This window comes from Eleutherodactylus coqui, chromosome 13 (genome assembly GCF_035609145.1).
Source record: "Eleutherodactylus coqui strain aEleCoq1 chromosome 13, aEleCoq1.hap1, whole genome shotgun sequence".
NCBI lineage: Eukaryota > Metazoa > Chordata > Amphibia > Anura > Eleutherodactylidae > Eleutherodactylus > Eleutherodactylus coqui.
The window spans coordinates 105,383,429-105,527,607 of NC_089849.1; the positions used below are offsets into that span (position 1 = coordinate 105,383,429).

General features: G+C 47.2%; 2 protein-coding genes across 3 annotated transcripts; one reads left to right on the forward strand and one right to left on the reverse strand.

Annotated features, from left to right (window-relative positions):
- Positions 1-9,336: 9,336 nt before the first annotated feature.
- On the forward strand, positions 9,337-52,262 carry LOC136587590 (rhomboid-related protein 3-like). 2 transcript variants are annotated; one of them, XM_066586271.1, is made up of 8 exons: positions 9,337-10,424; positions 45,522-45,680; positions 45,877-46,101; positions 46,409-46,560; positions 49,308-49,420; positions 49,494-49,594; positions 50,815-50,875; positions 51,833-52,262. In XM_066586271.1, exons 1-8 carry the CDS (start codon positions 9,465-9,467, stop codon positions 52,102-52,104), a joined length of 2,043 nt encoding a protein of 680 aa, XP_066442368.1. In that variant the 5' UTR covers positions 9,337-9,464; the 3' UTR covers positions 52,105-52,262. The 2 variants fall into 2 exon arrangements, with proteins under 2 accessions (XP_066442368.1, XP_066442369.1); XM_066586272.1 differs by lacking the exon at positions 50,815-50,875 and having other exon boundaries at positions 51,833-51,914.
- Positions 52,263-67,399: 15,137 nt separating this feature from the next.
- Positions 67,400-86,181, reverse strand: C13H17orf75 (chromosome 13 C17orf75 homolog). The gene is made up of 10 exons (XM_066587752.1): positions 85,925-86,181; positions 78,100-78,162; positions 77,895-78,020; positions 76,951-77,082; positions 75,677-75,737; positions 75,444-75,563; positions 71,264-71,328; positions 71,062-71,198; positions 70,827-70,930; positions 67,400-70,487 (listed from the first exon to the last, which is right to left on the reverse strand). The coding sequence occupies exons 1-10, from the start codon at positions 86,059-86,061 to the stop codon at positions 70,248-70,250; spliced, it is 1,185 nt and encodes a 394-aa protein (XP_066443849.1). The 5' UTR covers positions 86,062-86,181; the 3' UTR covers positions 67,400-70,247.
- Between the last annotated feature and the right edge of the window lie 57,998 nt (positions 86,182-144,179).

Sequence of the window (144,179 nt, forward strand, 5' to 3'; positions counted from 1 at the left end):
ACTGTCCTAATCATAGTGACCTGCAGAATACATCTATCATGTACTTTGTGCTGTAGTGTGTACACTGTAAAAACAAGGCTCCACGCGCACACATACCACAAAACCAAAATAAATTACGCATTTGCATTTTTTTCCATTTCACTCCATTCAGAATTTTTTTTACGTTTATCAGTACATTTTAGGCTGCTTTAACCCTTTTGTAACACTTTCTGATTTTTAAAACAATACATTCTATGTGTTAATTTTCTTATTCGGTGCTTAATTAAAGAAAAAATTACCTTATTATGGTATCGGGCCAGTATATTTTAATTTAATGTTTTTTATAAAGAAAAATTGGCAGAAATAGTATGAAATTCAGATTTTCTTCATTTTTTTCAATATCTGATTCCATGTAATAAATTTAAAAAAGAAATGTATACAAAAATATCATCTTCTCCCACTCCTGTGTATAACAATACCAAATATATGTACTGGGATCAACCTATTATCACTGTAATCGGAGAACAAAGGTTCCCATTTTTTTTTTGCACCTTCTGTCATTAGCTAATAAGTGATTGACAGCCGTGTATGACTGTACAAACAGATAGCGGTCAGTCACTGATAGCTCCGCCCACTGGACTCTTCAGCTCTGACTGAGCAGAGGTATAAATGAATGAAATACAAGTTCTATTGAATCTTCCCCCATAAAACTATATATCAATCTGCCCAGCTCCTCCTGTGCTATAACCTCATGCCTGCAGTTTGGTTAGCATGGTTGATCTGACCGACTCCTTTTAACCACTAGGTTTATCATTTTTTGTTGCTGATCATTCCAACGCCTTGTCACTTTATTAGGGCTGAATTGACAAAGTTCCATCCCAATCTCTTCACTGGTGGAGCGCTATACAGTCAGATTTTCCATTTAAGTGGGGGACATACATCCTAGCTGCATGGTGCCTTAACAATTAGGATGAATATATACAGATTGCAAATGGAGAAGGGGTTAAATGGTACCACTGAACAATACAACTGGTCCACGAAAAACAAGCCCTTTGACAGCTACGAAAGGAAATAAAGAAGTTATGATTGTTTTCTCCTTCCCACTTTGTTCCATGTATGTAGTATAGCTTTACCTTATGCAGCCACAAACTAATACTCAGATACCAGCTCTAGAGAGAGAAAAGGGACTACAGCGCAGTCAAGCGAAGGTTACATCCTTAGAAGAATTGCGTTTTTCCCAGCAACTTTTAGTTTGTCAATAAAGGGCAGGATCACATATTATTATACCACCATGCTCCGAGAAAAAACGCTATATAAAGGCCAAAATTACCCCCATACAGTGACCATATAGTGATAAATTCCAGGTCTACACAAGCAATCTGCAGTCTGTAATAGGTGATCACGGTGTTACGTCTGCTCGGCGCACTAAAGAGCCACGCCTCCGTGCGGACGCAGGATTGTGTCCTTTTAAAACCGCAAAAACTCACAACTGAACACAGCAGAACTGCCATAAAGCACGTCTGGCCACCTGCACAGACATACAGAACAAGTCACTGGTCACACCAACAAACAGAACTGGATGGCACATAGAGCACATGTCTGGCCACTTACACAGACATACCACATGTCACTGCTCACACCAACATACCAGGTCGTGTATACAACATATAACAGAAACCCCACCCAGACCTCACATGCAGAAAGATGGAAAACCAGAGCTAGTCAAAATGTCCTCACTAGAGATGAGCAAGCACACTCGGATAAGTCAGTTACTCGAGCGAGCCTCGCTCTTCTCGAGTAACTGCATTCTTGTCCGAGCGTGCTTGGGGGAGGCGGCGGGGGATAGTGGGGGGTAAGCGGGGAAGAGAATGAGAAAGATCTCTCTCCCCCCCGAGCACGCTCGGACAAGAATGCAGTTACTCGAGAAGAGCGAGGCTTGCTCGAATAAGTGACTTATCTGAGCGTGCTCGCTCATCTCTAGTCCTCACTCCATGGGGATAGAGAGTCAGCCACCATGCTGAGATACAGGGAACAGTGTCAGGCATCACCCATCTGACACACACACAAGACATAAGAGGTCTGGAGGCTGCATCTGTTAAAAGGAAGGGAAGAGGGGGTCTGCATATGATAGAGACAAGGACTATAGGTTTCCAGAGCGTCTTCGGGGAAGGAGAGAGACACTTTAGGCAAGCATGCACCGCCCCATCTCTGAATGGGCTCAACACAGAGTACAACAGTAAACCACTAAAATGATCAGCAATCTCTCACAAGAGTTTGCTGGTATTTATCTTCAGCAGACAGGAGGGGATTGGCTGGTAGAGAATACCACACCCAGCCAGCTCAATTAACCCCTACCTGTGACGGTGTGCACAAGGAAATCTGTAGAACCACAGGTCCGAGACACACAACCTTAACACACAGTACAGTTATCTCCAGTGATCACAGATTAGGAGGAGGAGCAACAGTAAAAGTGCCCCCTATTATGTCCCCACACAGTAAAAGTGCCCTCTTTTGTAACCCCAAACGAAAATAATGACCCTACACAGTAATATTGTTTTCCCTTATGCTGTAAAATGAAAAACAGTATACTCCCCTCTTATGCTCTGCCTTGGTCCTTCTTCAATTCTGAGTAACACGTGACGGCTGAGGCCAAGGATTAGCTTCATCGGCCACATACCGTTTACCATGTGTTCACACTACCTGGAACTGAGGAAGTACTGGACCTAAGCGGAGCAATGAGTCCAGCGAAAGACTGTTTTTTTTAAAGCCTTCGCCAACTTAGTAGCTGCAATCTCAGGGGGGCTCGGCAGCCTGAGCCCCCTGTATGGTGTCCCGGATGACTGCACTCCAGTGGTAGAAACAGCCCAATCCTTTCCTGCTGTCCTGGACCATAATAACTAATGTTATGAAATGCAGAACACAAGGTGGTGGGAGTATACCCTGATGTGGATGGTACCATAGAGAGTAAAGAAGAGTGACTGTGGGGTGCAGTCATTCCGAATACATGGATAAGCATGGAGATGCCCTGTTCATGAAGAGGGTGGAAACTTCTGTAGACCATGGACTTCCGCATAAAATGGACTGTTATGGAAATGATGCTCTGTTTCTTCATGTGGTTGGGGGGACAATAGAGGGGGTCCTGGATTTATCGCCCTAGTGTCATGGAGGGTACATATACTGCATCCTGTGTACACTTGTATTGCTGATAAAGTCATAGTTAGCAGCTCTAGAAAGAGGGAGGATAATGGTTTCAAAGGAGACCGTTGATTGGAGTAACACGTCACCTGACCGGGTGTCAGTAACCTGGATCAGGAGCATGAGCAGAGAGCTGATATGAGGCAGTTGTAATTAGAGGGAGGAAGAAGTGTGTAGCAGTGGGGTACGTCAGAGTCTTTGGAGAATTAGTACTCTGACACATCGCAGTCTGTACAATATAGTGCTGTCTATACAGGAAGTTGTGTATAAACTGTTGTGGCTAAAAGTTAGAAACTTTTCATTTCAAATGGGATTAACAAATAGTAGCAAAGTCAAAGACTACACGCTATCACCCCCTCCATGGACTGACTACTAGATCTATTCTGAAACCGTGAATTTCGGGTGTAATCAGCGTCAGTAAAGAAGTTATTCAGTTGGGAATGGGTGTCTGGTGTCATTATTTGTAGATAAAGATGTATAATAAAAAATATAACTCACTTTTCTATCCTTTGAAGTACATATGCTACGGCTTTTCCGTCCACTGTCCATGCGAGTAGCAGTTATCTACCGCCCCCCAGGTGCTCCTCGCCTGTTTTTGGACCACTTTGCTGCCTGGCTCCCCCACTTCCTATTCTGTGAAATTCCAACCCTCATCTTAGGTGATTTTAACATCCCCACTAACGACCCCAACTCCCCATCTGCCTCTCAGCTTCTTTCGCTCACCTCCTCCCTTGGTCTCTCTCAACTCACAGCCTCTCCCACTCACAGGGATGGCAATACTCTGGATCTGGTGTTCCTCCGGCTCTGCTCTGCTGCCAACTTCACTAACTCCCCTCTCCCGCTCTCGGATCATAACCTCCTCTCTTTCTCTGTCACGCTCCCTAACATCTCTCCAGACCCACCTACCTACCGTATCTGCAGGAACCTTCACACCCAGGACTTTGCCGAATCCCTACAGTCCTCTCTGTCCCCTATCTCTCTCCTCGCCTGCCCCAACCTGGCTGCCGCTCACTACAACACCGCTCTCAAACATGCCCTGGATGAAGCGGCGCCCCCCAGGATCCGAGCCATTCAATGTAGAACGCGGCAACCCTGGCTCACGCCTTAAACGCGCTTTATTCGGCGGTGCTCTAGAAGTGCTGGACGGCTGTGGAGGAAATCGCAAACGTCCGCAGACTTCCTCCACTACAAATTTATGCTCAGAACCTACAACCTCGCCAACCTACATCACGATCCCTCTCCCCGATGGTTATTCCCCATCTCACCACTATATTCAACCTCTCCCTGACCTCTGGCATCTTTCCCTCTTTTTTCAAACACGCCATCATATCCCCACTGCTAAAGAAGCCGACTCTGGACGCGACTGATGCTGCCAACTACCGACCCATCTCAAACATCCCCTTCATCTCGAAACTACTAGAACGCCTGGTTTACTCCCGCCTTGTAAGCTACCTATCAGAGCACTCTCTCCTAGACTCCCTACAGTCTGGTTTCCGACCTCAACACTCGACAGAAACTGCCCTTACTAGGGTATCCAATGACCTACTGACAGCCAAATCGAGGGGCGATTACTCCCTACTGATCCTCCTCGACCTTTCTGCAGCGTTTGACACTGTTGACCACAAACTCCTCCTCAGTATGCTTCGCTCCATTGGCCTAAAGGACATTGCTCTCTCCTGGTTCTCCTCCTTCCTATCTGACCGCTCTTTCAGTGTCTCCTTTGCTGGTTCTACCTCCCCTCCTCTTCCTCTTGCTGTTGGGGTCCCCCAAGGCTCGATCCTCGGCCCCCTTCATTTCTCTATCTACACAGCCCCTATTGGACAAATCATCAGGAGATTTGGCCTCCAATACCACCTGCATGCTGATGACACCCAGCTATACACCTCTTCCTGTGACATCTCTGCACCTTTCTTCCAAAACATCACCAACTGTCTGTCTGCTGTCTCCAACACTATGTCCTCTCTCTACCTAAAACTAAACCTCTCTAAAACTGACTTACTGGTATTTCCACCCTCCACTAACCGACCTCATCCTGACATCTCCATCTCAGTGTGTGGCGCCACCATAACTCCTAGACAACATGCCCGCTGCCTTGGGGTCATATTTGACTCTGATCTCTCTTTTACTCGCTACATCCAATCTCTGGCCCGAACATGTCAGCTGCACCCCAAGAACATCGCAAGAATCCGCTCTTTTCTCACTGTGGACACGCTAAAAACGCTTACTGTTGCCCTCATCCACTTCCGGCTCGATTATTGCAACTCGTTGCTCATCAGCCTCCCCTGCACCAGACTCTACCCCCTCCAATCCATCCTGAATGTGGCAGCCAGGCCCATCTTCCTGTCCAGCCGCTACTCGGATGCCTCTGCCCTGTGCCAGTCACTGCACTGGCTGCCTGTTAAATTCAGAATTTCATTTAAACTCGCTACCTTCATCCACAAAGCCCTCCACAGCGCAGTGCCCCCCTATATTGCCTCCCTCATCTCAATCCATCACCCAGCCCGGGCTCTCCGCTCTGCTAATGAAACCAGACTGAGTGCCCCTTTAATTCGAACTTCTCATTCCCGCCTCCAAGACTTCTCCAGAGCAGCACCGGTCCTCTGGAATGCACTAGCAAAGGCTACCCGAGCAATCCAGGACTCGCAGAACTTCAGGCGTGCTCTAAAAACGCATCTCTTCAGGGAGGCATACCACATTCCCTAAACAAACCCCTCTGTACTCCCCCTGATAACATGCTCCCTGACCTACTGACTACAATCCCTGCTAGCTATCATACACCGCTCCTGCAGTCATAACGATTCTGCCGTCACACGGCTAAATGTCTGACCATTGTCTATGTGTATAGAATCCTTCACTCTCCACCTCGCCATACCGTGCACATCTCCAGCCCCTTTACCTTCTGTATCACCCCACTATTCGTAGTATGTAAGCTCGTTGGAGCAGGACCCTCACCCCTTTTGTATCAATCAACTGATAACTATATGTAACCGTGGTTCTGTAATTTTTGTATTTTGTCTTTCTGTATTCCCCTGTCTATGTAAGCGCTGCGGAATATGTTGGAGCTATACAAATAAAGTTTATTATTATTATAATAATCTACAAGCGGTTGTTTACACAAACACGAATCCACTGGCGGTAGAAACACTTTCCTGCTGAGTTGGAGCATCTGCCCCGGGCACTGACAGTGATGCCACCATATAGTGATGAAGGGCTAACAAGCACGACACATAAGGATATCGCTGTACAGTCCACAGTGATCCCTTATTGCTGGCTGTGCGTTTTCTGTATTATATATTGCAATGTATCAGTATTACATTTTGGGTTGGGGGTGGGGGTCTCTTAGTTCTGGGCAGGGTTGCCAACTGTCCATTAATTCCTTGGCAGTCCATAGAAAATCGAAATGAAAGCTAAGAAACCCCTTCCCACGAAGATGTGAAGGCAGCCTATGGTCTCTTTTCCACGAGCGTATATTGGCCGGCCGATATATGCTGTGATCTGATGCATTGGATTCCAATGCATCAGATCACATGACCGTATTCCTGAGATGTAAAAGCACCCGGCTGGCCAATATAGCGTCTGACGTTTTTACGTTGGGTCCAAAAGATAGTCCTGGAACTATCTTTTGGGCCGGAATAGGTCGGCTGCTGCATGGGCTCCTATGGGAGCCCATGGCAGCTGCTGCTGGTGGGAGCGTGACTGCTAAACTCCCTACCTCTGCTCTCCTCCCCCTGTGCAGGCTCACCTCTGCTCTCTTCCCCGCTCGTTCTTTGCAATGAGAGGGGGCGGAACGGGGGCAGAGCTAAGCTGCATTCCACCTCCTCCCATTGCTGGCTGCAGACAAGGGGTGGGAAATGGGTGAAGCTAAGCTCCCGCCCTCTCCCCGGCTCTTGTCCATAGCCATCAATGGGAGGAGGCAGGATGGGCCGTCGCTTAGCTCCGCCCAGCCCCCTCCCATTGCAAAGTACTAAAGGGGAGAAGAGCAGAGGTGAGCCTGCGAGGGGGAGGGAGGGGAAAGGGGCGCCGGGACCCATGCTGTCTGAATGGGCGCACAAACGTTTGATTTGTGCGCCCGTTTACCAGTTTTATCTCTCCCAATGTAGCGTAAATTGGCCAGTCGTGAAACCGGCGGCCGATATACGATCGTGGGAAAGAGCCTTAAGAAGTGGCTTGTGTGGCTGTAGATGATGTGAAACATGAAGTCTGTCGTAGATGCTATCTTGACGAAGAGTGTAAGTCATTGCATGTAGTTGCATAATGCATACACATGAGGGCAGAGTTGTTTGATAACAAACTACACCGCATTGGAGTCAGACTAAGGCCGGGCTCACGGGCGTAATTTAATTGCGTATTATGTGAGCAATGTATGCGTGCATAATACGCGGTGATTGGAGTCAATAAAAGTAGATTGATTTTCTTTGATCCATTCAAACCTGCGTATATTCATTGTGTGTAATACTTGCGTAAAAAAAAGAACGCAGCACGTTCTATTTTACAGCGTGTTACGCACAATAGAACCCTATTGTTCTCTATGGGTTTGTTCGAAAACGCTGTACATAACGCAATTACACTGCATATGTACGGAGGTTTTTTAACACATGTTGCTAGGAAACAACTTAAATGTTTAAAAAAAAAAAGAAACCAGGAAGTGAATACATGACGGTGTGCGTGAGATATGCAGTATGCCTGTGCGTGACGTCATCACAAATGTGTTGATATGCAACTCCACACGCCAGTAAAATGTTATATATACAGTGGTTTACCATAAGGCTGCCTTCACATCTGCGGCAGGGAATTATGTTTTCCTGCTCCTTTCAGGAAGAAGGAAAGGGGAGACAGACAGCCAGACAGGCAGGCAGGCAGGCAGGCATACATACATACCACAATCATTTATAATCTATATGGTTCATTTAAAGGGTTGTGCCAAGATATGCAATACCCATAGGATAGAAAATAATTTTATGATGAGTGGGAGTCTGACCGCTGGGACCCCCGCTGTGCAGGATAAAGGGAATCCCAAAGGTCCTTTCATTAAAGTGGTTTTCCGAGCAAAAACTATTGATGACCTATCCTCAGGATAGGTCATCAATAAAGAATTGCCAGGGACCTGCTGCACGGGATCCCCAGCGATGATCACCCAATCTCCTGGCCTGGACATGTAGCATAGCAGACTGGATCGGAAGTGGTCTACCATGCTTCACTCCCATTGATGTCAATGGCAACTGAAGCAGCTACTACACTTCCAGCACAGAATTGATGAGGTTTCCAGTGGTCAGATCCCCACTGATCATAAAGTTAGCCCCTGTCTTGGCACAACCCTTTTTAAGGTTTTCCAGTGTGTCTGTATAGAAAGCTGACTGTCATTTTTGGATGGGTTTTCAAGGTAAAATAAAAAAAAAAAAAAAATATCAGGTTAGCAACCCCGTTTCTGGGGTCTCCAAGGATGTTTGAGCTCAACATCTTGGTTCTGGGTGGGGGTTTCTCTCAGTTGTGGGGCTTCTAGTGTTGGCCAGAGGCCTCAAAGGATATTGTTAGACGAGCCAATTTATCGTTTGACTGAGCGAATGATGTCATTGTTAGCTCATTCGCTTGTGCAGCCTGTTTATACAGCAGATACATCGTTGCCTTGTTTAAGAGAGGATCGTTCAGTCTTTCACATTCACAGTACGTATAAGTGACTGAGAGCGACTGACTGAGATCCGGTTAACCGGAACGATAAGTGAACGAACCAACAATGATTTTTTACGCTAACGGAAAATGAACGACAAACGAAAATCAAATCATTCGTCGTTCAGTCGTTGGCCCGTGTTTAGACCAAACGAATTATTGGTCACTTTCACTAGTTTGAATGGAAGTGTCTAAAAGCACCTTAAGTTCTGGGATCTGCAGGTCTGGAGTCTGTATGTGTGGGGGCTCTAGGTCTTGAGTGGAGGTCTCTTTAGTTTGGGATCTTGGGTGAGTGTCTCTCAATTTTGAGATCTACAGTGGGGATTTCGTCTCTTAGTTGTGGGGTCTCCAGATCTTCCTGGGTCTGAAGTTCTGAGATGTTGGGTGGGGGTCTCAGTTGTGGGCGGATTCCTCTCCTGTGTAATGTGCGCGGCTGCCGAGGAGGGAGCTGCAGGAGACAAGATGCCAGGCAGCGGCTTCTATCAGTCAGCCCGGGGAAACAGCAGGGTTCGGAGCAGATGGACGCTGCAGCCTGGGGCTCCTTGCCGTGGATCAGCAGCCCCTCCCGGCAGGACACCCAGCCCTGCTGCTGAAACTTAGCAGAGGAGCAAACCTGTGAGCGGAGGATGAGAGATCAGAAGCACAGGGGGTCCTCAGCAATGGTCAGCACTCCTCAGGTGCAGCAGAACCACGGGGGGACCCCTGCAATGGTCAGCACTCCTCAGGTGCAGCAGAACCACGGGGGGACCCCTGCAGTGGTCAGCACTCCTCAGGTGGAGCAGAACTACGGGGGGACCCCTGCAGTGGTCAGCACTCCTCAGGTGGAGCAGAATGAAAGTAGTCCAACTCCAGGCTGCTCCCCTGCAATGGTCAGCAGTCCTCAGTTGGAGCAGAATCACGGGAAATTCCCCGCAGTGGTCAACAGTGCTGAGGTAGAGCAGGACCGCGGAGCTGCCCAGTGCCCCCCTATAGTGGTCAGCAATCGTCAAGAGAAGGAGGACCGCGGAGCTTCCCAGTGTTCCCCTGCAGTGGTCAGCAATGGTCAAGAGACTGAAGACCGCGGAGCTCCCCAGTGTTCCCCCGCAATGGTCAGCAATCGTCAACAGAAGGAGGACCGCGGAGCTACCCAGTGGACCGTTGCTGCAGTGGTCAGCAACGGTCAAGAGACTGAAGACCGCGGAGCTCCCCAGTGTTCCCCTGCAGTGGTCAGCAATGGTCAAGAGAAGGAAGACCGCGGAGCTCCCCAGTGTTCCCCTGCAGTGGTCAGCAATGGTCAAGAGAAGGAAGACCGCGGAGCTCCCCAGCGTACCCCGGTCAGCAACGGTCAAGAGAAGGAAGACCGCGGAGCTCCCCAATGTTCCCCAGTTAGCAGTGCTCAGGTGAAGGAGGATCGCGCAGCTCCCCAGTTTTCACCTCTGTCGGTCGGTTGCTCCCCTTCAGTGACTGGCAATCTTCAGGAGGAGCAGAACATCAGAGCTTCCCGGTGTTGCCCCGTGTTGGTCGGTTGCTCCCCAGCTGTTGTCAGTTGCTCCCAGGCAGAGCACATAGAAGTTTTGCAGTCTGTGGACGTAACACCTGTGGCTGCTGTAAGTCGCATTTTCTTTCTCATAATAGGATGTTCTTGCTTTAAGGCTAAATTTAGTTGGGGGGATTACCTAATAACTCCCCCTCCCCTGATGAAGAATTAACCATTGTGTGTCTGATCTGTAATTAGGGACCTGATCCTGCAGATTGATGTCTGTTATATGTTCATCATTACCCCTGATCGGACCCTGTATAGTCACATGTGTAATCATAGGGGCAGATGGCACTAGACAAGAAGCTTATGATACCCAAGATGCACCAGCCTTGAGCAAGGAGACCACCCGACACTGAAGCAGACTTCCTATGCATATAGGAAGCTGCAAGGCACTAAAGGAGGCTTCATGTACACACAGAAAAGGAGCATACACTGATAGAGACCGCCACATACTGACAGAGGCTTCATATGCACAGGGAAAGGTCCCCACAACCTCTCACAGGGCACACTTTCTGTTGGTTTAATGTATATGTTGATGCCCCGGGTTGCATGTATTCCAACCGCATCCCGCATGCACCAGACCTCATACCACTCATGTCTCTGACCATTATCCATCATGTCCCAGACCTGTATCCCATAAGTATCAACTCTTATCTGAACTGTATCCATCACGTACCTGTATCCCCATGTGTCTGAGTTGTACCCTACCTGTATCTTCCATGTTTCCCCATGTATCTGTACTGAATTGGACCTGTATTCCACATGTATCAAACCTCCTTCCAACCTGTATTCTGCATGTATCTGACCTGTATCTAACTAGTATTCAACCAATATCCTCCATGAATCTGACCTATATCCCCCATGTGTCTGAGCTGTAACAAGCCTATGGGTGCATTCACACGAGCGTAGGCGTATTTACGTTCGCACGTCCGCAGCGTATAGTCGCCGGAAAGAACGTTTTTCGGCGATCATGACCAGAGCTAGAAAGCGTATTATCGTTTGTTCCTACTTTGCAAACTATCTTTTCGGCCATCGAATATGCGTTGGCTCGTATTTCGGTCGCGTATGTTCCTTTTTTTTTAGGTTGCCATTTCAACGCGCCGTAAAATCGCCCATGCGAACGAATACATTCGAAACCAACGCCTCAGATGGTCACGTATATACGATTGGGCGCAAAAACGCGCCGTTTATGCGCTCGTGTGAACGCACCCTCAATCTGTCACATATTCTAGATGTATCCTCTATATATCTGACTTGAATAAGCCTGTATCCATCATGTATTTTACTTGTACCCCTCCATTTATCCATACTGTACCCATTATGTATCTAAGTTGTATCCCCCATGAACGGGAGTTCTATCTGGCTAGATCCATCTTGTATCCATATATCTTCCGTGTTTAGTTTTTTCTGGTAGATCAGTCGCTGTGTTATTAAAGGGCCACTCCGGTGAAATCCTTTTTTTTTCCATTTATGATGTAGCTATCCCTTTAGTGTATGTATAAGTGAGCTAGTGTTACCTTCGTTACGGTACCTTTACACGGGGCGAGTATTGCCCGAATTATCGCTGGAAACCGCAAATGTAGGCAATAATCGTCCCATGTACATGCAGCTACTGCCAGGTACTGAGTGAGAAATCGCGCACTTGTCAGAGTTGCTTGGTTTCTAGCAGAACTAAAAATCAAGCGACTGTCAGGCCATGCAAACAGGCAGTGGTTCAACTATGAACGACTGACTGCCTGTTTCCAGTGAATGGAGGCAGGCAGCCTGGAATAATCTCCATTCACAGAATGACTATAACGCCTGTATAAAGTGCAGGAGTGATAGTCGGACAGTAGTCCGTGGGTCAGCTGTCAAGCGCTTAGACGCCCCACAGTTGTCCTCTGTAAATGTACTTTTAGTTAGTTCTTTCTATCTAAAACTCCTAGCCTTTTTCTCCTCAGATGGTCATGTGATCTCAATTCTGACCAGCTCAGATCTGCTCAGGGTTATTCTGTCTGAAACTAGTCAACTTCACAGTGTGTGTTATGCTGTTAAATGGAACCTCACACAGACACTCCTATCACAGTTACTAATGATGATCACACAGTTATACTAGAGGAGATCACAGCTCATCCTCCTGATTGTATACTTATGGCCTCTAGCTTATTTAGGTGAATATAGAAGGTAAGGCTAATTAAACTGGTGCTCCAGCAGGCAGAAATGGTATAGCCTTTATCTAATGCTGTGCTGATGCTTTAAGGGATTGATGTGAAAGTGAAACCAAAATCTTTCACAATCAAGATGGTGAGTGATAAGCATTAGACAGGGGGCTCCACTACATGGAAGTAACTGCAGTACACAAAGTAGACTTCCAGAGCAAGATAGAGCCCTCCTGGAGACCTCTAGGTATGAGGGACAGGGATGGAAAAATCTGTTTTTGCCGAAGTGGCTCTTTAATCACGCAGTCACTGTTGAGATTGAGTAGCGGTCATGTAACTTCTGTGCCAGGATAAACCTTTAGATATTGTGGGTATCTGTATAGAGTGATATGTATTAGTAGTAGTAAACCCAGGTGCTGATTGGGATGATAGTTCTGTGTCTCAGTATTGTAGGAAGCCTGAAGGTCAAGATATTGGTGATGATGATGGTGGCATTGGTGGGCAGTAAAGTGTGGGGAGCAGAAAGGGTCACTCATGCTTAAACCTCTGCTTTTCTTCCTTGTCTCCTGCGGGCAGCATTGGGAAGGTATCTTTTTGCAGGTAAGAGGCTCTGTGTGTCCTCTGCCTGTCTGTGTCTCTGTCATTCATATTATACAGTCCTGGACAGAGGGGCTGTTTGCATTGAGGCACGGTTCACACTGCTAATCTTCTTGAGAAGAACAGATTTGTCAGTAACCAGGTTTTCTGTGCCTTCATTTAATCAGCAAAGCACCCATGAAACCAACACTTCCAATCTGATCTCCTAATTGAAATACCTTTTTGCCAATTAACTCTTGGAGACCATTCAGACACCAGTTCTCTTACTTTTCCTCCCCGCAATGTGGTTGTTTCCTCAAAGTACTGAATAAAAAACCATTGCGCGTAAAAGGGGTGCTCAAACTGCTGCGGTGCGTCTGTGGAACCGACTTCTTAGAGATGTCCTCCACACAACTTTCTAACAGTTTATGTGTGTTTAGAAGAGTATCAGCAGTTTAGCTGGGCTGCCAGGTGGTCAACTCTGTAGCTATTATACTATAAGTTTTAGGGAAGAAATGTGTTTCAACCCTCACTGCAGTAAGAAATACAACATATTAATAATATCCAGGCAATTAAGACTATTAATCAGTCATCTCACTATTACTATGGGCTTCGGCCAGAAAGCTTATTGTTAAATGAATTGCAAATAAATCGCATCCAAGGAAAATGCTCCCTTCCTTTTCCTTCTCTTCTTTCCCTTTTTTTTCCCTTCCCTTTCCTTTCCTCACCTTTATTCCTTTCTGTTCCATTTTTCTTTCATTTGTTGCTTCTTTCTTTTCCCTTTTTTCCTTCTTTTCTTTCCTTTTCCCTCTTCCTTCTTTTCTTTCCTTTTCCCCTCTTCCTTCTTTTCTTTTCCCTCTTCCTTCTTTTCTTTTTCCCTCTTCCTTCTTTTCTTTTCCCTCTTCCTTCTTTTCCTTCCTTTTCCCTCCCTCTTCCTTCTTTTCTTTCCTTTTCCCTCTTCCTTCTTTTCTTTTCCCTCTTCCTTCTTTCCTTTTCCCTCTTCCTCCTTTTCTTTCCCTTTTTTACAGGTGCATCCTTCCTTACCTACCACTGTATACGTTCTACTCTTTATGGTCATTCTATTTTAGAGGGCAACTTGTGGAAGTTGGCATACCTCCTCACTGAGAACATGGACTGAACTGATAGTCTAATTGAAGGGGTTTTTATTGGTACCATTTTTGGGTACATATAAGGTATTGTAAAACTTTTATACATTTTTTGGAGGGAATGGAGAGAAAACACATTGATTCTGTCATTGTATTTTTTTTTCACAGAGTTAATCATACGGCATAAATGACATGATGAAAAAAACTTCTGCGGGCTGGTAAACTTACATCAATACCAAAATATTTTTTTAGGTTTTGCCACCCCTCTTTTTTGGGGGGAAATTATTTTTTTTTACAGCGTTGCATTCAAAGTCCCTAAACTTTTTATTTTTTCATGGACGGAGCTCTGTGAGGGATTGTTTTTGTACAATGAGCTGTAGTTTTTGTATATTGTATGTCATATTGAGCGATCATTTGTGCAACTCTTCATCACTGAACAATTGCCAAGTGTAAAAGATCCTTAAAGGGGTTGTCCTGGAACTCAGCAAAATGGCTGCCACCCCTGCAGCCTGTGGAAACCTATCCTAGAATGGTAGAATGTACCTCTAGATCAGAGGCTGCGAAGGGTGGGGCCTAACACCACACTGTTTGATCTTGTCAGGCTTAGAACTCAACTTTACAGGCCCAAACAGTGTTAGACTCCACCCTCTGCAGTCCCACCCCTTCCCGCTATGGTCTAGAGACTAGAGATGATCGGGCATACTCGCTAAGGACAATTACTTGATCGAGCATTGTCCTTAGCGAGTACCTGCCTGCTCAGAAGAAAAGATTCGACTGCCGGGGCGGGTGAGAGGTGAGTTGTGGCAGTGAGATCTCCCCTCCGTTCCCGCCCGCCGCCGGCAGCCGAACCTTTTCTTCCGAGCGGGCAGGTACTCGCTAAGGGCAGTGCTTGATGGACTAATTGCCCTTAGCGAGTATGCTCGCTCATCTTTACTAGAGACGCATTCTTCGGTCCAAAAACAGATTGATTTCCACAGGATGCACAGACAGTGGCCACTTTGTGGAACTCCTGGACAACCCATTTATTCCCTGAAGTCCCAGGGTGTTTTAGTCCTAGAGGAACAGACAGTTCCCCTAGTGTGCCAGTAGTCACTAACAGAACTGATTTGGGTCTGCTATGTAGCTTGCAAGAGAGAAGGCAGAAGTGCTTAAAAACTGCTTCTGATATTGAGTAGACAGTGAATTTGACTGTTTAACCTTGGACTATGGAGGGGTTACCTTGCAGAGTGAAACACCAGAGTTCTCACTACACCAAAATGTCAGTACTTACAATCAAAGAATGTGTTTCAATGTTGCCTCCTCAGGAGAGATTTCTTATGTCATATACTTGAAAAAGTTTAAATAAAGAATAAAAAAAAAAAATGCTTCTGCCTTCTCCTCTGGGTCCTTGGCTGTGACAAACAGCGAAAGGCCCAACTCGCTTCTGCTACATTTCACCATATTTTTTTACCATCGGCTGGGATTAAACCCCAGACCAAGTGTTGTAGATTTACGGTGCTTGTGTTCTGGATTATGGTTTCTCCAGCAGGCTTTTGGGGTATTTTGTCGCTTCCAAATTGAGTATTGTGTGCACACATCGTCGACCAGAATCAGACACAAATGCTTGTCTAAAACCGGGAGAGTCTCTACCCAAATGTGTAGAGTCTCAGGCTTTTATTGTAACACATGACAACCGCCCTTCAATGGGCGTGCAACAGATTACATCAGTAACATATAAGACTCTCATTTGTCGGATCATACAGAATCTCCCACCTCTCTGCCCACCCCCTTCCAAGTCCCGTGTAGTTTGGACTTTTGTCCTAGCTGAAGTCATCTCCGTGTAGTGATGAATCATTGTTTACCTAGCTTCAGGATGAGAGTGGAAGGGGGCCTAGGTAAACACTCAGTATTGAACACAGGATATACATATAACACTATAGCCCTTAACTCTTAGAAACTGGTTGAGCAACTTCTATGTACTTAGAGCAAATACATCACCCATCCATTGGCTAGCAAATACCATGATTAGATTGTGTGTGTCCTTTAGACTCCTCAGAGCTGAAAGTCATTACAACAGCAAAATACATTTGGGTTATATTAATCGATAGACATTTTATAAATAATCATCATGTCTATCACAATCCCCCCTTAAAATGTCTATCCTCTAATTCTCTATCTAATTTTCACAGTTTTCTGCGCATGAGCCTATAACTGGAGCGCGTTGAAGGTTCGTTTTAGGGTCTTCAAGGGGGTGTAGGACTTGTCCACTCCTTCTGGGGATGCATCCAGCAAACTCATGGTGGGGGCGGCTTTTCCAGCATCAGTTTCACAGGTCTCTCTGACACAGGGAATAACACAGCAGACTAGAACAGAAAAGGTAATCAGTTCACATACAACAGCGACGCCCGTCTGTGCCAGGATCCTTTACCACCCGCTCATCCAAGGCGAGTGCTGGTCCCAAAAGTTAGCTCTTTTTAGTTAGTGCGGTCAGCTTCTTAATGACAAGTGCGTCTTTACCCGCGGGTCACGTGTCGTCTAGGATGTAGGTACAACAAGTCTCCCCTATCATCTTACAGACACTCCCCTTTTTAGCTAAAGTCATATCTGAGGTCACTCTATTTTAAAAAAAGTCATAGTCGAAGTAGGTCCTATTGGTCGACTAGTCCCTATAAGGCGTCTCTAGTATAATTTATAAACCACTGCTAATTATAATAAACATAATTAATCCAGTCAACGTTTATTTACCATAATGATCAGGAAAGTGGACTCGAATCTAGTTTTAACTTGGTCTCTAATTTTTAAAACTTGTCAGGTACCCCCCTTGGCTATCCTATGACGTCAATGTACACGTGTAGATCAAAACTACCACCAGGGGTCTCTCTTCTCGCTCTAGCATAATGTTACAATACTAGTAGCGTGCACAGGTACGCACGGCGTGGGACTCCCTAATCTCCACCCACACCAATGTCCCTCCTGGAGATAGTCCTAATGGTGAACACGTCCAAGTCGCCTCACCCTTGCGTCAGGGTTTTCCCACTGCCCGTAAGTCCCTACTCCTAGGAGGGGGGGGATCCCTACCTCACCTCAGAGGGAGGCCATGGATTCCCTGGGCTCATTTCCGGGCATCCATACCCTCTATCTGTACAAGTTAACACCCCACAGGGTGTGCCCTCGCCGGAACCTAAGGTCTTCTGCACTATCCCTAGGCAAATGGGAATTCCACTGACAATCCATCTTAGGAGATCGGGGCAGGCACAGTACTAGTACATTTCTCCTTTTCTTTGGTAGCGTATGTGGTTGGCATTATCGGAACTGGCTCTTCATCTTTTTTAAACAAGGGAAATATTGGTGAGTTCCCCAAAAATCTCCCTCTACCCTGCCTAATTGCCTGGCAGGTGTAGTTTCCAGGGTAGTCAGTAATACTCTCTCCGGTGCAAAACACTTAAGTAGTTATAGAGTATTCCTTCTTCCATTTCTCACGGACAGTGTAATTAGCGGAAATGTTCGTGAAGAGACTAATAAACCACTCTTCAGCATCTACAGGGAGATTTAGGGGGACCATCCCCGAGTGTAATCGGACACTACCGCACACGCAACAGTTAGACTTGTTGCTCCTGTTAGCATTGTACCTCATCAACTCCAACCAGAGATTCTGGTCAGAGTAGCCAGTCGCTACTGTCAAGGTGTCCACAAAAGGTAGGGTCGGCTATGATCATCATGTTCGTCAAGGTCTTTATCTTACGGTGGAGGGGGTTAATTATGGGCACGGGACTAAGTGAAGGCTTCCATTCGGCTGCATCTACCATACCCCTTATTTTAAACTTCCCTAAGGGATCTGTCCTCCCGTACCGGTATGTCCCCAGACTATAAGTCCCTCCGTCCCCCGGGCTTGGATCTCCCATGGTTAGTGTAACAACCGCATTAAAACCAAGCAGCATACTAAGTTCAGCCTTTCAATACCTGCTGTCCTTATTACTCTCAAGGAGGGTTATACGACTAATTAGGGATTTCCCGCTCTTATTTTTCTTATTTAAGGCACTTCGCGGTTTATAGGACTAGTCTATTCCTGTGTTCCATCCCACTAATCCCCAATAACGGCAGTCTTCTCCCCAGACGTTATCAGTGGCGCAAACATATTGTATTCCCCGGGTATATAAGTCATATAACCAGCTGGACTGAGCTAAATCTGGCCTGCGGTGGGATCTTGCGCCTAGACACGGGACCACAGTACAATAGTCGAAGAAATATGCAGCTACTTGAGCATTGGACGAGTTATACTAGAAGGTAACCATACCCCCATATTCTTCCGACTAAGGATTCCAGTTGCCACCCTCCTCTCTCACTAGCCCTAACCAGAGTAATGTCTTTGGCACAACTAAGACTGGTCTCCCGGATCTGAAGCTTTCTTACAGTATGAAGCGTGGATCCATGTAAGTCTTTCGGCTAGTTTCACAGCTGTGGCAGTAGTCAGAAGCACCTGGTAGGGGCCATCAAATCGGGGCTCAGGAGGGTGCTTCCTGAGGAACTTCTTGACGCACACCCAATCCCCAGGCTGCAAGATATGTGTCCCAGTGTCTGCCTTTGAGTCTGGAAGAGAACACCTGTGCATAGGCTTTGGTTAGTTCTTTAACAACGGAAATCACATACTCAGTCAACACATCAGATTGTAATTGTAACCACTGAGGATAGTAAAGACCTAGCCTTGGGGCTAGCCCAAACAATCTCATAGGGAGATAATGTATATTCCCCCCCTGGGTTCATATCTAACACTGTATAAGGCTATTGGATGACAGTCTTTCCAAAGTGGCGTCATTTTTAAGTATCTTAATTTTTGCGTGCCACTACGTCTCTCCACCTTGCCACTACTCTAAAGGTGGTACAGTATGTAAAAGGCCTGGGATACACCCAGAGCAGACATGACATGTTACATTCACCTGCGAAGTTTATACCTCTGTCTGACTCTGAATCACTTCTGGTACCCCATATTCACAGTTTACCTCGTTCATGAGCTTCTTTGCGGTTACCTACTTGTTTGCCTTGGTAACAGGGTCGGCCTCCAACCTGCAAAGACATCAACAACAACAAGCACGTATTCATACTTCCCAACAAGTGGGAGCTGAACGTAGTCAATTTGCAATCCCTGAAATGGGTAGAGTGGTCTAGGCAAGTGTGATGTGGCAAATTTACTTCTGCCCTGACTCACCTATGGCATAGATCATGCTAAACCGGACAAATGATGCAGCAGCTACAGAGAACCCAGAAGTCGCCCAACCTCTTTCAAGCGTCGTCGTCATTACTGCTTTACTAGGTGGGTCTTTCCGTCCATCAGCTGGGCCATCATGGGATACAGGAACTGCGGTGGGCAAGTGCTGTTGACTGGTCACCACACGCTGTCCTGTTTCTGCTGCTCCCATACTAGTCCATTTATTCTTTTCTTCCTTGTTGGCTGGTAACTGTAAAAGTCTTTAGCATATCAAAGTCCAAATTTTTGTCAATGTCCAAAGTTTTTTACCACTGACTCATGCTGTCAGTATCTTTCTTCTTTCTTCCACGGCTTGAGGGCCGCTGCCTTTGCTATGCTGTCAGCGAGGGTGTCGTCTCTCGCCTCTCCAGTGTAGGAATCGGTGCGAACTCTCAACTTTGTCAGGTAGAAGCAGGGCCTCCATGCGACTCTGCACCGCTGCACCATACTCAATTGGTTGTCCTGCTAAGGTAAAAAAACTGTCTGGCCTTCCATATTGGGCTGTAATCATGAGCTATGCCAAATGCATACCAGGAGTCAGTGTAAAGGGTTGCCGTCTTACCTCTCGCCACTCTACTCGCCTCAGTGAGGGCCTTCAATTCCGCTTCTTGTACTGTGACATGCGGAGGCAGAACTTCTGCTTCTAGGACATCTTGTTGTGTGACCACTGCATATCCGATGTGGAGTCATCAATCCTCACCCTAGTACCATCTGCAAAAAGCTCAACATATGCATTATCAACAGGGGTTCTGGTAACTGTTTGCATATCTGCAGTTTCTTACTGAATTAGTACTAAATAATCGTGCTGATGTTCTATTTCACATGGCTTGGAATCTTGTAGCACAAAATCATTTATTTATTTTTTTTCAAACCCAATAGCTGATCTACAACACCTAGATCATCTTTGACCCAGATCACCTATGCCTCCCCCCTTTTGAACCGCAATACTCAATGGAAAAAGAGTCATTGCGTTCAAACTAGTAAACCAAGAGGCACAAAAACAAGCACTTTGTAGGTCAAGGTGACATTGTATGCAGCGAAGTCTGAGCGAAAATCTCCTTAAAAAAATTTTTTTTCTTTTTTTTTCCTTTCAGGTCGCAGTTAGTATTTTTTAACACAAGGGGGCGCCACACAATTCAAATTTTACGTCACCCAGTGTAATAGTATTTCAGGGTATGGCCAGCGTTTAGCTTTTACTCTCCTGTCGGAATATAATTATAGCTTCAGTGTAGACTGACACTAGAATATACAAAAGACTTAGGGCTCATGTCCACGGGCAAAATGTGATTTAAAATCCGCAGCGGATCTCCCGCGCGCGGATCCGCACCCCATAGGGATGAATTGACCACCCGCGGGTAGATAAATACCCGCGGATCGTCAATAAAAGGCATTTAAAAAAAAATGGAGCATGAAAAAATCTGGACCATGCTCCATTTTCATGCGGGTCTCCCGCGGGGACGGCTCCCGCGGGCTTCTATTGAAGCCTATGGAAGCCGTCCGGATCCGCGGGAGACCTAAAATAGGAATTTAAAGCATTTACTCACCCGCAGCGGACCGCGAAGCTCTTCTCTTCCTCACGGCCGCATCTCCCTTGCTTCGGCTCGGCGGATGTGCCTGGCGCATGCGCGCGGCACGTCGACGACGTGCCGGCGACGTGCCGCCGGCGTCAGGAATTCATCCGCCGGCCGAAAATGAAGATCCGGCCGTGAGGAAGAGCAGAGCTTCGCCGCCCGCTACGGAAAGGTAAATGCTTTTAAATTGCTATTTTCAGCGCTCATGTCCGCGGGGCAGGAGGGACCCGCTGCAGATTCTACATGTAGAATCTGCAGCGGATCTGATTTTCCCCGTGGACATGAGGCCTTAAAGAAAAACTAAAGAATACGGATGAATTAACATCCTACTCTGGGCAATTCAGTCCCTCTTTCTTCACATAAAAAGTAAAATTACTTCACCAAATTGCATGAAAAAAGTTTGCTGGGTGACTATAGGGAAATTATTCCATCTGTAGGAGCCTTCCGTAACATCATCTGTCTGAGTATCCATTGGAGAAGCGGGCAGTGGAAAACAGAGCCCCTGGGAACATGAGAGAGCGTCCCCTGTCATGTATTCCCGGTCTCTGCCCCCCATGCATCAACTCCAATCTTCCATACACTATAAACCAGCTTAGTCATCTACTATGTACCAAGCTGTATCTCCACAAAGGTTTGTTTCCCTGAACTTATCACACATCCAAAGTGGCCACATCTTGGAGTGTAACAAAGTCTGGTCAAACAAAACCTTTGTTCAGACAATCATGATGTTAGCACTGGATACAGTGGCATTGGGAAATATAGGCCTCCCAAGTGCAGCAAAATGGCCGCCAGAGGCAGAAAGGGGCGGGGCTACAGATCTCCCAGGTGAGGCAAAATGGCTGCCGGAAGAAGGGATGGGGCCAGGGGCAGCAGCACTCCCAGGTGAGGCAAAATGGCTGCCGGAGGACCGGGCGGGGCCAGGGGCAGCAGCACTCCCAGGTGAGGCAAGATGGCCGCTGGAGGAGAAAGGGGCGGGGCCAGGTCCTGTCCCGGATGGGGAGGGACCGGAAGTAACATCACACACCCTGAAAGTGAGCACATGGGGGGAAGTAACTTCAGGGTGGGGGCAGGCCTCACTACATTTACTGCAGAGTCACACTATGTTGGATTGTAAACATTACAAGCAGGGCCGCCATTACAGGGAGGGGCTGTAGTCAACACAAAGGCATTACATTGTTCATTAGCAATACACATACCCCACTACATGCTTTCCCCTCTTCAATCTCCTAACTACATTATACCTCCTCCTAGCAATCTAAAAACACCTTTGTTTCTGCTAGGCTTCCTGCTCATCTTCTGAAAACTTTCTACAGCCTATCTTATCTGTCCATGACCTGACATTTCTTTCTGCAACTTTTCCTGGTCCTTCTCTTTGTATAACATTTCTACATGTTTAGTAAACTCTGCTGCCTTCAGCAACCAGATCACAAGCTCTATGACCTTTGTCCTTGCTCACTTTGCTCAACTCTATGCTACCTGCTTATTCTATTCTATTCAAAGTTTCTATTCATTCTATTCGAAGACACAGTAGTGTTTCTCTTGTAAAATCTGCTTTCTTCAAATCCTTCCCATATAACCCCTCTTTCCCACTCAGAAAAGACAAAGGAAACAGAAAGGGTTAATTGAAAAAGCTTTCAGTTCACTCTCTTACCAGCACCCCTCCCCCAATAATCAACACTGCACATTCTTTCTATAATAGCAGACAGACGGGATTACTGGAGAATACCCACAACGGCTCAGGGTATATATATATATCCACCTTTATATCAACCCAAGGTATATATCTCATCTACCTTTATATCAACCCAAGGTCTACTAGCAATCCCGAAGAGCACTTCCTGTACACGTCCTAGACAGGACATTTTAGCTATACACAGAGACTGACGATTATTTTCAATGACCAAAACTTCAACAATATTCTGGAGACACCACGGCTATATTCCCGCGTATATACCTTTCCACATATGAGAACATAACACGCTCAATCATAAAACGTAAGTATACGTATCATAAATCTTCCTAACCTCACACTAGTTTTACCTAGGAGCACGTGTCACTGGCGTGTTCCCTCAGACTTAAACAGCCGAGTCCGCCCTCCCGACACATTAACCCTCACAGAATTTATCTCTTGGTCTTGTATACACAATTTTTAACCGTCTCAGACATAATATACACAGCATACAAAATACCCCTAGACAGGTAACGTGGTGATTTTTCGAGTGGACAGACCTGTCTTTCAGTGAAGGTCCAGTCTGGATCAGGAACAGGCAGAAAAGCAGTCAGAACCCAGCTCACATCGGTAGATTTACATAAAGCAATCTTACCGTGTTCTGTAGATTTTCGGGCCCCTGAGTTCTGCGTGCTATCTGCCGGTCTCTGTACGTTCCAGGCTGTAACCTCACAGATCCACTCGCACACCCAGGAACGACACTGTTCTGGATTATGGTTTCTCCAGCAGGCTTTTGGGGTATTTTGTCGCTTCCAAATTGAGTATTGTGTGCACACATCGTCGACCAGAATCAGACACAAATGCTTGTCTAAAACCGGGAGAGTCTCTACCCAAATGTGTAGAGTCTCAGGCTTTTATTGTAACACATGACAACCGCCCTTCAATGGGCGTGCAACAGATTACATCAGTAACATATAAGACTCTCATTTGTCGGATCATACAGAATCTCCCACCTCTCTGCCCACCCCCTTCCAAGTCCCGTGTAGTTTGGACTTTTGTCCTAGCTGAAGTCATCTCCGTGTAGTGATGAATCATTGTTTACCTAGCTTCAGGATGAGAGTGGAAGGGGGCCTAGGTAAACACTCAGTATTGAACACAGGATATACATATAACACTATAGCCCTTAACTCTTAGAAACTGGTTGAGCAACTTCTATGTACTTAGAGCAAATACATCACCCATCCATTGGCTAGCAAATACCATGATTAGATTGTGTGTGTCCTTTAGACTCCTCAGAGCTGAAAGTCATTACAACAGCAAAATACATTTGGGTTATATTAATCGATAGACATTTTATAAATAATCATCATGTCTATCACACTTGGTTCTTAGCAGGCTAACTGAGCGCCGATCACTTTGCTATATTGTCAATGGGCGTTCATTGAAGGCAATTTATCTGCCCATATAGAATACCCTGTTACCACATGCTTCTATAGGGAGCTGTGCCACAAATATAATATAGATCTTGTTTAAGACTATAGGAATTCTCCTACTATTGTGCAGTGACCGAGGAGCGGGTCACGGCCTAGGAGACAGCGGGGTAGCATTTGGCCTTGTCACGGTGGCTCTACCGTCTCCCACTCGGAAGGTAACCAGTGACATGTCCAAGGGCTGAGGGCAGGTTAATAAAGGGGAACCCGAGGGATGAATTACCTTGAGTCCTGTTTTTGTCTTGTGACGCCACCATTTCTTCCACAACGGGGGTTTCCTGGATAGTGGAGTAAATCCTCTCCCGTGTAGCTTCCGTGGGGGAATTCCTGGGTGACGGAAAAAATCCACACATACACACGAGTACAGTTTAAGACACAGCCCTCGGAAACAGACGGGTGACTGGTCATTTTACTTAACTTGAAAAACAGAACAATTCAGCAGCTTCTTGGAAAATAATATGACCGGGAGGACTCACGGGACGACAGGAGAAACCACAGCCACAGTTATCTGTAGGTCCTGGCCTGGAATAACATTTCTCCTTCTCTTTCTCTCTCTACCGGTTTCATATTCACGTACGGGAACATGCTGCCGAACCGTGGAGAGTAGAAATCCCCACATTCGCTAGGCCATCCTCCATTCTATGTCTGTGGGTTGAAGGTACTAACAGACAGCTGCCTTGCACTCCTCTCTGTAGCAGAACTCAGCACAGATTCTCTTCTTTCCCGCGCAGACCCAGAATACATATCTCAAGCATCATCACGTGACGGACAAAACGATACAAAAGCAGACGGGCATCTACATACCAGACACTTAACTCTTTCAGTGCTGCAGATATACAATACCTACCAGTCTTGCAACATGGAAGACACTGGCAACACAAGACTGAGCATACACGCCATTAAAGAAGAGGCCCCATTGTACTGGGCCACTACAATGGTTCTGCAATCAACGCTAGCGAAAAAAGCATGCCATATTGTGTAATATAGTTATGTTATGGCCCGAAGCTGTAGTATGTATGTATGTAGATGGCTTCTGTGAGTGAGTTCTGTGTGTGTATCCCTTTAACTGCGTGAGTGATGTGATTTAGAGACTTAAGTAGTTGGGAGACAGAGTTGTAGGAGAAAGGTTGAGAAAATGTAGTCGGAGAAGCTGGACGTGCCTTTGCTAAGGTGAGCGTGGAGTAACTATCCTCCTGTCAGGGAAAGAGAAGGAAAGTCATCTAAGAAGGATGAGAATAAGAGCAAGAAACTTGAGTTAATGCTGCTAAGAAGTCGGGATTGCATGGATGGTCTATCGCATAACTGAGACTAAAGATGTTCTGAGTTTGGAGGGAAGAGTGTCACCTACCGTGTTTCCCCAAAAATAAGGCACTCCCTGAAAGTAAGACACAGTAATACATTTACAGAAGTCCCAAATATAAGGCACCCCCCGATAGTAAGGCATACTAAAGTGTGCAGGCAAGTCAAGACGCCTGTCCCCTGCTGCCATCCCCGTTGTCTCCTACCTCCAGATGTATAGGTAGATCTGCAGACAGTCTGCTGTTATCCTGTCCCTGCTGTGCTGTAAGAGTGTGCTGTTGTGAGCTCCCCTTGCTGGCTGGAAAAGTCCATACTGTACGTTCTGTTCCTGCTGTACACATCTGCTGTGATCAGCTCCCCCTGGTGTCCGGAAGCTGCAATACCATCCCTGCTTACAAGTGGTACAGGAACTTCTGTCTGCAGACAGGTACGTTACTTTACAGCCCTTATTTTTTTATGGCTCTGTGTGTGAGTCAGGCAACCTGTGTGTTATTCTTAAGGCTGGGTTCTCACAGAGCGTATTTCCAGCGGAAATCTCGTGGTTTGGCCACAGCGATAAACCGAGATTTCCGCCGGGAAAGCGCTGCTTCAAAACCCACGGCACTTAGCCGCTTGTTTTGAAGCGGCCTGGCCGCACGCTTTTCCGTTTCTGTGGCCGGTGAATCCGCACCACAACACCGACTTCTCCCAGCTTTGCCGTGACAGATTTGCTGTCCCATGTGGACGAGTTTTCTGAGAAATTTCGTCCACAAAACTGGCCAATTGAGGGATTAGCGGCCACAGACGGATTTGCCGTGGCAAAATAAGACACCCCCTGAAAATAAGACGTAGCGCATATTTGGGAGCAAAAATTAATATAAGACGCGTCTTATTTTCGGGGAAGCAGGATAGTAAGAATGTAACGGTGAAGGTGTGGATGTGAAAAAGAATCTGTACAGAAAATTTTAGTTTTCCCACCAATAACTACTTGATGAAGGTTCAAAGCTGCCAAGTTGTGAGTAAAAAGTACAACTGTGCACCTCCGGTTGGTTTTCTGCAAAATTCATTATTGGACTGTGGACTCTTTATTGTGTGATGTGTGAATAAGTGGCCTTGCAGGGGTGCTGACGTCACGTGACATTTTATATTTTTCCCTGCCACATTTATGAGCTAGGCCAAGGTGGTGCCATTGGCGGGAGAGATCGCAGAGCTACCGATGACATCCATCTTGGTTTCTCCGTCACGATGGGCCTCCTGCTTGGGCCAGCGCATTTCAGTTATACAGTTCCATATGTCGTCATCTTATTCTTCATCAGGATGGGCACATTTGGGGCACAGGACACTCATATTTACACACCATTAACAATATCTTGTGGTTTTCAGTACTCCATGGAAAATTTTAACCATTGAACTGGCCAAATTAATAGCATAATCTTACATTTTGTTTTTAAGTGGGCCTTATTTATCCTGTCCAGAAGATGCCAACCAATCACAGTGCACTTTTTATTTTACCAGAGTAGGTTCTAAAATTATAGTGCAGTGTCCCATAGGGTAACCCTGGACACATGACTTATGCTGAGGAGATGGGAGGCTAAAGTGTTGGCTTGTCACGGCGGCACATACCAGGCTCCCTCCTGGAGGGACACACGTAGTCAAGGCCAGGGCAGCACTGGGCTTTTTCCGGACACCCCCGGCATGGGGATGCCCAATAAACAGGGTAACAGGTGTAGAGGTATTTGTCACGTGTGACGCCACCGTTCCAATACCCCCCGGCATGACCATTGAAGGGGTAAAATAAATGAACCACAGACAGGTTAAGTATCTCAGGTCCCCTGGAACGGTCAGGGCCTGGAAATAACTTTACTGTAAACTTTACTTTGGCATAAATTCGAATGATACACTAGTGCTGGTAAGACAGAGGATTTGAGGTCAGGGAGGAAACTCAGGATGACACCGGTCCTGCAGTCCAAGTTATCTGTCAGGTACCCCTCCTAGACGGGAAACAGTCCAGAGGAGGATAGGGGTAGAAAAACTCCACAGACACTCTGACAGAACAGTATCTCCACTGGCGGTCCCAGACTTCAGAACACGCGGGTGTGTAAAACAAACGATTGTGTACCTCTGCACTAGACCTTAACAGACTAGACGTGATCTCTGCTCACTCTCTCTCTTTGGGGTTCACTTACAGTTTGAACTGAAGAAACGCATTCCGGGAAAACCTTTCCTCTTCCATCTTCAACACATGAGAGCTGAAGGTGCCTCTGTGTTAGGTGGACTCAGATGAGAGCCAAGATGGAAGACCTTTTCCCACTCTCATGCACTCACATTTATACCTTCTCTCATACCAAGTGACAGTATAGAATTGATACATTCACAGGCAGACAGCTCATGCTTTGCACACATTAACTCATCACACGCTGCAGCTGTGCAATATATACAACAGAACAACAAAACATTTTACACAGTGCATCAACACAAGACTTTACATGTATGACATTATGGAGAGGGCCAAGAAAACTTGTACTGGGCCACTACAAAAGCAACAAAAACAGTTTTTCTATTAGTTTTGATAAATGAGACTCTTTTATGTTTTTGTTTTAAAAATGTGGCGTTGGCTTGAATAGCTTGAGTACTCCGGCAGGCACGGTTACCTGTCCACAGAAACTTGGCAGTCAAACACTACTGCGCCTGCACAGGATTTGCCTCTTTGTGTTGTGACTTGTCTGCTAATCTATTGTACAGCGCTGTTGGCGAATTGTTTGAGCTTTTGCGAAAAGTGTGTTTTATCACCTCGTGAAATTGAAGTGTAGCTTCAAAATACTTCAATGACCCAGTTTCGAAATAGGTAGGAAATTATTTGTAAATCAATCGGTGGTCTCCCGGATACAAAAAAAGACTGGATTTGTGTCAAGACCCGGTGAACAGAAAGCGGCGCTGTGGAAGGAAACAAATCGCCCACCCTAGGGATGACAGACGACTTGTAAAACTGTGCCGGAAAATCGAAAGTCATGCTCCAAATGTTTGAAGCTGTGAATCGACCAAAGTGATGTCAAGCTAATCTGTAGGACTGTGAGGAGGCCGCTGTGCGATACGGGTTACCCGGCTTATCCCTTCAGGAAGAAGCGGCTAAATGCCTTATGAAGACTGGAAAAGCGTGCTTTTGTGATGAGTCAACGATTGAAATTGACGATCCTTGCTTGTATATAAAGAGGAAGCTGGGAGAAGATTTTCTAGAAGTCTGCTCTGTCCAAAAAGTTAAACATCTGGGCAAACTGCTGGTCTGGAGTGTCATCTCTAGAAAGGATCCAGGTCGCCTGCACACAGTGAATGATGGATCAGTTCCAGTATCTAAATGTGATTGCGAATCAGCTCAGCGAGTGGTTTCTGGACGGGAACTGCATTTTTATGCAGGATGGAGCTCATTGCCACTTAGCAAAAAGTGTGATGAATGCGTTTAACGATACAAAACTCAAGATTTTGCCATGGCCGGGCAAGACATCAGTCTAATAGAGAACATTTTGTGCAGCCTTCAGCCCCTTTATACAGCATAATTATCAAGCATATCAATTTGCACGATAAATGTTCCACGTGAACGCATGCAGTGAAAGAACGTTCAGCGATAAATCACTAATCGCATCTTTCATGCAGACCTAAAAATCATCGCTGGTCTGCCGCTGCATCATTCCATGTAAACAGACCATAATTTAGGTACTGCCGCAAGAAAATCGTAGCGTTATGGGATCTGTGTTCTGTGCGATATTGCTGCGTTTTCTCCGGATTTTGTGTCGCTACAAAGCTGCACAACTTTGTAGTATTCTTTTGCCAGGATTTACATGGGGGGGGGGGGGGCTTAAAATATAAGCTCTATCCCAAAAATAAACCCTAACTGCAAGAAAATAAACAATACATTACCTAAGAGGCGCTGTCCAGCTCTGCCACCCATCTCCTCTGCATCTTCGGCACTTGTTTGAAGTCCTCCAGGAAAGCTTCCTGGTCAGGGCTTTGAAAAACCCTGCCTTCAGGAAGTGCTGCCTCCTGATTGGTTTTCGAATGTCGCGGCTTAGCCAATCACTGCAGCGCTCGATAAACCAATTACAGACAGCAATGTGATGGTTGTGACTGGTTCGCTCGAGAACCAGTCAGGGGTAGTGCTTCGTGGAGGCGAGGTTTCTCAAAGCCCTGACCAGGAAGCTCTGCTGGAGGACTTCAAAAACAAGTGCCGGAGATGCAGAGGAGACGTGTGGTGGAGCCAGACAGCACCTCTCAGGTGATGTATTGTTTGTTTCATGTAGCTATAAAAACAAAATCAATCCAGAGGGGCCTGTAACCAAGAAAGTTAAACTTTTTGAGAGAGTATTCAGAGTCTGACTCCACAATTCTGAAATAAAGGACATGACCCTTGAATCTATTCAAGGAATGCCAGATAGGTTGAAAGCGTTATTAAAAGCCAAAGGGGTGTACACAGAGTATTAAACTATGCTGTTTGATGTTGCTTATATACAGTATTTTGCTAATTAAACAGATTTTTTTCATACTTTACTTCTTACTAAATTTTAAGAAAATTGCAAAAACACACTTATGCTATTGGCCAAATGAATAGCATTTGTTCTTTGCTCTGAGAGTGCATTGTGAACAGGGTGATGTCTCGCCATTATAGCCATACTTTGTGAGATTGGGATACCGATCAAAGGGGTTCCTTTAAAGCCCCCCTGGATCATGGGGGCAAATCCAGCAGTCAGTGGTATTTAGGTGTTTGTTGATGTAGGAGCCAGATAGAGTTTTTCTTCCATCCTCCACCTGTACACAGTGGCATAAAACACAAAAGAAGCTGCAAGGCATCAAATGCATTTTGAAAGTCTATCAACAGTCAATTCCTTGAGCGGCCTGACTTTTTTTCAGGCTTGCAATGAAAATCTGCACCAAAAATTAACTTTCTTACAGTGAGATGTGTGAATCCAATTGGGTTCCCCCTCCATTTTCACTGAGGTGGGTGTGAGCTACAGTACTTGTTATGGGCCATCAAATTGGGGGGCTAGATGCGTCATCGCATTGCTTATCACCTAGTCTCCAGGTTCTAGGTAGTCAGTTCAAGTTCGGGCTTATGAATCTAGTAAAGAAGAAAAGACCTTGCCATGCAAATTACTAAAAAGAACTTTGAAAGAGTTTTTTAAATGGTGAAACTCCATGCATTCCCTTTGGGGTGTAAGTCTTTGCATAACTATAGGGAATACAGGGCATGCGATTGCACCCGGGCCCAGGACCCTTAGGGAGCCCATAAGGTCTCTCTTCTCCATATAGAAAGCCTAGTAGTATGAATAAAACATTATAGTTGGGGGGCCCTGTTACAGATTTTGCATTGGGGCCCAGGAGCTTCAAGTTATGCCTCTAGGTATGGGTACACGTTGGGGAGACCCAGCTGAACTTTTGCACCCGGGCCTCTGAGCCTTTAGTCAAGCCCCTGCCTGCGAGTACTATACAGGTCATGCATTCTTGCACCATTCTTTTGCAAATAGGAAAATCTGGCAATCATCCCTCTTTTAGAAATATGAAGGTGGCTGAAAACTTCTCAGCCCAACCAAGAAGGGAATGAGCTAGGTACATGGAAGTTTAATGCTATTTAACATCTTCCCCCTGAAGTTTAACAGACTTGTTACATAATTTCTGAAGTTTCTTCCAGAAAGAACTTAGATGTTTAGTCACTGAAAACCTGCACTGCTGCTGCCGTTACCTGAGGTCAATCAAAAATTTCAGTCCCTTCAATTTTTTTCGTTAGGTTTGGAAATCGGTAATAGTCTGACGGAGCAGGATGCGGTTAATGGGGTAGATGCTCCATGCACTGCATCCCGAAATCCACTCTTGGCAGCCTTGTGTGAAGGAGCGTTGTCCTGAAGAAGAAGCACATATTTTTGCAGCTTTCCACATCTCTTTTTTCTTTTAAGTGTGGCTTCTAATTTGCTCAGCCAGTGACAATAATATTCTGCATTAATAGTTTGGTCCTTCTGCAGATAGTCTGTTAATAAAATACCCATGCTACCTCAAAAAATGTGGCCATGACTTTTCCTGTTGATCTTGGTGTCTTGAATTACTTTGGAGATCCAGAGTGCTGCCATCGTCAGGGCTGTTTGGTCTCAGGATCGCAGTGGCGTAACCAAGTTTCATCAATAGTCACCAGTCGTTACAAATATTAGCACTGAATTCCTTAAAGGGCTTCAAAACCCCCTTGGAAGTTCTCCCTCGTGTCGCTTCTGGTCAGCGGTCATATGTTTTGGCACCACTTGGTAAAGGCTTGGGCAGACCAATTGTTCATAAATTATACTCCAAACATATCCTTGGATGTCAGCTGAGTCTCCATTACAGTTTTCGGTGAGACTCACCTGTTTTCCCAAACCGTGTCATGAACACGTTCAACAATTTCAGGTGTTGACACAGTTGTGGGTCTTCTAGGTCTTTCAGCATCTTGGATGAAAGCCTCACCCCGCTGAACGCTGGCACACCGTCTCTTCTTAGTGGAGTATGACGGGCGCCGGTGACCCAGTGTTTCCATCGGGCACTCATGAATGTCCTCTGGTGGTTTATTCTACCGTGTTTCCCCGAAAAAAAGACAGTGTCTTATATTAATTTTTGATCAAAAAGGTTTAACTTTTTTACATGTATAGCTGCCTGGACACTATTTAAATTGACTTTTTTAATTAACTGTTAGCAGGGCTTAATTTTGGAGTAGGGCTTATATTTCAAGCATCCTCAAAAAGCCGGAAAAATCATTTTGGATCCTCAAAAATTCTGGAAAATCATGCTATGTCTTATTTTCAGGGTATGTCTTATTTTCAGGGAAACAGGGTACACTAGCAGGAACTTCATGATGCCTCGCAGGCCAATGCTGGAGATTCCTCATTTTTATCTGCCGTGCTTCTTAGTGATGTGTCACATATGAGTCAAAAAGACCCAATTTTTAGTAAATAAAAACTTTTAAATATTTGAGAGGAGTGGTGCAGTTCATCGATTTCCATCTTTAAAGGGGTTGTCCCACGGCAGCAAGTGGGTCTATACACTTCTGTATGGCCATATTAATGCACTTTGTAATGTACATTGTGCATTAATTATGAGCCATACAGAAGTTATCAAAAGTTTTATACTTACCTGCTCCGTTGCTGGCGTCCTCGTCTCCATGGTGCCGACTAATTTTCGGCCTCCGATGGCCAAATTAGCCGCGCTTGCGCAGTCCGGGTCTTCTGCTGTCTTCAATGGGGCCGCTCGTGCAGAATGCCGGCTCCGTGTAGCTCCGCCCCGTCACGTGCCGATTCCAGCCAATCAGGAGGCTGGAATCGGCAATGGACCGCACAGAAGCCATGCGGTCCACAGAGAGACAGGATCCTGGCGGCCATCTTCAGCAAGTGAGTATGAAGACGCCGGACCGCCGGGATTCGGGTAAGTACTACCCGGTGTGTTTTTTTAACCCCTGCATCGGGGTTGTCTCGCGCCGAACGGGGGGGGGGGGGGGGTTAAAAAAAACAAAAAAACCCGTTTCGGCGCGGGACAACCCCTTTAAGACATGCGATGGGAGATAGGTCTAGTAAAACAGTATAGAGCCAGGGGAGGACAGAATCGACCATCCTTATATCTCCAAACACCATTTTCGGGTTTTCCACCTGTTTCTCTCCATTTGCCGTGTGAGTGGGGACTTGCCTGCTTTTGTAAGGTTACTAGCGTCCATTGTCAGGGTTTTTTTCATCTGCTGGGGCTCTTGAAGTATAAGACCAGCCATTCTAATGACATAATCTGCCCTACTGTTGCTAATAGTTATGGCATCAGTTTTTTGCTGCTGTTCTTGGCATTTGATGACAACTATGGCTCAAAATAGCTTTAGCTCTGATAGCAAGTCTTGTATGAGGCTTGTGGGCTTTCACGCTCTCCCACTAGGAAATGAGAGATCTCTGTGCGCTCTCAAAATGCAAAGTCATGCGGAATTCTATAAGCAAGACGGCAGTAGTCTGTGTGTATATAATATAATATATGGAAGTTATTCCTAAGGTACTGATGAGGGTGGTGAGCTATGTGTCAACCCAACGTAACCCACCATATGCCTATCTCCTCAGGCGACCTGCAATTAAAGGGGTTTTCCAGGCTGAATCGGCTGTCCGTGCCGGGCTACACCGGGGTCGGAGTGGCAGCGCTCGTAATTGCAAGCACGGCTCTCATTGACGTCAGCATGCCGCATGGAGCACAGACAGTCCACCACCAGAACAGCACAGTAGCAGCATGTTAATAGGCAGCAGTAGCAGTGATTGATATTCCTTCCTCTGCACTGCCAGTGCCCCGTCTGTCATCCTGTCCCTGGCCTTCTGTCGCTCTTATTACCTGTGGACGAAGGCACTTTCTGCTGTGGAGGAGGGAGTTTTCTGGCCTGGAGTAATCGGTGCACTCACTCCATCACGGTACTATTCGCAGATGGTTGGCGGACCTTGGATGTTCGCAAGAACTGCGCACGGATTGAATGACAATTTGCACTGCGCATCATCAGACGTACGCGCAATGCAAACTTGAAAAAAAATCACGGTCAGTGTTCTTTTTCCGCCAGACACTACTGATCTTGCAGACTGTCTATAACTTTATGGACGGTTGACAACTCCGCTGGGTAGTGGATTTTGCAGCATTTTTTTTTTAGAAAAACGGAAAACTGATGATTAGAAGCCAACAGAAGCCTTTCTATTTGCTTTCCGTTGTTTTTAAACCCCATTGAAATCATTGGGGGAGAAACCGGAAAATCGCATGCTGATCCAACAGTAAAAATAGAAAAAAAGGCATTGCACTCTCATGAAAATCGCATTCATATACCAGTGTGATGTGATTTAAATTTTTTTTTCTTCACATTCCCATCAGAAATAATGGGCAATTCTTAATCAAGAGCCCCCCTAAAATAGAGAATCTTATAATTTTTCTATTTCGGACCATCGGTCTGAGAGTAAAATCTCTTGCGAATAAACACAATGCAAATATATTGATATCACGTGATCTCCCATAGAAGTCAGCAGGTCCCTCCTGTCCGTTGTATGATTCCTGCTGCACGGCATCTGTTAGATGCAGCTCGGGCAGGATGGCCGCCCCCATAGTCATGTGCAGACTATAGAATACAAATCTACAGCCTGAAATTAAAAACAGATATAAAAATAGAAAATGTTTCACTGTCTGGTTCTAATTAGTTAAAGGGAACATAGCACCTATATATTTTTATTTGTCTAATATCTATATGGACCTTTACCCCCCTAGGACAATGCAGACCATTATTGGGAGCGAGGAAGGGGGGTCATTCTGCAAATTCCTGTGATTGTATTGATGAGGTCTCCTCGGTAATGAAATGTCAGACATTCCAGCCACTTCTGTTCCTGCTCTGATGCCTCCCACCAGCATGATACAGAATGAGGAGGGGATTCTGGGTAATGACCACAGAGTGCGCGGAATCCCCACTGCAGCTGCCGGCGGTCGTGTCATTGGACAGTGACAGCTACCATGATGGAAGGCGTATGAGGAGCTTGTTATTATCATATCTCTGCTGGGTGTCAAGCGGGGGATACCAAGCTTGGGTGTGATGTGCTGTAGCAGAAACCTGTGACTGATGATCTCATGTCTTGTGTTGCAGCTCCTGCAGAGCTCTGTCCCTTGTCCCAAACTCTATTACACAGAAGCTTCACCCTTATATAGAAGAACATATGAAGCATCACCACACATCGCCTGTCCTGATGATGTCATCTAATGGTGACTAATGCTAGAAGTCTGACCAATGAGGTTGACAAACTGGAAGTAGTTATTTCTGGGGAAAACTATAACATAGTTGGAATAGCTGAGACCTGGTTGGATGAAAGTTGTGAAAGGGTTACAGTCTATTCAGAAGGAAACATAAAAAACAGAAAAGGGGGAGGCTTTATCTCTCTAGAAAATCCTGTTTAAAGCCAATATTACAGGAAGATATATAGGAGTGAGATTGTGGAGTCTCTGTGGGTGGAAATGCAAATAAGGGAAATGGAATAATACCTCCACAGTGCCACCTATTGGAAGGCAGCATTCCTTCAAGCCAAAGTCAGACTCCTTATATAAGCCTTGTAACAATGACTGGAAATTAAAAGCAAATAAGGGGATTCTTTACTGTAAGAGCAGTGAGACTATAGAACTCTCTGCCTGAGGATGTGGTGATGGCAAATTTGATCAAAGAGTACAAGAGGGGCCTGGACGCCTTTTCTTGAGTGTAACAATATTATTTGTTGTAGTCACTGATTACTTCAGAAGGGTCGTTGAGTCAAGGATTATTACGATTGCCAGGTTGGAGTCAGAACGGCATTTTGTTCCCTAAAATGAAGAAAATTTGGCTTCTACCTAATTCGGGTTTTTGGCCTTCCTCTGGATCAACATTGTGGGGTAATAGATTGAACTAGATGTATACATATTTTTTTCAGCCTAAAGCCGGGTTCACATGAACGTATTTGAATTGCATATTACGCACGCAATCTGCGATATACGGTGATGTAGTCAGTGAAAGTGCTCTGGTTTTCCTTTCCATTCACACTTGCCTATATTTATTGCTCATATTGCGCGCGTAAAAAAGAACTCAGCATGTTTTATGTTATTGCATATTATGTGCTTACAGCCCTATTGTTTTCTATTTGTGCGTTTGGAACGCAGTATTTATGCAATTACATTGCGTACATAAGGTGTTTTTTAGGCATGTGCCTAGGAAACATGAGAAGAAAGATTTAAAAAAAGAGAAGAAACCAGGAAATTAGTGCATGAAAGCGTGCGTAAAATACGCTGTACACGTGCAGGCATATGCGTGCAAAAATGCGTCAATGCGCAAGGATACGCAGTTAACACACTGTGCTTTTTGCATAGTATATTACCGTACGTTTGTGTTAGCCTGGTCTTATACAGTAAGGGCTTATTCACATGGGTGTATTGATCATCAGTGTTTTGTGAGCCAAACCAGGAGTGGAGAGAAAGTAGAACGGAAAGATTTCCATTTCTTCCGTATTTTGGACCAGCTCCTGGTTTTTACCTCACAAAATACTGATGATAAATATGCGCGTGTGAATAAGCCTTTACTATGCTATCTTTCATGTGGATTCCACCTCCAAAAACTGCGTCAGAAATGAGCTTCTACCATGGATTCACACACGGATTAAGCCTTATGAATGGGAAAAATCTGCGTCCAGATCCGTGAATCTGATATAAATAGTAGCGTTTACTGTGAACTGTAATAATGGTGATAACTAGAGGTACGGTCATCCATAAGGCTCCGCCGGCTGCAAAGAAAATCGCTCATACAAACATATTCGTTCACAAAGGCTGATAAAATATCCCCGACTTTTATTCCTGTTCTGGACTTTATGATCTGTTGACAACCCTGATTATAGATGGAGAGTGAAACTGTATTTACACGGGTGCGTGCGATATCTGTCCGAGAAAGTCAGACCAATATGGCGCTTGTAAACCAGCATTTTTTTGTTTTGTTTTCCAGTGAGTTCAATGCACATGGGATTTTTTTTTTTATGCACGGGAAAATTAATAGTAAAAAATAGAAAAATCGCATCACACTGGCATTGAAACTTGCATTTACACACAATTTTCATTTTCCTCCCATAGCAACTAATGGGCAATTCCCGAACACAATTGCCCAAAAATCGGACGTGCTGCGCTTTTCCTTTTTTGGACCATTAGTTCAAGAAAAAAATTGGTCACGTAAATAAACACATTGAAATGAATGTGTTATTATTACGTGCATTTTTAATTCACTATCAGATGGAACTCGGGCGTTAAACTCACCCATGTAAATCTGACGTAGTATAGTGGAAAAAGCAGGGGCCGCCCTGTGTGGAGCAGCACAGAGTAATTGAGGAGAAAAGTGTGCTGACCTTGTGGAAGGTCACAGACTGAGAGAGACATAATGGAATGAGCAGGGTCCTCCAGTAGGACAGACTATTTTGGTAGGAGAGCTATCTGAGCTATCATTTCTCGGTTCGGGATGTGGGGTGCAGATTCTCACCCGTCCTCCGGAATCCTCTTCCTATGTCATAGGACCACTGGACAGAGAACAGATTGTTACTGAACTCTCCATTGTCTGCGTCGTCGCCTCTTGATATTTTGCAGCACAGAAGTCACTCTCTCATGACTGGGATTATACTCCTCCTGATTTACTGTCATTATCTTGGGGTACTGAGCTCTGACAATGGGATGACGCTGCCATAAAATGTAATGCGATCAGCCTGTGTGACCCACGCCACATCCTATGTGAGCCCGCAGCATGGGGAGGATTAAAACTCCAGACCTCACTGAAAACGCTATCCATAATCCATCATCCCTACAGTAACATGGCGGCTGAGATAGAGCATGACTTCTTGTGTGTATGGAAATCCTGCTGCAATAGGGACCATTATGTTGTATGTGAAAGTGCAGCACCCATCATGGCGATCTGAAGAGAACAAAAACTTCTCACAGTTTTCCATTCCCAGGAGATAGTTTGGGAAGTCAGATGTGTCATGTGAACTCAGAGGGATTAGTTCTGGGGTTCACATCATTGTTCATTGTCATTGCTGCTGCTAGTATGTGACCCCAGGTTAATGCATGAGAATGGCATGAGTTATGTGGAGTGCCCAGCACCTGCTGCCCCTCAGCCCTGAACCCCACCCGCGCCCGTATCCAAACAAAAGTCTATTGTGAAGAGTAATACACGGCAGCCCCTCCTCCACATAAGAGGATAACCCCCATTGTGTCCAGGACTTCTCCACCATCTGTCACCCTTTTGTCTGCAGTTCTTTACCCTGTGTCTCAGCTGGATGTCTCTGAATAACAATGGCCTCTCTGTCACTGAGATATGAGTGAGATGAAACACTCTGCACTTACAACTTGCTGCTGCCCGAAGACTGAGTAAAAGAAGAAAGGGAGGAGAAGAAGAGGAAGCGGAGAAGAAGAAGAGGAGGAAGCGGAGAAGGACTCTTAGCACATAGTGGATTCTCTAAATTGCAGTCGGTGATTGCCGCTGGATAGTCTGTGGTCTAAGATTCTGTTCGCACAGCGTATTTTTCCGTGGATTTGTTGCCAATTCCCCATAAAATCTGCATCATATAAGTGCATCATTTATATAAATGGGAAGCCGCACTGAAATCTATAGCACTGTAGTCTATAGCAGTCTAAAGCACTGTAGTCTATAGTAATCTATAGCACTGTAGTCTATAGCACTGTAGTCTATAGCAGTCTAAAGCACTGTAGTCTATAGTAATCTATAGCACTGTAGTCTATAGTAATCTATAGCACTGTAGTCTATAGCAGTCTATAGCACTGTAGTCTATAGTAGTCTATAGCCCTGTAGTCTATAGTAATCTATAGCACTGTAGTCTATAGTAATATATAGCCCTGTAGTCTATAGCACTGTAGTCTATAGTAATCTATAGCCCTGTAGTCTATAGCAGTCTATAGCACTGTAGTCTATAGCAGTCTATAGCACTGTAGTCTATAGTAGTCTATAGCACTGTAGTCTATAGTAGTCTATAGCACTGTAGTCTATAGTAATCTATAGTCCTGTAGTCTATAGCAGTCTATAGCACTGTAGTCTATAGTAATCTATAGCACTGTAGTCTATAGTAATCTATAGCACTGTAGTCTATAGTACTGTAGTCTATAGTAATCTATAGCACTGTAGTCTATAGCACTGTAGTCTATAGTAATCTATAGCACTGTAGTCTATAGTAATCTATAGCCCTGTAGTCTATAGCAGTCTATAGCACTGTAGTCTATAGTAATCTATAGCCCTGTAGTCTATAGCACTGTAGTCTATAGTAATCTATAGCACTGTAGTCTATAGCAGTCTATAGCACTGTAGTCTATAGTAATCTATAGCCCTGTAGTCTATAGCAGTCTATAGCACTGTAGTCTATAGCCTTGTAGTCTATAGCAGTCTATAGCACTGTAGTCTATAGCAGTCTATAGCACTGTAGTCTATAGTAATCTATAGCACTGTAGTCTATAGCACTGTAGTCTATAGTAATCTATAGCACTGTAGTCTATAGTTATCTATAGCCCTGTAGTCTATAGCAGTCTATAGCACTGTAGTCTATAGTAATCTATAGCCCTGTAGTCTATAGCAGTCTAAAGCACTGTAGTCTATAGTAATCTATAGCACTGTAGTCTATAGCACTGTAGTCTATAGCAGTCTAAAGCACTGTAGTCTATAGTAATCTATAGCACTGTAGTCTATAGTAATCTATAGCACTGTAGTCTATAGCAGTCTATAGCACTGTAGTCTATAGTAGTCTATAGCCCTGTAGTCTATAGTAATCTATAGCACTGTAGTCTATAGCACTGTAGTCTATAGTAATATATAGCCCTGTAGTCTATAGCACTGTAGTCTATAGTAATCTATAGCACTGTAGTCTATATTAATCTATAGCCCTGTAGTCTATAGCAGTCTATAGCACTGTAGTCTATAGCAGTCTATAGCACTGTAGTCTATAGTAGTCTATAGCACTGTAGTCTATAGTAGTCTATAGCACTGTAGTCTATAGTAATCTATAGTCCTGTAGTCTATAGCAGTCTATAGCACTGTAGTCTATAGTAATCTATAGCACTGTAGTCTATAGTAATCTATAGCACTGTAGTCTATAGCACTGTAGTCTATAGTAATCTATAGCACTGTAGTCTATAGCACTGTAGTCTATAGTAATCTATAGCACTGTAGTCTATAGTAATCTATAGCCCTGTAGTCTATAGCAGTCTATAGCACTGTAGTCTATAGTAATCTATAGCCCTGTAGTCTATAGCACTGTAGTCTATAGTAATCTATAGCACTGTAGTCTATAGCAGTCTATAGCACTGTAGTCTATAGTAATATATAGCCCTGTAGTCTATAGCAGTCTATAGCACTGTAGTCTATAGCCTTGTAGTCTATAGCAGTCTATAGCACTGTAGTCTATAGCAGTCTATAGCACTGTAGTCTATAGTAATCTATAGCCATGTAGTCTTTAGCAGTCTATAGCACTGTAGTCTATAGTAATCTATAGCACTGTAGTCTATAGTAATCTATAGCCCTGTAGTCTATAGCACTGTAGTCTATAGTAATCTATAGCCCTGTAGTCTATAGCAGTCTATAGCACTGTAGTCTATAGCACTGTAGTCTATAGTAATCTACAGCCCTGTAGTCTATAGCAGTCTATAGCACTGTAGTCTATAGTAATCTATAGCACTGTAGTCTATAGCAGTCTAAAGCACTGTAGTCTATAGTAATCTATAGCACTGTAGTCTATAGTAATCTATAGCACTGTAGTCTATAGCACTGTAGTCTATAGTAATCTATAGTCCTGTAGTCTATAGCAGTCTATAGCACTGTAGTCTATAGTAATCTATAGCACTGTAGTCTATAGTAATCTATAGCCCTGTAGTCTATAGCACTGTAGTCTATAGTAATCTATAGCCCTGTAGTCTATAGCAGTCTATAGCACTGTAGTCTATAGCACTGTAGTCTATAGTAATCTACAGCCCTGTAGTATATAGCAGTCTATAGCACTGTAGTCTATAGTAATCTATAGCACTGTAGTCTATAGCAGTCTAAAGCACTGTAGTCTATAGTAATCTATAGCACTGTAGTCTATAGTAATCTATAGCACTGTAGTCTATAGCACTGTAGTCTATAGTAATCTATAGTCCTGTAGTCTATAGCACTGTAGTCTATAGTACTGTAGTCTATAGTAATCTATAGCACTGTAGTCTATAGCACTGTAGTCTATAGTAATCTATAGCACTGTAGTCTATAGTAATCTATAGCACTGTAGTCTATAGCACTGTAGTCTATAGTAATCTATAGCCCTGTAGTCTATAGCAGTCTATAGCACTGTAGTCTATAGTAATCTATAGCACTGTAGTCTATAGCAGTCTAAAGCACTGTAGTCTATAGTAATCTATAGCACTGTAGTCTATAGTAATCTATAGCACTGTAGTCTATAGTAATCTATAGCCCTGTAGTCTATAGCAGTCTATAGCACTGTAGTCTATAGTAATCTATAGCCCTGTAGTCTATAGCAGTCTAAAGCACTGTAGTCTATAGTAATCTATAGCACTGTAGTCTATAGTAATCTATAGCCCTGTAGTCTATAGCAGTCTATAGCACTGCAGTCTATAGTAATCTATAGCACTGTAGTCTATAGTAATCTATAGCACTGTAGTCTATAGTAATCTATAGCCCTGTAGTCTATAGCAGTCTATAGCACTGTAGTCTATAGTTATCTATAGCCCTGTAGTCTATAGCAGTCTATAGCACTGTAGTCTATAGTAATCTATAGCCCTGTAGTCTATAGCAGTCTATAGCACTGTAGTCTATAGTAATCTATAGCCCTGTAGTCTATAGCAGTCTATAGCACTGCAGTCTATAGTAATCTATTGCACTGTAGTCTATAGTAATCTATAGCACTGTAGTCTATAGCAGTCTATAGCACTGTAGTCTATAGTTATCTATAGCCCTGTAGTCTATAGCAGTCTATAGCACTGTAGTCTATAGTAATCTATAGCCCTGTAGTCTATAGCAGTCTATAGCACTGTAGTCTATAGTAATCTATAGCACTGTAGTCTATAGCAGTCTATAGCACTGTAGTCTATAGTAATCTATAGCCCTGTAGTCTATAGTAATCTATAGTCCTGTAGTCTATATTAATCTATAGCCCTGTAGTCTATAGCACTGTAGTCTATACTAATCTATAGCACTGTAGTCTATAGTAATCTATAGTCCTGTAGTCTATATTAATCTATAGCCCTGTAGTCTAAAGCACTGTAGTCTATATTAATCTATAGCACTGTAGTCTATATTAATCTATAGCCCTGTAGTCTATAGCAGTCTATAGCACTGTAGTCTATAGTTATCTATAGCCCTGTAGTCTATAGCAGTCTATAGCACTGTAGTCTATAGTAATCTATAGCCCTGTAGTCTATAGCAGTCTATAGCACTGTAGTCTATAGTAATCTATAGCACTGTAGTCTATAGCAGTCTATAGTACTGTAGTCTATAGTAATCTATAGCCCTGTAGTCTATAGTAATCTATAGTCCTGTAGTCTATATTAATCTTTAGCCCTGTAGTCTATAGCACTGTAGTCTATACTAATCTATAGCACTGTAGTCTATAGTAATCTATAGTCCTGTAGTCTATATTAATCTATAGCCCTGTAGTCTATAGCAGTCTATAGCACTGTAGTCTATAGTAATCTATAGCACTGTAGTCTATATTAATCTATAGCCCTGTAGTCTATAGCAGTCTATAGCACTGTAGTCTATAGTAATCTATAGCCCTGTAGTCTATAGCAGTCTATAGCACTGTAGTCTATAGTAATCTATAGCCCTGTAGTCTATAGCAGTCTATAGCACTGTAGTCTATAGTAATCTATAGCACTGTAGTCTATAGTAATCTATAGCCCTGTAGTCTATAGTAATCTATAGTCCTGTAGTCTATATTAATCTATAGCCCTGTAGTCTATAGCACTGTAGTCTATATTAATCTATAGCACTGTAGTCTATATTAATCTATAGCCCTGTAGTCTAAAGCACTGTAGTCTATATTAATCTATAGCACTGTAGTCTATATTAATCTATAGCCCTGTAGTCTATAGCACTGTAGTCTATAGTAATCTATAGCACTGTAGTCTATAGCAGTCTATAGCACTGTAGTCTATATTAATCTATAGCCCTGTAGTCTATAGTAGATTATAGCAGTCTATAGCACTGTAGTCTATAGTAATCTATAGCACTGTAGTCTATAGCACTGTAATCTATAGCACTGTAGTCTATAGTAGATTATAGCATTGTAGTCTATATTTATCTATAGCACTGTAGTCTATAGCACTGTAGTCTATAGTAATCTATAGCCCTGTAGTCTATAGTAATCTACAGCACTGTAGTCTATAGTAATCTATAGCACTGTAGTCTATAGCAGTCTTTAGCACTGTAGTCTATATTAATCTATAGCACTGTAGTCTATAGCAGTCTTTAGCACTGTAGTCTATTTTAATCTATAGCACTGTAGTCTATAGCAGTCTATAGCACTGTAGTCTATATTAATCTATAGCATTGTAGTCTATAGCACTGTAGTCTATAGTAATCTATAGCCCTGTAGTCTATAGCAGTCTACAGCACTGTAGTCTATAGTAATCTATAGCACTGTAGTCTATAGTAATCTATAGCCCTGTAGTCTATAGCACTGTAGTCTATAGTAATCTATAGCACTGTAGTCTATAGCACTGTAGTCTATAGTAATCTATAGCACTGTAGTCTATAGCACTGTAGTCTATAGCAGTCTATAGCACTGTAGTTTATACTGCACAGACGGTTTCTGCACGCAGATTTGAAACCTGCATTGCAGAAGAAAAAGACAGGACTTGTCATTGAACGAAGCGAATGTCATACAGATCTCTGGCTGCAGTAATGCAAATCAGCGGCAGAAATCCCTCCTTCAGACGGGCGTATGTGCAATTGCGCGCCTGAGTGCAACATATTTGTGCCGTGAACGAGGTGCTTTAGCACACATGTCTATGCGTTGTACTGTACTTTTTGCACAGGCAGGTCCTGTTCATATGTGTGCGCAACACCCCATCATCCTGATGTGAAAGACTATTAAGCCTAATCAGGTCCAGATGTGTTCTTTTCTCTGTGGTTTTGCGCTGTTTTCCATGCAAATCCTTGCATATCGCGCACCCCAGTGACTTCTATGGGGCTCTTTGGTACACAAATTTGCATAAAATAGAGCACATTCTATTTCTCTGCGCACGCGGGAAGTGTGCATGCAAAAAGCAAGTGAGAAGGAACCCTTTGAAATCAATGGGTTCTATTCTCTGCGTATTGCACACCCAGTTTTTGTGAAGGAGGCCTTAAACCTATGAGTTTCTCTCATGGTTTTCATTGATTTGCACCGTGTAAACCTATCTTAAGGGATTCCCTAGTTTTCACCATTTTAACCTGCATATGGAGTTCTGGACTTCGCTGCGAAGGATCCCCAGGTCATAGTTACCAGAATAGTGTCAGGGTTTTGGGGATATTATGGCAGAAAGTGGAGTTGTGGTTGATAATATAGCTGGGTCTCATCACCAGGATAGCAGGCAGGATGCAATAAACCAGAAAATGGGCCAGGAGTGTAGACTGGGACAAGCAATTGATCAGAACCAGCAGAATAGCCTCCAGTACTAGGTCACCCAAAGAAGTAGATAGAAAAGTAGTCAGCAAAAAGTTGGTGTCAAGAATAATTCACAGATATGAGGAATAAGGGGAGGAAAATAAGAGGACTAAGGAGAAAAACAAGAGGAGACCTGAATATTATAGTGAGTACTGGCCACATGAAGTACAAGTGATTCTTCTGCTGTCTCTGGCTCCTCCTGGGCAGTGTCTCTGGCTCCTATTGGGTGGTATCTTTAGTTCCTCCTAGGCAGTCCTTTTTTAATAGCTTGTTTTGATAAGCTAAAAAAAAACAGCCAAAATGTCTCCTTGAACCATAAACCCCAAGTGCTCATTGTTACATGGCATGTGTATTCCTGAACATTTAATATGCTTAATTTGGGTTGTTGTTCGCTGTGGGTTGTTGTCATGAATAACATCAGTATTATATGGCCCCATCTAGCAGTGTTACTATAGGTGCAGAGGATGCAGTCACACCCGGGCTCAGGAGCCTTTGAAGGCCCATAAGATCTCTTTACCCCATATGAGGAGACCAGTGCTATAAATAAAGCTGTATAGTTGGGAGCCTTGTTACAGGTTTTGCATTAGGGCCCACCAGCTAGAAGGTACGCCATTGGCCCCATCATGTTCCATATATGTGGTGAGTCCTATCCTATTACATGCATATAGTGGATCCCTTCACTTTACATGGATTTAGTGTGTTCCCTTATGTTACATGCATGTAGTTGGTCTTGTCATGTGACGTGGATGTGGTGGACTCTTCATGTTTCATATATGTAGTGAGTTCCATGATGGTTTCTTATATTGATTTAATTGCTGGATATGTTTGTTGATGTACTTTGCTCCATGGATGCTCTACAACGGTGTCCACTTGATGGTAGACGGGGAAGGAGCTAGCATCCATGGCCTTAGCCTGTGTTCTCTTCTTCCAGTTTGATAGTGAGACCAGTGGCTACATCAGCAGTGGACAGTTCTGGACCCTCCTGCAGAAACATGGCTCTGAGCTGGACCCTCACAAGCTAGATGTCCTACTAGCCCTTGCACACAGCAATGCTGAGGGCAAGATCTGCTACCAAGACGTCCTGAACCTGGTGAGTGCTCAGACACTGGAAGACCCAGCAAGGACCCTGTTATTGTCTATAGAGGTGGGATTCATGGTGTCATCACTGCAACTCAAGTTCAATGTCAGTGTATGAAATAACGTGCCGGCCATAGTCATGTGACCTCTAGAAGTCCTTCCCTGACTGCATGTTATATAATATAATAATCCTTATTTCTGTCTTCCAGTTGTGCAATAAGAGGTCGAACAGCTTCCGCCGTGCAATTCTGCAAGGAAACCGCCACTTATGCAGTAAGACTCTTATGGAAGAGTCCAGCTTGGACCTTACACAACGCTTGATTCGCCATGTTGCTTATGAGACCTTGCCCCGAGAGATAGACCGGAAGTGGTTCTATGACAACTACACAGGGTGTCCCCCTCCTTGGTTCATGATCACAGTCACCATTGTAGAGGTGAGTCCAGCCGCGGTCCTGCCAGGAATCCCCCCCATCCATGTTTGAGGGTCGGATTGTATGATGGCAGCACATGCAGACTGAGCAAAGCTTCATTACACAAGACCAGAGGCTGCCATCTTAAGTCTCATCTCATAAAATATGGCTAAAGAAAAATGGCAACCATGCCACGTCTTGTAGGCGACCTCTTAGAGGCATCTTATTTCTGTGTGTCAGTGTCGCCGCCCTGGTGGAGGAGATGATAGTTTAGCCCTGTACCCTGTGGGACAACAACGGTCACTATATAATCTGAGGGGTTGTGTCACAGGTCGCCATCTTTGTCTACTACGGGCTGCTGCTAGACCGCTTCGTCCTGCAAGTGACACATTCCCAGTATCTGAAGAAGAACCCTCTGGTGTATCACCCCCAGCTCCGGGCACAGATGTGGCGATACCTCAGTTACATGTTCATGCACGCAGGGTAAGTTGTCTTCCTGCATCTGCCCCCAAGGTAGGTGCAGCCCCCTCGGATAACGGGGAGAATGACCCCCGATATAAATATTCACTGTGTTTAGTGTGGGTATTTCATTGCATAGAGTCACAGCTGTTGTACATCTCTTTCCAGAATACTGCTCCTTTAAATTCATGGTCAGAACAAATCAGGATGGGGAAGGGATTGTGGGGAAGGGCTGCCCCCCATCAGTATTGTATATCATACTAGCGTACCCGTCGCGCGTTGCTGCGAAGACAGACATACATACATACTTCGTTTTTATATATCTAGATGACGGCAGCAGCGACCACTGAGGTTTTGTAGGCCGCTGCTTCCCCCTTTGAATAAAATAGCCGTTGTGTGGAACATCCAATTTATCCGGCTGCTGTGGCTTCTTGGGAAGATAGCCTAGTACATGTTTGCCCACTTCCAACTCCAATGGAGACTGACTGTAAATGGCTGGCGTGCTCTAGTATTTATGGTTTCAAGCTGTACGTGTCATTGCATACAGTCTATCTATCTATCTATCTGGGTTATTGCATACAGTCTATCTATCTATCTATCTATCTATCTATGACATCAGGAAATGAGAGAATTAGATTTTGTAGGCCGCTGCTTCCCCCTTGCGGGCTGAATAAAATAGCCGTTGGGTGGAACATACAATTTATCCGGCTGCTGTGGCTTCTTAGGAAGATATCCTAGTACTTGTTTACCCACTTCCAACTCCAATGGTAATTGGCTGGCGTGCTCTAGTGGTTCCAAGCTGTACGTGTCATAATAGAGCCTTAATGACATCACAATGCAGCTTTATAGAACACTAGCGTACCCGTCGCGCGTTGCTGCGAAGACAGACATACATATATTCGTTGCTGCGAAGACAGACAGACATAGCTATCCAATCCAGTTATTTCCACTTTGCTTGTCTGCCTGCGTGCCGTGGATTATTCTAGGGGTTTTCCCCAGCTCGCAACATTGTATCCAATAAGCGAGTTCTCCACTAAACATTGTTCTCCATGAAAGAACTGAGCGTACCTTTTTTAAAAATGACGGCAGCAGCGACCAATGAGATTTTGTAGGCCGCTGCTTCCCCCTTGCAGGCTGAATAAAATAGCCGTTGTGTGGAACATCCAATTTATCCGGCTGCTGTGGCTTCTTGGGAAGATAGCCTAGTACATGTTTGCCCACTTCCAACTCCAATGGAGACTGACTGTAAATGGCTGGCGTGCTCTAGTATTTATGGTTCCAAGCTGTACGTGTCATTGCATACAGTCTATCTATCTATCTATCTATCTATCTATCTATCTATCTATTTGTCTGTCTGTCTATCTGGGTTATTGCATGCAGTCTATCTATCTGTCTGTCTATCTGGGTTATTGCATACAGTCTATCTATCTCTGTCTGTCTATCTGGGTTATTGCATACAGTCTATCTATCTGTCTGTCTATCTGGGTTATTGCATACAGTCTATCTGTCTGTCTGTCTGTCTGTCTGTCTATCTGTCTGTCTGTCTATCTATCTGTCTATCTGGGTTATTGCATACAGGCTGTCTGTCTATCTGTCTATCTGGGTTATTGCATACAGTCTATCTATCTATCTGTCTATCTGGGTTATTGCATACAGTCTATCTATCTGTCTGTCTATCTATCTATCTGTCTATCTGGGTTATTGCATACAGTCTATCTATCTGTCTGTCTATCTATCTATCTATCTGGGTTATTGCATACAGTCTATCAGTCTATCTGTCTGTCTGTCTATCTATCTATCTATCTGGGTTATTGCATACAGTCTATCTATCTATCTATCTGGGTTATTGCATACAGTATATCTATCTGTCTGTCTATCCATCTATCTTTGACATCAGGAAATGAGAGAATTAGATTCCGTACTCAAAATTTGGACACTAATTCTTTGGCGCTTTGAATTGAATAATCAAGTTGGGACCCATTAGCTTTTCCCATTTATGACATAATCAATGCTCGTGCCAAATTTCAAGTTTCTATGACATTGGGAAGTGAGAGAATTAAATTCCGTACATAAAATTTGGACGCTAATTCTTTTGCGCTTAGAATTGAATAATCGAGTTGGGATGAGACATAAGGCCTTGCCCATAAGCATTCCCCAACCTCCAAGTAACTGAACCTACCTACCTGAATGAGATTTTGTAGGCCGCTGCTTCCCCCTTACGGGCTGAATAAAATAGCCGTTGGGTGGAACATACAATTTATCCGGCTGCTGTGGCTTCTTAGGAAGATATCCTAGTACTTGTTTACCCACTTCCAACTCCAATGGTAATTGGCTGGCGTGCTCTAGTGGTTCCAAGCTGTACGTGTCATAATAGAGCCTTAATGACATCACAATGCAGCTTTATAGAACATGTTGGGGCATGTTCAAGGGTGTCCGATGTTGATGACATCAGTGATGACATCACAATAGCAGGTGGCTTACTTATTCGATCTACGTGGGGGGGGGGGCGTAACTTTCGACGACGCTCGCGCGCCATTTATCGTAGGATATTTGTACTATGCCTATAATCTTCCCAGGAGTGTACTTAACAACTTCCCAAAGTTTCATGGCGATCGGATGAATGGTGTAGTAGCGCATAAAGGACAAACAGACACGCACGCACGCACGCACGCACGCACGCACGCACGCACGCATACAGACATACATTCAATTTTATATATATAGATTATAATATGGGGGTCATTCTCAAATAACTGAGTTTTGTCTCCTAGGATAGAGCATCTGGGGATGAATGTTGCGCTGCAACTGCTGGTTGGCGTCCCCCTGGAGATGGTGCACGGGGCGCTGAAGGTTGGCTTTGTGTATGTGGCAGGGGTCCTCGCAGGTGAGGTGTCACATTTGGTGCTTGCCCTTTGGGGGTTCCTGGTGGCATCTGATTACTGTTCTCTTCTCTGCAGGTTCCCTCGCAGTATCGGTGACTGATATGACAGCTCCGTTGGTGGGGTCGTCAGGCGGAGTGTACGCCATTGTCTCCGCTCACCTGGCCAATATTGTGATGGTGAGTGACAAAACCTCCGCCATCAACACCCTCAGCGAGGCGCAGAACGCCCCAACTCAGCAATGGACACAATTCCCCAGCAATAAAAAGGGTCTGAAATCTCAAACTCCCACCAATGAGGCCCCCTTCACACGAGCGTACGTGTATTTGCATAGCCTTTTTGCGGATCGAACAATTCTTTTTTGCACATGTATTTTGCTGTAGTTTTTGCGCCCAGCAGACAAAGACGCACTGATTGAAATGGAGAATTATGCACTGTATAGGGATGAGCGAGCATGCTCGGATAAGTCAGTTACTTGAGTGAGCCTCGCTCTTCTCGAGTAACTGCATTCTTGTCCGAGCGTGCTCGGGTGAGGGCGGGGGTGGTATAGCGGGGGAGAGAGTGAATAAGCTGGCACTATACAAATAACAAGATTTATTTATTTTTTTTATTTCCATGTTAAAGGGGTTTTCTAGGGAAATATCATTGAGGACCTATCTTTATTCTAGGTCATCAGTAGTTGATCAGCTGGGGTCCACTGCTTGGGATGCAGGCCGTTCAGCTGATCAAGCGCTTGCTCTCAGCACCACAATACACAGGGGAAATTGCTGCTCCGAGTGGTCAACACTTGTAATTGCAGCTCAGCTCCCATCGAATTTAATGACACCCCAGCCTGCAATTACCAGCGCCAACCACTACACAGTAGTTGGAGCTGCAGCTTCCTCTCCGTACCCCTTTGTATTGCGGCACTGACAGCTAATGCCTGATAGGCAAGGGTGTACCTACTCGCGGACACCAACAGATCAACTAATAATGAGCTATCCTCCGGATCAGTCGAACCATAGTATTTTTCTGAAAAACCACTTTTAAGGACACAGATGCCAAAAATCTCCTTAATAATGGCCAGAACCCCGTCAAGAGTTCTCATCTCCCCAAATAGTGCCAATCCCTTGGCAACTATTTTCCCTCCCAACTCCTTTGTGGGATATGCCCCACCGCCCAGGACCCCCTCCTTGGTTCCATTACTTTGCCTCAGTGAGGCTATGGAAGCTAGAGCTGGTAAGAAGACCCCGATATTATCCGGCTGTAGCGCTAGCCCCCAGAAGTGACCAGCAGGGACTGACTGGTGAAGAGCGCAGAACTTGGGCGGAGGAGTCTCTCTCTAGACGGTGGGGCTGTAGTCTTGTAACGGGATATATCGGGGGTCTCTGTTATCATCTACTGTTTTCTTCTTCCCCAGAACTGGTCCGGAATGAACTGTCAGTTCAAGCTCCTGCGCATGTCTTTCACCTTAATATGTAGTGAGTATGAGCCCCCACCCATGGCTATACTTTAGGGGTCCCACGTATACCAGGATCCTTCACCCCAGCCTGCAGATACATTCATATACAGAGATTTTATGATCTCATTGCCATCAGCTGCTAATGAGTGTGAAGCAGCTAACAACACTGAGTCACGCAGAACACGGCAAGCGCTTGGGGGGGGGGGCGACACGTCTTATAGTGCGAACCCCCTAACCAGCAGCCAATCACAGTGCAGCTTTAGAAAAATAAATAGCGAATCCTCCACCCCAGAGTCAAGAAGTTACCCTCATAATTAATAGTCTGCAGCTAATCGCAGGAGGTGATGAAGTCACTGCAGACATCAAACAAAAACCAGAGGACGCCACCTCCTGGACAACTAAGGAATGACAGGAGCTCAAAACAACATAATTATACAGAATATAACCATCATGAGGTAGAGGGGGCAGCGCAATGTTCTGCAGATCTCTAGAGAGTTCAGTGATGTATTAATCTGCAGAATATATCACTATGTATCTGTCAGGGAGCAGAGGGGGCAGAGCAATGTTCTGCAGAGCTCTAGAGAGTTCATTGGTGTAATAATCTGCAGCCTATATCACTTTGTATCTGTCGGGTAGTAGAGGGGGCAGCGCGATATTCTGCAGAGCTCTAGAGAGATCATTGGTGTAATAATCTGCAGCCTATATCACTTTGTATCTGTCGGGAAGTAGAGGGGGCAGCGCGATGTTCTGCAGAGCTCTAGAGCGTTCAAAGGTGTAATAGTCAGCAGAATATATCACTATGTATCTGTCGGGTAGTAGAGGGGGCAGCGAAACGTTCTGCAGAGCTCTAGAGAGTTCATTGGTGTAATAATCTGCAGAGTCTATATCACTTTGTATCTGTCGGGTAGTAGAGGGGGCAGCGCGATGTTCTGCAGGTGTCTCATTTTAATGAGATCTCTCTCTTCTCTCCCTGCAGTGAGCCTGGAGTTTGGCAGAGCCGTCTGGCTCCGGTTTTACCCCTCCTCATATGCCCCATGCCCGCACCCCAGCTTCGTGGCGCATCTGGGAGGGGTTGTGGTTGGCATTACACTGGGGGTTGTGATTCTTAGGAATTTCGAGCAGCGGCTCCAGGATCAGTCGGTCTGGTGGATCTTCCTCAGCAGCTTTGTCCTCTTTCTGATATTCGCTGTGTTATGGAACATCTTTGCGTTCAGTATGGCGGGTCTCCGGTTACCGCCACCGCCATAGTGGAGATCACATGACAAGGTTTATAATGGCGTGCTAGCGTCTTCCCATCGAAGTGACCTTACGTTGGCCCAGCGCTGAAGATCCTGGGGGTCGGAGGAGTATTCCGCTCGTGTTTTGGACACTCACTTCCTGTATAGTAAAAACTGTTTTTATGTTAAGCGTAAATTATTATACATGTGCGCTGCGAGAGGGGCGGGGCTTATCACACCGTGAATGCTGACAATGTTCTGTGGGTGTTGTCTCATCTCACCTCCCTCATGGATAGTAACTAAAGGGCCAATCCAGGCTTCTGATGGGTCAGCATTTTCAAGATCTCTGCTTGCTGTCAGTGAACGGCAGAGTTATTGTCTACAACCAGAGGCTCCCATGTCTCACAGGTGGGGGTTTGTTACAGTGCATAAGTGTAGAGAATCCTCTGTGAGCTAAACACAGCACACATTTGGGCAGTTTCACATCTGGAACAGGAAAGGGGAATCCCCGTGGTCGAATGGCTCCGTTGCAGGACGGAAGCGAAGAGCACCGAACGGACCCCATTAATTGTGGTTAATGGGGTCCGTTTGGTTTCTACTCAGCTTTTAGTCGGAAGAAAGAGCACTACATGCAGAGCGATGTTCTGCAGAGCTCTGGCGCATTTAGTGATGTAATAATCTGCAGAGTATATCACTATGTACCTATCAGGAGGTGGTAGAGCAATGTTGTGCGGATTTCTAGAAAGTTTAGTGGTGCAATAATCTGCAGAACATTATCCTGATACATGGGGGGACCCAGAGATGACTACACAGGTTTCTACGCAGCTGTAAACCAGCCCTTCTCTCCTGTGACAGTAGTTTGTTTTAATGTATCAGTGCAGGCATCATGTATCAGTCTGGAGTTCACAGAGGATGGTTTATGCCAGATATATTGTAATAAACCCACAACTGTAATAGCGGGAATAGGTCAGGACAGGGTTTAGCTTGTGAATGTAAACCATATTTCTGCTTACTGACAGCAAGCAGAGGTTTTGAATTCAGTGAGTAACTAAGTCAATAACCTTTTATTATACACTGATGAAGTTGGTATACAGAGCTGACAATTAGAATATGCTGCCCCATTATAAATATTAACCCACTGATGGGTGATAGATGAGGCTCATGACCTCAGGATAGGATGGACGTAACAATAAGACATCTGCGCTAGCCCGTGCCATGCAGTGAGCCCATACTCCCCCTGCTGGTGGCCATGCTGTATATACAGAAGTAGCGTATAAACACGTTGCAGGATAATAGGCTGAGCCGGATGAACGGATCTTTTTTCAGCCCTACAAACTATCACTTGTGTTTCCACTCATTCTTAAACGGTCTTTGCACCAGCCGCAGCCACTAGAGGGAGTAACTGAAGACAGATTCCTGCAAGTTATCTAAAGCAAAGTTGCACAAGCGGGCCGCATGTGACACCCAATGCCATTCTGTGAAGCCCCCAACCATCAGGACACGGAACTCCTTGTCTGTGCGCCTAGTGGCATGTTCTTTCCATGGCAGAGATAGGCTGCAGTATTTGCAGGAGCAGCAAAGTGGATGAGATTTTGAAAATCTTGTCCCCATGCTGCAAAAACAATTCGCACAAAACCCGTGCGGAAATTGAATCCACAGCCTGTCAATTGTATCGCCGTTAATGCTTGCAGAATTCACCTCTTCTCACTGAAGGGGTTAATTCCGCATCGGTTTGAGGCAGATTTTCCACTGCGGATCTGCGGCAGAATACCCATTCTGTCCTGTGTGAACCCAGCCATAAGAGTAGCGGCACAGCGTAGGAGCAGGGATGGGCAAAGATTAGTGGTGCAGTGTGTCATCTCTGGATCCCCCAAATATCAGGATAATGGGGTCAGCAACCTGTATGGCACTCCCGAGAGGAGGATATGAGTTAGAGGTAGCCCTTTATGGATGCAGCTCTCACCCCTGTAGTCTATTGGAGCTGTGAAATGCTAGACAGTTACACCACCACCCATCGCCTAGAGGGACTCGGCTGCTGCAGCCAGTAAGCAGTACACCGCAGCTGCCTGTGGGGGACATGCAGAGAATCAGGAGGGGTGAGTATTTTCTAGCACAGGGAAACTGTTTTTACAATAAGACAAAAATGCATCTCAGATGACCCCCTTTAATAACGGCCAGTACAGAAGGGTGGGGAAGCCATCACCCTGGTGGAGCAAGCAGGGATCATTCACCACAACAGAGGCTGCAGAGCAGGGCTTAATCTTTAGTGCCGGTCATCAAGGTCTGAAAACCCCTGAAGCAGGTGGGAGTCAATATACCTGGATCATCTGTGCTCTACGGTTTTGTTACATCTTGTTTTACACTCCAGTTACAGCTAAAGCTGCAACCACTATTCTACCTTTACATCGTGTCTCAGACTTCAGTGACATTTAAAGGTGCAGATACACTTGTCAGCTAAGGCCGGCATCACACGGGCGTATTAGCATGTGCCTATGTTCCTGCGCATTTCCCCCCCCCCCCCCAAAAAAAACAAACCGCAGGCCGCTTTATTTTCCTGTGCATTTGCGCACCAAAAGTTCCAATAGAAGGATTTTGCAATTGCATGCAAAATCCACAAGGAGATGCGTGAAACACGGTGTAATTGCACAGAAAAACACATTTGGAGTTCATTAGACTCACCATATCAATCAGTGTGTATTTTTTTGCCGTATGCAAATGAACACGCCTTGCGTGCAGAGAAAGTACAGTAAAATACACCGATGTGTACGCAAAAAAAAAAAAAGTACAAACCACAAAAACGCACTTATGAGCCTACACTCGTGTGACGTTGGCCATACTATAGCGGAAACATGGATACGCAGCCATGATGGTGAATGTTGATTGCAATGGAAAGAGACTTGTCTTTCCCCTCCACCCCGTACGACCTCTCTGAGAGCAGCTTATCTCCAGAGACCCAACATGCTGATAATAATCATTTATATTCCGCAGCGCTGATAACATTCCATCACCGGGCAGTTGGGAGACTCCATTTAAATGATACACTGAACAATATGCTGAGAACGACATACTAATTGGACTTAAGCCCCTTTTACAAGCAACCATTATCACTCAAAATGCGCTCAAGCGATGTCTTTTGAGTGATAATCGATGCGTGTAAATGCTACCATTGTTTGCTTTTCGTCTGAATGATGATTTTTAGTTGAGTTTAAAATCCATTGTTCAGCCGGACAGCTGATAGCAGGGACTGCAGTCTGATAACATTGTATTCAGCTACAGTCCTGCTGCAGAACAAAGGGACGGTATGCACATAACAGATCACCTGCTGTTCTCTGCATACAGCTCAGTAAGGATCTTTTACATGCAAATAAAGCTAATAAGCTTATGCAAAATGATCGCTCAAACTGTCAATCATCCTATCTTTAGAACGAATTTAGAACAAATTTTGAGTAATCTTTGCGTGTAAATGGGGCTTTATGCATGTCTAGTTTCAATCAGAATAGCTTCTACAACGCACTTGTAATAGAAAGCAAGCAGAATTGTGAATCCAGCTTTGGATGTGCCTGGAGTAGAACACCTGAAGTAACAGCAGAATACATAATTATTATGGCTGTGGTCACTCCTCAGAGAAGACGACTGGATGATAAGTGCAGAACACAGGGGTCTTCTAAAGAAAGAATCATCTCCATCAGGGGCCAGTAACCCCCAGGTTCTGTCCGTATACAAGACACAAGGCTGGGACTGGCTAGTAGAGCATAGTGTTAAACAGCCCTATACTATCAGGACTGATATTCTCACTGGTGAATGCGCCCTAGACTGGATAAGCAGGGGCTTGCTAATGGGATTGGTGACTCTTCACCAAGATTCCGTACGGTGGTACACAGTGACCTCTCTAATCTTCCACCCTCCTCAACCCTGGCCCTGGGTGGACTACAGCACTGAGCACAAGTTACATGATCCAACTGGCACCATTGCACAGCCAGGGATGGTTATACTAATATTAGATGCCTGATGAAGACCCCGATAGGGTCAAAACGTTGCAATTATTTTGTAATGAAAGAGTGAATAAATATACTATTTTTGGATATTCTACAGTTGCTGTCACATACATATGATTACCGCCTGGATAGGGGTGGCTGCTGCATCTGATCTTTGACCTGGGTTTTTAAGAGACTGAAGGCCCCGGTATACAGCCAGTAATTGCTCAGATTCTCACGATCCAGTGAGAATCTGAAGGATTATCACTCAGTGTAAACGCACGCAGCGACTCGATGACAGAGAATTCATTCATTGTTGTGTTTCTGCATGCATAAAAACGGAACGACGGATCGGCCGTGTGACCGGGCAGTGTCATGTATGAACGATGCGTTCAGAGACGCATAAAACTCGGACAAATATAAAATCCATTCTTTCGAATGGAGACATACACATGAGCGATGCTGCAAGGTGGAAAAAAAACAATTAAAAATCGCCTTATGTCCTATTTTTACGCGTTCCTCAGAATTCCGCAGCTAATAAGGCCCATAGCATTAAATGGGAATAGCGATTTTTCCTGCACATGAGTGGAAACCATTTGCCATTTTCCGCTCGCGGAGGAAAAGAGAAAAAATAAATTGCAGCATGCTCTATCTCTAGGTGAAATCCGTGCGGATAGCTTTCATTGAAATCAATGGAAGCTGTCCTACCCCTGGCCCTTCTACAATCATCATTGCGGAAAGGTCACGGGATCCGCATCATCGCCTAGCGACGGCGTGGCAAAATCTGTGCTGCGCATGTGTGTCCATACGCAGCACAGATAAAGGCAGGTACAGGGTCGGATTCACAGCTGAGCCCGATATCGGGCCTTGAAACCTGTCCGGATACCACGCTTGCGCGATGTCCGTGCGCCGGGGGATCGGCAAGTGTTTTCCGTCGCACGATATGTGATATGTTTTCCGGCCCCATTGTAAACAATGGGCGATGCATTCCGAGGGAACGCCCAAAGATAGGACATACGGCAATTTTTTCCTGCACTGCGATTAGATGTGGGAAGGAAAGAAAAAAAAAAAAAAAAGTAAAAAGCTTACGTATGTGACCCCATTTAAAAGAATGGGGTTCATATTTGTGCGTCTTGCAATGCAGAAATCTCGCACGATTTTCTCAGCCACCTAAAAGTGGCCTTAGGATAAAAATCCATAATACCACTCTCCAACTGATTAACCCTCTCTATTCCAGTCCAATGGCAAGTTAATACATCGCCCTTGTGGGCATCACAATAATGCGTGGCATTAATCATATCAGGATGTGAACAGTCGGAGAGATGGCTGCAGGCGGGGACCTTCAGAGGGCGTCGTGTACCTGGCCCAGCGCAATTTGCATTCCACACACAATTAAATAATCCATGAGTTTAGTATTACAATTAACATAAGATTATATTTCACGGACACCAACCCGCGTACAACAGGAAAAAGCAGGAAAAAGCATTAACATGGCCGTACACCCTATAGAATTCTATGCAGGCAACGGCCCTTGGCGGACAGCCATGTTTTTCTCCCCCTACTGTTACGATAAATAGTAGGGCTCAATATTTGTTCTAAAGTTGTTGTTTTTTTTTGTTTTTTTTAAGAAGAACAACCCCCCCTCTAATTAACATAAAAACGTTTATCCTGATGGAAAACGGGAGAATAATTCAGAAAAATATTCTTAATGTGATTTAAGGCCGGGTTCGCTATACGCTCATGTGAGACGTAGTAACTCACAGACAATTACATTGCCTAACGCAGTTCTCATCACATTGGCGTATGAGCGGAGTGTATACGTGCCGTTGCGGGAAATATAAACCAAAAACCAAACCTGTATAATACCATGCAGGACAGCGTGCCTGAGATAAGTCATGCGCAGTACAACTTCACAACCATACACGGCAGTACTCCGGGCCTCCGCCGGCACCAGAGCTGTAAAATGCTGCCTGACCCCCCCCCCCAGAGCATTTCACGCTTACAGCCATGTGAGCCCGGCGCATTCTACGCTATATGCAGCTGAAGATACATATTTCTTATTTAATATAATGCTTCTATCCCTAACTGCAAACTTTTCTGTGGCGCACTTCATTAACCCTTCAGGGTAACCCCCACTCCAACAGACGCACACCTTTAGGGCATCATTTGAGGAATTCCTCTTAGCCCTCTGAGCTCACCAAGAGTCTGCGTGCTGCAGGGTATTCCAAGAAGTGGGTTTACGATAAGTAGAAGCAACCAAATCCCCACCGGTCATCATATACAAATCCAAAGAAAGCTACCTTCTCTCTTTTGTACTTCTGCTGAAACTGAAGTCATTACGTTTCAAGTACTCAGCGAAGTTTGGTATGGCGGTCACATCGCTGCGCCAAATCCTAACGGCAAGACCGAAGACCCAGAACACCCGAGCTCAGAGACATACCTGATCCCAGTAACACACATATATAGGGTGGCTTTAAAAAGACGGACCCAGCACTATCTAATAGCGTATTTGACTGGAAAGGCATGGCCGCACTACACGATGGCATGGTGCATGAGCCCCTAGGGACCCGGAACATGGATTTTATTTGGTGGGGTGGCCCCTGTAAGAGACAGAAAAACGCTATGGCATAGTGGAAGAGTTGCATGTGAGAAGCGGAAATCCTCTTTCCTCTTCGCTCTAAAGCCTCATGTCCACGGGCGGATTCGATTTGCGGTGCCCAAGCGGAAGATTCACGAATCAAGCTGTCTATAGAGCAGCATGAGCATTCGCAAATTAATTAAAGCATACGGATTTGATTTGCTGACCTTTTGGTCCGGAAAACAAATGACGGCATGCTCCATTTCTGTGCGGATCCGCACAACCGGCTTCCATTGAAAGTGTCTGATCTGTGGCTGACACTGCAGACGTGCCGCGGATCCGCAAGAAAGCAGGAGTTTAAAAAAAAAGTGTACTGTGCATGTGCGCGGCGCGCCCGCACACTGCCGGACAGAAGAAGAAAGAAGATCCGGATAGGATGGAGAAGACCCGAATTCATAAAAAAATGTCCTTAGCCGCGGGCAGACTCCGACCCGCCCGTGGATATGAGGCCCAAATCCCGTGGGAACGCTTATATGACTGAAGTAAATCAGAGTAATTGCTAGCAGTACGGCCTACGTGAAAGCGTACTGGAAGTGTCTGCTTCTGCTAGGATACATTCATGGAGCTGTCTGACAGTGCTGTCCAGGGCGGATGCTATCATTGCGGCACAGAGATTGCGAGAACACTTCCCGCAGTCTCAACGGGCTACGTATGCCACCGTACGGCAAGTGTAAGGCGCTGGTGAGACGACCTGGTCCAGGACAGCCATGTGTTGAAGGTATCAACATCCTAGCAGCCGCCCCACTGGACCTAGATATATATAGAACACCAGTATAGTGATAGAGCGCTGGATCCGTCTTTTTGACGTCACCCTGTAGAATAGCCAAAGGCAGCGAAATTTTTGCACAAGGCTCCAATTAAGAATTCTTGTAACAAAGCCAAAAGTGTGTAAATCTATCCAAAAAAAAAAACAACTCATAGCTGAAAATAGTATTTTTTATGTTTTTACTCTATTCTGTTTAAATAGTCATTTTTTTAATTCTGGCGGACGGAGACCTCTTTGCTCTGATGTGAATCGCGCGGCTGCTCCTTCACCTGAGGGGAATTCGTTCACATGGAAAGCCGGATTTTTGGACTTTAACATATCGTGTCAGATAACTAGACGACATATACAAGCTGGTGATAGATGTAGCAGGAAGGAGAAGTACCAGGACATGAAAGACCAAGTAGAGAGCATGTGGAAGGTGAAGACCAAAGTGGTCTCCGTGGTGGTAGGAGCACTTGGGGCTGTGACTCCTAAACTAGGCGAATGGCTCCAACAATCCCAGGAACAACATCCGAGTGCACGATCTAGAAGTGTGTAATGCTAGGAACAGCCAAGATTCTGCACAGAATCCTGAAACTCCCACGCTCCTGGTAGAGGAAGATACATACCACCCAAATGGTGTATACAGTATATGGGTCGAGAGGGGTATCCTCTCTCCTTCAGGAGAACACCTAGAAGGTGTGTGGAGACTTATAAGGCCATTCATGCTCCTCAGGGTAAAATATGCAAATAAGGCAGATGGAACAATACCTCTGCAGCGCCACCTATTGGATGGCAACATTCCTTTAAATGAATGTCAGAACCTTTTTTATGAGCCCTTAAAACAATGATTGGGAATTGAAAACCAAGCCAGAACCCATACATAGACAGCTGTTTCGGGGTTTCTGCCTCTCATCAGTGTGCAGTATGATTTTGGCTTGGCTAGTGAGAGGCCTGTGACGTGGGTCAGGAGGATATCTAAAGGAGAGCACTTAGATGGGATGTAGAGACACCTAGGAGGAGAGTGAGGAGACTTATAAGGCCATGCATGCTCCTCTGAGTAACATATGCAAATAAGGGAGATGGACCAATACCTTTGCGGTGGTGCTGCAGGGGTAGGCTGGGTTCACACGGAGCAGATTTGCTGCGGCATTTCTGTGTTGATTGTCTGCACGGAAATCCCGCACATGGCTCTTAGTCCTGGGATTAGCCAGCAAAGTTGATGAGATTTTGCAAAAAATCTCGTCCACACGCTGCAGCCAATCCGTTGTGGCCAAACAGTGCGGAAATTAAAGACGCAGCATGTCAACTCTTTTTTTTCCCCTGTAGTGGCCTCTCTATGGAGAGAGATGGCTGCAGCGGAAATGCAGGTGGCGAAGCCACTCCAAAACCCGCAGCTGCTTTTTCCCAGCAGAAGTCTCGCGGATTTTCAGTGCAGTCACTCTGCTAGAATTCCATCCCATGTGAACCCAGCCATAGTGTTCCATCTCCCTTACACACACCCACACACACACACACACACCCACACCCACACACCTTCGCCCGAGTTCATTTGGTACTGGTGTTTATCTGATGTTCACACGGAAGATCTTATGAAGTCGTCGTTACTTTAGAGATACCAAGGAAAAAAAATATGTTCGCCATTTTGCATAGTTCTTTGCGTTACCCAGGAAACACCACGTGGAGGTAACCATGCGACGTTTCCTTTATATAAAATGACATCAGGAAGTGAGAGAATTAGATTCCATACGTAAAATTTGGACGCTAGTTCTTTTGCGCTAGAATTGAATAATCGAGTTGGTACCCATTAGCTTTTCCTATTTATGACATATACAATTTTTATGGCAAATTTTAAGTTTCTATGACATTGGGAAGTGAGAGATTTAGATTATGTATGTAAAGTTTCGACGCTAATTCTTTTGTGCTAGAATTGAATAATCGAGTTGGGACCTATTAGCTTTTCCTATTTATGACATTCAATGCTCGTGCCAAATTTCACGTTTTTATGACACTGGAAAGTGAGAAAATTACATTCCATACGTAAAATTTGGACGCTAATTCTTTTGCACTAGAATTGAATATTCGAGTTAGGACCCATTAGCTTTTCCTATTTATGACATAATCAATGCTTGTGCCAAATTTCACGTTTCTATGACACCAGAAAGTGAGAAAATTACATTCCGTAATTAAAATTTGGACGCTAATTCTTTTGCGCTAGAATTGAATAATCGAGTTGGGACCCATTAGCTTTTCCTATTTATGACATAATCAATGCTCGTGCCAAATTTCATGTTTCTATGACACCGGAAAGTGAGAAAATTACATTCCGTACATAAAATTTGGACGCCAATTCTTTTGCGCATAGAATTAATTAATCAAGTTGGGACCCATTAGCTCTTCCTATTTATGACATAATCAATGCTCGTGCCAAATTTCGAGTTTCTATGTGAGAAAATTACTTTCCGTCCGTAAAATTTCGACGCTAATTCTTTTGGGCTAGAATTAAATAATCGAGTTGGGACCCAATTACTTTTCCTATTTTGGAGATAATCTATGCTCGCGCCAAAATTCATGTTTCTACGACATCGGGAAGTTGGAGAACTTTTGGCGAGTCAGTCAGTGAGTGAGTCAGTGAGGGCTTTCGTCTTTATATATATATAGACTAGCTGATATACTCGGCTTCGCCCGAGTTAATTTGGTACTGGTGTTTATCTGGTGTTCACACGGAAAATCTTATGAAGTCGTGGTTACTTTAGAGATACTGAGGAAAAACATATGTTCACCATTTTGCATAGTTCTCTGCGTTACCCAGGAAACACCACGTGGAGGTAACCATGCGACGTTTCATTCATATAAAATGACATCAGGAAGTGAGAGAATTAGATTACGTACATAAAATTTCGACACTAATTCTTTTGCGCTTAGAATTGAATAATCGAGTTGGGACCTATTAACTTTTCATATTTATGACACAATCAATACTTGTGCCAAATTTCATGTTTCTATGACATTGGGAAGTGAGAGATTTGGATTATGTACGTAAAATTTGGACGCTAATTCTTTTGCGCATAGAATTGAATAATGGAGTTGGGACCCATTAGCTTTTCCTATTTATGACATAATCAATGCTCGTGCCAAATTTCCCATTTCTATGACACCGGAAAGTGAGAAAATTACATACCGCACGTAAAATTTGGACGCTAATTCTTTTGCGCATAGAATTGAATAATGGAGTTGGGACCCATTAGCTTTTCCTAGTTATGACATAATCAATGCTCGTGCCAAATTTCCCGTTTCTATGACACCGGAAAGTGAGAAAATTAGATTCCGTACGTAAAATTTGGACGCTAATTCTTTTGCGCATATAATTGAATAATCGAGTTGGGACCTATTAACTTTTCCTATTTATGACAATCAATGCTCGTGCCAAATTTCCCGTTTCTATGACATTGGGAAGTGAGTGATTTAGATTATGTACGTTAAATTTCGACGCCAATTCTTTTGCGCTAGAATTGAATAATCGAGTTGGGACCCAATTTCTTTTCCTATTTTGGAGATAATCTATGCTTGCGCAAAATTTCATGTTTCTACGACATCGGGAAGTTGGAGAACTTTTGGCCAGTCAGTCAGTCAGTGAGTGTCAGTGAGTGTCAGTGAGTGTCAGTGAGTGTCAGTGAGTGTCAGTGAGTGTCAGTGAGTGTCAGTGAGGGCTTTCAGCTTTATATATATACTAGCTTACCCGTCGCGCGTTGCTGCGAAGACAGACAGACATCACAGCGCAGCTTATATGTTACCTCAGCAGTATAAAATATAACAACCAATCACAGTGCAGCTTTCATGTTACGTCAGCAGTAAGAGAAATAACAACCAATCACAGCCCAACTTTTATTCTGCCTCAGCAATATAAAAAATAGCAATGAATCACAGCGCAGCATTCATTTTACCTCAGCGGTATAATATATAGCAACCAATCACAGCACAGCTTTTATTTTATCTCAGCATTCTCAATATCCAGGAATTGTCTTGCGAAACGTTCGGCGGATGCATCATTTTGTGGTTGAACACTCAACCCATTGCTCGTAATGCCTTTTGCTTTTGTGCTTGAGATGGAAATCAAACGATCTTTGTCTGGGGGGGCATAACTGTCGACGACGCTCGCACGCGCGCGCACCATCTATCGTAGGATAGATGTACTATGCCAGTAATCTTCCCAGGAGTGTACTCAACAACTTCCCATTAACTTTTCCTACTTATGACATAATCAATGCTCGTGCCAAATTTCAAGTTTCTATTACATCGGGAAGCGAGAAAATTAGATTCCGTACGTAAAATTTGGACGCCAATTGTTTTGCGCTTAAAATTGAATAATCGAGTTGGGACCCATTAGCTTTTCCTATTTATGACATAATCAATGCTCGTGCCAAATTTCAAGTTTCTATGACATTGGGAAGCGAGAAAATTAGATTCCGTACGTAAAATTTGGACGCCAATTCTTTTGCGCCTAGAATTGAATAATCGAGTTGGGACCCATTAACTTTTCCTATTTATGACATAATCAATGCGCGTGCCAAATTTCGAGTTTCTGTTACATTGGGAAGCGAGAGAATTCGATTCCGTACGTAAAATGTGGACGCTAATTCTTTTGCGCATAGAATTGAATAATCGAGTTGGGACCGATTAGCTTTTCCTATTTATGACATATTCAATGCCCGTGCCAAATTTCACGTTTCTATGTGAGAAAATTACATTCCGTACGCAAAATTTGGACGCTAATTCTTTGGCGCATAGAATTGAATAATGGAGTTGGGACCCATTAGCTTTTCCTATTTATGACATAATCAATGCTCCTGCCAAATTTCACGTTTCTATTACATTGGGAAGCGAGAGAATTCGATTCCGTACGTAAAATTTGGACGCTAATTCTTTTGCGCATAGAATTGAATAATGGAGTTGGGACCCATTACCTTTTCCTATTTATGACATAATCAATGCTCGTGCCAAATGTTAAGTTTCTATGACATTGGGAAGCGAGAAAATTAGATTCCGTACATAAAATTTGGACGCTAATTCTTTTGCGCTTAGAATTGAATAATCGAGTTGGGATGAGACATAAGGCCTTGCCCATAAGCATTCCCCAACCTCCAAGAACTGAACCTACCTACCTGAATGAGATTTTGTAGGCCGCTGCTTCCCCCTTGCGGGCTGAATAAAATAGCCGTTGGGTGGAACATACAATTTATCCGGCTGCTGTGGCTTCTTAGGAAGATATCCTAGTACTTGTTTACCCACTTCCAACTCCAATGGTAATTGGCTGGCGTGCTCTAGTGGTTCCAAGCTGTACGTGTCATAATAGAGCCTTAATGACATCACAATGCAGCTTTATAGAACATGTTGGGGCATGTTCAAGGGCGTCCGATGTTGATGACATCAGTGATGACATCACAATAGCAGGTGGCTTACTTATTCGATCTACGTGGGGGGGTGGTAACTTTCGACGACGCTCGCACGCGCGCCATTTATCGTAGGATAGTTGTACTATGCCTATAATCTTCCCAGGAGTGTACTCAACAACTTCCCAAAGTTTCATGGCGATCGGATGAATGGTGTAGTAGCGCATAAAGGACAAACAGACACGCACGCACGCACACAGACATACATTCATTTTTATATATATACTAGCGTACCCGTCGCGCGTTGCTGCGAAGACAGACATACATACATACTTCGTTTTTATATATCTAGATGACGGCAGCAGCGACCACTGAGGTTTTGTAGGCCGCTGCTTCCCCCTTGCAGGCTGAATAAAATAGCCGTTGTGTGGAACATCCAATTTATCCGGCTGCTGTGGCTTCTTGGGAAGATAGCCTAGTACATGTTTGCCCACTTCCAACTCCAATGGAGACTGACTGTAAATGGCTGGCGTGCTCTAGTATTTATGGTTCCAAGCTGTACGTGTCATTGCATACAGTCTGTCTATCTATCTATCTGGGTTATTGCATACAGTCTATCTATCTATCTATCTATGACATCAGGAAATGAGAGAATTAGATTCCGTACGTAAAATTTGAACGCTAATTCTTTGGCGCTTTGAATTGAATAATCGAGTTGGGACCCATTAACTTTTCCTATTTATGACATAATCAATGCTCGAGCCAAATTTCAAGTTTCTATGACATTGGGAAATGAGAGAATTAAATTCCGTACATAAAATTTGGACGCTAATTCTTTTGCGCTTAGAATTGAATAATCGAGTTGGGATGAGACATAAGGCCTTGCCCATAAGCATTCCCCAACCTCCAAGAACTGAACCTACCTACCTGAATGAGATTTTGTAGGCCGCTGCTTCCCCCTTGCGGGCTGAATAAAATAGCCGTTGGGTGGAACATACAATTTATCCGGCTGCTGTGGCTTCTTAGGAAGATATCCTAGTACTTGTTTACCCACTTCCAACTCCAATGGTAATTGGCTGGCGTGCTCTAGTGGTTCCAAGCTGTACGTGTCATAATAGAGCCTTAATGACATCACAATGCAGCTTATGAGAACATGTTGGGGCATGTTCGCGCGTTGCTGCGAAGACAGACATACATACATACTACGTTTTTATATATCTAGATGACGGCAGCAGCGACCACTGAGGTTTACCGCTGGGGTATGTCACTCTTATTACTAATGGGGGGAGTGTCACTATTATTACTGCTGTGGGATGTCACTATTATCGCTGGGGTGAAGGTGTCACTATTACCGCTGGGGTATGTGTACATGTGGCAGAAATGGGCAGGGCTCTTTCAGAATAGACCGGGTGCAGATTTTGACTGCTTTTTAGATGCGGAAATGCTGCAGAATTTTCCACAGAAATCTCCGCTGAGGACATTCTGCAGTATTTCCGCGTCCAAAAAGCAGTCAGAATCTGCACCCAGTCTATTCTGAAACAGCCTTGTCCTTTTTAGAACGACGGGGGTAAAATCATACGTTGTGATAAGCCCCGCCCCCTGACGTGTTGGCACTTTGCGATACATAAGTGGGTTTTGGGTTGTAGTTTGGGCACTCGGTCCCTAAAAGGTTCGCCATCACTGGCCTAGTACATGTTTGCCCACTTCCAACTTCAATGGAGACTGACTGTAAATGGCTGGCGTGCTCTAGTATTTATGGTTTCAAGCTGTACGTGTCATTGCATACAGTCTATCTATCTATCTATCTATCAGGGTTATTGCATACAGTCTATCTATCTATCTATGACATCAGGAAATGAGAGAATTAGATTTTGTAGGCCGCTGCTTCCCCCTTGCGGGCTGAATAAAATAGCCGTTGGGTGGAACATACAATTTATCCGGCTGCTGTGGCTTCTTAGGAAGATATCCTAGTACTTGTTTACCCACTTCCAACTCCAATGGTAATTGGCTGGCGTGCTCTAGTGGTTCCAAGCTGTACGTGTCATAATAGAGCCTTAATGACATCACAATGCAGCTTTATAGAACATGTTGGGGCATGTTCAAGGGCGTCCGATGTTGATGACATCAGTGATGACATCACAATAGCAGGTGGCTTACTTATTCGATCTACGTGGGGGGGGGGCGTAACTTTCGACGACGCTCGCGCGCCATTTATCGTAGGATATTTGTACTATGCCTATAATCTTCCCAGGAGTGTACTCAACAACTTCCCAAAGTTTCATGGCGATCGGATGAATGGTGTAGTAGCGCATAAAGGACAAACACGCACGCACGCAGACAGACATACATTCAATTTTATATATATAGATATAGATACACACCAGGGAGAGAAGGACAAAAACCCTGAGACAGATGCATGGGTGCAGAAATGTCATTACTGTGAAGTCATTGGACCCCTGATCCCAAGGAGATCCTGGACCAACCTCAAATCTCCAGCGTGAGCAGCTGAGAGATCAGTTGGTAAACACCTGCGAACCTGAATGATATGTTGTGTGCAGCATACAATGACTATGTAGTAGTATTGGTCCAGCACAGTAACTTTATTTAGTACAGAGTACAGAGAAATAGTACGGACACGGTTGGACTCGCATCACAGGGACATCTGTAGTGCAGCACATCGCACACAGAGGGCACCAAGGGTGCGATATCTGAAATGGTTGGAGAATAAAGTATAGAAGCACAGAGACATACACAGTATATACTGTACACTGGTCAGCCAGAACATTAGCTCTACTGACAGGGGAAGTCATTACCTTGTAGCAATGACACCTGCCAAGGGGAGTGCGGTATTCAGGGCAGCAAGTGAAATGTCAGTTCTTGAAGTTCAATTTTTGAAAATCATAAAATTATGACGAGCGAGACCAGATTCACCCCCTGATTACTAGTTGCAGAATGTACAATAAAACTCCACTCGTTAGGGAGTGGTGCCTTAATCCCTCAACAGACACATTACATTTGGAACACCTCTCATATAAATATATTTAGCGCAGAACTCAGTCGCCTTAAGGGCATTTTAACACCTTAATGACTAAGGTGACCAACTAATTTTAGCCTAAGAACCAGTAAGTCATTTCCACTTGTGTCTTCCAGGGGTCTGAACGCTTATTTTTTCGGCAATGTAGCTGTATAATACCTTGTATTTTGTGGGCCAATATCGGGTCCATATAATGTATTGATTGACTGTATTATTTTATAACATGAGTCGTTATAGATGTGGCGATACTAATTATGTATGGGGTTCTTACTTTTTTAATAGTGAAAGACTTCTGTAAGAATGTTCAGATGCCGCAGTCAGCATTGAGTGCAGCACCTATAGGGTTAAATAGTGTAGAGGAGTGATTAGAGATAAGCAAGTTCTCATTTTTCAACTCCTTTCCTGGAAAAACAAAAAACAAAAGTGACCATCAAAGAGTGATAACATGAGCAAACATTTATGTCACCCCGCCCCAGTGATAGAGAGAAAGAGACAGGAGGATCACAGAGCTTCTCTGCTGCCAGCTCCTCACCCTTCCACTCTACTCTGCGCACACGGACTGAAAAGCAAAAGCTATAAATTTAGTATCGCTGACCTCACTTCAAAAAGCAGGTTTAGTGGGATGCTCAAAGTACGCACTAGTTTCTACTTATCAAAAGTGATCCAAAGCAGGACAACTTGTGAATCAATGACAAAGGCATGGGGTCTTAAGGCTCACTAATGTGCATGGGGAGTGAGGGCTAGCCCTACTGGTCTAATCCCACAAAAGAGTTACTGTAGCACAAACTTCAGAATTTTTTTTTTTTTACTGTTGACTCATAGAAAGGTACCAAAACACAAAGTGTATAGCAGCTTGCTGTGTATGTGGCTGCGCAGCCACAGACTGGTCAGGATGCCCAATGCTGACTCATCCATTGCAACAGCTCCTAAAATGGATAAGGGGGCATGAAAACTGGGTTGTGGTGCAATGAAGAAAAGGGGCGCCTGGTCTGATAAATTACATTATTATATTACTAACAACCTTCTAGAGGGATTGCACAGTAAAACATGATTAACTTTCACATGCACCAGCTACCTAAACATTGCTATAGACCAACTACACCCCTTCATGCCAAAAAGGTATTCCCTAATGACCTCTTCCAGCAGGATAATGCCCCCTGCCACACTGCAAAAAAATGTGCAAGGTGTTGACTTGGCCTCCAAATTCTCCAGATCTGAATCCAATCAAGCATTTGTGAATTGTGATGGAAAAACAAGTTGGATACGGGAGGCCTCAACTTAGAGAATTTAAAGGATCTGCTACTGCCCGATACCACAAGACCCCGTCTGAAGACGAATGGATTGCACACCCCGATGGTGCAGAGCTGTGCGGGTAGAAATAAACACAGTGGTCAGTGTGGCTGCAAGCAGTGCCGAGATGCAGCTTTACCGCAAGTCGACATAGATTTCAAATCAACTGTTAACCATGCAGGTAAATAGCCGCTTCACCTGTGAAACCATGGCCATTAACAGTCAATTGGAAAACCTTATTGTTTCTTGATAAACAACATGTTGGTGTGGTTTTTGGTTACCTTGTGGGCGCTGCTGTGTGCGTCTTACCCTTTTGGCAGAAAGAGGGTGAACTTCACAATATTAATGTTATGGCTGATCACTGTAAAAGGACTAGTCACTAGTGTGCAATCATGGGGGGGCGGAAAGAGTCCAGATGGGGGTTGTAGTCATTCAACCTCCCACCCGCACTGGGATGCATGCGAAGGGGAGATAACAGCTTTAAAACGAACCATCCTCATAAATCATTCACTCTTACTACACCTCTGCACCCAACCGCAACCCCATAGTGTTAGCAACTCTGATGAGGGGCTTAATGGCGCAAGAGGCAGATTAGTAGCGGAACGGAGGTTGCAAGTAAACCTGCTACAACCATATTCCCAAAGTCCATATCTCCGCCACACTTCCAGTTTATAGTCCGCAGCAGTTAGAACAGACAGATGGAAGTTTAAAAGTAATTCAGATATAACATAAAAATTAAAGTGGCTACTATAGAGTAAAAACCCACAATAGTGGGTGAGGGGCCTGTCCTGGGGAGGCTCATGGTCTTCATGGGGCCTCCTAAAAAATGATGAGTGGACCCTGGAGGCAGGTACAGAAGCTTCAGAGTGGCAGAGGTGTCTATAAACCACTTACAGCCGATCCTGGCCCTGCCACCTCCTCAATCACATCCAGTATCCTAGTCCATTAGTATGGAGCCGCCATATTATGAGGGTAGTGGTTTCAATATTAATGGCGGTCACAAGGGGGCAGGCCTCTGTAACACACACACACACACACACACACACACACACACACACACACACACACACACACACACACACACACACACACACACACACGGATTACGAGGGGTTGGGAGGTTTGGAGTAGTGGACAGAGAAGCCTTCCTCATGGATGAACTCCTCCAGCACTTGCACTACGCTCCGGGCCTCCGGCATCTCCGTGTGCTCCACCTTTACAATCTGCAGCAGGAGGTCATCATTTCCGCAGTTCTTCAGGAAGTTGTAACAGCGGAAAAGAGCATAATGGCTGCTCTCTGCCTGGCGGATCAGTCTCTTCAGATTGTTCATGTCCTGAATGACCTGGAACAGGAGCAGAGAGACTGGATGACCACAGCCCTGTTCAATCAGAAATCAGATTTCATCCTTTTTCTGCCACTGCAGGCAGTTGAAAGCTGCTTTTTAATTGGCTGTACATATTGAAGACTGGGCTTACCACTATGGCGATGCGTCAGTAGGACACGGCTAAGATCATTCGCTCCAAGTCAAAAGTAGTCATAAACTCTCCACCTCTAACAGCAGGCACTCAAGCTACTGCTTTGTCCACTGTGATTTACACTGCAGCTCTGCTTATTCCCATAGGCTGCTGTGTATAATCAGAAGCTCATAAGTCAAAGCTAGAAAGAGCTGCAGGGTTCTCACCTTTAGCTTGAAGTTTTCCAGTTTCTGGCGGAAAAGGAAGGGGCTTCCTCCATCGTAGCTGTTGATGAAGACCTGCATCCAGTTTTCACAGAAGCGATTACTGACTGCAGAGATAAGAGGAGATCGGCCTTAATCAGTAGGTGACACTATCCCAATTCCTGCCTGAGGAGAATACATAGAAACAAGGACATTCAGCGGAGATGAACAGTAGAAGCAATCATCCCCCGGGACTAACCTGCATTAACCAGCTCCGGCTGACCATCCCTGAAGTCCACCGTAACAGATCGTTGCTGCCTCTCGGTCATTGCGATACACAGGGACGTCATGGTGCCCTCCTGTACTAAGCCCTGCAGGCCAGCCGAGCTCAAGAACCTGCAGCAGAGAACGGGCAGTAAGGATCCTGCTGGGCAGTGAGGGGTGGATGCAGTGATACATACCGGCGGATGTCATTCTGCGTCTGCTCGCTGGAGTTTATGACATCCACAGGAGTGTAGCTCAGCGCCTGGATGGAGAGTAAAACATACAATAGTTGTAGGTGCATCAGATGGAGGTTATACATGTATCAAACCCATACATACAGTTGTGGTCAACGTTATTGGCAAGCCCTGGATAATAGGTATATCATGTAAATCACCTACTAAAGTGTTTAGTCAAACTGCTTGGAAATATATATATATATATATATATATATATATATATATATAAAAACACACTCGTGTGTGATACAGAAAAGTACAAGACGCAAAAGTAAAATTTAAAAAAACTTTGCAGATCAAGGATACAAAACTGAAAGCAATGCTAGGAGACGATTAATGGCACATAAGTACAAAATCAGGCTAATGCTGCATTTAGATGTAACGATTATCGTTTAAACAAGCGACAGTAAATAATAATCATCGGTTTAACCGCAGGCCAATGACGGGACGAACAAAAATTGTGCACTTTTCGTTAGTCGTCCAGTTTCAGCAGGAATAAAAAATCATCGCCGGCTCATTAACTTATCGTTGCGTTTAAACGCTCCCCGCTTTGTATAACATAGGAACGTGCACATGGAACGAGAAGTGAACGATGCTCAACGATGATCTGCCTCTAAACAGGGTGACAGTGCTGACAAGTTAGTGGTGACGTCACCTGCTTTTTCAAGTGAGAACTGGCTGGTCTAAAAGAAGGCATAACCTGTAACTATAAATTAGACTCACCTGTCCCCACCCTCTCAGTGCTCACATGACTGTAATTAGCCTATGAATGGTGGCTTTGTTCCTTAAAAACCCAGGTTTTATTCCTTGTTCACAATGGCAAAGACAAGAGAGTTGTCCGAGCATAGCAGAAAGGCCTTTATCAACAATCACAAGCAGTCTAAATGCTTCAGGACAATCTCCAAGACCTTGGGATCCCGACTTCAATAGTTCAAAAAGTTATCAAGAAGTTTTCAACTCACAGAGCAGTCAAAAATCTTCCAGGATGTGGTGAAAAGAGGAACATTGAGGGGCCGTGGCTTCAGCACAGACCTTAAAGCACTCTGTTATGACAGCTCAGCAAACTAGGGGTTAAACTGACCAGGACTCCTCCATCCTGAAATGACCATGGGGAAGAAGCACAGTGGCTCTTTTGTGGCTCGATTCCTTTGCTCATAGCCCGAGCAGCTATCCTTGCCTGGGGTTTCCAGCATGCTGCCAGCCAGCTACCTGTCCTCCCAGCGGGTGGATGCCACACAGCCTGCGCTGCCTCCTGTTAGCGCTGTAGCAGGGATGCCATCTCCTCTTACCACCAGGCAGCCACTATAGAGGTAGGAGAGGCTTACAATGACCTGTGGAGTGTTACCTCTGCTGCAGGACTGACAGTAACGGTACAATCTAATTGAGCTATGGGGTACGGTGTATCGGTTGCCTACATGTCCAACTTGGAATACCAGATATCCTTTCTGCAGGTAACTCACATTCATCACGATTGTTCCTAAGTTGACCAATACTCATTTTCCAGTGGCTACAGGCTGGGAGTTTCCATTTTACTGTCCGGTTCTATCCTTTGGGAACACCTGGAAGCTTGCAGGGGTGAGGTAGGTAGATACCTATTCATCAAGGGCAAGTATGCCAATACCTTGACAACCCTGGCATCCGTGGAACAGTTTAAGGAGGACAACCTTATACTGGGGGCAGGGGTTTTTAATTGTCTGGTACAAGCTGACAAATGAGACTTCTTGCCTATATGCAGTGAACTATCCCCTCTTATTGCAACAATTAAGAACTGATCGTGGACACAAGAGTCTTCTTCTGGCTCAGTAGATGTTCCATTTTTAATATTCTCCTCCAGTTACTATATTACAACAAGCCCTTCCAATTGATATTCCACCCTTATTCTTCAGATCTCTCTTCTTCATGAGGACTAGATTCAACTCAGGAGGCAAACCAGCTAGTCTTGCACTCTCCATCCAAAGATCACCAGTGGGCTAGGATTACCCACCACATTAACATATTACCACGCTTCTCACTTACTACAGATTGTTGATTGGTGTGGACTTGGTGCAAGTTATGGGCCTCGGTGGAGCGGACCTTCTTTACCACTCCTCTGGGATTACCTTGGGGCCAGACATTTGCATATCTGGCACATTCACCTGGGTCAGCTTTGTTTGTTCATTTACAAAGAATATTGTACCCCATCTTCAGTGAAACATAGTGGAGCATCCATACTGTTGTGGGTCTGCAGGTCTTGAACAGGATATGTTTACACAGTGGAATTTTTCAGAGTGAATTCCGCCTCAAAAACTACGTAAAAACCTGTGGTTATCTTTGCGTTTTTTGGCGCTGATCCGCACGTGGAATTCGCCCTGTCACTTGTTGATGCAGAAAGGTGATTTTCTACGCCAGAATTCTGCACACAGTTTTGCACCCTAAACAGTGGCAGAAAATTGTAGATTTTGACACAGTTTGAAGCAAAATTCACATAAGAAAATTGTGCTGTGGATTCCACCATGTGAACAATGAAATAAGAGGATGATCAGAGCATCTGAGAGCAAAATTGGCTTCCAAGCGTAAAGCCCCTCTTACACGGGACGAATGTGAGGCAAACAAATGCCCGCCACTCGTCCCTGCAGGTACTCGCTCCCGCGCTGCTGCATAGGAGCGGCCAGCAGGGGGCCAGGGTGGCTGAAGGAGATTTCACTCCCCACTCTCCCACACCCTTCTCCATTCACTTAACACAGCGGATGGTCAATACTGAACGGCTGCTGTCTACACCAAATGATCATCGTTCAGCTCATCGTCCATCATTTATGCAGCCTAAACGATAGATGATGAGTGTTCAGTGTAAACAGCAGCCGTTCAATACTGAACAGCCGCTGTATTAAGTGAATGGACAGGGGCGGGGGAAAGCGAGGAGAGAAATCTTCTCCAGCCGCCCCGCTGTAAGCCAGTGATACTAGCTCCTGTGTAACAGCACGAGAGCAAGTACATGTGGGTACGAGTGTCGGGCATATTTTGCCCGACATTCATCCCGTGTAAATGGGGCTTTAGAAAACTTGGTTTGAGTCAAATACAATGGGTCCTACAGCAGGATAATGACCCAAAGCAAACGAATGTTAAAACTGGCCAGCAATGAGTCCTGATCTCAATCCAGCAATCAAGATAGCATGAATGACAATTTGAGCGATCATTTTGCATAAACTACTAATGGGCACTAATGCCCATTAGTATCTTATTAGCTTCAACCGAGGCTCCCTTCGCTGAATGCAGATAACAGCGGGTGGTCTGTTATCTGCATACAGACCCTTTGTTCTGCCTCTGGACTGCAGGTGAATACAATGTAATCAGCGCTCCTGTGGGGAACTCACTATGCGGTCCCTGTTATCAGCTGGCCGGCCGAACAATGGTTTTTATGCTGAACTAAAAATCATTGTTCGGCCGAAAAGCAAATGATCGTAGCATTTACATGTAACAATTATCGTTCGATCAAATTTTGAATGATAATCATTGCGTGTAAATGGGCCTTTACTATTGGGGAAAGGAATCCTGCAAATATTCAAGAACTTGAGAGAACTGTAACAGAAGAAACTGCCAGCAGACCCGAGCAAGAAGCTCCCAGATGGCTACAAAACCTGTCTGGAGATGGCCATTGTGGTGGCAGGTTGTGTAACCAAGTATTATTGTAGATTTAAAAAATACAATACAAAGTTAGTATGTATCCACTTATTTCTTAAGAGATTGGCTTTTTTATACTAAACAATCAAGGGTGCCAATAATGTTGACCACAACTGTAACCACACATACTCGGATATGTGGTATGTCTGGCCTAATCTTGCATACAAAACTCCAAACGCAACAGGTCAGCTGCTTATTTAACAAGTTTCGTGACAGCCCCCTTCCATAAGTCCTTATTAGAGACCCCCTGGTGCACCAATATATTACACGGTTACGTACTCATGTACAACCAATGCAGGGGAAAATACGTGACCGGGTGAAACCCCGGGTGAAACCCCCCTCCCCCAGTGATAGAAGCTGACGGCCGGGGGTTCCAGGAGCCACACTATTCTACTGATACGCTGGTGGCAGCATTATCTGGAGTCACTCCGGTTCTAGAAATGTACCTCATAACCCAATGGCAAACATCACCACCCCAGCTCACCGCATGCAGCAAGTAAGCCAGCTTTTCCTGGAAGAGGTTCACCATCCGATGGATGGGCAACACGGAATCTTCATACCAGCAGCTGAGATGTGCCCGGATCTCCAACTGCAGGTCATGCACCTACAGGGAAGATGAGAAGGAGAGAATTACAGAGAAGACTAGAATCGGATGAGATCAGACATCATGAGAGGACATAGAAGCAGATGAGACTATTATTTGGGTCTTGTTCTTACCTGGGCTGCCTGTAGTTTACTCTTAATGCCTTCCGTATAACAGTCCAGCTCAAGTCTGAAAGTAGCATCTTAAGGAAATACAAAAGGTGACAACACTGGACATTGTGTAGCTGCCATTACTGCTTTAACCGCAGTGGCCATCACTAGTTATCACTTTGTGATGCAGGTTGCTCTCCAGCGCCACACTTGTCCATGGGTTGTATCTGGTATTGCAGCTCAGCTGCCATCCCCTTCAACAGAGCTGACATGCAATAACCACACACAACCCTATGGACAAGGGCGGCGCTGTGTTTGGAAGAAAGCAGCCATGTTAAAGGGGTTGTCCCGCGCCGAAACGGGTTTTTTTTTTTTTCAACCCCCCCCCCCCCGTTCAGCGCGAGACAACCCCGATGCAGGGACTGAAAAAAAGAACAGCACAGCGCTTACCTGAATCCCCGCGCTCCGGTGACTTCTATACTTACCGGTTGAAGATGGCCGCCGGGATCCTCTACCTCCGTGGACCGCAGCTCTTCTGTGCGGTCCATTGCCGATTCCAGCCTCCTGATTGGCTGGAATCAGCACGTGACGGGGCGGAGCTACACAGAGCTACACGGAGCCCCATTGAAAACAGAAGAAGACCCGGACTGCGCAAGCGCGTCTAATTTGGCCATTAGGCCATTTTAGACGGCGAAAATTAGACGGCAACCATGGAGACGAGGACGCCAGCAGCGGAGCAGGTAAGTGAAAAACTTTTTATAACTTCTGTATGGCTCATAATTAATACACAATGTACATTACAAAGTGCATTATTATGGCCATACAGAAGTGTATAGACCCACTTGCTGCCGCGGGACAACCCCTTTAAACCTTGGACAACCCCTTTAATCCTAATCCAAGAAAAAGGGGACCTTGTGGCACAAGCGGTTTCTATTATGTCTTAAACCCCTCATTTTCTAGGGATTACTCACCTTGTATTATACTCCAGAGCTTCACTCACATTTCTGCAGCTTCAGAGCTCAAACCTCCCAGTAACCCCTGCCTATTTAGGGTCTGCAGAGCCTGGGATTAGACAGGGAAAGTACACTGGGGCAACATTGTGGACATCAGCTGTATACACCTGGGTGGTGAGGTCACACCAAGTAATATGTGGGTACCAACTACATGTAGACACTGTGGAAATTAGGGTAATGGGGGGCCCCATCTTAGCTTTTACATTGTAAAGAGATGGACTTCACTGTGAACACTCTGCTGCTGCCTCAGTGTGTACAATGCCAAGCGGTAACAGAAAAAGATATAGATCCAGGCCTTTTTCGGTGCCCCCCAGGAAGCAAATGATGTACTCAGGTGAGGGGGGTCCGGGCTCTGTGTAGTCCTCTGGTTTACATTGTATCAGGCAGTAGTAACAACCCAGCGTGTATTCAGGGTAGCTGCAAAGAGGAACTTCACACACATTAGAGAGATGGCGACCCCTGGACCAGCGCATAGTACCAGGGAGAGGTCATGTGACTGGTCGCCAGTGACATTGTTGGCCATCTTCAAATTACAATACAGGTCATTACAGATACGATTAAACCAAATATGTGGAATTCTTAAAAGAAAATTTAATACACATAGGGAAAATGACAAAAAAATTATTGTAACACTTCTTATGTCCCTAAAGGGGACCTGAGCCATAGAAACTATAATAAAGCATTGCAGGACAGAAGGAATAGTGATCATAAGCAATGGCAAGCCGGGGTGATAGTACATGATGCAATAGGGGGTTAGCGGGGGGGGGGGGGGGGGGGTCGCTGCCATTATGTACCCCCGCTGTTGCAGTGGGAGGCCGGCTATCTGTAACAGACAACTCCCGCTGCGGGATCGCGGTGCTCAGCTTCTGATTCCGCGCCATCCACATGATGTAAGGTTACGACCTGTCGCATTAAGTACCATGCCGCTAGGGTATAAACTTATGCCCTGTGGTGTTAAGGGGTTAAGGCCAGAGCGCACCAATAGTTTGATGCTTCCGACTTAGGGTGCTTTTACAGGAAACGATTATGGTTCAGATCCTGCGAGAATCTGAAGATTACCTTCCAGTGTGAACAGGCAGTTATCACTTCTGAACGACCGCCTGTTTACTGTGAATGGAGGCGGGTGGGCTGGAATAATCCCCGGCCACTCTGCTCCCGTTTACTAGAGATGATCGTTCCTGTGTAAAGGCACCCTTGGATTGGAGAATGCAAGGCACACTACTACTTACCCAAGGTCTACAGATGCCACGTTACCCATCCCCTCAAACATGGCCCCTCGGGACAAGCGCTTGGCTATGAAGCCCCTGAGCTCCGGCTCGCTCTCAGCAGCAAGGTTAGTATCCATCAGAGACAGGCTGAAGAGAGAAACACACAGCAGTGACATCAGCAGGGCAAGTGTAACGTCAGAGGAGGAGCAGCACATGGTGCACTCACCTGAAGTCTTCCCCACACTGACTGCCCACTGCGCCACTCTCGTCCTCATCCTGCTGGGAAACGCTGGAAGGAAGAAGCAGAGGTCAGCGGAGAAGGGGGGGCCCTACACCCAGCGGGGGAGCAAGGGGCACTCCACCCTGCGGAGGAGCAAGGGGTCCGGGGGGGGGCACTCCACCCTGCGGAGGAGCAAGGGGTCCAGGGGGGGGTGGGGTGGGGGGCACTCCACCCAGCGGAGGAGCAAGGGGTCCGGGGGGGGGGGGGGGGCACTCCACCCCTCGGAGGAGCAAGGGGTCCGGGGGGGGGGGTGGCACTCCACCCAGCGGAGGAGCAAGGGGTCCGGGGGGGCACTACACCCAGCGGAGGAGCAAGGGGTCCGGGGGCACTACACCCAGCGGAGGAGCGAGGGGTCCGGGGGGGCACTACACCCAGCGGAGGAGCGAGGGGTCCGGGGGGGGGGAGGGCACTCCACCCAGCGGAGAGCAAGGGGTCCGGGGGGGGGGGGGGGCACTCCACCCAGCGGGCACTCCACCCAGCGGAGGAGCAAGGGGTCCGGGGGGGGCACTCTACCAGCGGAGGAGCAAGGGGTCCGGGGGGGCACTCTACCCCAGCGGAGGAGCAAGGGGTCGGGGGGGGCACTCTACCCAGCGGAGGAGCAAGGGGTCCGGGGGGGCACTCTACCCAGCGGAGGAGCAAGGGTCCGGGGGGGGCACTCTACCCAGCGGAGGAGCAAGGGGTCCGGGGGGGGGCACTCTACCCAGCGGAGGAGCAAGGGGTCCGGGGGGGGCACTCTACCCAGCGGAGGAGCAAGGGGTCCGGGGGGGGGCACTCTACCCAGCGGAGGAGCAAGGGGTCCGGGGGGGGGGCACTCTACCCAGCGGAGGAGCAAGGGGTCCGGGGGGGGGGCACTCTACCCAGCGGAGGAGCAAGGGGTCCGGGGGGGGGCACTCTACCCAGCGGAGGAGCAAGGGGTCCGGGGGGGGAACTCTACCCAGCGGAGGAGCAGGGGGTCCCGGGGGGGGGGCACTCTACCCAGCGGAGGAGCAGGGGGTCCTGGGGGGGGGCACTCTACCCAGCGGAGGAGCAAGGGTCCGGGGGGGGGGGGGGGGGGAGGGCACTCCACCCAACGGAGGAGCAAGGGGTCCGGGGGGGGGGGGGGGGGAGGGCACTCCACCCAACGGAGGAGCAAGGGGTCCGGGGGGGGGGGGCACTCCACCCAGCGGAGGAGCAAGGGGTCCGGAGGGGGGGGGGGCACTCCACCCAGCGGAGGAGCAAGGGGTCCGGAGGGGGGGGGGGGCACTCCACCCAGCGGAGGAGCAAGGGGTCCGGAGGGGGGGGGGCACTCCACCCAGCGGAGGAGCAAGGGGTCCGGAGGGGGGGGGGGCACTCACCCAGCGGAGGAGCAAGGGTCCGGAGGGGGGGGGGGGCACTCCACCCAGCGGAGGAGCAAGGGGTCCGGGGCGGGGGGCGCACTCCACCCAGCGGAGGAGCAAGGGGTCCGGGGCGGGGGGCGTACTCCACCCAGCGGAGGAGCAAGGGGTCCCGGGGGGGGCACTCCACCCAGCGGAGGAGCAAGGGTCCGGGGGGGGAGGGGGGCACTCCACCAGCGGAGGAGCAAGGGGTCCGGGGGGGGGGGGGGGGGTACTCCACCCAGCGTAGGAGCAAGGCGTCCGGGGGGGGGGGGGGGGGGGGGGGCACCTTGACAGCTCACCGGTCGTACCGCAAGGGGCAGGGGTCCGAGGCGGGGGGGCGGCACTCCACCCAGCGGAGGAGGAAGGGGTCCGAGGGGGGAGGGCACTCCACCTAGCGAGGAGCAAGGGTCCGGGGGGGGAGGGCACTCCACCCAGCGAGGTGCAAGGGGTCCCGGGGGGAGGGCACTCCACCCAGCGGAGTGCAAGGGGTTCCGGGGGGGGAGGGCACTCTACCCAGCGGAGGAGCAAGGGTCCGGGGGGGGGAGGGCACTCTACCCAGCGAGGAGCAAGGGGTCCGGGGGGGGGGGAGGCACTCTACCCAGCGAGGAGCAAGGGGTCCGGGGGGGGGGGGGGGAGGGCACTCTACCCAGCGGAGGAGCAAGGGGTCCGGGGGGGGGGGAGGGCACTCTACCCAGCGGAGGAGCAAGGGGTCCGGGGGGGGGGGGAGGGCACTCTACCCAGCGGAGGAGCAAGGGGTCCGGGGGGGGGGGGGGGAGGGCACTCTACCCAGCGGAGGAGCAAGGGGTCCGGGGGGGGGGGGGGGAGGGCACTCTACCCAGCGGAGGAGCAAGGGGTCCCGGGGGGGGGGGGGGGAGGGCACTCTACCCAGCGGAGGAGCAAGGGGTCCGGGGGGGGGGGGGGAGGGCACTCTACCCAGCGGAGGAGCAAGGGGTCCGGGGGGGGGGGGGGGGGGGGAGGGCACTCTACCCAGCGGAGGAGCAAGGGGTCCGGGGGGGGGGGGGGGGGGGGGGGAGGGCACTCTACCCAGCGGAGGAGCAAGGGGTCCGGGGGGGGGGGGGGAGGGCACTCTACCCAGCGGAGGAGCAAGGGGTCCGGGGGGGGGGGGGGGGGGGGGGGGGGAGGGCACTCTACCCAGCGGAGGAGCAAGGGGTCAGGGGGGGGGGGGGGGGGAGGGCACTCTACCCAGCGGAGGAGCAAGGGGTCCGGGGTGGGAGGGCACTCTACCCAGCGGAGGAGCAAGGGGTCCGGGGGGGGGAGGGCACTCTACCCAGCGGAGGAGCAAGGGGTCCGGGGGGGAGGGCACTCTACCCAGCGGAGGAGCAAGGGGTCCGGGGGGGGGGAGGGCACTCTACCCAGCGGAGGAGCAAGGGGTCCGGGGGGGGAGGGCACTCTACCAGCGGAGGAGCAAGGGTCCGGGGGGGGGTGAGGGCACTCTACCCAGCGGAGGAGCAAGGGTCCGGGGGGGGGGAGGGCACTCTACCCAGCGGAGGAGCAAGGGGTCCGGGGGGGGGGAGGGCACTCTACCCAGCGGAGGAGCAAGGGGTCCGGGGGGGGGGAGGGCACTCTACCCAGCGGAGGAGCAAGGGGTCCGGGGGGGGGAGGGCACTCTACCCAGCGGAGGAGCAAGGGGTCCGGGGGGGGGAGGGCACTCTACCCAGCGGAGGATGCAAGGGGTCCCGGGGGGAGGGCACTCTACCCAGCGGAGGAGCAAGGGGTCCGGGGGGGGGGGGGAGGGCACTCCACCCAGCGGAGGAGCAAGGGGTCCGGGGGGGGGGGAGGGCACTCCACCCAGCGGAGGAGCAAGGGGTCCGGGGGGGGGGGGGGCACTCCACCCAGCGGAGGAGCAAGGGGTCCGGGGGGGGGGCACTCCACCCAGCGTAGGGTGGAGTCCGGGGGGGGGGGGGGCACTCCACCAGCGTAGGGTGGAGTCGGGGGGGGGGGCACTCCTCCAGCGGAGGAGCAAGGGGTCCGGGGGGGGGGGCACTCCACCCAGCGGAGGAGCAAGGGGTCCGGGGGGGGGGGGGGGAGGGCACTCCACCCAGCGGAGGAGCAAGGGGTCCGGGGGGGGGGAGGGCACTCCACCCAGCGGAGGAGCAAGGGGTCCCGGGGGGGGGAGGGCACTCCACCCAGCGGAGGAGCAAGGGGTCCGGGGGGGGGGAGGGCACTTCACCCAGCGGAGGAGCAAGGGGTCCGGGGGGGGGGGGGCACTCCACCCAGCGTAGGGTGGAGTCCGGGGGGGGGGGCACTCCACCCAGCGGAGGAGCAAGGGGTCCGGGGGGGGGGGGGGGCACTCCACCCAGCGTAGGTGGAGTCAGGGGGGGGGGGGGCACTCCACCCAGCGGAGGAGCAAGGGGTCCGGGGGGAGGGCACTCCACCCAGCGGAGGAGCAAGGGGTCCGGGGGGGGGGAGGGCACTCCACCCAGCGGAGGAGCAAGGGGTCCGGGGGGGGGGGGAGGGCACTCCACCCAGCGGAGGAGCAAGGGGTCCGGGGGGGGGGGGGAGGGCACTCCACCCAGCGGAGGAGCAAGGGGTCCGGGGGGGGGGGGGGGGCACTCCACCCAGCGTAGGGTGGAGTCCGGGGGGGGGGGGGGGGGCACTCCTCCAGCGGAGGAGCAAGGGGTCCGGGGGGGCACTCCTCCCAGCGTAGGGTGAGTCCGGGGGGGGGGGGCACTCCACCCAGCGGAGGAGCAAGGGGGCCGGGGGGGGGGGGGGCACTCCACCCAGCGGAGGAGCAAGGGGCCGGGGGGGGGGGGCACTCCACCCAGCGGAGGAGCAAGGGGCCGGGGGGGGGGTGGGCACTCCACCCAGCGCGAGGAGCAAGGGGTCCGGGGGGGGGAGGGCACTCCACCCAGCGGAGGAGCAAGGGGTCCGGGGGGGGGAGGGCACTCCACCCAGCGGAGGAGCAAGGGGTCCGGGGGGGGGGGAGGGCACTCCACCCAGCGGAGGAGCAAGGGGTCCCGGGGGGAGGGCACTCCACCCAGCGGAGGAGCAAGGGGTCCGGGGAGGGCACTCCACCAGCGGAGGAGCAAGGGGTCCCGGGGGGAGGGCACTCCACCCAGCGGAGGAGCAAGGGGTCCGGGGGGGGGGAGGGCACTCCACCCAGCGGAGGAGCAAGGGGTCCGGGGGGGGGGGAGGGCACTCCACCCCAGCGGAGGAGCAAGGGGTCCGGGGGGGGAGGGCACTCACCCAGCGGAGGAGCAAGGGGTCCGGGGGGGGGAGGGCACTCCACCCAGCGGAGGAGCAAGGGGTCCGGGGGGGGGGGGCACTCCACCCAGCGTAGGGAGGAGTCCCTCGGGGGGGGGGGGCACTCCACCCAGCGTAGGGTGGAGTCCGGGGGGGGGGGGGGCACTCCACCCAGCGGAGGAGCAAGGGGTCCGGGGGGGGGGGAGGGCACTCCACCCAGCGGAGGAGCAAGGGGTCCGGGGGGGGGGGGAGGGCACTCCACCCAGCGGAGGAGCAAGGGGTCCGGGGGGGGGAGGGCACTCCACCCAGCGGAGGAGCAAGGGGTCCGGGGGGGGGGGGAGGGCACTCCACCCAGCGGAGGAGCAAGGGTCCGGGGGGGGGGGAGGGCACTCCACCCAGCGGAGGAGCAAGGGGTCCGGGGGGGGGGGAGGGCACTCCACCCAGCGGAGGAGCAAGGGGTCCGGGGGGGGGGGGAGGGCACTCCACCCAGCGGAGGAGCAAGGGGTCCGGGGGGGGGGAGGGCACTCCACCAGCGGAGGGAGCAAGGGGTCCGGGGGGGGGAGGGCACTCCACCCAGCGGAGGAGCAAGGGGTCCGGGGGGGGGGAGGGCACTTCACCCAGCGGAGGAGCAAGGGGTCGGGGGGGGGGGGGCACTCCACCCAGCGTAGGGTGGAGTCCGGGGGGGGGGGCACTCCACCCAGCGGAGGAGCAAGGGGTCCGGGGGGGGGGGGGGGCACTCCACCCAGCGTAGGGTGGAGTCCGGGGGGGGGGGGCACTCCACCCAGCGGAGGAGCAAGGGGTCCCGGGGGGAGGGCACTCCACCCAGCGGAGGAGCAAGGGGTCCGGGGGGGGGGAGGGCACTCCACCCAGCGGAGGAGCAAGGGGTCCGGGGGGGGGAGGGCACTCCACCCAGCGGAGGAGCAAGGGGTCCGGGGGGGGGGGAGGGCACTCCACCCAGCGGAGGAGCAAGGGGTCCGGGGGGGGGGAGGGCACTCCACCCAGCGGAGGAGCAAGGGGTCCGGGGGGGGGGGGGGGCACTCCTCCCAGCGTAGGGTGGAGTCCGGGGGGGGGGGGCACTCCACCCAGCGGAGGAGCAAGGGGGTCCCGGGGGGAGGGCACTCCTCCCAGCGTAGGGTGGAGTCCGGGGGGGGGGGGGCACTCCACCCAGCGGAGGAGCAAGGGGTCCGGGGGGGGGGGGGCACTCCACCCAGCGGAGGAGCAAGGGGCCGGGGGGGGGGGGCACTCCACCCAGCGGAGGAGCAAGGGGCCGGGGGGGGGGGGCACTCCACCCAGCGGAGAGCAAGGGGCCGGGGGGGGGGGGGCACTCCACCCAGCGGAGGAGCAAGGGGCCGGGGGGGGGGGGCACTCCACCCAGCGGAGGAGCAAGGGGCCGGGGGGGGGGGGGGGGCACTCCACCCAGCGGAGGAGCAAGGGGCCGGGGGGGGGGGGGGGGCACTCCACCCAGCGGAGGAGCAAGGGGCCGGGGGGGGGGGGGCACTCCACCCAGCGGAGGAGCAAGGGGCCGGGGGGGGGGGCACTCCACCCAGCGGAGGAGCAAGGGGCCGGGGGGGGGGGGGGCACTCCGCCCAGCGGAGGAGCAAGGGGCCGGGGGGGGGGGGGGCACTCCGCCCAGCGAGGAGCAAGGGGCCGGGGGGGGGGCACTCCACCCAGCGGAGGAGCAAGGGGCCGGGGGGGGGGGGGGCACTCCACCCAGCGGAGGAGCAAGGGGCCGGGGGGGGGGGGGCACTCCACCCAGCGGAGGAGCAAGGGGCCGGGGGGGGGGGGGCACTCCACCCAGCGGAGGAGCAAGGGGCCGGGGGGGGGGGGGGGGGCACTCCACCCAGCGGAGGAGCAAGGGGCCGGGGGGGGCACTCCACCCAGCGGAGGAGCAAGGGGCCGGGGGGGGGGGGGCACTCCACCCAGCGGAGGAGCAAGGGGCCGGGGGGGGGGGGGGGGGGCACTCCACCCAGCGGAGGAGCAAGGGGCCGGGGGGGGGGGGGCACTCCACCCAGCGGAGGAGCAAGGGGCCGGGGGGGGGGGGCACTCCTCCCAGCGGAGGAGCAAGGGGCCGGGGGGGGGGGGGCACTCCTCCCAGCGGAGGAGCAAGGGGCCGGGGGGGGGGGGGCACTCCACCCAGCGGAGGAGCAAGGGCCGGGGGGGGGGGCACTCCACCCAGCGGAGGAGCAAGGGGCCGGGGGGGGGGGGCACTCCACCCAGCGGAGGAGCAAGGGGCCGGGGGGGGGGGGGGGAACTCCACCCAGCGGAGGAGCAAGGGGGGGGCACTCCACCCAGCGGAGGAGCAGGGCCGGGGGGGGGGGGGGGCACTCCACCCAGCGGAGGAGCAAGGGGCCGGGGGGGGGGGCACTCCACCCAGCGGAGGAGCAAGGGGCCGGGGGGGGGGGGGCACTCCACCCAGCGGAGGAGCAAGGGGCCGGGGGGGGGGGGGCACTCCACCCAGCGGAAGGAGCAAGGGGCCGGGGGGGGGGGGCACTCCACCCAGCGGAGGAGCAAGGGGCCGGGGGGGGGGGGCACTCCACCCAGCGGAGGAGCAAGGGGCCGGGGGGGGGGGGGCACTCCACCCAGCGGAGGAGCAAGGGGCCGGGGGGGGGGCACTCCACCCAGCGGAGGAGCAAGGGGCCGGGGGGGGGGGGCACTCCACCCAGCGGAGGAGCAAGGGGCCGGGGGGGGGCACTCCACCCAGCGGAGCAAGGGGCCGGGGGGGGGGGGCACTCCACCAGCGGAGGAGCAAGGGGCCGGGGGGGGGGGGGGCACTCCACCCAGCGGAGGAGCAAGGGGTCCGGGGGGGGGGGGGCACTCCACCCAGCGGAGGAGCAAGGGGTCCGGGGGGGGGGGGGCACTCCACCCAGCGGAGGAGCAAGGGGCCGGGGGGGGGGGCACTCCACCCAGCGGAGGAGCAAGGGGCCGGGGGGGGGGGCACTCCTCCCAGCGGAGGAGCAAGGGGCCGGGGGGGGGGGGCACTCCACCCAGCGGAGGAGCAAGGGGTCCGGGGGGGGGGGGGCACTTCCCCCAGCGGAGGAGCAAGGGGTCCGGGGGGGGGGGGGCACTTCCCCCAGCGGAGGAGCAAGGGGTCGGGGGGGGGGGGGGGCACTTCCCCCAGCGGAGGAGTGGTGAAGGGGGCACTACATACAGAGGAGAAGGGGGCACTACACACAGAGGAGGAGGGGGCACTACACACAGCGGGCGCCGCTCACCCCCCAGCCTGCTGGTACCGGTACAGGCAGTAGTAGTTGTCACCAGGCCGCTCTGCCCTCCTCTCGTCGCCGCCATCATCGCTCCTCACGTCATCCCCATCCACGGACTCGGCAAAGGAGCTCTGCACCGCTAACATCCCCGCAGCACCTTGACAGCTCACCGGTCCTACCGCAATACCCGTCCCCCGGAGCCGACACAATAGTTCCGGGAACAGAACGTTCCGCCCCTCCCGAGGCAACCTGACAGCAGACAGGGAGAGAACAGCGCAGTCTTGTGTTGTCAAGCCCCCGAGAAGAGCCTGTGAGGGGCTGTAATACTGCTATATCCCCGCAGAGCTTTGTGATGGGCTGTAATACTGCTATATCCCCGCAGAGCTCTGTGAGGGGCTGTAATACTGCTATATCCCCGCAGAGCTCTGTGAGGGGCTGTAATACTGCTATATCCCCGCAGAGCTCTGTGAGGGGCTGTAATACTGCTATATCCCCGCAGAGCTCTGTGATGGGCTGTAATACTGCTATATCCCCTCAGAGCTCTGTGAGGGGCTGTAATACTGCTATATCCCCTCAGAGCTCTGTGAGGGGCTGTAATACTGCTATATCCCCTCAGAGCTCTGTGAGGGGCTGTAATACTGCTATGATCCCCTCAGAGCTCTGTGAGGGGCTGTAATACTGCTATATCCCCGCAGAGCTCTGTGAGAGGCTGTAATACTGCTATATCCCCGCAGAGCTCTGTGAGGGCTGTAATACTGCTATATCCCCGCAGAGCTCTGTGAGGGGCTGTAATACTGCTATATCCCCGCAGAGCTCTGTGAGGGGCTGTAATACTGCTATATCCCCGCAGAGCTTTGTGATGGGCTGTAATACTGCTATATCCCCGCAGAGCTCTGTGAGGGGGTGTAATATTGCTATATCCCCGCAGAGCTCTGTGAGGGGCTGTAATAGAGTTGGGCTGTATGCAGAACTCTCTCAGGAGATTAGAATAGTGTTGCCCCTCCTGTAGAGCTTTGTGCAGAGTGTACTGTATTATAGTACTAGGAAACTATAATACCAGTGTTTCCTTTGGCACACAGCTCTGCTACTTGCACGTCACACACAACACACACAGCTGTGCTACATGCACGTCACTCACACACACACAGCTCTGCTACATGCATGCGTCAGAGACACACATAGCTCTGCTACATACATTTCACACACACAGCTCTCTTACATACATGTCACGCACACCACACACAGCTCTGCTACATGCATGCGTCGGAGACACACACAGCTCTGCTGCATACATTTCACACACACAGCTCTGTTACATACATGTCACGCACACCACACACAGCTCTGCTACATGCATGTGTCACAGACACACACCTCTGTTACATGCGCATTACATATACACACACAGCTCTGCTACATGCACGTCACTCACACTGCTCTGTTACATACATTTCACATACACACCACACATAGCTCTGCTACATGCCTGTGTCACAAACACACACAGCTGTGCTACATGCGCCTATCACACACACAGCTCTGCTACATGCATGCGTCACAGACACAGAGATCTGCTACATACATTTCACACACACAGCTCTGTTACATACATGTCACGCACACCACACACAGCTCTGCTACATGCATGTGTCAGAGACACATACAGCTCTGTTACATGCACATTACATATACACACAAAGCTCTGCTACATGCACATCACACACTGCTCTGTTACATACATTTCACACACACACCACACACAGCTCTGCTACATGCCTGTGTCACAGACACACACAGCTGTGCTATATGCGTCTGTCACACACACAGTTCTGTTACATGCGCATTACATATACAGCTCTGGTGCATGCACGTCACACACAGCTCTGCTGCATGCACGTCACACACAGCTCTGCTACATGCACATCACACACACAGCTTTGTTACATACATGTCACACACACCACATACAGCTCTACTTCAAGCATGTGTCACAGACACACACAGCTGTGCTACATGCGTCTGTCACACACACAGCTGTTACATGCACATTACATACACACGGTTGCACCTGGGCCCAGGAGCTTTAAGAAGCCCATAAGACCTCTCCTCTCCGTATCGGGAGCTCAGTACTATGAATAAAGCATTATAGTTGGGGGCCCTGTTACAGGTTTTGCATTGGGGCACAGGAGTTTCAAGTTACACCTTGGCGTTAAGGGGTTAAAAGAAGTTGGGGGGCCCCAAGATGCACTTTTGCACCTTGGCCCGTGAGCCTTTAGCTACACCCCTACATCACACACAGCTCTGTAACATACACGCGTCACAAACACACAGCTCTGCTACATGCACATCACAAACAGCTGTGTTAAATGCACGTCACACACATAGCTCTGTTACATACACGTGTCACACAAACACAGCTCTGTTACATGCATGTCACACACACCACACACAGCTCTGTGACATGCATGTCACACACACCACTCACAGCTTTGGTACATGCACGTCACACAAATCTGTTACACGCACGTCACACACACAGCTCTGCTACATACACGTCACACACACAGCTCTGTTACATACACATCGACACACAGCGCTGCTACATGCACGTCACACACACAACTCTACTACATACACATCACACACACAGCTCTGTTACATACACACGTCACACACACAGCTCTGCTACATGCATGTCACATACCACACACAGCTCTGTTACACGCATCACACACAGCTCTGCTGCATGCATGTCACAGACACAACACACAGTTCTGCTACATGCAGATTAGACACGCAGCCCTGTTATATACATGCATCACACACACACCGCTCTGCTACATGCACGCCACACACACAGCTCTGTTACATACACGCATCACAAACATAGCTATGCTACATGCATGACACACACCACACACAGCTCTGCTACATGCACATCACACACACAGCTTTGTTGCATAGATGCATCACACAAACACAGCTCTGCTACAGGCATGTCACACACACCACACACAGCTCGGTTACACATGTCACACACACAGCTCTGCTACATGCATGTGACACACACCACACACAGCTCTGCTACATGCATGTCACACACACAGCACTGTTACATGCATGTGTCACACTCACAGCACTGCTACATGCACGTCACACACACAGCACTGTTACATGCACGTCACACACACAGCTGTTACATACATGCGTCACACACAGCTCTGCTACATGTACGCCACACACACAGCTCTGCTACATGCGCATCACACACAGAGCTGTTACATAAACGAGTCACACACACAGCTCTGCTACATGCATGTCACACGCAGCACTGCTACATAAACGTCACACACAGCTTTGTTACATAGACGCATCACACACACAAACAGCTCTGATACATGCATGTCACACACCACACACAGCTCTGCTACACGCACATCACACAAACGAAACACTGGCCTCTTTTGCACTTTCATGACCAAACTATTTTCTTAGTATTTTCATTGTTGTATTGAATGTAACATAACTTTTTCATTTTTCTGTCAACAGATAAGGGCTTGTTAGGGGTTGATCAGGGATTAGTCTGATTGCCATTAGGAGTCGGGAAGGAATTTTTTCCCCGAAAGGGCTAATTGGCTTCTGCTCTTGGGGTTTTTTGCCTTCCTCTGGATCAACAAAACAGGAGGATAAACAGGCTGGACTAGATGGACATTGTTTTCATTCGGCCTTACATACTATGTTACTATGTTTTTTGTGGGCAGCGATATATTTTTAAATACCACTTTGGCGTTTGTATGATGTGTTGTAAGGGCCGCCCACACAGGGGTGGATTTGCATTGTAGAATCCAGAGTGTGCGTCTACCTCCGGATTCTGCAGCAAATACCGCCCATAACCTGCTATTGATAACGCTTCTTCCTGCACACGAATGGATATCAATTGCAATTTTCAGAGGAAAAATCGCAGCATGTTCTATTTTTTCTGCCGATTTCGCACGGGCGGCTTCCTTTGAAGTCAATGGAAGCCGTCCAATCCGCTGCCCTTCCGCAATTATATTGTGGAAAGGTTGCGCATCGCTGGGCGATGACGTGGGAAAAGCACAGGTTTCGGAAAAAAAATCTGTACTGTGTATGTCTAATGGCTCGCCATGTGGACCATCGCAGAACAGAGAAGATACAGAAAAGGCAGATACGTGCGGATGCCAGCTGGGTACAGGGTTGGATTTCACTGCGGGCTCCCACATACGGAATCCAACCCGGTCGTGTGCAGCCGGACAAACTTTTATTATTTTTTTTCGAGGAGTATGTAATACAAAACAAAACAGAAATTCAACCATTGTCTTTTGGTTTCGGTTCATTAGCGCTCACTGTGCATTATAAAAGACATGACATGTTATTATCTGATTAGCACAATTACGATGATGCCGCGCTTATATAGCTTTTCTATGTGTTACTACTTTTGTACACTAAAAGCACTTAACCCCTTAGTGACGAAGCCTGTTTGCGCCTTAGTGACGGAGCCAAATTTCGGAAATCTGACATGCGTCGTTCAACGTGGCATAACTCCGTAAAGGCTTTACATATCCCAGTAATTCTGACATTGTTTTTTTCGCCTCATGTTGTACTTCATTTAGATTGTAAAAAGAGACCGATATAATTTGTGTATATTTATTAAAAGTACCAATATTGGAAAAATTTTGAAAAAATTGTCATTTTTTCACATTTTCAACCATAATATCTCAAATATGTCCAAACATACTGTACAAATTTTTGATAAGATATGTATTTCCATCTGTTTACTTTATTCTGAATGCACACTTGAAAAACTTTTGTGTTTTTTTTAACCATTTAGAGGACGTACAAATTTAACATTACTTTTCAGCATTTTGAGGAGCACTTTGTTTTCCTGCACCAAGCCAAGTTTGCAGAGGCTCATAAGTGTCAGAATAATAGATACACCCACAAATGACCCCATTTTAAAAACTACACCCCTTAGTGTATTCACTGAGGGGTGTCATGAGTATTTTGACCCCACCAGTTCTTTTCAGGAATTAGTTCAATTTAGGGGACAAAAAATAAAATTTCATATTTTTGCAAATATGTCATTTTAAAGACATATTTTTTTCCTATAGAGCCCATGAAAATGAGGATTTACACACCAAAATGGATACCCCCGTTTCTCCCGTGTTCAGAAACATACCCATTGTGGCCCTAATCTTATGTCTGGATGCATAACGGGAGCCAAAATGAAAGGAGTAGTCGGTGTCTTTCAGAACATAAATTTTGCTTGAAGGCGTTTTAGGCCCCATAGCACTTTTGTAGAGCTCTTGAGTGGCCAAAACCAAAGAGAACCCCCACAAGTGACCCCATTTTGAAAACTAGACCCCTTAACGAATTTATCTAGGGGTGTACTGACCATTTTGACCCCATAGTTTTTGAATGAATTCAAGCCAAGCAAAAGGAAAAAATTGTGATTTCATTTTTTTGTCAATTCTGTCATTTTAAAAACAGCTTTTTTTGTACAGCACACGCATGAATGAAGCCTTTCATCCCAAAATGGATACCCCTGATTCTCCCGTGTTCAGAGACATACCCATTGTGGCCCTAATCTTATGTCTGGATGCACAATGGGGCCCAAAACGAAAGGAGTAGTCGGTGGCTTTAAGAACATAGATTTTCCTTGAAGGAGTTTTAGGCCCATAGCACTTTTGTAGAGCTCTTGAGCGGCCAAAATCAAAGAGAACCCCCACAAGTGACCCCATTTGAAAACTAGACCCCTTAATGAATTTATCTAGGGGTGTACTGCCCATTTTGAGCCCACAGTTTTTGAATGAATTGAAGCAAAGCAAAAGGAAAAAATTGTGATTTTCGTTTTTTTGGCAATTCTGTCGTTTTAAAAACTGCTTTTTTGGTACAACACACACATGAATGAAGACTTGCACCCCAAAGTGGATACCCCTGTTTGTCCCGTGTTCAGAGACATACCCATTGTGGCCCTAATCTTTTGTCTGGATGCACAACGGGGCCCAAAATGAAAGGAGTAGTCGGTGTCTTTCAGAACAGAAATTTAGCATGAAGGTGATTTAGACCCCATTGCACACTTGTAGAGCCCTTGAGCGGCCAAAACGACAGAGAACCCCCACAAATGATCCCATTTTGAAAACTAGACCCCCTAACGAATTTATTTAGGGGTGTACTGTGTATTTTTACCCTACAATTTTTGAATAAATCTAAGCAAAGCAGTAGGAAAAAAATTACAATTTTCATTTTTTTGGCAGTTGTATCAATTTAAAAAACTGTTTTTTTTTCTACAGCACACATAGGGATGAAGACTTTCACCCCAAAATGGATACCCCTGTTTGTCCCGTGTTCAGAACCATACCCCTTGTGGCCCTAATCTACTTAAAGGACGCATGGCTAGGCCTATAATGGAAGGAGCACCCGTTGGATTTTAGGGTACAACGGAATAAATTCCAGGCCCCATTGCCCACTTATAGAGCCATTGAGCGTCCAAAACTATAAAGACCCCCACAAATATCCCCATTTTAAAAACTAGACCCCTTAACGAATTCATCTAGGGGTGTACTGCGTATTTTGACCACACAGTATTTGAATACATTTCAGCAAAGCAGAAGAAAAAAATTACAATTTTCATTTTTTTGGCAATTTTGTCAATTTAAAAACTTTTTTTTTTGTACAGTTTACATAGGAATGAAGACGTTCACCCCAAAATGGATACCCCCGTTTGTCCCGTGTTCAAAAACATTACCGTTGTGGCCCTAATCTACTTACAGGAAACATGGCAAGGCCTGTAATAGAGGGAACACCCGTTGGATTGCAGGGCACAACTGAATAAATTCCAGGCCCCATTGCTCATTTGTACGGAATAAAAATTGACTCCCTAAAATCCCCCCCCCCCCTCCACGCCCTTTTTCGGCGTTCCCCAAATCTTAGATAAAAGTAATAATGTGAACTGTGTAGTATTTCCAAAGACGGGTAATTATGGAGGCTGGTTGGGATGGGTACATGGGGCAATAAAACCGGGTATCCCCCCTCCTCTCATGCTTTTTGGGAGTCATTTTTTGACCTCAGTGGCGGGGATGGGGTGTAAAAAGTGGCGCTCTGTGAGTCTCCGTAAGCTTGATGAGGTGCGGCGGTCTCACACAGAAGGCGCTCAACAAGCTGCTCCTGGAACTGCAGGAAGGCGAGCGTTCCCGGGGCTTCTTGTAAATTGCGTATTACAGGTAGCGGTCTGAATAACGCCGGGCTCACACAGCCGTAGGTGGATCCCGGCTGTGAGCCCGGCTGTGACCCTGCGTACGGCCACGTAATGTACTGCGCATAACTGCATACTTACACGGGCGGTCATGCGCAGTACACTTTTTTTTTTGTTGTTTGTATTTCCCGCACCGTCGCTTAGCGATGACGCGGGTACCCGCAGCCCGTATACAACGTAGTTGCGTATGGGCTGCGGGTATATCCATGACCATGGAGCACAATGGGCTCTATGTTGCGGATATCCGCGGTAAAATAGAACCTGCTGCGTTCTCTTTTCTGTGAGTGGATTACGCAATTCCAACCCGCTAATGTGAGCGGAATTGTGTAATCCAATGCGATTGATCTGCGTATTACCGCTAATCAAACGCATGCGGAATCCGTAATTCCTATCCGGTCATGTGAGACCGGCCTAAGGTAGATCGCTACCTTTTTTTCACGTGACCGGGGACCGCTCAACGAGGCCACCCGTCACTGCTCCAGGCTCTCGGTGACCGTTGGTCGCTGGGAGCAAGGAGATATTAAGTTTCCTGGGCTCCCCGACTCCTGCGCATGTGTCCGGTGTTTTGCCAGCGGTCGCATGCGCAGAATACGGGAAAGTTCACGGAAGAAGATTGCGTCGGGGTGCAAATATGGAGGCCTCCGGTAAAAAATTTTATCTCCTCTCACCGATCGCATCGCTGAGGGGAGATGAAGCTTCACCTTTTTTTAACTTTTACGTGATCGCCATTATTCTTTGGATAACGGCGAACACGTGATCAGGAACCGCTCACCGCGGCCCCCCGTGAAATCTCCAGGCTCTCGGCTAAGTTTTGTAGCCAGGAGCAGGGAGATTTTAAAAAACCACGGCTTTTGCGCATGTGCCTGCCACATTGGTGACGGGCGCGTGCGCAGAAGCTGGGTTGAGGTCCGCAGATAAATCCGCAGGCCTTAGGTACGTCATTTCATCCTCCCTCACGGATATGATCCGTGGGGGGAGATGAAACGCAAGCTTTTTTTAACTTTTTAAAACTTTTTTTTTACTTTTTGCACTTTTTTTTTTTTACCTTTTACCCCTTTTTTTATTTTTATTTTTTTACTTTTTGCACTTTTTTTTTTTACTTTACATGATCACTGTCATCCATTGGATGACAGTGATCATGTCCCTGGTGACATCCCTCTGCTCTTGGCTACACATGGCAGCCAGGAGCAGAGCAATTTTGAATTTCCCGGGGCTCGAGCCCCTCTGTGCACGCGCCCGATGTCAATCATCGGGCGCGCATGCGCAGACGGGGATTTCGGGTCCCGGGACATCGGGACATCGCAGAGGACCGGGGGTGAGTATCTTCACCTCCCCTCATGGATCCGATCCATGAGGGGAGGTGAAACTTTACTTTTGTTTTACTTTTTAAACTTTTTCGCGATCACCGCTATCGCAATGGATAGCGGTGATCGCGGGCCCGGGGACCGCTCACAGTGGTCCCCGGTAACACCTCCTGGTTCCCGGCTACCTTCAGGAGCCGGGAGCCAGGAGATTTTAAATTTGCCGGGGACACCCGGGCTTCTGCGCGTGCGCGTGACGTCATCGTCAGGCGCGCATGCGCAGAAGGCCGCCGGCGGGTCCGTGAGGACCAGATCTCCGGGGGACACCGCCGACAAGCCGTGTGAGTATTTTCAGCTGCCGTGATGGATCCGATCCATCATAGCAGCTGAATTACTACTTTTTTACACTGTTTTATTTACTTTTTTGCGATCGGCGCTATTCATTTTATAGCGCCGATCGCAATGCCGGGGGGGACTGCCCGCATCCTGGGATGACAGCTCCATGCTGTCGGCTACCTGCGGGCACCGACAGCATGGAGCTGTCACGTCCTCAGGCCAGTGGGCATCAATCCAAAGAGGATGCATAAAACTACGTCCTCTAGGATTAAGGCCCACTTTCTGAGGACGTAGTTTCCCGATGGGGCCGTCGTTAAGGGGTTAAACAATAGAATCATTCTCTATCACCACATTACAAGACCCAGAATATTTTTGTTTTTTCATCGACAGAACTGTACTGATAAGGACTTATTTTTTGTTGGACAACCTGTAACATTTTGGGGTACAATTTGACTTTTTGATCCCCTTTTTAACCCCTTAAGGACATGGCCTATTTTGGCCTTAAGGACGCAATGATTTTTAGCAGATTTTCATCTCCATTTTTCAAAAGCCATAACTTTTTTACTTTTCGTCGATGCGGCCGTATAAGGGCTTGTTTTTTGCGTGTTGAACTGTAGTTTTTGATGGTGCCATTTTTGGGTACATTGACTATATTATAAAACTTTTATTATTTTCTTATGATCGCAGGGAGAGAAAATGAATCAATTCTGCCATAGATTTTTTTTACAGCGTTAATCGTGCAGCATAAATGAGACATTCCATTTTTTCTGCGGGCCGGTACAATTACAATGATACCAAAATTCTTATTTTTTTTTAGGTTTTTCCACTTTTCTGCAATAAATACCCATTTTTTAGAATTTTTTTTCTAAATTGCTGCATTCAAAGTCCTATAACTTTTTTATTTTTCCATGGACAGAGCTCTGTGAGGGCTTATTTTTTGCGAGACGAGTTGTAGTTTTTATTGGTACCATTTTGGGGAACATACAGCTTTTTTGATCAGTTTTATTGCATTTTTTGCAAGGCAAAATGCTAATTTTTAGCATTTTGCCTCCCAAAAAATACAATAAAAGTGATCAAAAAGCTGTATGTTCTCCAAAATGGTACCAAGTTTTTAGTGTTTTCTTAATGCTTTTAGCAGTGCAGAATAAAAAGTATGTTCAACTTATTGTACGGGTCTTTATGGACACGTCGATACCAAATATGTGGGATTTTAATTTTGTTTTATCTTTTTTATGCTTATATGAGAAAAAGCCCCTAAAAGGGTTTTTTTTTACAGTTTTCTTTTTTGTACATATTTATTATCTTTTTTTACACTATTTGTGTCACTCTGTAGGACTTGCAGCACAGCACTGATGATCGCTGTGATAAGGCATTGCAGGACTTCTGTCCTGCCATGCCTTATCGCTTATACAGCTATCCCCGACTCTGGCAATACAGGACACCGGTATCTAGTGTCCTGTGGCCATGGCAACCAGGCGGGCTCTCTGCGCTTATATCGCGAGAGCCCGGCAACATCACAGAGGGAGCACGCTTCCTCTGTGAACCCTTCCCATGCTGCGATCTACAGAGATCGCAGCAGGGAAGGGGTTAACAGCGGGGGGCGTATCTCTGATGCACCCCCGCTGTTGCAGTGGGAGGCCGGCTATCACTGACAGCCGGCTCCCACTGCCGGATAGCGCGAGATCTGTCATGATCTCGCACTATCCCTATGACGTAAGAGTATGTCATTTTGCGGTAAGCACCTGGCTCCCATGACGTACACTCACGTTATGTGGAGGGAAGGGGTTACCTGCTGTTTGGGAGGTAGGAGTAGCAAAAAACTGCAATTAAGGAATATTTTTTTTACGGCATTTACTGTGCAGCATAAATTACCTTTTACCTTCATTCTGCGGGTCAATTTGATTATAATGATACCAAATACACACATATTTACATAAAATGTTTTAGATTCTTTTCTACTTTTACACAATACAAACACTATAAAGAAACAGAAACTAATTCTTCATAGCCACATTCCAAGACAACTTTGTTGTTTGTCCACCAATAGAGCTATGAGAGGTCTTGTTTTTTTATAGAAAGAGTTATTGTTTTAATTGATACTATTTGGGGTTTAATGCGACATTTTAATAGTTTTTTATTACGTTTTTTGCAAGCTGGACAGACCAAAAAATAGTAATTCTAACCTTTTACAAATTATTTTCTAAATAAATATTTTCATTGTTATGCTCTTTACGAGTCTGTTATGAACCTGTTATGTCTATATATTTTTATATATTTATCATTTAAAGAGATTTCTGCCGAACAATTTTTATTCCTACTAAGTCGATTTTTTTTACTAAACTTTACTGAACTTTTTTTTTGTAAATTATTTTTAGTTCTTCAAGGGGACTTGAAAATGTGATTTTTCGATCGGAGGCCAGGTCTGATAGACCGAATCACACGGCAGTTACGGAGCCCTTTGTCAGGCTTCCGGCTGACATGAGAAACCATCGGCACCTCTTGATTGCATTGTGAGGTGACGATGGTTGACAGGGAAATCCCTGTCACCCACTTACATGTCTCGATTGCCATTGATCGCGGCATGGAATGGGTTAAACCGTCGAGAATAGAGTATGCACCCAAGCAGTCAAACTGCTCCTGCTAGACTGCTAGAGAGCTTTAGGGCTTATTCTCACAAATGAATTTTCGCAGAGTATTGCGCACGTGAGGAATGTGCATGCAATACACGGTGAATAGAACTGATTGATCCCAATGGGTGATTCACATGAGGATATTTTGCGCAAGCATTTCGTTTGCGTAAAAAAAATGCAGCATGTTATATTTTTGTGTGGATTGCGCACATATCAAACTAATTTAGGTCGGCTGCACTAGAACGGGTCGGATTCCGGCTGCGCAGTACAGATTGTGATGCGCCATCGCCTTCCAGACGTAATATGTTGGGTGCATGCACAGAGGTTCGGGGACCCCGAGAAATTTAAAATCTTCCTGCTCCCAGCTAGCATGAGTAGTCGAGAGCAGAGAGATGTCACCGGGAGCCGCTGTATACGGTTCCGGGTCACTAGATCGCCGGTATACAATAGATAACGGTGATCATGTAAAGTAAAAAAAAGTGTAAAAAAAAGTTTATGTTTCATCTCCCCTCACAGATCATATCCGTGAGGGAAGATGAATTATGTACCTAAGGCCCCTGGATTTGTCCGTGGACCTTACCCCTGTCTCTGCACACGCTCCCGTTGCCAAAATGGCAGACACATTTGCACTGCTAAAGCACATGAAACTGGATTGCAACTTTCTACAACTGTGTGTTGGATTGAAGTGAATGTGCCGCTTGTTCAGCTACCAAGTAGGGCCCCTGTCCACGGCAGTGATTTTGCCGGCAGTAAACCGCCGGTGAATCACGCCGTCTGAAGCTTTCCATAGCATTGTTATGGAAAGCGACGACCCCCTGTCCACGAGCGGAAAATCATTGAGATTCTCCCCTCGCAGCCGGCAATTCGCAACATGCTGCGAATTGCCCAAATTCTCCGAGGTCAGTCTATCTATCAGATTAGGCTGACCGGCGGAGATTCGTCTGCGGCTCCTGCTCCCGGGCGGAGCTCTGCTGCGGAATACCGCAACGGCCGTGGACAGGGGACTTTAACCCCTTCCCGCTCCAGGACGTACCGGTACATCCTGGCAGCCTGGTACTTCGCGCAACAGGACGTACCGGTACGTCCTGGGGATAGCGCGGGATCACATAAGATCCCGCGCTATCCCGCAGCGGGAGCCGGCTGTCAGTCACAGCCGGCGTCCCGCTGCAACAGCGGGGGGGCATTGGAGATGCGCCCCTCGCTGTTAACCCCTTCCCTGCCGCGGGAAAGAGTTCACAGAGGAATCGCGCTCCCTCTGTGTCTCCGGCCGGCTCTCGCGATGTCATCACGAGAGCCCGGCCTGTCACCATGGCAACAGGACGCCAGACACCAGCGTCCTGTATTGCCTGTGCCTATAATCGCTGTACAAGCGATAAGGCAGGGCAGAGCAGTAGCTCTGCCATGCCTTATGACAGTGATCATAGGCATAGTGCTGCAAGTCCCTCAGAGGGACTCAAATAGTGAAAAAAAAAGAAAAGAAAGGTGTAAAAAAAGAAAAATGTAAAAAAACCCCATTTTTATGCTTTTTCTAATATTAGCATAAAAAAAAGTAAAACCCCACATATTGGGTATTGACGTGTCCATAACGACGTGTACAAAAAGTTGAACATGCTTTTTACTTTGTACGACAAAAAGCGTAAAAAAAAAGCTAAAAAACAGAGGCAAAATGCTAATTTTTAGCATTTTGCCTCACAAAAAATGCAATAAAAGTGATCAAAAAAGCCATACATTCCCCAAAATGGTACCAATAAAAACTACAGCTCGTCTCGCAAAAAATAAGCCCTTATAGAGCTCCGTACATAGAAAAATAAAAAGGTTACAGGACTTTGAATGCAGCAATAGAGAAAAAAAAAAGATTTCCCCAAAAAAGGGGGTTTTATTGCAAAAAAGTGTAAAAACCTAAAAAAAATATAACAATTTTGGTATCGTTGTTACCGTACCGAACCGCATAAAAAATTTAGTGTGTCATTTATGCTGCATGATTAACGCTGTAAAAAAAAGAAAAAGAAATCTATGGCAGAATTGATGCGTTTTCTCTCCCTGTTATCATAAAAAAAAAAAAAACATTTACGATATTGTCTATGTACCAAAAAGTGGCACCGATAAAAACTACAGATCGCGACGCAAAAAACAAGCCCTTATACGGCCGCGTCAACGGAAAAATAAAAAAGTTATGGCTTTTGAAAAATGGAGATGGAAAAATACCAAAAAATCGCTTGGTCCTCAACGCCAAAATAGGCCGTGTCATTAAGGGGTTAAAATCGTGGGTTTTTTACCTCAATTTTGAGCAGCACTTTTGAACGCATGGTAAAGCGTTTTTAATGCACCCCACAATTGTGATGGGTGGGGAGGTGTGTTAGAAAACGCAAATACAGGACAGATAGCGCTTAAAAATCACCGCTTCCGAGCTCACGTCTGAGTAATCGCATTCAAATCAATAGAAACAGTATACCGCAATAAAAAGCGGTGTGTGTGTGTGATTCTCATCTAGCGCAGGAAACGCGTTAATAGGGCTAATTCATGTATGGAAATTCGTTTTGCAGCTGTATGCAGTATGATTTAGGTATGGGTACGTGGTGAGAAAGGGAAGGGGGGGCCCTGAGCTGAACTTTTGCACCCGGGCCCTTGAGCCTTTAGGTACGCCCCTGACCCTAAGGGTGTTTCTCACCTCATCTTTCTGCGTTTTACATACAAAAATGACAGGAAAGGGTTGTGACCCGGCGGCCGTCGCAGGGAGAAGATGACCATCGCCACTGTATGCCACGGAAAGGGGTGAACGCGCGTGTGAACTGGCATTTCAAGCGCAACCCGATTACTGTAAACCTTATTTATGCACAAATACGCTCCACTGCGACAATAGTCTTGGCGCGTACATTCGTCTGCCGAAGCCCTAGGGCCTCTTTCACACGGCGATTTAGCACGCCGTTTTCTGTGCAAAAAGGCGGTCGCAGAAACCGCAATGATTTATACGTGCATTTGCGCTCCCAATATTCCATTAGAGTCTAAGGGGGTAAGCAAATGCGCTCTCATATGCATAAAATTGCGCCGAGGGCTCCTTCACACGAATGTACTTTAGTCCCCTTATAACCACGGTGCACCATGGGAGAAGACCCGCGGTCCACCGTGGGAGAAGACCAGCGGCGCCATCTTTAAAAGAAGAATAGAAGAAGCTGCAGAACGCTGATGCAGGTAAGTGCAATGTGCTTTTTAAAAACTAACCTATGCTTTCTTTTTAACAGGGCAGAATGCGGGGGTAAGTGAAAAAATTTTTTTTTCGCTTTCGCCGCGAGACAACCCCTTTAATGACCAGGCCAAATTTTGCAAATCTGACATGTGTCACTTTAACATGGAAAAACACCAGAAAGGTTTTGCATATCCAAGCGATTCTGACATTGTTTTTTCGCCACATGTTGTACTTCATTTAGGCGGAAAAAATAGACCAATAGAATTTGTGTTTATTTATTAAAAGCGCCAAAATTAGGAAAATGTTGAAAAAATCGTCATTTTTTCACATTTCCAACTGCAATATCTTAAATATGTGCAAACATAATATAGAAATTTTTGCTAAGATTTATATTTCCACCCGTTTACTTTATTTTGGGCACACATTTAACCATTTAACCAGGCGGAGTTATTATTTAAGGGTTTTATGGATGGTTTTCACATCCCGCCCCTGGTTCATGGGGTACCCTTTTCGTTAAAAAATTTGTGTTCGGCGTTAGAATATCCGGAAGTGGTGACAGAGAAGTTAATGAAAGAAGTTAGGTTAGGGCGCATGGCGGGGCCGTTTAAAGAACCGCCGGTGCATGATTTGGTGGTGTCACCATTGGGAGTGGTACCTAAGAAGGAGCCGAACGAATTTCGGCTAATTCACCATTTATCATACCCAAAAGTGGCGTCAGTAAACGATGGAATAGACCCCGAGCTATGCTTGGTAGTGTATACATCGTTTGATGCGGCACTTCAGTGGATTCGGAAATGTGGTAGGGGGGCGTTGATGGCGAAGGCTGACATAGAGTCAGCTTTTCGCTTGCTCCCGGTAGCACAGGAAAGTGTGAGGCTCTTAGGGTGTTTTTGGGCAGGGAGCTATTTTGCGGATCGTGGTGTCCAAGCAAAGCGAAATTCCTCTCCACACGAGCCGTCCTCTCCAAAAGGTGGGCAAATGTGAAATCAGCACCTAAAACGACCATCTCCGGTTCCGAACGTTGTACAAAACACAGCCACATGTCAGGTTCCTCTCCACAAGAGTCGTCCTGTGGAAAACGGAGAGCAATTCAGCACATGGAAGCGAAAACATTAAAATGTGCACATATGAGGGGATGCAAGCGAACACCTGCGAATATGCGCAAAATATGCACATATGAGCAGATGCAAGCGAAAACCTGCAAATTTGCGAAAAATATGCGCATATGTGAAGATGCAAGCAAAAACCTGCAAATATGCGCATATGAGCAGATGCAAGCGAAAACATACAAATATGTGCAAAATATGCGCATATGAGCAGATGCAAGCGAAAACATGCAAAATATGCGCATATGAGCAGATGCAAGCGAAAACATACAAATATGCGCAAAATATGTGCATATGAGCAGATGCAAGTGAAAACCTGCAAATATGCGCAAAATATGCGCATATGAGCAGATGCAAGTGAAAACATGCAAATATGCGCAAAATATGCGCATATGAGCAGATGCAAGCGAAAACATGCAAATATGCGCAAAATATGCGCATACGAGCAGATGCAAGTGAAAACCTGCAAATATGCGCATATGAGCAGATGCAAGTGAAAACCTGCAAATATGCGCATATGTGCAGATGCAAGCAAAAACCTGCAAATATGCGCAAAATATGCACATATGAGCAGATGCAAGCGAAAACCTGCAAATATGCGCAAAATATGCACATATGAGCAGATGCAAGCAAAAACCTGCTAATATGCGCAAATATGCACGTATGAGCAGATGCACGCGATGAAAATTTTGGCAGATGCAGCAGCTTACCTCGCCGAGTTATGTCAGATGGTGTCCAAACGTCACGATTCCACACGTAAGTTTGTAAAAAGGCGCAGAAATCTCAGGTGGCCGCGTCTCCACATGTAGCGCACAAATCTGCAAAAAAAAGTCAGGTTGCGTCAGGTGGCATCGCGCAAATCTCAGGTGACGTACTCACCACACGTAGCGCACGAATCTCAGGTGACGGCGTCTCCACACGAAGCGCACAGCGCACGAATTTCAGGTGGCCACGTCTCCACACGTAGCGCACAAATCTGCAAAAAAGAGTCAGGTTGCGTCAGCTGGTGTCGCGCAAATCTCAGGTGACGTACTCACAACACGTAGCGCCAGATCTCAGGTGACGGCGTCTCCACGCGTAGCGCACGGCGTACAAATCTCAGGTGGCGTACTCACCACACGTAGCGCACGAATCTCAGGTGACGGCGTCTCCACACGTAGCGCAGAGCGCATAAATCTCAGATGACTTCGTCTCCACACATAGCGCACAGCGCACAAATCTCAGGTGACGGCGTCTCCACACGTAGCGCACAGCGCACAAATCTCAGGTGACCGTGTCTCCACACGTAGCGCATAGAGCACAAATCTCAGGTGGCCGCGTCTCCACACATAGCGCAGAGCGCACAAATCTCAGGTGACGGCGTCTCCACACGTAGCGCATGAATCTCAGGTGACGGCGTCTCCACCCGTAGCGCAGAGTGCACAAATCTCAGATGACGGCGTCTCCACACGTAGCGCACAGCGCACAAATCTCAGGTGACGGCGTCTCCACACGTAGCGCACAGCGCACAAATCTCAGGTGACCGCATCTCCACACGTAGCGCATAGAGCACAAATCTCAGGTGGCCGCGTCTCCACACGTAGCGCAGAGCGCACAAATCTCAGGTGACGGCGTCTCCACACGTAGCGCACAGCGCACAAATCTCAGGTGACCGCGTCTCCACACGTAGCGAATAGAGCACAAATCTCAGGTGACCGCGTCTCCACACGTAGCGCATAGAGCACAAATCTCAGGTGACCGCGTCTCCACACGTAGCGCAGAGCGCACAAATCTCAGGTGACGGCGTCTCCACACGTAGCGCACAGCGCACAAATCTTAGGTGACTGCGTCTCCACTGGTAGCGCACAGCGCACAAATCTCAGGTGACCGCGTCTCCACACGTAGCGCAGAGCGCACAAATCTCAGGTGGGTACTCACCACACGTAGCGCAGAGCGCACAAATCTCAGGTGGCCGAGTCTCCACACGTAGCGCAGAGCGCACAAATCTCAGGTGACGGCGTCTCCACACGTAGCGCAGAGCGCACAAATCTCAGGTGACGGCGTCTCCACACGTAGCGCACAGTGCATTAATCTCAGGTGACGGCGTCTCCACACGTAGCGCACAGCGCACTAATCTCAGGTGACCGCGTCTCCACACGTAGCGCACTAATCTCAGGTGACCGCGTCTCCACACATAGCGCACAGCGCACTAATCTCAGGTGACCGCGTCTCCACACGTAGCGCACAAATCTCAGGTGGCCGCGTCTCCACACGTAGCGCACAGCGCACAAATCTCAGGTGACGGCGTCTCCACACGTAGCGCACAGCGCACAAATCTCAGGTGACCGCATCTCTACACGTAGCGCAGAGCGCACAAATCTCAGGTGGCCACGTCTCCACACGTAGCGCAGAGCGCACAAATCTCAGGTGGGCACTTACCACACGTAGCGCACAGCGCACAAATCTCAGGTGACCGCGTCTCCACACGTAGCGCAGAGTGCACAAATCTCAGGTGGCCGCGTCTCCACACGTAGCGCACAGCGCACAAATCTCAGGTGGGTACTCACCACACGTAGCGCACAGCACACAAATCTCAGGTAACTGCGTCTCCACACGTAGCGCACAGCGCACAAATCTCAGGTGGCCGCGTCTCCACACGTAGTGCGCAGCGCACAAATCTCAGGTGGCCGCGTCTCCACACGTAGCGCACAGCGCACAAATCTCAGGTGACCGCGTCTCCACACGTAGCGCAGAGCGCACAAATCTCAGGTGACCGCGTCTCCACACGTAGCGCAGAGCGCACAAATCTCAGGTGGGTACTCACCGCACAGCACACAAATCTCAGGTGGGTACTGACCACACGTAGCGCACAGCGCACAAATCTCAGGTGGGTACTCACCACACGTAGCGCGCAAATCTTCCTCTCCCGCGTTGTAAGTTGTATCGTACTGGGGCCCCACAGCTTCAAGTTACACCTCCGGATTAGGATAATGCTAGGCCATTCCAACCAGCCTGTGTGAGTGACCTACAGTCGCTGCTAGTTCAAAAGCGGCAAGCATGCAGGCTGGCCCCTGATGCGTGCTTCAGAGCCAACGCTTATAGCTGGAGCGACATTCGGGGAGCAAAGAACTCCAATGAACGGATGTCTACTTTAAAAGGATGTATTGCTTTATTCAATGCCTAGACACAGCAACAGTTCAACCGCTCGATAAAGACCGCAGTCAATAAAGGAAATAAAGAAATGTGTCTGTTTAATGTAAACTTGCATGGGAAACGTTTGCGAGCCACTGACTGACTGAATGCTGCTGGTGCCACTGCTGCATGTCTGAAACTTGGTCTGACGTTACATGCACCACCAGGAATAAGGCCTTGCCTATAAGCATTCCCCAGCTGGCAAAAACGGAACCTCCCTGCCTATTCCTCACCGTGGAAGGACAGAACCTACCTTTTAAAAAAAAAAAAAAAAATAGGCCACAGCGGCAGCCAACTGGATTTTGGTAGGCCGCTGTCTCTCCCTTGTGTGCTGCATTCAAAATGCACTCTGCTAAAAATAAAAAGGATCCAGTTCTGTGGCTTCTCGGAGGAGATAGGGGTTCCCCCACCTCCCGTCTCCGAGCTGCAGCGGAAGTCTGGTATTTATACTTCTAAATTGATGACATCACAATGCAGTGACATCAGCCTGCCAGACACCTGGCTCATTTGCATACAGTGTGTATGTATGTATGTATGAATGAATGAATCTATCTATTTATTTATTTATTAACTAGTGTACCCGTCGCGCGTTGCTGCGAAGACAGACATACATACATACTTCGTTTTTATATATATAGACTAGCTTACCCGTCGCGCGTTGCTGCGAAGACAGACAGACATCACAGCGCAGCTTATATGTTACCTCAGCAGTATAAAATATAACAACCAATCACAGTGCAGCTTTCATGTTACGTCAGCAGTAAGAGAAATAACAACCAATCACAGCCCAACTTTTATTCTGCCTCAGCAATATAAAAAATAGCAATGAATCACAGCGCAGCATTCATTTTACCTCAGCGGTATAATATATAGCAACCAATCACAGCACAGCTTTTATTTTATCTCAGCATTCTCAATATCCAGGAATTGTCTTGCGAAACGTTCTGCGGATGCATCATTTTGTGGTTGAACACTCATCCCATTGCTCGTAATGCCTTTTGCTTTTGTGCTTGAGATGGAAATCAAACGATCTTTGTCTGGGGGGGCATAACTGTCGACGACGCTCGCACGCGCGCGTGCCATCTATCGTAGGATAGATGTACTATGCCAGTAATCTTCCCAGGAGTGTACTCAACAACTTCCCATTAACTTTTCCTACTTATGACATAATCAATGCTCGTGCCAAATTTCAAGTTTCTATTACATCGGGAAGCGAGAAAATTAGATTCCGTACGTAAAATTTGGACGCCAATTGTTTTGCGCTTAAAATTGAATAATCGAGTTGGGACCCATTAGCTTTTCCTATTTATGACATAATCAATGCTCGTGCCAAATTTCAAGTTTCTATGACATTGGGAAGCGAGAAAATTAGATTCCGTACGTAAAATTTGGACGCCAATTCTTTTGCGCCTAGAATTGAATAATCGAGTTGGGACCCATTAACTTTTCCTATTTATGACATAATCAATGCGCGTGCCAAATTTCGAGTTTCTGTTACATTGGGAAGCGAGAGAATTCGATTCCGTACGTAAAATGTGGACGCTAATTCTTTTGCGCATAGAATTGAATAATCGAGTTGGGACCGATTAGCTTTTCCTATTTATGACATATTCAATGCCCGTGCCAAATTTCACGTTTCTATGTGAGAAAATTACATTCCGTACGCAAAATTTGGACGCTAACTCTTTTGCGCATAGAATTGAATAATCGAGTTGGGACCCATTAGCTTTTTTCTATTTATGACATAATCAATGCTCGTGCCAAATTTCACGTTTCTATTACATTGGGAAGCGAGAGAATTCGATTCCGTACGTAAAATTTGGACGCTAATTCTTTTGCGCATAGAATTGAATAATGGAGTTGGGACCCATTACCTTTTCCTATTTATGACATAATCAATGCTCCTGCCAAATTTCACGTTTCTATTACATTGGGAAGCGAGAGAATTCGATTCCGTACGTAAAATTTGGACGCTAATTCTTTTGCGCATAGAATTGAATAATGGAGTTGGGACCCATTACCTTTTCCTATTTATGACATAATCAATGCTCGTGCCAAATTTTAAGTTTCTATGACATTGGGAAGCGAGAAAATTAGATTCCGTACATAAAATTTGGACGCTAATTCTTTTGCGCTTAGAATTGAATAATCGAGTTGGGATGAGACATAAGGCCTTGCCCATAAGCATTCCCCAACCTCCAAGAACTGAACCTACCTACCTGAATGAGATTTTGTAGGCCGCTGCTTCCCCCTTGCGGGCTGAATAAAATAGCCTTTGGGTGGAACATACAATTTATCCGGCTGCTGTGGCTTCTTAGGAAGATATCCTAGTACTTGTTTACCCACTTCCAACTCCAATGGTAATTGGCTGGCGTGCTCTAGTGGTTCCAAGCTGTACGTGTCATAATAGAGCCTTAATGACATCACAATGCAGCTTTATAGAACATGTTGGGGCATGTTCAAGGGCGTCCGATGTTGATGGCATCAGTGATGACATCACAATAGCAGGTGGCTTACTTATTCGATCTACGTGGGGGGGTGGTAACTTTCGACGACGCTCGCGCGCGCGCCATTTATCGTAGGATAGTTGTACTATGCCTATAATCTTCCCAGGAGTGTACTCAACAACTTCCCAAAGTTTCATGGCGATCGGATGAATGGTGTAGTAGCGCATAAAGGACAAACAGACACGCACGCACACAGACATACATTCATTTTTATATATATAGACTAGCTTACCCGTCGCGCGTTGCTGCGAAGACAGACAGACATCACAGCGCAGCTTATATGTTACCTCAGCAGTATAAAATATAACAACCAATCACAGTGCAGCTTTCATGTTACGTCAGCAGTAAGAGAAATAACAACCAATCACAGCCCAACTTTTATTCTGCCTCAGCAATATAAAAAATAGCAATGAATCACAGCGCAGCATTCATTTTACCTCAGCGGTATAATATATAGCAACCAATCACAGCACAGCTTTTATTTTATCTCAGCATTCTCAATATCCAGGAATTGTCTTGCGAAACGTTCTGCGGATGCATCATTTTGTGGTTGAACACTCATCCCATTGCTCGTAATGCCTTTTGCTTTTGTGCTTGAGATGGAAATCAAACGATCTTTGTCTGGGGGGGCATAACTGTCGACGACGCTCGCACGCGCGCGCGCCATCTATCGTAGGATAGATGTACTATGCCAGTAATCTTCCCAGGAGTGTACTCAACAACTTCCCATTAACTTTTCCTACTTATGACATAATCAATGCTCGTGCCAAATTTCAAGTTTCTATTACATCGGGAAGCGAGAAAATTAGATTCCGTACGTAAAATTTGGACGCCAATTGTTTTGCGCTTAAAATTGAATAATCGAGTTGGGACCCATTAGCTTTTCCTATTTATGACATAATCAATGCTCGTGCCAAATTTCAAGTTTCTATGACATTGGGAAGCGAGAAAATTAGATTCCGTACGTAAAATTTGGACGCCAATTCTTTTGCGCCTAGAATTGAATAATCGAGTTGGGACCCATTAACTTTTCCTATTTATGACATAATCAATGCGCGTGCCAAATTTCGAGTTTCTGTTACATTGGGAAGCGAGAGAATTCGATTCCGTACGTAAAATGTGGACGCTAATTCTTTTGCGCATAGAATTGAATAATCGAGTTGGGACCGATTAGCTTTTCCTATTTATGACATATTCAATGCCCGTGCCAAATTTCACGTTTCTATGTGAGAAAATTACATTCCGTACGCAAAATTTGGACGCTAACTCTTTTGCGCACAGAATTGAATAATCGAGTTGGGACCCATTAGCTTTTTTCTATTTATGACATAATCAATGCTCGTGCCAAATTTCACGTTTCTATGACATTGGTAAGCGAGAAAATTAGATTTCGTACGTAAAATTTGGACGCTAATTCTTTGGCGCATAGAATTGAATAATGGAGTTGGGACCCATTAGCTTTTCCTATTTATGACATAATCAATGCTCCTGCCAAATTTCACGTTTCTATTACATTGGGAAGCGAGAGAATTCGATTCCGTACGTAAAATTTGGACGCTAATTCTTTTGCGCATAGAATTGAATAATGGAGTTGGGACCCATTACCTTTTCCTATTTATGACATAATCAATGCTCGTGCCAAATTTTAAGTTTCTATGACATTGGGAAGCGAGAAAATTAGATTCCGTACATAAAATTTGGACGCTAATTCTTTTGCGCTTAGAATTGAATAATCGAGTTGGGATGAGACATAAGGCCTTGCCCATAAGCATTCCCCAACCTCCAAGAACTGAACCTACCTACCTGAATGAGATTTTGTAGGCCGCTGCTTCCCCCTTGCGGGCTGAATAAAATAGCCGTTGGGTGGAACATACAATTTATCCGGCTGCTGTGGCTTCTTAGGAAGATATCCTAGTACTTGTTTACCCACTTCCAACTCCAATGGTAATTGGCTGGCGTGCTCTAGTGGTTCCAAGCTGTACGTGTCATAATAGAGCCTTAATGACATCACAATGCAGCTTTATAGAACATGTTGGGGCATGTTCAAGGGCGTCCGATGTTGATGACATCAGTGATGACATCACAATAGCAGGTGGCTTACTTATTCGATCTACGTGGGGGGTGGTAACTTTCGACGACGCTCGCGCGCGCGCCATTTATCGTAGGATAGTTGTACTATGCCTATAATCTTCCCAGGAGTGTACTCAACAACTTCCCAAAGTTTCATGGCGATCGGATGAATGGTGTAGTAGCGCATAAAGGACAAACAGACACGCACGCACGCACACAGACATACATTCATTTTTATATATATAGACTAGCTTACCCGTCGCGCGTTGCTGCGAAGACAGACAGACATCACAGCGCAGCTTATATGTTACCTCAGCAGTATAAAATATAACAACCAATCACAGTGCAGCTTTCATGTTACGTCAGCAGTAAGAGAAATAACAACCAATCACAGCCCAACTTTTATTCTGCCTCAGCAATATAAAAAATAGCAATGAATCACAGCGCAGCATTCATTTTACCTCAGCGGTATAATATATAGCAACCAATCACAGCACAGCTTTTATTTTATCTCAGCATTCTCAATATCCAGGAATTGTCTTGCGAAACGTTCTGCGGATGCATCATTTTGTGGTTGAACACTCATCCCATTGCTCGTAATGCCTTTTGCTTTTGTGCTTGAGATGGAAATCAAACGATCTTTGTCTGGGGGGGCATAACTGTCGACGACGCTCGCACGCGCGCGCGCCATCTATCGTAGGATAGATGTACTATGCCAGTAATCTTCCCAGGAGTGTACTCAACAACTTCCCATTAACTTTTCCTACTTATGACATAATCAATGCTCGTGCCAAATTTCAAGTTTCTATTACATCGGGAAGCGAGAAAATTAGATTCCGTACGTAAAATTTGGACGCCAATTGTTTTGCGCTTAAAATTGAATAATCGAGTTGGGACCCATTAGCTTTTCCTATTTATGACATAATCAATGCTCGTGCCAAATTTCAAGTTTCTATGACATTGGGAAGCGAGAAAATTAGATTCCGTACGTAAAATTTGGACGCCAATTCTTTTGCGCCTAGAATTGAATAATCGAGTTGGGACCCATTAACTTTTCCTATTTATGACATAATCAATGCGCGTGCCAAATTTCGAGTTTCTGTTACATTGGGAAGCGAGAGAATTCGATTCCGTACGTAAAATGTGGACGCTAATTCTTTTGCGCATAGAATTGAATAATCGAGTTGGGACCGATTAGCTTTTCCTATTTATGACATATTCAATGCCCGTGCCAAATTTCACGTTTCTATGTGAGAAAATTACATTCCGTACGCAAAATTTGGACGCTAACTCTTTTGCGCATAGAATTGAATAATCGAGTTGGGACTAATTAGCTTTTTTCTATTTATGACATAATCAATGCTCGTGCCAAATTTCACGTTTCTATGACATTGGTAAGCGAGAAAATTAGATTTCGTACGTAAAATTTGGACGCTAATTCTTTGGCGCATAGAATTGAATAATGGAGTTGGGACCCATTAGCTTTTCCTATTTATGACATAATCAATGCTCCTGCCAAATTTCACGTTTCTATTACATTGGGAAGCGAGAGAATTCGATTCCGTACGTAAAATTTGGACGCTAATTCTTTTGCGCATAGAATTGAATAATGGAGTTGGGACCCATTACCTTTTCCTATTTATGACATAATCAATGCTCGTGCCAAATTTTAAGTTTCTATGACATTGGGAAGCGAGAAAATTAGATTCCGTACATAAAATTTGGACGCTAATTCTTTTGCGCTTAGAATTGAATAATCGAGTTGGGACCCATTAGCTTTTCCTATTTATGACATAATCAATGCTCCTGCCAAATTTCACGTTTCTATTACATTGGGAAGCGAGAGAATTCGATTCCGTACGTAAAATTTGGACGCTAATTCTTTTGCGCATAGAATTGAATAATGGAGTTGGGACCCATTACCTTTTCCTATTTATGACATAATCAATGCTCGTGCCAAATTTTAAGTTTCTATGACATTGGGAAGCGAGAAAATTAGATTCCGTACATAAAATTTGGACGCTAATTCTTTTGCGCTTAGAATTGAATAATCGAGTTGGGATGAGACATAAGGCCTTGCCCATAAGCATTCCCCAACCTCCAAGAACTGAACCTACCTACCTGAATGAGATTTTGTAGGCCGCTGCTTCCCCCTTGCGGGCTGAATAAAATAGCCGTTGGGTGGAACATACAATTTATCCGGCTGCTGTGGCTTCTTAGGAAGATATCCTAGTACTTGTTTACCCACTTCCAACTCCAATGGTAATTGGCTGGCGTGCTCTAGTGGTTCCAAGCTGTACGTGTCATAATAGAGCCTTAATGACCTCACAATGCAGCTTATGAGAACATGTTGGGGCATGTTCGCGCGTTGCTGCGAAGACAGACATACATACATACTACGTTTTTATATATCTAGATGACGGCAGCAGCGACCACTGAGGTTTACCGCTGGGGTATGTCACTCTTATTACTAATGGGGGGAGTGTCACTATTATTACTGCTGTGGGATGTCACTATTATCGCTGGGGTGAAGGTGTCACTATTACCGCTGGGGTATGTGTACATGTGGCAGAAATGGGCAGGGCTCTTTCAGAATAGACCGGGTGCAGATTTTGACTGCTTTTTAGATGCGGAAATGCTGCAGAATTTTCCACAGAAATCTCCGCTGAGGACATTCTGCAGTATTTCCGCGTCCAAAAAGCAGTCAGAATCTGCACCCGGTCTATTCTGAAACAGCCTTGTCCTTTTTAGAACGACGGGGGTAAAATCATACGTTGTGATAAGCCCTGCCCCCTGACGTGTTGGCACTTTGCGATACATAAGTGGGTTTTGGGTTGTAGTTTGGGCACTCGGTCCCTAAAAGGTTCGCCATCACTGCCCTAGTACATGTTTGCCCACTTCCAACTTCAATGGAGACTGACTGTAAATGGCTGGCGTGCTCTAGTATTTATGGTTTCAAGCTGTACGTGTCATTGCATACAGTCTATCTATCTATCTATCTATCTATCTATCTATCTATCTATCTATCTAGCTATCTATCAGGGTTATTGCATACAGTCTATCTATCTATCTATCTATCTATCTATCTATCTATCTATCTATCTATCTATCTATCTATCTATCTATCTATGACATCAGGAAATGAGAGAATTAGATTTTGTAGGCCGCTGCTTCCCCCTTGCGGGCTGAATAAAATAGCCGTTGGGTGGAACATACAATTTATCCGGCTGCTGTGGCTTCTTAGGAAGATATCCTAGTACTTGTTTACCCACTTCCAACTCCAATGGTAATTGGCTGGCGTGCTCTAGTGGTTCCAAGCTGTACGTGTCATAATAGAGCCTTAATGACATCACAATGCAGCTTTATAGAACATGTTGGGGCATGTTCAAGGGCGTCCGATGTTGATGACATCAGTGATGACATCACAATAGCAGGTGGCTTACTTATTCGATCTACGTGGGGGGGGGGCGTAACTTTCGACGACGCTCGCGCGCCATTTATCGTAGGATATTTGTACTATGCCTATAATCTTCCCAGGAGTGTACTCAACAACTTCCCAAAGTTTCATGGCGATCGGATGAATGGTGTAGTAGCGCATAAAGGACAAACACGCACGCACGCACACAGACAGACATACATTCAATTTTATATATATAGATTTATATATCTACATACATACACAAACACATATAGCTTTATCTATATATATAAAAATGAATGTATGTCTGTGTGCGTGCGTGCGTGTCTGTTTGTCCTTTATGCGCTACTACACCATTCATCCGATCGCCATGAAACTTTGGGAAGTTGTTGAGTACACTCCTGGGAAGATTATAGGCATAGTACAACTATCCTACGATAAATGGCGCGCGCGCGAGCGTCGTCGAAAGTTACCACCCCCCCACGTAGATCGAATAAGTAAGCCACCTGCTATTGTGATGTCATCACTGATGTCATCAACATCGGACGCCCTTGAACATGCCCCAACATGTTCTATAAAGCTGCATTGTGATGTCATTAAGGCTCTATTATGACACGTACAGCTTGGAACCACTAGAGCACGCCAGCCAATTACCATTGGAGTTGGAAGTGGGTAAACAAGTACTAGGATATCTTCCTAAGAAGCCACAGCAGCCGGATAAATTGTATGTTCCACCCAACGGCTATTTTATTCAGCCCGCAAGGGGGAAGCAGCGGCCTACAAAATCTCATTCAGGTAGGTAGGTTCAGTTCTTGGAGGTTGGGGAATGCTTATGGGCAAGGCCTTATGTCTCATCCCAACTCGATTATTCAATTCTAAGCGCAAAAGAATTAGCGTCCAAATTTTATGTACGGAATCTAATTTTCTCGCTTCCCAATGTCATAGAAACTTAAAATTTGGCACGAGCATTGATTATGTCATAAATAGGAAAAGGTAATGGGTCCCAACTCCATTATTCAATTCTATGCGCAAAAGAATTAGCGTCCAAATTTTACGTACGGAATCGAATTCTCTCGCTTCCCAATGTAATAGAAACGTGAAATTTGGCAGGAGCATTGATTATGTCATAAATAGGAAAAGCTAATGGGTCCCAACTCCATTATTCAATTCTATGCGCCAAAGAATTAGCGTCCAAATTTTACGTACGAAATCTAATTTTCTCGCTTACCAATGTCATAGAAACGTGAAATTTGGCACGAGCATTGATTATGTCATAAATAGAAAAAAGCTAATGGGTCCCAACTCGATTATTCAATTCTATGCGCAAAAGAGTTAGCGTCCAAATTTTGCGTACGGAATGTAATTTTCTCACATAGAAACGTGAAATTTGGCACGGGCATTGAATATGTCATAAATAGGAAAAGCTAATCGGTCCCAACTCGATTATTCAATTCTATGCGCAAAAGAATTAGCGTCCACATTTTACGTACGGAATCGAATTCTCTCGCTTCCCAATGTAACAGAAACTCGAAATTTGGCACGCGCATTGATTATGTCATAAATAGGAAAAGTTAATGGGTCCCAACTCGATTATTCAATTCTAGGCGCAAAAGAATTGGCGTCCAAATTTTACGTACGGAATCTAATTTTCTCGCTTCCCAATGTCATAGAAACTTGAAATTTGGCACGAGCATTGATTATGTCATAAATAGGAAAAGCTAATGGGTCCCAACTCGATTATTCAATTTTAAGCGCAAAACAATTGGCGTCCAAATTTTACGTACGGAATCTAATTTTCTCGCTTCCCGATGTAATAGAAACTTGAAATTTGGCACGAGCATTGATTATGTCATAAGTAGGAAAAGTTAATGGGAAGTTGTTGAGTACACTCCTGGGAAGATTACTGGCATAGTACATCTATCCTACGATAGATGGCGCGCGCGCGTGCGAGCGTCGTCGACAGTTATGCCCCCCCAGACAAAGATCGTTTGATTTCCATCTCAAGCACAAAAGCAAAAGGCATTACGAGCAATGGGATGAGTGTTCAACCACAAAATGATGCATCCGCAGAACGTTTCGCAAGACAATTCCTGGATATTGAGAATGCTGAGATAAAATAAAAGCTGTGCTGTGATTGGTTGCTATATATTATACCGCTGAGGTAAAATGAATGCTGCGCTGTGATTCATTGCTATTTTTTATATTGCTGAGGCAGAATAAAAGTTGGGCTGTGATTGGTTGTTATTTCTCTTACTGCTGACGTAACATGAAAGCTGCACTGTGATTGGTTGTTATATTTTATACTGCTGAGGTAACATATAAGCTGCGCTGTCTGTCTGTCTTCGCAGCAACGCGCGACGGGTAAGCTAGTTATGTATATATGTAGATTCTATAATGTATGTTGATTATATAATAGATCTATTGATTGATAGATAGATAGATAGATAGATAGATAGATAATCCATATATCTATTATATAATTAATATAGATGATAGAATCTACATAGATATAAATAATCTAAAATCTATCATCTGGATATAATGTATGTCTATAATCTACACTATCTATCTATCGCTATACAAATAGCAAGATTTATTTCTCTATATAATCTATAGTTATGGATGGATGGATGGATTTATTTATGTATGGCGGGAAAAAAAAAAAAGGCCTGCTGTACATTTAAACTTCTTCAGATGACCATGCTGATCTATTCTTATTCTAAATGAATGTATGTCTGTGTGCGTGCGTGCGTGTCTGTTTGTCCTTTATGCGCTACTACACCATTCATCCGATCGCCATGAAACTTTGGGAAGTTGTTGAGTACACTCCTGGGAAGATTATAGGCATAGTACAACTATCCTACGATAAATGGCGCGCGCGCGAGCGTCGTCGAAAGTTACCACCCCCCCACGTAGATCGAATAAGTAAGCCACCTGCTATTGTGATGTCATCACTGATGTCATCAACATCGGACGCCCTTGAACATGCCCCAACATGTTCTATAAAGCTGCATTGTGATGTCATTAAGGCTCTATTATGACACGTACAGCTTGGAACCACTAGAGCACGCCAGCCAATTACCATTGGAGTTGGAAGTGGGTAAACAAGTACTAGGATATCTTCCTAAGAAGCCACAGCAGCCGGATAAATTGTATGTTCCACCCAACGGCTATTTTATTCAGCCCGCAAGGGGGAAGCAGCGGCCTACAAAATCTCATTCAGGTAGGTAGGTTCAGTTCTTGGAGGTTGGGGAATGCTTATGGGCAAGGCCTTATGTCTCATCCCAACTCGATTATTCAATTCTAAGCGCAAAAGAATTAGCGTCCAAATTTTATGTACGGAATCTAATTTTCTCGCTTCCCAATGTCATAGAAACTTAAAATTTGGCACGAGCATTGATTATGTCATAAATAGGAAAAGGTAATGGGTCCCAACTCCATTATTCAATTCTATGCGCAAAAGAATTAGCGTCCAAATTTTACGTACGGAATCGAATTCTCTCGCTTCCCAATGTAATAGAAACGTGAAATTTGGCAGGAGCATTGATTATGTCATAAATAGGAAAAGCTAATGGGTCCCAACTCCATTATTCAATTCTATGCGCCAAAGAATTAGCGTCCAAATTTTACGTACGAAATCTAATTTTCTCGCTTACCAATGTCATAGAAACGTGAAATTTGGCACGAGCATTGATTATGTCATAAATAGAAAAAAGCTAATGGGTCCCAACTCGATTATTCAATTCTATGCGCAAAAGAGTTAGCGTCCAAATTTTGCGTACGGAATGTAATTTTCTCACATAGAAACGTGAAATTTGGCACGGGCATTGAATATGTCATAAATAGGAAAAGCTAATCGGTCCCAACTCGATTATTCAATTCTATGCGCAAAAGAATTAGCGTCCACATTTTACGTACGGAATCGAATTCTCTCGCTTCCCAATGTAACAGAAACTCGAAATTTGGCACGCGCATTGATTATGTCATAAATAGGAAAAGTTAATGGGTCCCAACTCGATTATTCAATTCTAGGCGCAAAAGAATTGGCGTCCAAATTTTACGTACGGAATCTAATTTTCTCGCTTCCCAATGTCATAGAAACTTGAAATTTGGCACGAGCATTGATTATGTCATAAATAGGAAAAGCTAATGGGTCCCAACTCGATTATTCAATTTTAAGCGCAAAACAATTGGCGTCCAAATTTTACGTACGGAATCTAATTTTCTCGCTTCCCGATGTAATAGAAACTTGAAATTTGGCACGAGCATTGATTATGTCATAAGTAGGAAAAGTTAATGGGAAGTTGTTGAGTACACTCCTGGGAAGATTACTGGCATAGTACATCTATCCTACGATAGATGGCGCGCGCGCGTGCGAGCGTCGTCGACAGTTATGCCCCCCCAGACAAAGATCGTTTGATTTCCATCTCAAGCACAAAAGCAAAAGGCATTACGAGCAATGGGATGAGTGTTCAACCACAAAATGATGCATCCGCAGAACGTTTCGCAAGACAATTCCTGGATATTGAGAATGCTGAGATAAAATAAAAGCTGTGCTGTGATTGGTTGCTATATATTATACCGCTGAGGTAAAATGAATGCTGCGCTGTGATTCATTGCTATTTTTTATATTGCTGAGGCAGAATAAAAGTTGGGCTGTGATTGGTTGTTATTTCTCTTACTGCTGACGTAACATGAAAGCTGCACTGTGATTGGTTGTTATATTTTATACTGCTGAGGTAACATATAAGCTGCGCTGTGATGTCTGTCTGTCTTCGCAGCAACGCGCGACGGGTAAGCTAGTTATGTATATATGTAGATTCTATAATGTATGTTGATTATATAATAGATCTATTGATTGATAGATAGATAGATAGATAGATAGATAATCCATATATCTATTATATAATTAATATAGATGATAGAATCTACATAGATATAAATAATCTAAAATCTATCATCTGGATATAATGTATGTCTATAATCTACACTATCTATCTATCGCTATACAAATAGCAAGATTTACTTCTCTATATAATCTATAGTTATGGATGGATGGATGGATTTATTTATGTATGGCGGGAAAAAAAAAAAAGGCCTGCTGTACATTTAAACTTCTTCAGATGACCATGCTGATCTATTCTTATTCTTACTAGGGTCTACTAATGCCAGCCCAGGGGAAGCCAATAAAGCCCTATGGGGTCGAAGCCAATTTTCCTCATTTTTGGGAAAAAGTTTCCGTCCGTCCCCTCTCGAAATGCGTCCACCAAAAGAGATCTCTCAAAACGACCGACGGACGCACCTTCAGAGGCAAACTAGTGCTTACTTCTAGTGTCATCGCCTGCTTAACCATCCTGCGTAGGGAGGTGACGAGTCCTGCAGGCTCTGCAAGCCTAGGATGCGTGAGCACGGTGCAAGAGGAAGGACTGAGGAGGATGTGAGGGGGCGCGGTTGAGAAAGCGTTGGGTGGGGCTATGCAAAGGTCTTCCAGCTCCCTCAGTGCATTGTGGGTGCGCCCGGAGTGCTGCCTGAGCGTGTTGCATCTGATACGTCCCCTATCTGGGGATCATATATTAAAGGGAGCATAGGTGCAGCACGTTTCTGTAAAATATATGGATTTCTACCCAAATATATGGATGTATACATATATAGATATATAGTCATGGAAGGCTGAAGAAAAGACATGCCATGCGTATAATTTCTTCAGCCTATGATGCGTTTTATTTTCATTATTCTCAGTATTGCTAGGATCTTCCCGGTATAATATATAGCAACCAATCGCAGCACAGCTTTCATGTAACCTGAGTAGTATAAGAAGTATCAACCAATCACAGCACAGCTTTCATGTTGCCTCAGCAGTATAATATATAGCAACCAATCACAGCACAGCTTTCATGTTACCTTAACAGTATAAAAAATAGCAACCAATCACAGCACAGCTTTCATTTTACCTCAGCATTGGCTGCGGAATCTGCTTTTTTTTTTCAATAACCAACGCATCGGGTAAAATTGGCGCGACTTTCCTGCCGGTTTGAAACCACCCTAGAGAAAATTAGGGCAAAAAGATGGAGAACTGGGAGGTGACCCGCTAATCTCTATGGTGCTGTAATTTGGGTAAATCCAATAGGAGGTGCAACACGTTTCTGTAAAACCAATAGAGCGCACTGTTATGTTACTGTAGAAACCAATGGACAGCATGGCAGAAGGGCGGAGAGGGGGTGGAGAGGAGGCAGAGAGGAGGTGGGAGCTCAGTTCTCGCTCCTGGCTCTTCCAGCCTCCCCCCCCCCCCCGCAGATGAGGACGACGTATATCGGCTCGGCGTGAAAACCGAGCCGATATACATTCGTGTGAATGTACCCTCAGTCTGTGAGGGGCCTGTGATGTGGATCATAAGCGGTGTCGTATCTCCGTATCCCCTGACTCACTCACCCCCTAGGTGTCTCCACACACTTTTCGGGTGCTCACCTTAAGGAGATACGACACTGCTTATAATCCACATCACAGGCCCCTCACAGACTAAGGGTGCATTCACACGAACGTATATCGGCTCGGTTTTCACGCCAAGCCGATATACGTTGTCCTCATGTGCAGGGGGTGGAGGCTGGAAGAGCCCAGGAGCAGGAACTGAGCTCCCGCCCCCTCTCTGCCTCCTCTCCGCCCCTCTGCACTATTTACAATGAGAGGAGGCGGGGCTAAGTTCTGGGAATTAGCCCCGCCCCTGTTCCACCTCTCCCCATTGCAAATAGTGCAGAGGGGTAGAGAGGGGGCGGGAGCTTAGTTCCTGCTCCTGGGCTCTTCCAGCCTCCCCCCCTGCACATGAGGACAACGTATATCGGCTCGGCGTGAAAACCGAGCCGATATACGTTCGTGTGAATGCACCCTAAGCCAGAAGCCTGCTGCACACTGAGGAGGGGCAATCACCATGAAACAGTCTGTCTGTGCATGGCTTCCTGGCTTGGTTTAATATTCCCAATCATTGTTAAGGCTTGTGATAAATCACTTGGATTTGAAGGAATGCTGCATCCAATAGATGGCGCTATAGAGGTATTTTCTTATCCTTATTTGCATAGATATCCCAGAGGAGCTAGCATCACCTTATGTTTTCTTACTCATTTTTTAGGTTTTCAAACCCCTCTTCTGTGTGCAGTGCTTGGGTAGTGACTATACCATCCCCTGACCCATTTACCCCATGGGTGTCTCCACATACTTTTTGGGTGCTCTCCTTAAGGAGACACAACACCGCTTCTGACCCACATAGGAATGTGAACCACAGGCCAACTAGGGCTGAGGATGGGTGCATTGTCCAGTTTCACATGTGTAGTCTAACAGAGCTTACTTTGGGTAAGTGAGAATAGTGAGAGTTTTGGCCCATGTGAAAGGGGAATTACTGTATGCTAAACTGTTCACTTCATTTTCATTACCTTCTATGACATTTATGGAAATGACACGGCACAGATTATTGTTAGGGGTTCCATCACAGTCCCCTTGTGTAGCCGCACCGCCTCCACGCTCCCCTCATGTAAGCCCACTTTCCTAGTGTAACCATATTATCACCACACTCCCCACATGTAACCATACCACGGTTCGAAAAGTGTCATAATAGAGCCTTAACCCTTTCCAATCCACTGTCTGACCTCTGAAGACATTATGATTTAAGGCTGTACAGCTCCGATGTTGGAAGACATCCATCGGGGGTTCTCTTACTCTATATTGCCAGCCTCTCTGCTGTCGGAGCCTATCCAATGTGTCACCTCATGCAGTACTGGCTTTAGTCAGCATATAGTGCTGTTTAACGGCAGAAAAAGAGTAAGCCCCCTAGGAAAACCAAGATACAAATTGGATTGGAAAGGGTTAAAGGGGTTCTGTCATTAAAAACAAAAAAATATATACTTACCTATTGCTCCCCAGGCAGCCTGCTTACCTCTTCTTCTTATCCCTAATCTTCTCCTGGAGCCGCTTGTCACTTCGGTCACGTGACCTCCAGCAACCCGATTTTCCTCCATCCGGTCAAAAAGCGTACATTGCGCTACCTTCCGCTTCCTTCAGGTCAATGTACGCATACGTCACTAGTGACGTATGCGTACATTGCCTTGTCAGGAAGCGCGGAATGAAAGCAGCCGTGCGAGACAATGGCGCGACTGCGCATGCAGCTATCCTGGAGATAGCTATAGTCTATGGAATATACACGGGCTTTAGCCTTGGCAGTCGTCGTCATTAAAATCTATGTATAAGCTACCTGCCATGCTGTCCATTGGTTTCTACAGTAACATTGCAGCGCCCTCTATTGTAGCGCACAAATCTGCAAAAAAAAGTCAGGTTGCGTCAGGTGGCGTCGCGCAAATCTCAGGTGACGTACTCACCACATGTAGCGCACAGCACACGAATCTCAGGTGACGGCGTCTCCACACGTAGCGCACAGCGCACAAATCTCAGGTGACGGCGTCTCCATACGTAGCGCACAGCGCACAAATCTCAGGTGACGGCGTCTCCACACGTAGCGCACAGCGCACAAATCTCAGGTGACCGCGTCTCCACACGTAGCGCACAGCGCACAAATCTCAGGTGGCCGCGTCTCCACACCTAGCGCATAGAGCACAAATCTCAGGTGACGGCGTCCAAAATCGGAATTTACTCACCTGCTCCGGATCTTCCCTAACATAACATATCCAGTCGTGTGAGACCGGCCTTCGGTAGATCACTACCTTTTTATCACGTGACCAGGGACAGCTCAACGACACCACCGATCACTGCTCCAGGCTCTCGGTGACCTTTGGTAGCCGGGAGCACAGAGATTTAAAATTTACCGGGCTCCCCAGCTGCTGCGCATGTGTCTGGCATTTTAAGGCAGGTTCATGCGCAGAAGCCGGAGAAGGTCCACGGAGGAGCATCACATTGAGGTTCAAATACGGAGGCCTCCGGTAAGAAGTTTCATCTCCTCTCACCGATCGAAGAGGGGAGATTAAACTTCAACTTTTTCTTAACTTTTACATGATCGCCGTTATCCAACCGAGGATAAGGATCCCAGGGGACCTCACCGGAGGCCTATAGAAATATTTTCACCTTCCTTTACGGATTGGATTAGTTACGGAATGGATATCCATTGGCTAACGACAGGGGCGTAGCTAGAGGCTCATGGGCCCGGGTGCAAAAGTTTAGCTTGGGGCCCCCTTCCAGACCCGTCCACCCACCACTCCTTTTCACAGCTACTCCTTGTATATCACTTTTAGCTACATTACTGGTTTTTTTTTTAATGACCCATCAATAGATCATTAGTAATCAGGGGTTTTAGATTTTTAAAACATCCAGAACACAAGCCTCAAGGCATGCTTTGCTTCCCCAAGAAAGAAAAAAATAATGATATATACACATACATTGGAGACAGCATGAGCTAACTTTTATAACATGTTAGGGCTCATGTGCACGACCAGGTTTTCACCACCTATTATGCACACGTGGTAATCCCAGCATGCTCTCTTTCTCTGCGTACCACGTAACATGAGCCCTGTACACTTGTATGATACACTGCCCATACGCAATACATTGTTTCCATACGCATTGTCACTCTAAACAGAGTGGGGAATTAAAAAAAGAATCCCCCTGTGCATGTGCAGTGCTACACAAAGCCATATGTGGTCCCTGCCGGCAGCATGCATGGCTGGGAAATGTGTGAGATGCTGGTGGTCTCCCACAGTGTTGTAGGCTTACGGCTGTGGCATTGAGCCCTTAGTCACCAATACAGCGGCTCGGTTCTAGCATACCTCTAATAGTGAAGTCAGGTGCCGGCTCGCAGAACCCCCCTCACTCACCCCCACTCCCCATCACACACAGAACCCCCCTCACTCACCCCCACTCCCCATCACACAGAACCCCCCTCACTCACCCCCACTCCCCATCACACAGAACCCCCCTCACTCACCCCCACTCCCCATCACACACAGAACCCCCCTCACTCACCACCCCCACTCCCTATCACACAGAACCCCCCTCACTCACCCCCACTCCCTATCACACAGAACCCCCCTCACTCACCCCAACTCCCCATCACACAGAACACCCCTCACTCACCCCCACTCCCCATCACACAGAACCCCCCTCACTCACCCCCACTCCCCATCACACAGAACACCCCTCGCCCCCCCCCCCCATCACACAGAACACCCCTCGCCCCCCCATCACACAGAACACCCCTCGCCCCCCCATCACACAGAACACCCCTCGTTTCCCCCACTCCCCATCACACACAGAACACCCCTCCCCCCTCTTAATCATACCGAGGACGTTCCCTCTCACTGACTGCACTTACTTTCACTATGGTCTCTGCGCAGGCAGGCAGCCTCTCCTACATCGGTGCTTCCTCCCAGGACCTCCGCTCAGACTCCTCCCCTCTGATGATCTCTGTGCTGGAGAACCAGATGGGGGAGGGGTCTGAGCGGAGGTCCTGGGAGGAAGCGCCGATGTAGGAGAGGCTGCCTGCCTGCGCAGAGACCATAGTGAAAGTAAGTGCAGTCAGTCAGTGCCGCCTGACTGACTGCAAAGTAAGCCCCGTGGGCCCCCAGGGGCTCAGGGGCCGGGTCGCAACCGCACCCCCAGCACCCCCTATATGTACGCCAGTGGCTAACGACAATCACGTGACTGGGGACCACATACTGCAGCCCACCATGAAATCTCCAGGCTCTCGGCTATGTTTGGTAGCCAGGAGCAGGGATATCTTAAATTACTCAGGCAAACTGCGGCTCTTGCATCGGCCAACGTTGACGACGGGCGCGTGCGCAGAAGCCGAGGTGCGGTCCAAGGGTAAATCCGGGGGCCTTAGGTATGTAATTACATCTCCCCTCACGAATATGAGCGAAGATTACATTTTACCATTTTTTAACTTTCTGTTTACTTTTAAGGGTGACTGGTGGTCGCGCCAACAGCAGGGAGCTGTCATGTCCACAGCCCCCAGGGCTTTAATCCCCAGAGCAAGTGTCTTTTGATGGCCCTGGAGATTAAAGCCCACTTAGGCAGGAAGTCACTAAGGGGTTAAGGAGCAAACAGACTTCATCACTAGGGCCGCTCTCACACAGACAGTTTTTACAGCGTTTAGCTCGGCGTTTGAAAAGCCACGGTAAACACTGTAAAACACCTCCATTGATTTCAGTGGAGCTTCTCAGTGATGTGGATTTATTTTGGGGTCTACGGCGTAATCAATAGGAATGTTTGTACCCTTCCAGATTTATGTTCAGAGATTGTGCGCACAATGTAAGAGATCACACGGAGACAAGACTGTCAGTGTAGAAAGTCTTCCTGACTGTTTATTAGTAGGTGTATAGCATCTTATATAGCATGATGAGTTAATTGCCCTTTATGGGCAGCAGGAAGCAATACGTGGTTGGGAATCAAAGCATGGGATTGGGTGGTCCAAATATGGTCTTTTTCCATCCGGTCCTGCGTGAGTTGCTGTAGTCATGGACGTCCGACATTACGTGGTTTCAGGTACAAAATCAGCGCCATCTCTCCGAGTTTGATGGAGAGGGCAGAGGCGAGAATGAGCAATGTGTCGTCAAATGACGCCTGAGGGTTATGTGCGGGTAAAATGTGTCCTGAGGTTATGAGCGAGTGTTTCTATCATGCTGCATATTCTGATGACGGTTAGCAGTAATGAAACTGTCTGTTTTACTAACTGTCCCTACACTACCCTGCAGCCCACAACGGTTGACCCTCCTCGACCTCCCAGATCGAGGCAGGCCCATCGAGCAAGCTAAGGCAAGCTCTCCGTGTCTACCACAGGGTTTTTCACAGCCCTTGTGACTGGACCACAGCTAGCCTGAGTCCCCTGTATTAGTTTAGTCGCTCTTCTTTGAACCCCCTGCAATACTGTAACATCTTTCCTGAGCACCGGTGATGAAATAAGAACATCTAAAATCTATTTGGTATCTTCGTGTCCATAACAATTCGAACTCTCAAAAAATCAGCATCATTTATGTTGTCAGAAAAAAAGCCAAAATGTCAGAATTGTACTTTTTGGGTCATTCAATTTCCCCACCAAAAAAAATTTCATAAAAAACGATGAAAAAGTGGCATGTAGTCCAAAATGATACCAAGAGAAACCATAGGTTGTCCTGCAAAGTTTTGAGATGGCAGCAAGTAAAGGATTCCCCGAGGGAGCGTGCTCCCTATGTTATGTCGTCTGGCCCTTGTAATCGTGGCGGGCCGATGGGTTGCCATGACAACAGGTGTCCCTGCTTGCCATTACCTATGATCACTACTGTAACTGATGAGGCATTACCGTACGTGTACGTATGTATATATATTTATTATATATGATTGTTCTGACCAGGTTGGGGGAGTAGTGGTCAATGTAAGTGGGTGGAGCGGATCTAGGGATCAGTAATACTGGTGTGATGTGACTGTTAACCTGCTGATTTTTCGTCATTTCCTGCAGATCTGACGTCCTTGAGAATGGGAAGGCTGTCCGACAGTGAAGAGACCCTCGACGTTCAGCAATCTTGAAACCCTTCGTTTTATGGACTGCTTTTTGCCTGTGACTCACCTTTTTTTTTTATAAGCTTTTTCTTTTAAAGAATTATGACGGAGGATCCTGAAAAACTGCGCAATATTTTACACCGATTGAGTAAACAGAAAAGATACCCAAACACAGCGGCCTTTGGTTTATCAGGGAATGACACTTGGTGTAAAATCCACATTTTTAATAAATAATAAAACGTGATTTCAATTTGTTTTTTGTTTTACCTTATTTATGTTTTCAGACTCCTGATTACCCACTCTGTAAAGCCGGCTGCACATGGCTGTGACAGGCACCGCCATGGAATTCCGGGACGGAGCCCGTCACGGCGGCCCCAAGAGACCCCAATACTTACCTCCGGTTTCGGAGTCCCGCATGACGCCTCAGCGCGCATGGGCAATCGAGCGCGTGACGCACCACAGCGGCATGTGACGCGGTAGGTGTGGAGGTGGTTTCACGCTATCTTCCGCTGTGCTACAGCTGTTTGTACTCCCAGCCTAGAGCATGAATCCGAGCACGATTCGCGTCTAACATAATTTCACTGTTTTCACCGTCCTGTAACTCGGCACCTGAGAAGTGCAGACCGTGTTTGAAAAAGCAGTAAGCTTGCGCTCCCAGCCTAGAGCATGAATCCGAGCACGATTCGCGTCTAACACAAACTCACTGTTTTCACCGTCCTGTAACTCGGCACCTGAGAGGTGCAGACGGTGTTTGAAAAAGCATTAAGCTTGCGCTCCCAGCCTAGAGCATGAATCCAAACACGATTCGTGTGTAACACAAACTCACTGTTTTCACCGTCCTGTAACTCGGCACCTGAGAGGTGCAGACCGTGTTTGAAAAAGCATTACGCTTGTGCTCCCAGCCTAGAGCATGAATCAGAGCACAATTCGCGTCTAACACAAACTCACTGTTTTCACCGTTCTGTAACTCGGCACCTGAGAGGTGCAGACCGTGTTTGAAAAAGCAATAAGCTTGCGCTCCCAGCCTAGAGCATGTATCAGAGCACAATTCGCGTCTAACACAAACTCACTGTTTTCACCGTCCTGTAACTCGGCACCTGAGAGGTGCAGACCGTGTTTGAAAAAGCAATAAGCTTGCGCTCCCAGCATAGAGCATGAATCCCAGCACGATTCGCGTCTAACACAAACTCACTGTTTTCACCGTCCTGTAACTCGGCACCTGAGAGGTGTAGACCGTGTTTGAAAAAGCATTAAGCTTGCGCTCCCAGCCTAGAGCATGAATCAGAGCACGATTCGCGTCTAACACAAACTCACTGTTTTCACCGTCCTGTAACTCGGCACCTGAGAGGTGTAGACCGTGTTTGAAAATGCAATAAGCTAGCGCTCCCAGCCTAGAGCATGCATCAGAGCACGATTCGCGTCTAACACAAACTCACTGTTTTCACCGTCCTGTAACTCGGCACCTGAGAGGTGTAGACCGTGTTTGAAAAAGCAATAAGCTAGCGCTCCCAGACTAGAGCATGATTCAGAGCACGATTCGCGTCTAACACAAACTCACTGTTTTCACCGTCCTTTAACTCGGCACCTGAGAGGTGTAGACCGTGTTTGAAAAAGCATTAAGCTTGCGCTCCCAGCCTAGAGCATGAATCAGAGCACGATTCGCGTCTAACACAAACTCACTGTTTTCACCGTCCTGTAACTCGGCACCTGAGAGGTGTAGACCGTGTTTGAAAATGCAATAAGCTAGCGCTCCCAGCCTAGAGCATGCATCAGAGCACGATTCGCGTCTAACACAAACTCACTGTTTTCACCGTCCTGTAACTCGGCACCTGAGAGGTGTAGACCGTGTTTGAAAAAGCAATAAGCTAGCGCTCCCAGACTAGAGCATGATTCAGAGCACGATTCGCGTCTAACACAAACTCACTGTTTTCACCGTCCTTTAACTCGGCACCTGAGAGGTGTAGACCGTGTTTGAAAAAGCAATAAGCTTGAGCTCCCCGCCTAGAGCATGAATCAGAGCACGATTCGCGTCTAACACAAACTCACTGTTTTCACCGTCCTGTAACTCGGCACCTGAGAGGTGTAGACCGTGTTTGAAAAAGCAATAAGCTTGAGCTCCCAGCCTAGAGCATGAATCAGAGCACGATTCGCGTCTAACACAAACTCACTGTTTTCACCGTCCTGTAACTCGGCACCTGAGAGGTGTAGACCGTGTTTGAAAAAGCAATAAGCTAGCGCTCCCAGCCTAGAGCATGAATCAGAGCACGATTCGCGTCTAACACAAACTCACTGTTTTCACCGTCCTGTAACTCGGCACCTGAGAGGTGCAGACCGTGTTTGAAAAAGCAATAAGCTTGCGCTCCCAGCCTAGAGCATGAATCAGAGCACGATTCGCGTCTAACACAAACTCACTGTTTTCACCGTCCTGTAACTCGGCACCTGAGAGGTGTAGACCGTGTTTGAAAAAGCAATAAGCTTGAGCTCCCCGCCTAGAGCATGAATCAGAGCACGATTCGCGTCTAACACAAACTCACTGTTTTCACCGTCCTGTAACTCGGCACCTGAGAGGTATAGACCGTGTTTGAAAAAGCAATTAGCTTGAGCTCCCAGACTAGAGCATGATTCAGAGCACGATTCGCGTCTAACACAAACTCACTGTTTTCACCGTCCTGTAACTCGACACCTGAGAGGTGTAGACCGTGTTTGAAAAAGCAATAAGCTTGCGCTCCCAGCCTAGAGCATGAATCAGAGCACGATTCGCGTCTAACACAAACTCACTGTTTTCACCGTCCTGTACCTCGGCACCCGAGAGGTGTAGACCGTGTTTGAAAAAGCAATAAGCTTGCGCTCCCAGCCTAGAGCATGAATCAGAGCACGATTCGCGTCTAACACAAACTCACTGTTTTCACCGTCCTGTACCTCGGCACCCGAGAGGTGTAGACCGTGTTTGAAAAAGCAATAAGCTTGCGCTCCCAGCCTAGAGCATGAATCAGAGCACGATTCGCGTCTAACACAAACTCACTGTTTTCACCGTCCTGTAACTCGGCACCTGAGAGGTGTAGACCGTGTTTGAAAAAGCAATAAGCTTGAGCTCCCCGCCTAGAGCATGAATCAGAGCACGATTCGCGTCTAACACAAACTCACTGTTTTCACCGTCCTGTAACTCGGCACCTGAGAGGTATAGACCGTGTTTGAAAAAGCAATAAGCTTGCGCTCCCAGCCTAGAGCATGAATCAGAGCACGATTCGCGTCTAACACAAACTCACTGTTTTCACCGTCCTGTACCTCGGCACCCGAGAGGTGTAGACCGTGTTTGAAAAAGCAATAAGCTTGCGCTCCCAGCCTAGAGCATGAATCAGAGCACGATTCGCGTCTAACACAAACTCACTGTTTTCACCGTCCTGTAACTCGGCACCTGAGAGGTGTAGACCGTGTTTGAAAAAGCAATAAGCTTGAGCTCCCAGCCTAGAGCATGAATCAGAGCACGATTCGCGTCTAACACAAACTCACTGTTTTCACCGTCCTGTAACTCGGCACCTGAGAGGTGTAGACCGTGTTTGAAAATGCAATAAGCTAGCGCTCCCAGCCTAGAGCATGAATCAGAGCACGAATCGCGTCTAACACAAACTCACTGTTTTCACCGTCCTGTAACTCGGCACCTGAGAGGTGCAGACCGTGTTTGAAAAAGCAATAAGCTTGCGCTCCCAGCCTAGAGCATGAATCAGAGCACGATTCGCGTCTAACACAAACTCACTGTTTTCACCGTCCTGTAACTCGGCACCTGAGAGGTGTAGACCGTGTTTGAAAAAGCAATAAGCTTGAGCTCCCCGCCTAGAGCATGAATCAGAGCACGATTCGCGTCTAACACAAACTCACTGTTTTCACCGTCCTGTAACTCGGCACCTGAGAGGTATAGACCGTGTTTGAAAAAGCAATTAGCTTGAGCTCCCAGACTAGAGCATGATTCAGAGCACGATTCGCGTCTAACACAAACTCACTGTTTTCACCGTCCTGTAACTCGACACCTGAGAGGTGTAGACCGTGTTTGAAAAAGCAATAAGCTTGCGCTCCCAGCCTAGAGCATAAATCAGAGCACGATTCGCGTCTAACACAAACTCACTGTTTTCACCGTCCTGTACCTCGGCACCCGAGAGGTGTAGACCGTGTTTGAAAAAGCAATAAGCTTGCGCTCCCAGCCTAGAGCATGAATCAGAGCACGATTCGCGTCTAACACAAACTCACTGTTTTCACCGTCCTGTACCTCGGCACCTGAGAGGTGTAGACCGTGTTTGAAAAAGCAATAAGCTTGAGCTCCCCGCCTAGAGCATGAATCAGAGCACGATTCGCGTCTAACACAAACTCACTGTTTTCACCGTCCTGTAACTCGGCACCTGAGAGGTATAGACCGTGTTTGAAAAAGCAATAAGCTTGCGCTCCCAGCCTAGAGCATGAATCAGAGCACGATTCGCGTCTAACACAAACTCACTGTTTTCACCGTCCAGTACCTCGGCACCTGAGAGGTGTAGACCGTGTTTGAAAAAGCATTACGCTTGCGCTCCCAGCCTAGAGCATGAATCATAGCACGATCCGCGTCTAACACAAACTCACTGTTTTCACCGTCCTGTAACTCGGCACCTGAGAGGTGTAGACCGTGTTTGAAAAAGCAATATGCTTTCGCTCCCAGCCTAGAGCATGAATCAGAGCACGATCCGCGTCTTACACAAACTCACTGTTTTCACCGTCCTGTAACTCGGCACCTGAGAGGTGTAGACCGTGTTTGAAAAAGCATTACGCTTGCGCTCCCAGCCTAGAGCATGAATCAGAGCACGATTCGCGTCTAACACAAACTCACTGTTTTCACCGTCCTGTAACTCGGCACCTGAGAGGTGTAGACCGTGTTTGAAAATGCAATAAGCTAGCGCTCCCAGCCTAGAGCATGCATCAGAGCACGATTCGCGTCTAACACAAACTCACTGTTTTCACCGTCCTGTAACTCGGCACCTGAGAGGTGTAGACCGTGTTTGAAAAAGCAATAAGCTAGCGCTCCCAGCCTAGAGCATGAATCAGAGCACGATTCGCGTCTAACACAAACTCACTGTTTTCACCGTCCTGTAACTCGGCACCTGAGAGGTGTAGACCGTGTTTGAAAAAGCAATAAGCTTGAGCTCCCCGCCTAGAGCATGAATCAGAGCACGATTCGCGTCTAACACAAACTCACTGTTTTCACCGTCCTGTAACTCGGCACCTGAGAGGTGTAGACCGTGTTTGAAAATGCAATAAGCTAGCGCTCCCAGCCTAGAGCATGCATCAGAGCACGATTCGCGTCTAACACAAACTCACTGTTTTCACCGTCCTGTAACTCGGCACCTGAGAGGTGTAGACCGTGTTTGAAAAAGCAATAAGCTAGCGCTCCCAGCCTAGAGCATGAATCAGAGCACGATTCGCGTCTAACACAAACTCACTGTTTTCACCGTCCTGTAACTCGGCACCTGAGAGGTGTAGACCGTGTTTGAAAAAGCAATAAGCTTGAGCTCCCCGCCTAGAGCATGAATCAGAGCACGATTCGCGTCTAACACAAACTCACTGTTTTCACCGTCCTGTAACTCGGCACCTGAGAGGTGTAGACCGTGTTTGAAAAAGCAATAATTTTGAGCTCCCCGCCTAGAGCATGAATCAGAGCACGATTCGCGTCTAACACAAACTCACTGTTTTCACCGTCCTGTAACTCGGCACCTGAGAGGTGTAGACCGTGTTTGAAAAAGCAATAAGCTTGAGCTCCCCGCCTAGAGCATGAATCAGAGCACGATTCGCGTCTAACACAAACTCACTGTTTTCACCGTCCTGTAACTCGGCACCTGAGAGGTATAGACCGTGTTTGAAAAAGCAATAAGCTTGCGCTCCCAGCCTAGAGCATGAATCAGAGCACGATTCGCGTCTAACACAAACTCACTGTTTTCACCGTCCTGTACCTCGGCACCCGAGAGGTGTAGACCGTGTTTGAAAAAGCAATAAGCTTGCGCTCCCAGCCTAGAGCATGAATCAGAGCACGATTCGCGTCTAACACAAACTCACTGTTTTCACCGTCCTGTAACTCGGCACCTGAGAGGTGTAGACCGTGTTTGAAAAAGCAATAAGCTTGAGCTCCCAGCCTAGAGCATGAATCAGAGCACGATTCGCGTCTAACACAAACTCACTGTTTTCACCGTCCTGTAACTCGGCACCTGAGAGGTGTAGACCGTGTTTGAAAAAGCAATAAGCTTGAGCTCCCCGCCTAGAGCATGAATCAGAGCACGATTCGCGTCTAACACAAACTCACTGTTTTCACCGTCCTGTAACTCGGCACCTGAGAGGTATAGACCGTGTTTGAAAAAGCAATAAGCTTGCGCTCCCAGCCTAGAGCATGAATCAGAGCACGATTCGCGTCTAACACAAACTCACTGTTTTCACCGTCCTGTACCTCGGCACCCGAGAGGTGTAGACCGTGTTTGAAAAAGCAATAAGCTTGCGCTCCCAGCCTAGAGCATGAATCAGAGCACGATTCGCGTCTAACACAAACTCACTGTTTTCACCGTCCTGTAACTCGGCACCTGAGAGGTGTAGACCGTGTTTGAAAAAGCAATAAGCTTGAGCTCCCAGCCTAGAGCATGAATCAGAGCACGATTCGCGTCTAACACAAACTCACTGTTTTCACCGTCCTGTAACTCGGCACCTGAGAGGTGTAGACCGTGTTTGAAAATGCAATAAGCTAGCGCTCCCAGCCTAGAGCATGCATCAGAGCACGATTCGCGTCTAACACAAACTCACTGTTTTCACCGTCCTGTAACTCGGCACCTGAGAGGTGTAGACCGTGTTTGAAAAAGCAATAAGCTAGCGCTCCCAGACTAGAGCATGATTCAGAGCACGATTCGCGTCTAACACAAACTCACTGTTTTCACCGTCCTTTAACTCGGCACCTGAGAGGTGTAGACCGTGTTTGAAAAAGCATTAAGCTTGCGCTCCCAGCCTAGAGCATGAATCAGAGCACGATTCGCGTCTAACACAAACTCACTGTTTTCACCGTCCTGTAACTCGGCACCTGAGAGGTGTAGACCGTGTTTGAAAATGCAATAAGCTAGCGCTCCCAGCCTAGAGCATGCATCAGAGCACGATTCGCGTCTAACACAAACTCACTGTTTTCACCGTCCTGTAACTCGGCACCTGAGAGGTGTAGACCGTGTTTGAAAAAGCAATAAGCTAGCGCTCCCAGACTAGAGCATGATTCAGAGCACGATTCGCGTCTAACACAAACTCACTGTTTTCACCGTCCTTTAACTCGGCACCTGAGAGGTGTAGACCGTGTTTGAAAAAGCAATAAGCTTGAGCTCCCCGCCTAGAGCATGAATCAGAGCACGATTCGCGTCTAACACAAACTCACTGTTTTCACCGTCCTGTAACTCGGCACCTGAGAGGTGTAGACCGTGTTTGAAAAAGCAATAAGCTTGAGCTCCCAGCCTAGAGCATGAATCAGAGCACGATTCGCGTCTAACACAAACTCACTGTTTTCACCGTCCTGTAACTCGGCACCTGAGAGGTGTAGACCGTGTTTGAAAAAGCAATAAGCTAGCGCTCCCAGCCTAGAGCATGAATCAGAGCACGATTCGCGTCTAACACAAACTCACTGTTTTCACCGTCCTGTAACTCGGCACCTGAGAGGTGCAGACCGTGTTTGAAAAAGCAATAAGCTTGCGCTCCCAGCCTAGAGCATGAATCAGAGCACGATTCGCGTCTAACACAAACTCACTGTTTTCACCGTCCTGTAACTCGGCACCTGAGAGGTATAGACCGTGTTTGAAAAAGCAATTAGCTTGAGCTCCCAGACTAGAGCATGATTCAGAGCACGATTCGCGTCTAACACAAACTCACTGTTTTCACCGTCCTGTAACTCGACACCTGAGAGGTGTAGACCGTGTTTGAAAAAGCAATAAGCTTGCGCTCCCAGCCTAGAGCATAAATCAGAGCACGATTCGCGTCTAACACAAACTCACTGTTTTCACCGTCCTGTACCTCGGCACCCGAGAGGTGTAGACCGTGTTTGAAAAAGCAATAAGCTTGCGCTCCCAGCCTAGAGCATGAATCAGAGCACGATTCGCGTCTAACACAAACTCACTGTTTTCACCGTCCTGTACCTCGGCACCTGAGAGGTGTAGACCGTGTTTGAAAAAGCAATAAGCTTGAGCTCCCCGCCTAGAGCATGAATCAGAGCACGATTCGCGTCTAACACAAACTCACTGTTTTCACCGTCCTGTAACTCGGCACCTGAGAGGTATAGACCGTGTTTGAAAAAGCAATAAGCTTGCGCTCCCAGCCTAGAGCATGAATCAGAGCACGATTCGCGTCTAACACAAACTCACTGTTTTCACCGTCCAGTACCTCGGCACCTGAGAGGTGTAGACCGTGTTTGAAAAAGCATTACGCTTGCGCTCCCAGCCTAGAGCATGAATCATAGCACGATCCGCGTCTAACACAAACTCACTGTTTTCACCGTCCTGTAACTCGGCACCTGAGAGGTGTAGACCGTGTTTGAAAAAGCAATATGCTTTCGCTCCCAGCCTAGAGCATGAATCAGAGCACGATCCGCGTCTTACACAAACTCACTGTTTTCACCGTCCTGTAACTCGGCACCTGAGAGGTGTAGACCGTGTTTGAAAAAGCATTACGCTTGCGCTCCCAGCCTAGAGCATGAATCAGAGCACGATTCGCGTCTAACACAAACTCACTGTTTTCACCGTCCTGTAACTCGGCACCTGAGAGGTGTAGACCGTGTTTGAAAATGCAATAAGCTAGCGCTCCCAGCCTAGAGCATGCATCAGAGCACGATTCGCGTCTAACACAAACTCACTGTTTTCACCGTCCTGTAACTCGGCACCTGAGAGGTGTAGACCGTGTTTGAAAAAGCAATAAGCTAGCGCTCCCAGCCTAGAGCATGAATCAGAGCACGATTCGCGTCTAACACAAACTCACTGTTTTCACCGTCCTGTAACTCGGCACCTGAGAGGTGTAGACCGTGTTTGAAAAAGCAATAAGCTTGAGCTCCCCGCCTAGAGCATGAATCAGAGCACGATTCGCGTCTAACACAAACTCACTGTTTTCACCGTCCTGTAACTCGGCACCTGAGAGGTGTAGACCGTGTTTGAAAAAGCAATAATTTTGAGCTCCCCGCCTAGAGCATGAATCAGAGCACGATTCGCGTCTAACACAAACTCACTGTTTTCACCGTCCTGTAACTCGGCACCTGAGAGGTGTAGACCGTGTTTGAAAATGCAATAAGCTAGCGCTCCCAGCCTAGAGCATGCATCAGAGCACGATTCGCGTCTAACACAAACTCACTGTTTTCACCGTCCTGTAACTCGGCACCTGAGAGGTGTAGACCGTGTTTGAAAAAGCAATAAGCTAGCGCTCCCAGCCTAGAGCATGAATCAGAGCACGATTCGCGTCTAACACAAACTCACTGTTTTCACCGTCCTGTAACTCGGCACCTGAGAGGTGTAGACCGTGTTTGAAAAAGCAATAAGCTTGAGCTCCCCGCCTAGAGCATGAATCAGAGCACGATTCGCGTCTAACACAAACTCACTGTTTTCACCGTCCTGTAACTCGGCACCTGAGAGGTGTAGACCGTGTTTGAAAAAGCAATAATTTTGAGCTCCCCGCCTAGAGCATGAATCAGAGCACGATTCGCGTCTAACACAAACTCACTGTTTTCACCGTCCTGTAACTCGGCACCTGAGAGGTGTAGACCGTGTTTGAAAAAGCAATAAGCTTGAGCTCCCCGCCTAGAGCATGAATCAGAGCACGATTCGCGTCTAACACAAACTCACTGTTTTCACCGTCCTGTAACTCGGCACCTGAGAGGTATAGACCGTGTTTGAAAAAGCAATAAGCTTGCGCTCCCAGCCTAGAGCATGAATCAGAGCACGATTCGCGTCTAACACAAACTCACTGTTTTCACCGTCCTGTACCTCGGCACCCGAGAGGTGTAGACCGTGTTTGAAAAAGCAATAAGCTTGCGCTCCCAGCCTAGAGCATGAATCAGAGCACGATTCGCGTCTAACACAAACTCACTGTTTTCACCGTCCTGTAACTCGGCACCTGAGAGGTGTAGACCGTGTTTGAAAAAGCAATAAGCTTGAGCTCCCAGCCTAGAGCATGAATCAGAGCACGATTCGCGTCTAACACAAACTCACTGTTTTCACCGTCCTGTAACTCGGCACCTGAGAGGTATAGACCGTGTTTGAAAAAGCAATAAGCTTGCGCTCCCAGCCTAGAGCATGAATCAGAGCACGATTCGCGTCTAACACAAACTCACTGTTTTCACCGTCCTGTAACTCGACACCTGAGAGGTGTAGACCGTGTTTGAAAAAGCAATAAGCTTGCGCTCCCAGCCTAGAGCATGAATCAGAGCACGATTCGCGTCTAACACAAACTCACTGTTTTCACCGTCCTGTACCTCGGCACCCGAGAGGTGTAGACCGTGTTTGAAAAAGCAATAAGCTTGCGCTCCCAGCCTAGAGCATGAATCAGAGCACGATTCGCGTCTAACACAAACTCACTGTTTTCACCGTCCTGTACCTCGGCACCCGAGAGGTGTAGACCGTGTTTGAAAAAGCAATAAGCTTGCGCTCCCAGCCTAGAGCATGAATCAGAGCACGATTCGCGTCTAACACAAACTCACTGTTTTCACCGTCCTGTAACTCGGCACCTGAGAGGTGTAGACCGTGTTTGAAAAAGCAATAAGCTTGAGCTCCCCGCCTAGAGCATGAATCAGAGCACGATTCGCGTCTAACACAAACTCACTGTTTTCACCGTCCTGTAACTCGGCACCTGAGAGGTATAGACCGTGTTTGAAAAAGCAATAAGCTTGCGCTTCCAGCCTAGAGCATGAATCAGAGCACGATTCGCGTCTAACACAAACTCACTGTTTTCACCGTCCTGTAACTCGGCACCTGAGAGGTGTAGACCGTGTTTGAAAAAGCAATAAGCTTGAGCTCCCAGCCTAGAGCATGAATCAGAGCACGATTCGCGTCTAACACAAACTCACTGTTTTCACCGTCCTGTAACTCGGCACCTGAGAGGTGTAGACCGTGTTTGAAAAAGCAATAAGCTTGCGCTCCCAGCCTAGAGCATGAATCAGAGCACGATTCGCGTCTAACACAAACTCACTGTTTTCACCGTCCTGTACCTCGGCACCCGAGAGGTGTAGACCGTGTTTGAAAAAGCAATAAGCTTGCGCTCCCAGCCTAGAGCATGAATCAGAGCACGATTCGCGTCTAACACAAACTCACTGTTTTCACCGTCCTGTAACTCGGCACCTGAGAGGTGTAGACCGTGTTTGAAAAAGCAATAAGCTTGAGCTCCCAGCCTAGAGCATGAATCAGAGCACGATTCGCGTCTAACACAAACTCACTGTTTTCACCGTCCTGTAACTCGGCACCTGAGAGGTGTAGACCGTGTTTGAAAAAGCAATAAGCTTGAGCTCCCCGCCTAGAGCATGAATCAGAGCACGATTCGCGTCTAACACAAACTCACTGTTTTCACCGTCCTGTAACTCGGCACCTGAGAGGTATAGACCGTGTTTGAAAAAGCAATAAGCTTGCGCTCCCAGCCTAGAGCATGAATCAGAGCACGATTCGCGTCTAACACAAACTCACTGTTTTCACCGTCCTGTACCTCGGCACCCGAGAGGTGTAGACCGTGTTTGAAAAAGCAATAAGCTTGCGCTCCCAGCCTAGAGCATGAATCAGAGCACGATTCGCGTCTAACACAAACTCACTGTTTTCACCGTCCTGTAACTCGGCACCTGAGAGGTGTAGACCGTGTTTGAAAAAGCAATAAGCTTGAGCTCCCAGCCTAGAGCATGAATCAGAGCACGATTCGCGTCTAACACAAACTCACTGTTTTCACCGTCCTGTAACTCGGCACCTGAGAGGTGTAGACCGTGTTTGAAAATGCAATAAGCTAGCGCTCCCAGCCTAGAGCATGCATCAGAGCACGATTCGCGTCTAACACAAACTCACTGTTTTCACCGTCCTGTAACTCGGCACCTGAGAGGTGTAGACCGTGTTTGAAAAAGCAATAAGCTAGCGCTCCCAGACTAGAGCATGATTCAGAGCACGATTCGCGTCTAACACAAACTCACTGTTTTCACCGTCCTTTAACTCGGCACCTGAGAGGTGTAGACCGTGTTTGAAAAAGCATTAAGCTTGCGCTCCCAGCCTAGAGCATGAATCAGAGCACGATTCGCGTCTAACACAAACTCACTGTTTTCACCGTCCTGTAACTCGGCACCTGAGAGGTGTAGACCGTGTTTGAAAATGCAATAAGCTAGCGCTCCCAGCCTAGAGCATGCATCAGAGCACGATTCGCGTCTAACACAAACTCACTGTTTTCACCGTCCTGTAACTCGGCACCTGAGAGGTGTAGACCGTGTTTGAAAAAGCAATAAGCTAGCGCTCCCAGACTAGAGCATGATTCAGAGCACGATTCGCGTCTAACACAAACTCACTGTTTTCACCGTCCTTTAACTCGGCACCTGAGAGGTGTAGACCGTGTTTGAAAAAGCAATAAGCTTGAGCTCCCCGCCTAGAGCATGAATCAGAGCACGATTCGCGTCTAACACAAACTCACTGTTTTCACCGTCCTGTAACTCGGCACCTGAGAGGTGTAGACCGTGTTTGAAAAAGCAATAAGCTTGAGCTCCCAGCCTAGAGCATGAATCAGAGCACGATTCGCGTCTAACACAAACTCACTGTTTTCACCGTCCTGTAACTCGGCACCTGAGAGGTGTAGACCGTGTTTGAAAAAGCAATAAGCTAGCGCTCCCAGCCTAGAGCATGAATCAGAGCACGATTCGCGTCTAACACAAACTCACTGTTTTCACCGTCCTGTAACTCGGCACCTGAGAGGTGCAGACCGTGTTTGAAAAAGCAATAAGCTTGCGCTCCCAGCCTAGAGCATGAATCAGAGCACGATTCGCGTCTAACACAAACTCACTGTTTTCACCGTCCTGTAACTCGGCACCTGAGAGGTGTAGACCGTGTTTGAAAAAGCAATAAGCTTGAGCTCCCCGCCTAGAGCATGAATCAGAGCACGATTCGCGTCTAACACAAACTCACTGTTTTCACCGTCCTGTAACTCGGCACCTGAGAGGTATAGACCGTGTTTGAAAAAGCAATAAGCTTGCGCTCCCAGCCTAGAGCATGAATCAGAGCACGATTCGCGTCTAACACAAACTCACTGTTTTCACCGTCCAGTACCTCGGCACCTGAGAGGTGTAGACCGTGTTTGAAAAAGCATTACGCTTGCGCTCCCAGCCTAGAGCATGAATCATAGCACGATCCGCGTCTAACACAAACTCACTGTTTTCACCGTCCTGTAACTCGGCACCTGAGAGGTGTAGACCGTGTTTGAAAAAGCAATATGCTTTCGCTCCCAGCCTAGAGCATGAATCAGAGCACGATCCGCGTCTTACACAAACTCACTGTTTTCACCGTCCTGTAACTCGGCACCTGAGAGGTGTAGACCGTGTTTGAAAAAGCATTACGCTTGCGCTCCCAGCCTAGAGCATGAATCAGAGCACGATTCGCGTCTAACACAAACTCACTGTTTTCACCGTCCTGTAACTCGGCACCTGAGAGGTGTAGACCGTGTTTGAAAATGCAATAAGCTAGCGCTCCCAGCCTAGAGCATGCATCAGAGCACGATTCGCGTCTAACACAAACTCACTGTTTTCACCGTCCTGTAACTCGGCACCTGAGAGGTGTAGACCGTGTTTGAAAAAGCAATAAGCTAGCGCTCCCAGCCTAGAGCATGCATCAGAGCACGATTCGCGTCTAACACAAACTCACTGTTTTCACCGTCCTGTAACTCGGCACCTGAGAGGTGTAGACCGTGTTTGAAAAAGCAATAAGCTAGCGCTCCCAGCCTAGAGCATGAATCAGAGCACGATTCGCGTCTAACACAAACTCACTGTTTTCACCGTCCTGTAACTCGGCACCTGAGAGGTGTAGACCGTGTTTGAAAAAGCAATAAGCTTGAGCTCCCCGCCTAGAGCATGAATCAGAGCACGATTCGCGTCTAACACAAACTCACTGTTTTCACCGTCCTGTAACTCGGCACCTGAGAGGTGTAGACCGTGTTTGAAAAAGCAATAATTTTGAGCTCCCCGCCTAGAGCATGAATCAGAGCACGATTCGCGTCTAACACAAACTCACTGTTTTCACCGTCCTGTAACTCGGCACCTGAGAGGTGTAGACCGTGTTTGAAAAAGCAATAAGCTTGAGCTCCCCGCCTAGAGCATGAATCAGAGCACGATTCGCGTCTAACACAAACTCACTGTTTTCACCGTCCTGTAACTCGGCACCTGAGAGGTATAGACCGTGTTTGAAAAAGCAATAAGCTTGCGCTCCCAGCCTAGAGCATGAATCAGAGCACGATTCGCGTCTAACACAAACTCACTGTTTTCACCGTCCTGTACCTCGGCACCCGAGAGGTGTAGACCGTGTTTGAAAAAGCAATAAGCTTGCGCTCCCAGCCTAGAGCATGAATCAGAGCACGATTCGCGTCTAACACAAACTCACTGTTTTCACCGTCCTGTAACTCGGCACCTGAGAGGTGTAGACCGTGTTTGAAAAAGCAATAAGCTTGAGCTCCCAGCCTAGAGCATGAATCAGAGCACGATTCGCGTCTAACACAAACTCACTGTTTTCACCGTCCTGTAACTCGGCACCTGAGAGGTATAGACCGTGTTTGAAAAAGCAATAAGCTTGCGCTCCCAGCCTAGAGCATGAATCAGAGCACGATTCGCGTCTAACACAAACTCACTGTTTTCACCGTCCTGTACCTCGGCACCCGAGAGGTGTAGACCGTGTTTGAAAAAGCAATAAGCTTGCGCTCCCAGCCTAGAGCATGAATCAGAGCACGATTCGCGTCTAACACAAACTCACTGTTTTCACCGTCCTGTAACTCGGCACCTGAGAGGTGTAGACCGTGTTTGAAAAAGCAATAAGCTTGAGCTCCCAGCCTAGAGCATGAATCAGAGCACGATTCGCGTCTAACACAAACTCACTGTTTTCACCGTCCTGTAACTCGGCACCTGAGAGGTGTAGACCGTGTTTGAAAATGCAATAAGCTAGCGCTCCCAGCCTAGAGCATGCATCAGAGCACGATTCGCGTCTAACACAAACTCACTGTTTTCACCGTCCTGTAACTCGGCACCTGAGAGGTGTAGACCGTGTTTGAAAAAGCAATAAGCTAGCGCTCCCAGACTAGAGCATGATTCAGAGCACGATTCGCGTCTAACACAAACTCACTGTTTTCACCGTCCTTTAACTCGGCACCTGAGAGGTGTAGACCGTGTTTGAAAAAGCATTAAGCTTGCGCTCCCAGCCTAGAGCATGAATCAGAGCACGATTCGCGTCTAACACAAACTCACTGTTTTCACCGTCCTGTAACTCGGCACCTGAGAGGTGTAGACCGTGTTTGAAAATGCAATAAGCTAGCGCTCCCAGCCTAGAGCATGCATCAGAGCACGATTCGCGTCTAACACAAACTCACTGTTTTCACCGTCCTGTAACTCGGCACCTGAGAGGTGTAGACCGTGTTTGAAAAAGCAATAAGCTAGCGCTCCCAGACTAGAGCATGATTCAGAGCACGATTCGCGTCTAACACAAACTCACTGTTTTCACCGTCCTGTAACTCGGCACCTGAGAGGTGTAGACCGTGTTTGAAAAAGCAATAAGCTTGAGCTCCCAGCCTAGAGCATGAATCAGAGCACGATTCGCGTCTAACACAAACTCACTGTTTTCACCGTCCTGTAACTCGGCACCTGAGAGGTGTAGACCGTGTTTGAAAAAGCAATAAGCTAGCGCTCCCAGCCTAGAGCATGAATCAGAGCACGATTCGCGTCTAACACAAACTCACTGTTTTCACCGTCCTGTAACTCGGCACCTGAGAGGTGCAGACCGTGTTTGAAAAAGCAATAAGCTTGCGCTCCCAGCCTAGAGCATGAATCAGAGCACGATTCGCGTCTAACACAAACTCACTGTTTTCACCGTCCTGTAACTCGGCACCTGAGAGGTGTAGACCGTGTTTGAAAAAGCAATAAGCTTGAGCTCCCCGCCTAGAGCATGAATCAGAGCACGATTCGCGTCTAACACAAACTCACTGTTTTCACCGTCCTGTAACTCGGCACCTGAGAGGTATAGACCGTGTTTGAAAAAGCAATTAGCTTGAGCTCCCAGACTAGAGCATGATTCAGAGCACGATTCGCGTCTAACACAAACTCACTGTTTTCACCGTCCTGTAACTCGACACCTGAGAGGTGTAGACCGTGTTTGAAAAAGCAATAAGCTTGCGCTCCCAGCCTAGAGCATAAATCAGAGCACGATTCGCGTCTAACACAAACTCACTGTTTTCACCGTCCTGTACCTCGGCACCCGAGAGGTGTAGACCGTGTTTGAAAAAGCAATAAGCTTGCGCTCCCAGCCTAGAGCATGAATCAGAGCACGATTCGCGTCTAACACAAACTCACTGTTTTCACCGTCCTGTACCTCGGCACCTGAGAGGTGTAGACCGTGTTTGAAAAAGCAATAAGCTTGAGCTCCCCGCCTAGAGCATGAATCAGAGCACGATTCGCGTCTAACACAAACTCACTGTTTTCACCGTCCTGTAACTCGGCACCTGAGAGGTATAGACCGTGTTTGAAAAAGCAATAAGCTTGCGCTCCCAGCCTAGAGCATGAATCAGAGCACGATTCGCGTCTAACACAAACTCACTGTTTTCACCGTCCAGTACCTCGGCACCTGAGAGGTGTAGACCGTGTTTGAAAAAGCATTACGCTTGCGCTCCCAGCCTAGAGCATGAATCATAGCACGATCCGCGTCTAACACAAACTCACTGTTTTCACCGTCCTGTAACTCGGCACCTGAGAGGTGTAGACCGTGTTTGAAAAAGCAATATGCTTTCGCTCCCAGCCTAGAGCATGAATCAGAGCACGATCCGCGTCTTACACAAACTCACTGTTTTCACCGTCCTGTAACTCGGCACCTGAGAGGTGTAGACCGTGTTTGAAAAAGCATTACGCTTGCGCTCCCAGCCTAGAGCATGAATCAGAGCACGATTCGCGTCTAACACAAACTCACTGTTTTCACCGTCCTGTAACTCGGCACCTGAGAGGTGTAGACCGTGTTTGAAAATGCAATAAGCTAGCGCTCCCAGCCTAGAGCATGCATCAGAGCACGATTCGCGTCTAACACAAACTCACTGTTTTCACCGTCCTGTAACTCGGCACCTGAGAGGTGTAGACCGTGTTTGAAAAAGCAATAAGCTAGCGCTCCCAGCCTAGAGCATGAATCAGAGCACGATTCGCGTCTAACACAAACTCACTGTTTTCACCGTCCTGTAACTCGGCACCTGAGAGGTGTAGACCGTGTTTGAAAAAGCAATAAGCTTGAGCTCCCCGCCTAGAGCATGAATCAGAGCACGATTCGCGTCTAACACAAACTCACTGTTTTCACCGTCCTGTAACTCGGCACCTGAGAGGTGTAGACCGTGTTTGAAAATGCAATAAGCTAGCGCTCCCAGCCTAGAGCATGCATCAGAGCACGATTCGCGTCTAACACAAACTCACTGTTTTCACCGTCCTGTAACTCGGCACCTGAGAGGTGTAGACCGTGTTTGAAAAAGCAATAAGCTAGCGCTCCCAGCCTAGAGCATGAATCAGAGCACGATTCGCGTCTAACACAAACTCACTGTTTTCACCGTCCTGTAACTCGGCACCTGAGAGGTGTAGACCGTGTTTGAAAAAGCAATAAGCTTGAGCTCCCCGCCTAGAGCATGAATCAGAGCACGATTCGCGTCTAACACAAACTCACTGTTTTCACCGTCCTGTAACTCGGCACCTGAGAGGTGTAGACCGTGTTTGAAAAAGCAATAATTTTGAGCTCCCCGCCTAGAGCATGAATCAGAGCACGATTCGCGTCTAACACAAACTCACTGTTTTCACCGTCCTGTAACTCGGCACCTGAGAGGTGTAGACCGTGTTTGAAAAAGCAATAAGCTTGAGCTCCCCGCCTAGAGCATGAATCAGAGCACGATTCGCGTCTAACACAAACTCACTGTTTTCACCGTCCTGTAACTCGGCACCTGAGAGGTATAGACCGTGTTTGAAAAAGCAATAAGCTTGCGCTCCCAGCCTAGAGCATGAATCAGAGCACGATTCGCGTCTAACACAAACTCACTGTTTTCACCGTCCTGTACCTCGGCACCCGAGAGGTGTAGACCGTGTTTGAAAAAGCAATAAGCTTGCGCTCCCAGCCTAGAGCATGAATCAGAGCACGATTCGCGTCTAACACAAACTCACTGTTTTCACCGTCCTGTAACTCGGCACCTGAGAGGTGTAGACCGTGTTTGAAAAAGCAATAAGCTTGAGCTCCCAGCCTAGAGCATGAATCAGAGCACGATTCGCGTCTAACACAAACTCACTGTTTTCACCGTCCTGTAACTCGGCACCTGAGAGGTGTAGACCGTGTTTGAAAAAGCAATAAGCTTGAGCTCCCCGCCTAGAGCATGAATCAGAGCACGATTCGCGTCTAACACAAACTCACTGTTTTCACCGTCCTGTAACTCGGCACCTGAGAGGTATAGACCGTGTTTGAAAAAGCAATAAGCTTGCGCTCCCAGCCTAGAGCATGAATCAGAGCACGATTCGCGTCTAACACAAACTCACTGTTTTCACCGTCCTGTACCTCGGCACCCGAGAGGTGTAGACC

Coding starts and splice junctions, on each gene's coding strand:
- C13H17orf75 (XM_066587752.1), bottom strand. CDS start 86,061: ATGTTAGCGGTGCAGAGCTCCTTTGCCGAGTCCGTGGATGGGGATGAC. Junction 75,564..75,676: donor GTAAACTACAGGCAGCCCAG/GTAAGAACAAGA, acceptor TCTTCCCTGTAG/GTGCATGACCTGCAGTTGGA. Junction 70,488..70,826: donor TGGAAAACTTCAAGCTAAAG/GTGAGAACCCTG, acceptor CTCCTGTTCCAG/GTCATTCAGGACATGAACAA.
- LOC136587590 (XM_066586271.1), top strand. CDS start 9,465: ATGAGAGATCAGAAGCACAGGGGGTCCTCAGCAATGGTCAGCACTCCT. Junction 46,102..46,408: donor TCACAGTCACCATTGTAGAG/GTGAGTCCAGCC, acceptor GTTGTGTCACAG/GTCGCCATCTTTGTCTACTA. Junction 49,421..49,493: donor TGTGGCAGGGGTCCTCGCAG/GTGAGGTGTCAC, acceptor TCTTCTCTGCAG/GTTCCCTCGCAGTATCGGTG.